General features: G+C 43.9%; 2 protein-coding genes across 8 annotated transcripts in view; one reads left to right on the top strand and one right to left on the bottom strand.

The window, feature by feature from the left end:
* The first annotated feature begins 3010 nt into the window (after positions 1-3010).
* On the top strand, positions 3011-61941 carry LOC106612547 (arf-GAP with SH3 domain, ANK repeat and PH domain-containing protein 3). Of its 2 annotated transcripts, none has more exons than XM_045714254.1 (26): positions 3011-3358; positions 9411-9483; positions 15468-15613; positions 23879-23953; positions 24724-24773; positions 25468-25591; positions 27738-27823; positions 28382-28457; positions 30208-30294; positions 30531-30640; positions 33471-33540; positions 35333-35420; positions 35986-36034; positions 40328-40494; positions 41113-41246; positions 41493-41584; positions 43971-44163; positions 46806-46891; positions 50054-50169; positions 51368-51435; positions 52969-53076; positions 54545-54740; positions 55429-55711; positions 56547-56763; positions 57485-57612; positions 57903-61941. In XM_045714254.1, exons 1-26 carry the CDS (start codon positions 3233-3235, stop codon positions 57949-57951), a joined length of 2997 nt encoding a protein of 998 aa, XP_045570210.1. In that variant the 5' UTR covers positions 3011-3232; the 3' UTR covers positions 57952-61941. The 2 variants fall into 2 exon arrangements, with proteins under 2 accessions (XP_045570210.1, XP_045570209.1); XM_045714253.1 differs by having other exon boundaries at positions 3013-3358; positions 57485-57616.
* A 24973-nt stretch (positions 61942-86914) lies between these two features.
* Positions 86915-113471, bottom strand: part of LOC106612640 (ribosomal protein S6 kinase 2 alpha) — an 88055-nt gene continuing 61498 nt past the window's right edge. For all 6 annotated transcript variants that reach the window (XM_014214040.2, XM_014214199.2, XM_014214259.2 and 3 more), the window contains 19 exons: positions 112540-112621; positions 111503-111583; positions 111183-111262; positions 110916-111022; positions 110046-110083; positions 106809-106951; positions 104237-104307; positions 102189-102277; positions 101112-101176; positions 100833-100935; positions 100252-100382; positions 99556-99681; positions 99236-99325; positions 98984-99142; positions 96843-97004; positions 93248-93324; positions 92988-93105; positions 92645-92782; positions 86915-91555 (listed from right to left, as the gene is read on the bottom strand). In XM_014214040.2, the coding sequence (XP_014069515.1) occupies positions 91433-91555; positions 92645-92782; positions 92988-93105; positions 93248-93324; positions 96843-97004; positions 98984-99142; positions 99236-99325; positions 99556-99681; positions 100252-100382; positions 100833-100935; positions 101112-101176; positions 102189-102277; positions 104237-104307; positions 106809-106951; positions 110046-110083; positions 110916-111022; positions 111183-111262; positions 111503-111583; positions 112540-112621 (1983 nt within the window). In that variant the 3' untranslated portion in view covers positions 86915-91432. The remainder of the gene's footprint in view (positions 91556-92644; positions 92783-92987; positions 93106-93247; positions 93325-96842; positions 97005-98983; positions 99143-99235; positions 99326-99555; positions 99682-100251; positions 100383-100832; positions 100936-101111; positions 101177-102188; positions 102278-104236; positions 104308-106808; positions 106952-110045; positions 110084-110915; positions 111023-111182; positions 111263-111502; positions 111584-112539; positions 112622-113471) is intronic.

Genomic DNA, 113471 nt, shown 5'->3' with positions numbered 1-113471 from the left:
AATGATCATGTGTTGGGCTAATATGTTGGATCGATGCTGAAAGAGGTTACAGAAGACGGAAATGTAAAAAGTGTCCCACTTTTTCTGAATTCCCCCTACTATAATTCTGCTTTGTGCAAGATAGAAGTACTACAAGAACCAGAACTAATCTAATTACAGGGTCCCTAATGTAAACGGGATCTCTTTCCTACATTGGAAAAGACTATAAGACTGTCCAACTTTAGCTACTCCATGCTGTCTTACTTTAACTAGCTATGGTTGCGGGACAACAACAAAAAATGACTGAATTACAAAATGTACTAGTACATATTATGCCCATTTACATCCCAATTTTGCACAGTTCATCATTATTTATGACCGTTTTATAACCTTTATATCAAAACAGAAAAAAAATCTATGTCACTGATCTTACAGCAAGCTTCCTGTTAGAAGCCCCTTCTATGACGTCACACCAATGAAGTGACATGATTTTGATCATGTGGTTTCTCTGCAAGGGATGAGCAACAATAGTTTTGATTTTCAATTGTCAGACCAAGAAATAAACAAGGTCAGGATTAAGCTGTCCCAGTTTATATGATGTCACACTTTTTCTGAATTCACCCTACATGAAAGAGTTATCACGTGTTAGGCTCCCGAGTGGCGTAGAAGTCGAAGGCACTGCAACTCAGTGCTAGAGGCGTCACTACAGACCCTGGTTCGATTCTGGGCTGTATCCTAACCGGCCGTGATTGGGAGTCCCATTGGGTGGCGCACAATTGGCCCAGTGTCGTCCCGGTGAGGGTTTGGCCGGGGTAGGCCATCATTGTAAATAAAAATTAGTTCTTAACTGACTTGCCTAGTTAAATAAATGTTAAATATTTGTTTTTACAAAAATAAAGTAAGGGTTGGAGTTAGAAATCGAGGCTGCTATTACAATAACACAGCACTACTACTGCAAAACGTCTGGCAGTGAATGTGCTATTCCTTCAGGACTGTTCAGGAAATAACCTTGAGTTTGTTTGAGTTTACTGTCACAATGACGCATGTAAAAGTTTCCCAAGTTGACCCTTCGCTAAGTCCCGCCCCCTTGGTTACTGTTGCAACTTCTGAAGAATTTTTTTCATGCAAAGCCCATTTCCTTATATATACACCACTGGCAAAATCCCCTCAAAATGACCTCAAACTGTGTTTTTTAATACACAATGAAATTGAACACAGACTACCCCTTGCTAATCAGGAGACCCTTCGGTATGTTGCGGTGGACTGTCATTACAATTGCTTCACAGGTACCTGGTAAAATGAAGGCTGTAGTGTGACTAGCCACGATGGCTCTGAATGTTCTGTCAGCATGCAGCCATAGTTACTAACCATTTTTTGGAGCTAACTAGTGCTCTCAAATCGTATCCTTATGTCGACAGTAGATGATAGTTGTATTCATAACATGGCTAACTTAGCTTGCTAACATTTTGGAGAAAAAAAACACAATTTATATTAACTGGCTAACTAGCGTTAGCAACGCTGGGTGGTCAATAAGACTGAGCTCTAGCTAACCAGCTGAGCTAGAAAACTATGATATCAAAAGTATAATTTCAGATTTGAAAAAAATACGCCATCAACAGGCTTTGCATCTGAGGAATCATAGTAACAAGTGCCCCTGGTGCACTGTACAATGGCATTGAAAAATGTGTTTTTGGATGAAAACTCAAGTTTTTTTCAATGCCCTCAATGGCTTCCATGCGTTTAATACGTGAACATGTCCAAGGTGTCGGACGAATGGGGCCAGGTTTCAACTGCTCCTCCAATTTTGCTTCGGTACCGCAGTTTAACTGACGCCCGGCCCAGAAAGACAATTCCCATATACGGCCACCCAAAGAAGTCAGATTTGAATATTCCTATTAATATTTAGTCATCACCTTCATGCACAAAACATTTATTATTCAAATAATTCTCTCTGAGGCCGATTTGTTTTCCATTACTCGCAACCAAAGCAATGAATATTTTATATTAATCCAATGTCTCCCATATTTTTGGATGATGTGATGGAGTTGTCGCTGCTCCCTTTGCGCTCTGAGTGCTAGTGAGCATTTAATGTTGATTAACATCAACTGGATGCAACTCAGATATATCGGAGTATGTGAACCTGAGTCGGTTACCTTGAGAACAACCGGCGGACATCTTGGATGCAGTCTGCAGTTCTTATTACACCTCAGTATGTCAGACTTGACAACAGTTGTTATGCATTGGAACACTGCGATAGGTTGCACCAAATTCTGTGCTGAAGGGAAGGGTCAATTGGTTATATCCTTTCAGCAGGTAAATATGTGGTTTGGTGGTCATATCAAGTAGTCCCCCCCATACTCAATATGGTTGCAGTGGGCTTGGAAAACACAGTCAAACCTGGACTACATTGCACCCAAAGCTTTTAAAGTCTAAAACTTAACTTCCCTCAGGCAAAGTACTTTGATATCCTTCCTTTCATGTGTTGGCAGATTGTATAGTAGCAGGAATGAGGAGTCGGGTATCTCAAGTACACCTGTAAGGTGAAAGCGTAATGTCAAGGGCAGGTATATAGAGGTTTGTTACAAGTTTGTTACCTGCACTGGGGCCCAACAGTCATACTATATTTACCCTGCAGGGTATTAGAGGCTGGAATAAAGGTTTTTCAAGTGTAGAGGTGAGGTTTGCCATAAAATGACAGCTATATAATTTGGCTAAACTGGTGAAATGCACCAATGGAAGGCATTGAAAGTAGAATGTTTTGGTTTAGTTAAGCCTTGATTAAAATGTAGAATATTGCAGTGCTTTCACATGGTGGCTCCTGCTCCATTTCCTCATAGTACCCTGAACCTTTTCATTTCTTTCTAAAGGGACTTTATGGTGTGTGACACACTATTCATCTGTGTAGTAGTCCACTGTTTTCACTACACGCTAGGGTTTGCATGGAGGGGAAATGAGACGGCAAAAGACTGCGGGTCCATTCTTCACGCGCCCAATTCAGTATGCCAGAAAGCAGAAACATTCCACGTGATGATGGAATTACTCCCTCCCTAACAGCACGCACAGAGCCAGCATTGGATCTGTAGCGCTCGCAGTGGTGCTCACTCATGAACCGCACCGCAGTGAGACATTTTACCTTTTGCTGTAGCCTTTTCCACAACGGAGAACAAGTGCATTTTCATTGGAAACATGCGTTTTTGACACTTTTACAAACTTTTGTATATCTTCAGTTGGACCCCTTTACCTTGAGAGAAATATGCCGGAGCGTATCAACATTTCGGAGTTTGTTGCTCTGACAAACGAGGACTTGGCTTCACCGGCTACCTCGAGTTTTCAGTCCAAAATGAGTGAATGTCGGAACACGGTTTCGGCAGTCGAAGAGGTAAGTCAGGCTCGTGCAGCGCAGCGAGAGAGAGGTGAACGCGCAGTGCGTACTAATATTGTATACCTGTCTGCATTAGGTAGCCTAACTTGTTATTGACAGTTGTGGGAGGTGAACCGATAGGTAAACTCCTAAAAGAAGTTGGCCAAGTTCATGTTGATGTAATTTATAAACGTAGGCTATTTAGAAATATTTCCATGATATTTCACAAGTGTTTTATGTCGTCGTGGGACAGTGGATAGTGCAATGCAGAGGGTTGGGGCTGTTGATAGATAGGTGAGGTGTTTATTTAAATAAGATTTACAAATAAGCATGTCCAAATATGTAATTTTCCTGTATGAGGGTTAAGCTAAATGACTGTGACACTGAATACTTTCCAGGATAACCTTAGCTACAGTACAGTTATGACCTTTGTCTTGCAGTAACTTGCTATAGCCAAGTTTCACCTGAATACCGTTTCTCCCATAACAGAGAAAGTGCCCATGGGTTCACTCAACATGAACTGCACTGACACACATGACTGATGATTGGTTCAAAGAAATTGACAGTAAGAAGACTGTGGGAGCTGTACTGTTATATTTCAGTTCAGCCTTTGATATTATTGACCATAACCTGTTGTTGAGAACTTATGTGTTATGGCTTTTCAACCTCTGCCATATCGTGGTTTCAGAGCTGTCTATCTAATTTAACTCAGGGGGTATTTTTTGATGGAAGCTTCTCTTATGTCAATGTGTGGTGTACCGCAGGGCAGTTCTCTAGGTCCTCTACTTTTTTCTATTTTTACCAATAACATGCCACTGGCATTAAACAAAGCCTGTGTGTCCATGTATGCTGATGATTCAACCATATACGTATGTATCAGCAACCACAGCTAATGAAGTCACTGAAACCCTTAACAAAGAGTTGCAGTCAGTTTTGGAATGGGTGGCCAGTAATTGGGGCGGCAGGGTAGCCTAGTGGTTAGAGCGTTGGGCTAGTAACAGAAAGGTTGCAAGTTCGAATCCCTGAGCTGACGAGGTTCAAATCTGTCGTTCTGCCCCTGAACAAGGCAGTTAACCCACTGTTCCTAGGCCGTCATTGAAAATAAGAATTTCTTCTTAACTGACTTGCCTAGTTAAATAAAGGTAAATAAAAAATGATGAACTGGTCCTGAACATTTCTAAAACTAAGAGCATATTTAGTACAAATCATTCCCTAAGCAAAAGACCTCGGCTAAATCTGGTCATGAATGGTGTTGAAGAAGTTGAGGAGACAAAATGTTATCTTAGATTGTAAACTGTAATATTCAAAATGTAAAAGAGTTGAGGACTGACTGCATCACTTCTTTTTCTAAGAAACAATGTGTTGATAATTCCAAATTGTTTGCATAGGCAACTTACGCACAGCTCTGACATGCCACCACAGTCACCAATATTGCATGGAACTCCCTTCCATCTCATATAGCAGAAGTGAACTGCAAACCTAGTTTCAAAAAACAGATAAAGCAACACCTCACCCCTATTTGACCTAGATATTTTGTGTGTATGTATTGATTTAAATTGATGTAGTTCTGTTCTTGTCTATTAATATTCTGTATTATGTCATGTTTCATGATCTGCGTGGACCCCAGGAAGAGTAGCTGCTGCTTTCGCAACAGCCAATGGGGATCCTAATAGAATACCAATACCATACCCACTGAGACATTGACTGCTGAGGAATAGTCTCTCAAGGTCTCTGTTGTGAACTGTTTGAGAGACCATTGTGCAACAGATGTTCAGATGGGCAATAATCATCTGAGCCTTCGTCAAAATCTTGAGCTATGAATGGCCACAGCTTTGATCTCTATTGGTGGGTCTTGATGGTACGCATTTTACTGAACTTCAATGTCAACGGGAGATTTGGAGTAAGTAGAATCTCCTCAAGGCAGTTGTTAGAGCGATCTTATCTCTTATAAGAGAAGGGAGTGATTATGATGGTGAAGATCAGCTAGTAATGCATGGAACTCTAAAAAATGACACAGGTAAACAGTGTTGACTCGCTATTGGAGAAAGCTGTCGCGCAGAGCATCACGCAGCTCCTTGATTTGTTGTTATCGTCGTTGTTGTTGTTATCGGGAACTTGATGGCCTCTAATTGTTGAGGCTGAACTGAAGGCTGGGAGGATGAAATAAAATGTCTGTTCCTAATCAGAGGCCTTCATTTGTTCTACCAACACACTTAAGTATTTCCTACCTCTTTTTACACAACAAAAAATGCTGAGGCTGGATAAAATGCCTGGCAATAGAAGCACGGTGCAATCCTGGCTGGAACACATTTGACTAATGCTCTTCAGACTTGGCATGGCAGACCTGCCAGACTGAGTGAATCCAAAAGCCCAACATTACCACAACTTTCTCGTAACCTTCTCCAAACGTTGACTCCCATGCCTTGATTTTGTCACAGCAAGGCTAGGAGAATTATGTTTTCCATAAACTGAATCCCAACCCCAAATCAACCTTTCCACAGCCTTCCTCAAATGTTGACTCAGCATAATCCCATGTCTGGTTTCCTCACAGCAGGGCTAGGCTAAAAGAGCCAATCAGCCCCACTAGAAGCCCATGGCTGCACAGCACATCTCTGGCAGAGCTTCCTGAAGGGATTATGGCAGAGCCTCTTTAATTAGCTCAGTTCCTGAGGGCTGTGACTGGGGCTCTATGGGGTTCTGGGTTGGGATGACCTGGCTGAGCTTGTAGCAGGACCACCGGAAACAAACACAGCAGGCCAGCCAAACGGCACTCGTTTGGAGTGTGGACGGCTAGGAAGGATTAGTGTGTGTTGGGGTTGGGTTGGGGGGGGTGAAGGACAGTGGGTTTGGTGGGCGGAACTCCAGCCTCAAGGCCTGTTGGGGATTATGTATGTGTTAATGTTTGTTTGAATCCATTTATCCTCGGACTGTGTTTTCAAGGCTTCTCAACATTGTAGGTGAATCAGAGAGAGAAGCTGGCTTCTGACTGTGACATCACACACACACTAAGCTTTATTCATGAATATATAGCTGTATGATCCAAGTCAACCTCAGTGGTACAAAGAAAGAAGACATAGTAAAAAAAAATACACATTACCCAACTAAATACATAGCCTTACACAAAGTTCAGTTGTGTAATAATGATATGACACATTTTAAATGACCAATCTGCAGTTTAAACTGTAACAATGCAGTCTCCCTGTCTCTTTTTCATTAAAAAAAAGCTTAGGGAAGGGCCTGGGGAAATGTAACCACTCTCAAATTCATAGTCAGAGCTATGGTTGCCAGGACTGACCATCCATGATATCAACATTATAGTTTTAACCATGTTTTGAGGTTTACATTGTTTTACAAACAATGTTGTAAAACAATCTTATATTTTGGGTTCTGATGGTGTACATGAGGCATTAAGTTAAATTCTTCAAGAATCTATGGGTATATTATTCATTTATAAATCCAACAATGGATGTAACAACTACAGATTGCTCCTTTAAGAGGATTTGATACATCACTGGGTTCCTGGCCAGCTCTCCTAACTGAACAGTACCGCTGGATGCTAGAGTCTGTTTGTGTATCTCTGTCAGTATGTTTAGGTGAAGGTTTTGGATGGGCATACACGCACACTGTGTATGGCATTTCTCCTGATAACCATCACAAAAGAGAGGTAAGCAACAGAGATACTCTGGGGTTGGACGTGCCAGTCCAACAGAGATACCCTGATGTGCCAGTCCAACCATTTCTCTATATGACTAATAAAACTATTTATAGTTACGACAGTCTGGAAACATAGCTGGGATAGTTCCGCTGGGGAGAGGCCATTTTGGAATCTGATTCCCAGACCTGGGTTTAAATACTATTTGAAATCATTTCAAATACTTTAGCTGGGCTTGATTGAGCTTGCCTGGTGCAATGGAACCAATAGGAAAGTCCCAAAAGTGCCTACCACTCTATGCAGGCTAAAGCCAATTAATATTAGGATTTGAACCCAGATATGCAGGGCAGCTATGGAGAGAATCCATTTTAATGCAATGTGATCAGGGCCATTTCCAAATGCTGGCTGGGTATCAGAGTGATCAGAGGGCAGAGTGATCCCATTACTAGGTCGTGATGTTGTGGGGGGAGGCTGTGTGTTATGGCTATAGTGGTTGTGTTGGGCTGGCTGTGGCCTCCGACTGCTGTTTGTTACTCTTGATAGTAGTTGAGTGCTGATAAGGTTATTTGAATGGAGAGAGAGAGATAAAAGGAGAGAGAGCAAGGGAAAGCCAGATTCCAAGGGCTAGTCGTTCTTGTGGTTATTCAACAAATCTGTCCTCTTGCCAGCAGCAGGTTCATAGGATCAGATATCCCTGAAGCCAGGAATTCCTGTTGCGCTGCCTGACCATGGGTTGACAGTGACACACACTGGGGCTTTGACACACACACACACACACACACACACACACACACACACACACACACACACACACACACACACACACACACACACACACACACACACACACACACACACACACACACACAACCAGGGACACACACATACCAAAATTCCCTATACCCTTGAGAGAAGAGCAAAACAGTTACACCCATAAATACATGTGTTACCATTGAGACAGACTGGGTGTTTTCTCCACAGACAATGCAATCTTCCCTCTATTCTACTGTCTGTTTCAAACCTTGGACACCGCTCTATTATTACAGCAGCTCTGTGTATGTGTAAGACAGAGTATCAGCAGATGCTGCAGACAGGACACAGCAGGGATGAACCACAAGGTCTGGTCCTCAGGACCTTAGGTTCTATGCTAAATGCATGCTGGGGGGTTTTAAAGTCTCTGTTAGGAAGCGTAACATACCTTTTGATTTACCGTAACAGGGTGTGTTGTAACTGTTCTACCATCTACTGCACCATGGTGGTGTGGCCTGTGCTTGGATTCTGTGTACAAGAGAGGTTTTAAAAAGGTTATCTCTTTGTTAAATGGCGACATTACCTAATTTGTTTATAGGGAACATCATATTGGACACATCACCGTCACCCGGACTGTCTCATAGACTTAAGTAAACACATTTATAACATTGAAGCGTAACAGTTTCAGACATTACATTTTCACTTTGACCTCTATGTCTTGCCCTGACTCCTACTGTACGTGACCTTGCTCAGCAGTTGACTGTGAAAGTGGAAAATAAGGCAGAAGTGAGTCTTTCCATATATTTCTATACAGTTTAAAGTCCCATGCTCTTTTGAATTTGACAAATAAGACATGTGGAAGTCCCCCACAATGGCAAGGGCTGTTATGTCACATGAACACTAACCACTACTGGTCGAGTTACTGTAACTTTAATTATCCTTGTAAAAACTGTAACTAGCAAATCAGGACCTCGAATCCAGTTCCACTGCTTGTTTTTTTTTCTCTTCTCATTCTTCCCTGTAATCAGGGACTGATTTAGACCTGGCACACCAGGTGGTTGCAATTAATGATCAGGTAGAAGAGAAAACCAGCAGACCTCGTGGCTAAGATTTGAATACCACTGTTCGTATGCAAACAGAGCAGAGGGAAGTTTCAACATGTCAAATGCACGGTGAACCTGAAAGAGTCGGTGAACCTGAAAAAAACATCAGGCGAGGTCAGTGGTTAGTGCATGAGTGACATCAGCCCAATGTTGGCAAATGTGACGTTTCTAGACGGACTAAGTGCTGATTCACCTGTTCACTTAACATTAGTCATGGCGTGGGAACTTTACAGTCGTCATGAACGCTGCTAGAAAGTCAAAGAAAGTGTGTTTTCCCTAGAGACAGTTTGGACAGGTTAAATGTTTTTCACCATGGCTGGTTCTCATTACTACTGGGTGAAATCCTAACTTGGAGTCTGCGGTGTAATATAATTTTTTTTTGTTCATGTCTTCAATTGACATCATCAATACATGATTTACGTCAAAGTCAGAGTTGCATGGACTGACCGATCTGAAGTTAGGATTTACCTCAGGGAAAGATTTGCCTTCCTGAAACCCTATACTGCTCAATACATGTCAAGTATATGTTTCCTTAAGTTTCTTCTCCTCTCTTTATGTGTTGCAGTCCTTAGAGATGGACCAGAGCACCTTACAGAGGATGAAGAAGATGATCAAGGCCATCCACAGCTCTGGACTAAGTAAATGCCCATACACACGCACACACACGCACACACACGCACACACACACACACACACACACACACACACACACACACACACACACGTACACACACACACACACACACACGTACACACACACACACACACACACACACACACACACACACACACACACACACACACACACACACACACACACACACACACACTTATACACGGCATTATAAGCCTTATTATAATACATTATAAAGGCTCATACATGTGTTCAACAAGTTATAAAGCATTATACCGACAGGCTTTAGGTGGGGCTTCCGAGTGGCACAACGGTCAAAGGCACTGCATCTCAGTGCTAGATGCATCACTACAGACCCTGGTTCGATTCCAGGCTGTATCACAACCTGCCTTGTTTGGGAGTCCCATGCGGCGGCGCACAATTGGCCCAGCGTTGTCCAGGTTAGGGTTTGGCTGGGGTAGGCCATCATTGTAAATACAAATTTGTTCTAAACTGACTTGCTTACCGTAATTTCCGGACTATTAAGCGCACCTGAATATAAGCCGCACCCACTGAATTAAAAAAAGATATTATTTTGAACATAAATAAGCCACACATGTCTATAAGCCGCAGGTGCCTACCAGTACATTGAAACAAATTAACTTTACACAGGCTGTAACGAAACACGGCTTGTAACAAAAATAAATAGGCTTTAACAAAACACGGCTTGTAACAAAAATAAATAGGCTTTAACGAAACACGGCTTGTAACAAAAATAAATAGGCTTTAACGAAACACGGCTTGTAACAAAAAATAAAAAATTAGCATTAAGCTTTAGTTGTCTTTTTGCACGGAGTCAATTCCTCACGCTGCTGTTTCCAACGTCTTATCATCGACTCATTAAGACCAAGCTCCCGTGCAGCAGCTCTATTTCCTTTTCCAACAGCCAGATCAATCGCCTTCAACTTGAAAGCTGCATCATATGCATTTCTCCGTGTCTTTGCCATGATGAGGGTGACAAAATGACTACCGTAATCAGAATGATGGGAAGTTTGAGAGCGCTCGATTTAATCTAAACAGTAAACAAATAAGTTGTTTGACCTTAACCCGTTGGGCAATTTCATTGGTCTAATGAAAGCTTCATGCTGCCAAAAAACTGAGCACGTCACAGAAAGCGGGAAAAATCCACATATAAGCCACGTCATTGTTTAAGCCGCAGGGTTCAAAGCCTGGGAAGTTCCGGTTATAGTCCGGAATTTACGGTAGTTAAATGATAAAAAAAATTCAAAAAGTGTTGATCAGCAGCATTTTCAAAATGGCTGCCAATTCCCTTATAAATGACATCAAGTGGCTTGTTGTGTGGGCATTGTTTGTTAGGCTTCTTTGTTAGTCACGTGATTAGGGTGTGGGATGAGGGATAATGTGTGTTTTGTGGATGGTGTCGTTGTATGGGTTCTATATGACGCGTTGGCTAAGCCACTCCACCCTGTCTGTCTGTTAGGGGTGTAACAGTTCATCAAACCCACGGTTCGGTATGTATTGCGGTTTTGGGTTCATGTTTCGGTAGAGTAGGAAAATACATTGCCAACAGTTACTGTAGTTAATTTTAGTGTATTTAAGAAAATCCAGTGTTGGTTTTCCTAATTTTCTTAAATGAAAACCCACGATTACTCAACAACAACGCAACAGCACCTCTTCAACCTCAGGAGGCTGAAGAAATTTGGCTTGGCCACTAAGATCCTCAGAACATTTTACAGATGCACAATTGAGAGCATCCTGTCGGGCTGTATCACTGCCTGGTACGGCAACTGATCCACCCACAACCACAGGGCTCTCCAAAGGCTGGTACGGTCTGCCAAACGCATCACTGGGGGCACACTGCCTGCCCTCCAGGACACCTACAGCACCCAATATCACAGGAAGGCCAAAAAGATCATCAAAGACAGCCTGTTCACCCCGCTATCATCCAGAAAGCGAGGTCAGTACAGGTGCATCAAAGCTGGGACCGAGAGACTGGAAAAACAGCTTCTATCTCAGGGCCATCAGACTGTTAAATAGCATCACTAGCCTGCTACCACCCAGTTACTCAACCCTGCACCTTAGAGGCTGCTGCCCTATATACATAGACATGGAATCACTGGTCACTTAAATAATGGAACACTAGTCATTTTAATAATGTTTACATACTGCTTTACTAATTTCATATGTATATACTGTATTCTATTCTACTGTATTTTAGTCAATGCCACTCTGACATTGATCGTCCTAATATTTATATATTTATAAAAAATGTATTTGAACCTTTATTTAACTAGGCAAGCCAGTTAAGAACAAATGTTTATTTACAACGACGGTCTACCCCGGCCAAACTCTAACCTGGACGACACTGGGCCAATTGTGTGCCGCCCTATGGGACTCCCAATCACGGCCGGTTGTAATACAGCCTATAATCGAACCAGGGTCTGTAGTGACGCCTCTAGCACTGAGATGCAGTGCCTTAGACCCCTGCGCCACTTGGGAGCCATTCTTTTACTTTTAGATTTGTGTGTATTGTTGTGTATTGTTAGATATTACTGCACTGTTGGAGCTAGGAACACAAGCATTTCACAACACCCGCAATAACATCTGCTAAAAATGTGTATGTGGCCAATAAATTGGATTCGATTTTTGAACAACACAAAAATAAAGTGCAATATACATGTGAAATCAATATGTAAACATGGTTCAGACATTGTATAGGTCTATGCTATAATGTTTTCGTACAGAGTGACTCTCACAAAGGGGGCGTGTCTGTAGCACGGTACTTTTAATTTCCCGCTCCGGGGTAATGTGATGGCTGTCACTCTTAAAGCTGTCTGTAGCCCTAGAGGTCCATCCACCTGTAGTAAGCCCAACACATTGGCCAATTCATTGACAACTTCGACTTTAGCTTGCTTATATAGTACTACCTGTTTGCTGAAATGGGCGCCGGTGAACAAAGTTCGTAACGTGGCTCGAACACTTTCACGAGGTGCTGAATACTGGGGTGATGTCGACGTAAACGTGTAAACATGTTTGAGGTGTTGGCAGCTGCATAGGCTATTCTGGTTGTGCAGTGGAGACATATACTCTCTCTGTCCATCACCGTTGTAGTCTACTGGGAAGCCAAAATGTTCCCAAACTGGAGATTTAAACGATGGAGAATCTCACTGGTTTATCGACCTCACCACTCACCATAGTACAGAACTAGTTCCCAGCTGCGCCTCACAAAATGACAGTTTGAAATGCGCCAATTAAAGAGTTGAATTTTGATTACAAAGTTGTTTGTTTTTACAACTATTTGTTTTAACGGGAATAGCCTGAACTGTGTTTTGTTTTCAGTTCAGTTTTACTCGAGGCATAGCGTCGACATAACCTATAGGTCTAGTGTTTTTATTCGATAGAATACATTAAAATATATATATATTTCGGGTTCACAGTGCTGACGGAACCGAGGTCCCCATATTCATCTGAGAGTGGTTCCATTTGTCCAGGCCCATCGCCCAATTTTGTTTTTAACCCAAAACGGGGGGCAGGGTGCCGTTTTGTTATTGTTTCATCTGTGGATTTGCCCTTTAAACAGCTGCATATTATCAAGATATCAGTGTCACCAACTAAAAGGTAAACAATAGGCCTATAGCAAATGCAGCTTATGGCATACATTTTTCACATGTACATAGCACTTTTCAATAGTGCTCAAAGCATGCCATTTCATGAGCGCTGCATTTATTTTTCAACTCGAATCAATGAGCCCAATCAGTCCTCCATGACAAAAAAATCATAAACAGAGTAGGGCTGGCTAATAAGTCCTTAGATTTGGGGTTATGCTCAGGTAGAACAACTTGCTAATCTATACTTCCATATTTCCAAGTCCTATTCTTGAAAATCAAAGGGTATAACATTTATTGGAATGACTGGAATTCTGATAGCCTTTGGTTTTTAATGTAAAGATATTACATTTACATTTTAGTCATTTAGCAGACACTCTTATCCAGAGCGACTTACAGTAGTCAATACATACATTTCATTTCATGCATTTTGTTTTTGTACTGGCCCCCCGTGGGAATCGAACCCACAACCCTGGCGTTGCACACACCATGCTGGCGTTGCAAACACCATGCTCTACCAACTGAGCCACAGGGAAGACCATGTGGAAGACACATTTCAGTTGAAGGTATTCAGTTGTACAACTGACTAGGTATCCCCTTTCCAGCATTGGGGAACATCCGGCGCCTCGTTGTGCACGTTGCATCTATTTCTATGGGCACAAGCACTGTTCATGACACAAACTGTTCACACCCCTCTTGTTGGTGGAGAGAATTTTTATATATATAAATATATATATAAAATATAATATAATAAATATATATATATTTAGATATAACGTAATCGTATTATTATATGTAGTAGAAAGAGATGGGTTAGAAGAAGCCTACATAACCAACCCATAAAGTAACATTTTACATCCACATATGGCCAGCTATGTAAACTTTAACGTTGATTTATCCTGCAATAGACATTTTTGTCTTCTTCTAATGCCTTCTAAAGGGGAAAGTCATCAAAAAAGTAACTGAATGTAATCAGATTACGTTACTGAGTTTGGGTAATCCGAAAGTTACGTTGCAGATTTACAATTTTGGACGGCTAACTTGTAATTGTAATGGATTAAATGTATAAAGTAACCTACCCAACCCTGACAACTACTATTCACTATTTCATACTGATGTGACGAAGCGACTACTCACCAGGTTCATAATGCTAACAACATACAGAAAAAATGGATGAACACATTAAAAAAACAAGTTGTTTTTCTTCTTACTGAACTGTGAAATAGTCTGTTTCCTATTTGGGGGGGTTTAACTGTCAGATGTAAGTCAGAGAGAGACAGAGTTAGGAAATGATGTTTGGTCAGTCAGTACAGAGAGACTCCACTTCTATCCACACATCCACCATCCCCCCTCTAAACCCCTACTTTCTTTCTCCCTCTTAACTGGAATCATATGGGGCCGTTCCATTCCAGTAAGGCTAAGGGGGGCCCCTCTTTTCCTGTTTGTTGCTAGTGGCTGGCTGATTCAGAACCCCTCAATCAGCCATGAGTGATACAGTATGTGGTTAGTTGGTTGACTCACCATCCCCCCTTCTCTCTCTCTCTCTCTCTCTCTCTCTCTCTTTCTACCCCTCTCTCTACCCCTCTCTCTACCTCTCTCTCTCTCTACCCCTCTCTCTACCCCTCTCTCTCTCTCTATCTCTCTACCTCTCTCTCTCTCTACCTCTCTCTCTACCTCTCTCTCTCTCTCTCTCTCTACCTCTCTCTCTCTCTGTCTCTCTCTCTCTACCTCTACAGGGGGCCATTAATGATCTTCCTCAATATGTTAGTCAATGCTGTGCTGCTCGTCAGATTTTTGTTGTCAACAAACCCGCAGTTAGCATGCAGCCGCAGACCTTGGCTCTGACACACAAACAAGCATGCACACACAACATTAAAGACTGAAAGAGACCATTTTGAACAAAAGCAGACTGTTATCTGAGGTAAGCCATCAGGATGGTATAGATGTACATTTTGTAATAGTTACTGGAAAAACTGTAGCCTGGGTGCCAGGCTGTTACTTCTCCCACTGTCGTTGCCATGCCAGACCTTTGACAAAGGACCTGGCTAAAGCACAAACAGATTGGAATCCACATACTGGCACCCATGCTAGAAAACTGGAGATAGGTACTCAAAAAAGACTTGTTTACATGACCAATTTCACACTATTGTGCAAACGACAGTATGCTGGCTCTGATCCAGCTGGGTTCCAGCAACTATTACATCTAGTACAGCGGCACCGCTGGGTTAGACACTACACTGGGAGAGGGAGAGAGGGAGCGAGGGGAAGAGAGAGGGGAGAGAGAGTGGGGAGGGAGCGAGGGGGATAGGGGGAGAAAGAGGGGAGAGAGTGTGGGGGGGGAGAGAGAGGGAGAAACAACAATGAAGTGTGTTTGTGGTTCTAGGTCATGCGGAGAACAAGGAGCAGTACATCGAGGTGCTGGAGAACCTGGGGAACAGTCACCTGACCCAGGACAACAACGAGGTGTCCACAGGATTCCTCAACATGGCCGTCTTCACCAGGGAGGTCACCTCTCTCTTCAAGAACCTGGTGAGAGGAGGGGGAGAATTTGGAGGGGGAGGAGGTTGGGAGTCGGGTGAAGAAGAGAGAGGAGAGGGAAGGTCCGCACAATATTTATTCCATTTTACAGGACAAGCGTTTCACTCATCTGGGCTTCATCAATGTCATAGGGGTAGGAGAGGTAAGACACATTTGGAGGGGGAGGGATGACTTTCAGGGGTTGAGGGGAGGGGGTAAGACTTCGTAGGGATGGGTGGAGGAAGAGCTTTGGGAAGTGAGGGAGAGGACAAGCGGCAATGGGTGCAAGACTTGGGGGAAGATTTGTGAGTGAGAGGTGTTGAGATGGTGTTTATGTACTGTAGTGACTGTGATGATGGTGTTGATGTACTGTAGTGACTGTGATGATGGTGTTGATGTACTGCAGTGACGGTGATGAGAGGTGTTGATGTACTGCAGTGACGGTGATGAGAGGTGTTGATGTACTGCAGTGACGGTGATGATGGTGTTGATGTACTGCAGTGACTGTGATGAGAGGTGTTGATGTACTGCAGTGACTGTAATGAGAGGTGTTGATGTACTGCAGTGACTGTGATGAGAGGTGTTGATGTACTGCAGTGACTGTGATGAGAGGTGTTGATGTACTGCAGTGACTGTGATGAGAGGTGTTGATGTACTGCAGTGACTGTGATGAGAGGTGTTGATGTACTGCAGTGACGGTGGTGTTGATGTACTGCAGTGACGGTGATGATGATGTTGATGTACTGCAGTGCCGGTGATGAGAGGTGTTGATGTACTGCAGTGACGGTGATGATGGTGTTGATATACTGCAGTGACGGTGATGATGGTGTTGATGTACTGCAGTGACGGTGATGATGGTGTTGATGTACTGCAGTGACGGTGATGAGAGGTGTTGATGTACTGCAGTGACGGTGATGAGAGGTGTTGATGTACTGCAGTGACGGTGATGATGGTGTTGATATACTGCAGTGACGGTGATGAGTGTTGATGTACTGCAGTGACGGTGATGATGGTGTTGATGTACTGCAGTGACGGTGATGATGGTGTTGATGTACTGCAGTGACGGTGATGATGGTGTTGATGTACTGCAGTGACGGTGATGATGGTGTTGATGTACTGCAGTGACGGTGATGAGAGGTGTTGATGTACTGCAGTGACGGTGATGAGAGGTGTTGATGTACTGCAGTGACGGTGATGATGGTGTTGATGTACTGCAGTGACTGTGATGAGAGGTGTTGATGTACTGCAGTGACTGTGATGAGAGGTGTTGATGTACTGCAGTGACTGTGATGAGAGGTGTTGATGTACTGCAGTGACGGTGATGATGGTGATGATGGTGTTGATGTACTGCAGTGACTGTGATGAGAGGTGTTGATGTACTGCAGTGACGGTGATGATGGTGTTGATGTACTGCAGTGACGGTGATGATGGTGTTGATGTACTGCAGTGACGGTGATGAGAGGTGTTGATGTACTGCAGTGACGGTGATGAGAGGTGTTGATGTACTGCAGTGACGGTGATGAGTGTTGATGTACTGCAGTGACGGGGATGAGAGGTGTTGATGTACTGCAGTGACGGTGATGAGAAGAGGAAGAGGAAAGGGTACAGTTCAGAGGGAAACGTGATCTGATTGTTATTGTGTTGGTGGTGACAGAACAGAATGCTGGCTGGTGTGACTAATAGGGGAGCTGGTAGATAATCAAATCAAATCAAATGGTATTGGTCACATGCTTCATAAACAACAGGTGTAGACTATCAGTGAAATGCTTACTTACGAGCCCTTCCCAACAATGCAGAGAGAAACATTTTAAAAATAATAACACATTAAATAAATACACAATGAGTAATGATAACTTGGCTATATAAACGGAGTACCAGAACCTAGTCGATGTGCAGGTGTACGATGTCATTGAGATAGATATGCACATATAGATTGGCTAATGGACAGTTTGAAATTTACTGGGGGGTGGGGGAAGTTTTTAGTTTTCTTTTGCTTTGGGGAGGGTAGTGTGTTTTCTCCCTGGTTTAAATTGGCTCTTTTGCAGGTTTGACTATATAATGTCTTCCATCAGAGCCACATGTCCTCATCTCCTTGCATGCGCCTCCTCGATTTCAAGGTGTTTTAGTACTTCCCTTACGCATTACAGTTTTACTATACCACAGGTCAATATAGTATACCACTCTGTCTGTCCTGCCCTCTATCCACCATTCATAGTGACAATAGTGGTAGGTGGATCGTTTGTCCAGATCTGCAATAGGCTAACTAGCGATCATACCACACATAAAAGCATTCAAAATAGTAAAAAAAATAGTAAAAATAAAGAAAAACCCTTGAATGAGTAGGTGTGTCCAAACTTTTGACCGGTAGTGTATATACAGTACCAGTCAAAAGTTTGGACACACCTACTCATTCAAGGGTTTTTTATTTGTACTTTTGTCTACATTTTGTCCTGTGGTCACTGTTTCAGTCAATTTCTTCTATTTGTAGCCTAATGAAAACACCACAGGGCAATATTTTAATCCATAAACCTGTGGAGTTGAGCTCCATCAATGAAATGATTATCTGGTTATGTTACATGATTAAAGTATCGTCCTAGAAGCATTACTCAACTCTCTCCACAACGTCAACGTTAAGATGGAAGTTAACCAAAGCCATGATCTCAATAACCCCGTGTGTGTGTGTGTGTGCTGTCAGAGGGGTTATTTATGAATGAGTTGCAGTTTGGTCACAACTCGAGGGTCAAAGGGCCCCAGTTTTTAGGGAGGGGAAGGGTGAGGGGAGACCCCAAATTTGTCTCAGGTATGTGTGTGTGCATATATGCATGCAGGAGTGCGTGCATGTGTGTGTGTGTTGGGGGATACAACAGCTGCAGGAGAGCAATTAGAGCCATTCAGAAAACTGGAGCAAGCCGAAACCCTCCCACTTATAGTCTCCATGGCAATGATAATTCCTCTCAGACCTCTGTGTGTTGTGAGTGGACACGGTCCCTCCCCCCTTCTCCCCCCCATCTGTCAATCAAAGTTTCCCACGCAGGCTCTAGAGGAAGTGTTTGAGGGAACTGGGGAAACCAATCCAACTCACTACCGCTGTTTGATTTAGGGGCTTTTAAAGTCAACTGTGTGTGTGGTTTCACTGTTAGGCCTACACAAGGCCTTTTTCCATTCGCTAAGTTATTGGAAGCCAATCAAAACAAACAAAGCTTTGGATCAATTTCTCAAGGTTAACTTGTGTATGAACTCAGAAGAGGGAAGTGGTTGACTTGTATTTACCTACAAAGCTGCTTCAGTACAGGACATGTTTTTGCACTGAACAGTCAGTTAGTGTATTGTTAATCAATTGGATCTACATAAGACCTTCAGATGTTTTCCCAGTGAGCACAAGCTCTTGAAAATAGTTCTTTTCAATGTTGTTTGCTCATAGGTTTGATTATCTAAGAATTATATTTGAGAATGGTGTTTTCCATTGAAACTGTGGGTAGAACAAGGAGATTTGTATTTGTTTCACATCCAACATATATTTTATTGATGTATGTACAGTTGAAGTTGGAAGTTTACATACACTTAGGTTGGAGTCATTAAAACTCGCTTTTCAACCACTCCACAAATGTCTTGTTAACAAACTATAGTTTTGGCAAGTCGGTAAGGACATCTACTTTGACCATGACACAACTAATTTTTCCAACAATTGTTTACAGACAGATTATTTCACTTATAATTCACTGTATCACAATTCCAGTGGGTCAGAAGTTTACATACACTAAGTTGACTGTGCCTTTAAACAGTTTGGAAAATTCCAGAAAATGATGTCGTGGCTTTAGAAGCCTCTGATAGGCTAATTGACATCATTTGAGTCAATTGGAGGTGTACCTGTGGATGTATTACAAGGCCTACCTTCAAACTCAGTGCCTCTTTGCTTGACATCATGGGAAAATCAAAAGAAATCAGCCAAGACCTCAGAAAAACAATTGTAGACCTCCACAAGTCTGGTTCATCCTTGGGAGCAATTTCTAAATGCCTGAAGGTACCACGTTCATCTGTACAAGCAATAGTACGCAAGTATAAACACCATGGAACCATGCAGCCGTCATACCGCTCAGAAAGGAGATGCGTTCTGTCTCCTAGAGATGAATGTACTTTGGTGCGAAAAGTGCAAATCAATCCCAGAACAACAGCAAAGGACCTTGTGAAGATTCTGGAGGAAACAGGTACAAAAGTATCTATATCCACAGTAAAACGAGTCCTATAACGACATAACCTGAAAGGCCGCTCAGCAAGGAAGAAGCCACTGCTCCAAAACCGCCATAAAAACTACTACGGTTTGCAACTGCACATGGGGACAGAGATCGTACTTTTTGGAGAAATGTCATCTGGCCTGATGAAACAAAAATATAACTGTTTGGCCATAATGACCATCGTTATGTTTGGAGGAAAAAGGGGGAGGCTTGCAAGCCGAAGAACACCATCCCAACTGTGAAGCACGGGGGTGGCAGCAGCATCATCATCAGCGTCATCTATAAGTCGTTGCTAGCACCATAGCAGCACCCACCCGCAGCACGCGATCCAGCAGGTATATCTAACTGGTCATCCCCAAAGCCTATTCCTCCTTCGGCCGCCTTCCAGTTCTCTGCTGCCAATGACTGGAACGAACTGCAAAAATCACTGAAGCTGGAGACTCTCATCTCCGTCACTAACTTTAAGCACCAGCTGTCAGAGCAGCTCACAGATCAAAGCACCTGTACATAGCCCATCTGTAAATAGCCCATCTAACTACCTCATCACCATATTGTTATTTATTTAATTTATTTTGCGCTTTTGCACCCCAGTACCGCTACTTGCACACTCATCTTCTGCACATCTATCACCCCAACATTTAATTTGCCATACTGTAATAATTTTGTCACTATGGCCTATTTATTGCCTCACCCCCCTTATCCTACCTCATTTGCACACACTGTATATAGACTTTCTCTATTGTATTATTGACTGTATGTTTATTTATTCCATGTGTAACTCTGTGTTGTTGTTTATGTCGCACTGCTTTGCTTTATCTTGGCCAGGTCGCAGTTGTAAATGAGAACTTGTTCTCAACTAGCCTACCTGGTTAAATAAAGGTGAAATAAAAATAAATTAAAATCATGTTGTGGGGGTGCTTTGCTGCAGGAGGGACTGGTGCACTTCGCAAAATAGATGGCATTATGAGGAGGGGAAATTATGTGGATATATTGAAGCAACATCTCAAGACATCAGTCAGGAAGTTAAAGCTTGGTCGCAAATGGGTCTTCCAAATGGACAATGACCCCAAGCATATTTCCAATGTTGTGGCAAAATGGCTTAAGGACAACAAGGTCAAGGTATTGGAGTGGCCATCACAAAGCCCTGACCTCAATCCTATAGAAACTTTGTGGCCAGAACTGAAAATGCGTGTGCGAGCAAGGAGGCCTACAAACCTGACTCAGTTACATCAGCTCCGTCAGGAGGAATGGGCCAAAATTCACCCAACTTATTGTGGGAAGCTTGTGGAAGCTTCCCACAAAACGTTTGACCCAAGTTAAACAATTTAAAGGCAATGCTACCAAATACTAATTGAGGGTATGTAAACTTCTGACCCACTGGGAATGTGATGAAAGAAATAAAAGCTGAAATATATCACTCTGTACTATTATTCTGACATTTCACATTCTTAAAATAAAGTGGTGATCCTAACTGACCTAAGACAGGGAATTTTTACTAGGATTAAATGTCAGGAATTGTGAAAAACTGAGTTTAAATGTTGTTGGCTAAGGTTTATGTAAACTTCCTACTTCAACTGTATATGTGAACGACCGCCTCGATTCGGTCTCATGTAGCAAAATTTGTTTTTTACATGTTTTGGTACACCTACTGGAGAGCTCTTCTTTGTCTACACCCATTCAGCATCATTCACACCCTCTGAAGCATTAGCCCCACTCATCTCTTTAAGGTTTCACATGTGAGGCCATGTGCTAAACACACCATATATCAAATAAAATCAAAGTTTATTTGTCACGTGCACAGGATACAGAAGGTGTAAATGGTACAGTGAAGTGGTTACTTGCATAGCAGCAATATAAAAACAGGAAGTGTCCAGATAAATATTTAATAATTGTTAGATGACTTTTACCCAGACACACTTGTTTAAATTGATTGGTCATGTGAAAGAAATGCTGTAACCACCCCCAGCCACATCTAGCTAAGTGGATGGGTCACTATTGTCTGGACATGTACACATGTTCATGAAATACAATAGATGGCCATAATCACCCCCAGACACACCTGGCTAATTTGATGGGTCATGTATTCATCTGGGCGAAGTGTAGTCTTCTGTTTAGACATGTGACAAGCTACCTAAACAATGAACTGCAATAATCCCAACTCATACTACTACCAATACAAACATTGTCTTAGCTGTAGTATGAATCTGCATGTAGCTAAAGCTAACAAACTAGGTTTAATGTTAGCTAGCTAACATTAGGCTATAACTAGCAATGCAAATGGGTTTCTGATTTGAATAACATTACTACACAGATCACACACGTAACGTTAGCTAGCGAGCCAGCAAGCTAATGTTTGCTAGCTAACTAACAGTACGCTTTAACTTGCAATAAAAACGACTTTCTGACTAAATTAGAAACTTATTTCTAAAAATGTAGCTTGACTGTTACCCGTGAATATTTCACGGCTGACTGGAACCGTTTAACTCTGTTTTGTTTGTAGCTACATCTTGTTTGGCCAGTGTTGTGTCAAGTCACTCCGGTTCACACTGACCGTGGCATGTGCAGAAAGTAGCCCATCACTTTTTCCAACTGATCTGTCAATAGCGCCTGCTAAATTCAGGGCATCAACGTTGTTGAGAAAAGCATCAAAACTTTTGTAGTTCTCGGTGGCTAAAGTTATATCTTTCACAAACGATGCGGTAGAAAGGACTGTCAACACATACTGAACAACTAACGTTATAGACAGACGCATGCTACATGGCAGACCAATCTAAACTCATGACCCGGCATGTCCAGCCCATCTTTATCTTAGCCAATCATGGCTAGCGGGAAGGTTCCTGTCTTTTTCCATGGTTAAACCAACTATGCTCGTAATTTAACAATTTTATTTGTATTTATGGATGGAATACAAGTTTGTTTTTAAGGCACATAAAAGTTCACATGTTCCAGAAGGCATTTCTGCCAAAAAACACATTTTGGTAAATTAACGTTTCAGTTCAAATGGCTCTCCTGTGAGGTAGTGACGTGCGACATACGCCTAGTTTCCTGAAACGAGTCACATATTCACGCCTGTCTACATAATTTCCCCTTGTGGGATAAATGAAGTATTCTGAATTGAATTGAAGGAACAGGCTTAAACCAATGTAGATTTTCCCCATGTGACATGCTGTTATCCAAAACAGAGGAAAATGGCAGACATCAATCAGTCAAATGTATTTATAAAGCACTTTTTACATCAGCCGATGTTACAAAGTGCTATACAGAAGCCCAGCCTAAAACCCCAACATGTTGACGTACTGTATATGAATGAGAATAAACCTACATAGACACTACCCAACACGTGGAGCTAATCATTCAGTAGTTCCCCTCCCTGCCTTGAGATAAGAGAGAGGGAGGGGATGGCAGGGTGCCATGATCTTGGGTGGTAGGGTTTATATGATGCACTAGCCTTGTAAGAGCAGAACTGGAGGAGGACTTAACTGCACCAAGCTTTCATGTGTATGGTGTATATTTAAGGACATGTCCTTTTTCACTGGGTGGTAGGGTTTATATGATCTATTAGCCCTGTAAGATCTGAGGTGGAGGAGGACAAGACTGACTTTACTGCACCAAGCTTTCATTTTAATGAACATGTCTTGTGGATGTCCTAAAATGGGCACCGTACATCTGTAGTCCAACTGACTGCATAACAGGATGTATCTCAGCATGAGTAACTAGAATACAGTCATTCCATCTGAATCGCATTTTGATTTGGTAATGCACACATTCTGAGCCCACAAATAAAGTCATACAAATTGTGGTGCACTGGGACGTATGGATTGAATCCCAAGTCAATCATAGCCATCCCATGGAATGTGACTCACTGGGAAACTGGAACAACATTATAGGATCCCTAGGAACCAATACAGGTTTTTGTTGTTTCATCATTTTAAATCGGAACGTGTGTGTCTGTGTGTAGCTATGTGACTCATTGCCTCCCTCCCTCCCTCCCTCTCTCCCTCTTCCTCTTTCTCCCTCTCTCCCTCTCTCCCTTCCTGTCTTCCAGGTCCAGAATCTGAACAATATAATCTCCTTTCCCTTGGAGAATGTCTTGAAGAGTGAGCTTAGAGACAGCAGACTGGTGAGTAACCCTACTGTAGTGTACACTACATAGTGGAACACTTCTGTCTCCTCTACTGTGTCTGTAAAGTCATCTAGACAGTAAGAGATACATCTAGGGCCTCCCGAGGGGCACAGCAGTCTAAGGCACTGCATCGCAGTGTTGCGGCGCCACTACAGCCTGGGGTTTGATTCCAGGCTGTGTCACAACTGGCTGTGACAGGGAGTTCCATAGGGCGGCGCACAATTGGCCCAGTGTCGTCCGGGTTAGGGAAGGGTTTGGCCAGGGGAGCTTTACTTGGCTCATCGCGCTCTAGCGACTCCTTGTGGCGGGCCAGGCACCTGCAGGCTGACTACGGTCGTCAGTTGAACGGTGTTTCCTCCGACACATTGGTGCAGCTGGCTTCCGGGTTAAGCGAGCGGGTGTTAAGAAGCGCAGCTTGGCGGGTCATGCCTCTCCCGAGCCAAAGGCTACAGGTACTAGGGCCTGGAGTTTTACCAGGCCAGGCTTCCTTATCCTACTTAATGAGAGGTCATTCACCAGCAATAGGTTTTGTTATTGTACAGTAAACCCCATTGTTGAAGTGTCATATAAGGTGTATGAAGGGGCCAGAGCTTACTATTCACAGTCAAATGTAATCTAAGTTTGGGGCCCCTGTGCAGTGTGCTGTGACTGTGCAGTGTCCTGTGACTGTCCACACTTCAGATAATAAAGACCCAGTGTTTATTTGACTTGTTCGGAGCGCAGCCCAACTGAACTGATCTATTGTTCTTCCGTCTTCTCTTCTTTAGGAGTTGAAGAAACAGTTGGAGAAGAGCTGGAAGGACTATGACATCAAAGTGTGAGTTGATATTATTCTACCAAAGTGATTATGAGGGAAGTAGTCTTCCATATGGTTTGTGGTGCCTCTCAGAAAGATGAAAAGAGAGTGTTACTGTACACCCATCCAGTCATGTTCTGGTTTTAAGTCAATGTAATATAAGAATGGGGTTTCACTTCCACTCTACCTTATCCTTTCTCCTGCTTCCTCAGGTGAAATAGTTGGAAGGAGGGAGTGTGTTACAGGAATAGGATGTTTAAAAGGGCCAAGATTAGGACAGTAAATACCTGTAAATCCACCCGTATCTCTGTCTATCATTTACACACAGACATGCACACACTCACACCTCATCCCAAGACAATTCTACAGATATCTAATGCACTGTCCTTTCACTCTTCAGCATCTGTGTCCACAAATGTTGACGTTTAGTTTGTCTCCATTGAACAATGCTCTTTTCTTTCATTGAACGGTATCAATAAAGATGCTTTACAGTCTAAAGTCCTCTACCTCTCTCTCCTCTCTCTCTCCCTGTCTCTCTCTGTCTCTCTCTCTGTCTCTCTACCTCTCTCTGTCTCTCTCTCTCTCTGTACCTGTCTCTCTACCCCTCTCTCTCTCTTTCTCTCTCTACCTCTCTCTCTCTACCTCTCTCTCTCTACCTCTCTCTCTCTCTCTCTCTCTCTCTCTCTCTCTCTCTACCTTTCTCTCTCTATCTCAGTGGGAAGCTGGAGAAGGAGAGGAGGGAGAAGAGCCGTCAGCCGGGCCTGATCAGGATGGAGGGATACGACATGACGGAGGACATGGAGCGAGAGAGGAGGACCTTCCAGCTGCAGATGTGTGAGGTGAGGACACAGAGCTAGGATGGACACACACGTAGTAGGATAAAGTTGCCCATAGACACTGATCTAAAGTCTTGGTAACCCTAACCCTAACCACTACTACTAACACAGCTAATACCACTACTAACACTACTAACACAACACCACTACTACCACTAACACTGCTAATGCCGCTAACACCACTGCTACCGCTAACACCATTGCTTCCGCTAACACCACTGCTACCGCTAATGCAGCTAACATCACTACTACCGCTAATGCCGCTAACACCACTACTACCGCCGCTAACACCACTACTACCGCCGCTAACACCACTACTACCGGTAATGCCGCTAACATCACTACTACTGCTAACGCCGCTACTGCCGCTAACACTGTTAAGAAGCACAGCTTGGCGGGTCATGCCTCTCCCGAGCCAAAGGCTAACACTGCTAACACCACTACTGCAACTAACACTGCTAACGCTGCTAACACCACTTCTACCGCTAACACCACTTCTACCACTAACACTGCTAATACCGCTAGCGCCGCTAATGTAACAGTATAGCTTCTGTCCCTCTCCTCGCCCCAACCTGGGCTTGAACCAGGGACCCTCTGCACACATCAACAACTGACATCCACGAAGCATCGTTACCCATCACGCCACAAAAGCCTCGGCCCTTGCAGAGAAAAGGGAACAACTACTTCAGGTCTCAGAGCGAGTGACGTCACCCATTTGAAACGCTATTAGCGCGCACCACCGCTAACTAACTAGCCATTTCACATCGGTTACACTAACACAACTACCACTAACACTGCTAACACCACTAATGCCGCTAACACCACTACTACTACCACTAACACCACTACTACTACCGCAGACGGCGCTAATGCCACTTATTCCACTAATACCAGTAATACTTACGGGTATGTTTGGGGAATGGGAATCTGATCCTAGATCTGTGCATATGGACAATTTCTCCCCTGAACGGCACAGATCGTGTCAAGGTGGGGGAGGAAGCCAGACCCAGACTAGACTGTGAAATGTAAAATGTGCAGCACAGATTGGAAATGGCACTGAAACCAATGCTAAGCTCAGTTAAAGTTCAAGTCCACAGTTACACTTTACGAGCGTAGGGGAATTTACTCTTTAGTTGGACTCTCTCTGTGAGGCCAGCTGCTGAAATGGGTGGAGGAGTAGAGGAAGAGAATTCCCCCCATTCTCCAAGGCCCTTGTCTGGGTCATGTTCATTATGGCACACAACTGAAAACATTTGAAAACATGCAACTGAAAACGAAAATAGGTTTTTGGATAAGTCGAGGTTGTACATCCCTTACACTGGGCACGAACGTTTGTTCAATGTCTAGTTTTGATTTACATTTTGGTTGAGTTGTCAACTCATGTGAATTCAATGTGAAATCAACAACAAAAATTCACCATGTCATTGGATTTAGCTTAAAAGTTGAGTAAAAAACATACAAAATGTCTTTACGTTGATTACTTTTTGCAAGTCCAATCTGTTTTCAATGTTGATTCAACATCATCACACTGATTTTGTTTTGGTTGAAATGATGTGGAAACAACGTTGATTCTACCAGTTTTTGCCCAGTGGGCTGTTTCAGTCCATTTTTCCCCATTTGGTGCATAATAAACATGACCCAGCACTGCCGCAGACAGCTTTAAACAAGGCTTTATGGAGCAGAGACACAGCAGACTGCAGTCATTCCTTCCAAAAGCAGCAGAGAGCTCCTACAGCTGGCTCGCACAAAGGCATTTTCCTTTTAAAGCAACGTTTAAAACAGTTCAAACAGTTCAAAAATGGATCAGGGGAAAAAACACACCCTGAAACTGTTCTATGCTATGTCATGTTTAGGCTATGTCCTGAGAAGCATATTGTCTGTGGCAGAAGAGACTTGTTCATATGAAAGTCCAGCATTTTTCCTGCCCATGTGTCCTGCCCAGGAAAAACTCTGGGACCAAGTTACAGGCTACAACTAAGACCAGGAGTTTTTCCTGAACAGACAGTACATTTCTCCTACCAATGAGTGGACTGGTTGAATCAGTAAAATGATACCCAACGGTTTATAACCAGTGTAACTGTTTCTGAACCTGAAACCAGCTCTGTAACCATGGTTACTAATCCAGTACTACGTCCTCTGGTTTGTCCAGTATCTACTGAAGATCCAGGAGCTGAGGGTACGTCAGGGTCCAGACCTGCTCCAGAGTCTCATCAAGTACTTCCAGGCCCAGCTCAAGTAAGTTCTCCTTCTATGCTTTAATGCCCCTTTTTCACGCTACTGAGCCAAGCCGAGCTGTACATCAGTGGCCTGGTTATAGTCTAAAAGAAAACATTTTAAGAAAATGTAATATCCAAGACAGTACGGTTCTGGTTGGTCCTATAGTGTGAATCGTAAGAGTACTCGCTGTACTCATTTTGCCTTATGGAAAGCGTATGGCTTTCATATCTCCCTGCTACTACTCATAGTAACAGCACCAAGATCTTACCTCAGGAATGTTACTGTGGTTTCTGGTGTCAAATGTTGTGGCTGTTTGGTTTTGGCTTCCTTTTACTAGGTATTGCAACGCTACTTAACAATTTTGTTGTGTTCTACGTGTGTTTGCGGTGTGTGTGTGTGTGTGTGTGTGTGTGTGTGTGTGTGTGTGTGTGTGTGTGTGTGTGTGTGTGTGTGTGTGTGTGTGTGTGTGTGTGTGTGTGTGTGTGTGTGTGTGTGTGTGTGTGTGTGTTTGGGCTTGTGTACCTGAGTGTTATGGCCGACATCCACCAATGACTCAGTGTTGTTGTATCATCTCAGTTTTTTCCAGGATGGCTTGAAAGCTGCCGAGAACCTTAGTCCCTTTGTGGAGAAGCTGGCTACATCGGTGCACATGGTAGTAACAACCGATTTGTTTTGTTTTGTCTGTCTACCTACCTGTCTGTCTGACACACACACACACACACACACACACACACACACACACACACACACACACACACACACACACACACACACACTACCAACTACAACTGGCCCTTAGTCATCAGATCCTACTGAAGTCCTGTACGGACACTAACAGATTATGCATCGCAGCAGACAAACCTCCTAAACCTCAACCTCATCTCTCCTCCCAGACTTTCCCAACCCACGGTCTGTCCACTATTTGATGCAATTCCTATAACTGCTCCTTCATTCCCGAAAGTGAAATTATTCCCCAATTTCACTGGAAGTACGGGCCCTTACGCTATAATCACCTAGACAGGTTTTCCAAACCAGTCAAAGCTTACATTTTCCTTCCCATATCCCCCAACTGCCAAACCAGGAGGCTATCCCTCGGTACTGGTTATGGTTGTCAAGGTTACATGACAGTGGTGTGGAAGTATTTAATGGCATGGTATGGTGGTTAAATTGAGCCTGGTCCACCTTAAATGGCATGGTGTGGTGGTTATACTGAGCCTGGTCCACCTTAAATGACATGGTGTGGTGGTTATGCTGAGCCTGGTCCACCTTAAATGACATGGTGTGGTGGTTATGCTGAGCCTGGTCCACCTTAAATGACATGGTGTGGTGGTTATGCTGAGCCTGGTCCACCTTAAATGGCATGGTGTGGTGGTTATGCTGAGCCTGGTCCACCTTAAATGACATGGTGTGGTGGTTATGCTGAGCCTGGTCCACCTTAAATGACATGGTGTGGTGGTTATGCTGAGCCTGGTCCACCTTAAATGACATGGTGTGGTGGTTATGCTGAGCCTGGTCCACCTTAAATGGCATGGTGTGGTGGTTATGCTGAGCCTGGTCCACCTTAAATGGCATGGTGTGGTGGTTATGCTGAGCCTGGTCCACCTTAAATGACATGGTGTGGTGGTTATGCTGAGCCTGGTCCACCTTAAATGGCATGGTGTGGTGGTTATGCTGAGCCTTTTCCACCTAGTGGTTTACTGACCTAGTGTCGGGTTACTCACTCACTCACTCACTCACTCACTCACTCACTCACTCACTCACTCACTCACTCACTCACTCACTCACTCACTCACTCACTCACTCACTCACTCACTCACTCACTCACTCACTCACTCACACTATCAATTTCTCTCTCTCTGGCATCTAGCACAGTGTTTGTAACGGACACTTGAGTTTAATGAGAGTGTTGGTGGTTCTTCTTGTTCTACATGGTCGGAAAAAGGGCAAGCTCGGGCACGCTGTTTCTCAGGATCAAGGAAGAATTATGGAAAAGAAACCTGTTGGGACTTTTTCACGGTTCACCTAAACGTTTCTGTGTTGTTATCCTGTTTGATTTGGCAAGACAGCACAAATTGACATGGGACCAGGCTAAGATGGGGACCCAGAAACCAAAGACTGTTCTAGTATGCTCTGTTACACTTTATTTTGCAACATTATGCAATGCTTGGTTTAATAGCTGTCCACACCCATTCATTGAGGACATATCAGCAAAGCTATCCATCCCAAATCCATTATTTTTGAGAGACAGTTGGTGTTGTCAAGAGCTAGTGCACGCCACGTACACCAGCAACTCCCTCCAAATACTCCCATTTTATTAGCCAAATCAGTGTCTGTTTATATATTAGCTATAGTAGATTGCATTCAGCTAGCAAGCTGATCTGTTGTGTGTGTGTATACGGTAGGTGCGTCAGGACCAGGATGAAGAGGTGAGACAGCTCTCTCAGCTACGAGACTCCCTGAGACTGCTGCTACAGATGGAGGGGAAAGAGGTACTGTTCATTAGGCACCAAACGGAAGGAAACTGACGGAAACAGAGGGGGACTACCTGGGCTTGTCCAATAAGAAGTGTTCATTTTCCTTTAGAAAATGCTTTAAATGTTTTCCATTACTTGCCCTAATGAACACAACCCTGGTGGGTGGTAAAAGAAAAGAAAACAGGTATCTTTTCAACTAATCATAGTCAATCTATATTGTAAACGAGTATTTTTCTCCTGTTTTGTCCCAGGAATACCTGACCAGAAAGAACTCTGGTAACGGCTACAGCATCCACCAGCCTCAAGGCAACAAGAAGTACGGTACGGAGAAGTCAGGGTTCCTACAGAAGAGGAGTGACGGGTGAGTCTGTCTGGAGATTGTGGAAAATACTGATAAATATATTGACCGTGTACTGAAAACACACAAGGCTCCACTTCCAGCATTAATTCCTCTTTAAGGAATACCTGGGATAGGATAAAGTAATCCTTCTAACACCCCCCAAAAAAAAAAAAAGATATAGATGTACTATTGTAAGTGGTTGTTCCACTGGATATCATAAGGTGAATCCACCAATTTGTAAGTCGCTCTGGATAAGAGCGTCTGCTAAATGACGTAAATGTAACCCCAATAGGAGGATTCTGTTAGCCTGTGTAACGGCGATTAGAACGTGCTGTGAGCTCACTTCACAGCCAGCTTGAAATGTTGCCAATGGTGCTATCGAATTGGATCCTTTTCTATAGCTGAACTGGTTTTTCTGTTGTCAAGCGGGCGGTCACGTGTTGGTGAGGCAGAGGACTGTGGTTCAAGCCCAGTCAGAGGCATGTTTAAGGGAGGCAGCGCTATATGATAAGCTAGCACACATTGGATTTGGCAAGATGGCACAAACCGACCCGGAACTAGGCTAGGATTCCACAGGCTGTTTTATGGTTGTGACTAGTACAGGTACGGACGAGATTAACCATTGAACTACCACGGAAGTTTGGACTTGATGATGAGTCGGAGTCAGATATCTCAGAGTTCTCTAAGTAAAAATCAATAGTTTCACTGGCGATTTTGTTTATTTCTGATTTAAATATCTGTGTACTGTTGCTTGTATCCATAGACACTTCTTCACAATTCTAGCTAGCTAAATCGATATCTAGATAAACAAACGGTAGTGCACAATGTATTTAATCATATTTATCCTATCATGTAATCGCTTGCGCATGCCAAATTCTGGTGGAGGTGGGAAATAAACATCAAAATGAATCGCCAGTGAACAGATACAATAGAACCAAGCCAATTTGTCCTGCTAAATGCCAATGCTGCCTAAATATGGTATGTTCAAATTAAAACTCTCTCCCTACTGACAACCAGTTCCAGTCCTACCGCTAGAGACTAGCTAGCTATCGCCTTAGCAATGAAAGTGCCCTCGCCGTCTCATCGTCTGGCTTTAAAACTTCCAAAATCAAGTTCAGTGGTAAATCTTGTCTGTAGCTGTACTCCATCTAGTCACAACCCTGTTTTATGGCTATCATATTATCCACTTTATATGGCTCAAGTTCAGGGTTCCTGACCTATAGATTCTTCAGGCAATGATCCAGTGATGTATACATATGGTATATGATATTAAGATATCTATGGGGCTAACATGGGAGCAGGCCTGAGTAGTGTTAGGGTTAAGGTTAGGCCCGAGCAGGGTTAGGGTTAAGGTTAGGCCCGAGCAGGGTTAGGGTTAAGGTTAGGCCTGAGCAGGGTTAGGGTTAAGGTTAGGCCTGAGCAGGGTTAGGGTTAAGGTTAGGCCTGAGCAGGGTTAGGGTTAAGGTTAGGCCCGAGCAGGGTTAGGGTTAAGGTTAGGCCTGAGCAGGGTTAGGGTTAAGGTTAGGCCTGAGCAGGGTTAGGGTTAAGGTTAGGCCTGAGCAGGGTTAGGGTTAAGGTTAGGCCCGAGCAGGGTTAGGGTTAAGGTTAGGCCCGAGCAGGGTTAGGGTTAAGGTTAGGCCCGAGCAGGGTTAGGGTTAAGGTTAGGCCCGAGCAGGGTTAGGGTTAAGGTTAGGCCTGAGCAGGGTTAGGGTTAAGGTTAGGCCCGAGCAGGGTTAGGGTTAAGGTTAGGCCCGAGCAGGGTTGGGGTTAAGGTTAGGCCTGAGCAGGGTTAGGGTTAGGCCTCAGCAGGGTTAAGGTTAGGCCTCAGCAGGGTTAAGGTTAGGCCTCAGCAGGGTTAAGGTTAGGCCTCAGCAGGGTTAGGGTTAGGCCTCAGCAGGGTTAAGGTTAGGCCTCAGCAGGGTTAGGGTTAGGCCTCAGCAGGGTTAGGGTTAGGCCTCAGCAGGGTTAGGGTTAGGCCTCAGCAGGGTTAGGGTTAGGCCTCAGCAGGGTTAAGGTTAGGCCTCAGCAGGGTTAGGGTTAGGCCTCAGCAGGGTTAAGGTTAGGCCTCAGCAGGGTTAAGGTTAGGCCTCAGCAGGGTTAGGGTTAGGCCTCAGCAGGGTTAAGGTTAGGCCTCAGCAGGGTTAGGGTTAGGCCTCAGCAGGGTTAGGGTTAGGCCTCAGCAGGGTTAGGGTTAGGCCTCAGCAGGGTTAGGGTTAGGCCTCAGCAGGGTTAAGGTTAGGCCTCAGCAGGGTTAAGGTTAGGCCTCAGCAGGGTTAAGGTTAGGCCTCAGCAGGGTTAGGGTCTGTAGCAGAGTGGAGCGTGACATTATGGAGAGGCTGGGAGGGAGGGGTGGGGGCACAGTGCTATGTCAGCCCCAGCTGGTCTTCATTATTCTGAGGTTTGGATCCTGGCGAAGAGGCCTGGCTGGATGAGTGGATCCAGCTACTCCAGCTAACCCATGATATGCAGAGAGAAAGAGAGGAGAGAGAGAAAGAAAAGGGAGAGGGATAGGAGAGAGAGAAAGGGAAAGAGAGTAAAGAGAGAGGAGAAAGAAGAGAGAAAGAGAGGGGTAGCCTGGAAGTCTAAAACAGGCCTATGTCTCCATTCCAGCCCCTCTCTCCCCTGTTCTCTCCTCGTTCTCAGAGCGTTAGATTACAGTGTGATAACATAGGGGGGATGTGAGTAAGTTGGGGAAACGAACTTGTATTCCTAGATATGATGAGTAAGCTTGATAGTACTGTAGATATACAGTAAGTTATACCTGACTTAGAATGTGGTCTGAGTCTCTTCCGCTCTCTCGCGCGCTCTGTCTCCTCCCTCCCTCCATCCATCCATCCATCCCTCCCTCCAGGATTAGGAAGGTGTGGCAGAAGAGGAAGTGTGGTGTCAAGTACGGCTGTCTGACCATCTCCCACAGCACGGTGAGACTCTTAGTTGACATCTCATTCACCTCTCATATCCTGTACCCAATACAGTATATAAACCATACAGTAAAGCTCAGTGCCAAAAGTAATCCTCAAACTAGTGTATACCTGACTACCTGTAACTTTAAATCAGTCGCCAACAGGGCTGACCCCATTTAGTTGACGGGTCGATTGTTTGGTCGATAGGCTGTTAGTCAACTGAGATTTCTTTAGTCGAGCAGTAGCAAAAAATATGAAAAAAATAAATGAATGGTGTACAAGACTGATTGGTGCCTGTCTGAGTGGACTGATCCACTGAGTGGACTGATCCGTGGGGATGGAACAGTCCATCACTCTAAGACATGTGCTACTAAAATTGTATATGGTTATAATATGTGCATATGTGGGAACTCCTTCAAGACTGTTGGAAAAGCATTCCAGGTGAAGCTGGTTGAGAGAATGTCAAGAGTGTGCAAAGCTGTCATCAAGGCAAAGGGTGGCTACTTAGAAGAATCTCAAATATAAAATATATTTTGATTTGTTTAACACTTTTTTGGTTACTACATGATTCCATACGTGTTATTTCATAGTTTTGATGTCTTCACTATTTTTCTACAATGTAGAAAATAGTAAAAATAAAGAAAAACACTTGAATGATTAGGTGTGTCCAAACTTTTGACTGGTACTGTATATCTACAGAAATAAGACAGATCCTGCTTCTGTTGCCTGTTTGACTGTTTGTGTAATAGCTCCAGAGTACCTCTGTGGAGATGGGAGAAACTTCCAGAAGGACAACCATCTCTGCAGCACTCAACCAATCCAGCCTTTATGGGAGAGTGGCCAGACGGAAGCCACTCCTCAGTAAAAGGCACATGTCAGCCCACTTGGAGTTTGCCAAAAGGCACCTAAAGGTCGCTCAGACCATGAGAAACAAAATTCTCTGGTCTGATGAAACCAAGATTGAACTCTTTGGACTGAATTTGGCCTGAATTTCTGGAGGAAACCAGGCACTGCTAATCACCTGGCCAATACCATCCCTACATTGAAGCATGGTGGTGGCAGCATCATGCTGTGGGTATGTTTTTCAGCGGCAGGAACTGGGAGACTAGTCAGGATTGAGGGAAAGATGAACGGAGCAAAGTACAGAGAGATCCTTGATGAAATCCTGCTCCAGGTTCACCTTCCAACAGGACAATGACCCTAATCACACAGAGAAGACAACGCAGGAGTGGCTTTGGGACAAGTCTCTGAATGTCCTTGAGTGGTCCAGCCAGAGCCCGGATATGACCCCGATCTAACATCTCTGGAGAGACCTGAAAAGAGACCTGAGAATAGCTCCAACCTGACGGAGCTTGAGAGGATCAGCAGAGAAGAATGGGAGAAACTCCCCAAATATAGGTGTGCCAAGCTTGTTGTGTCATACCCAAGAAGACTTGAGGCTGTGCTTTAACAAAGTAATCAGTAAAGTGTCTGAATACTTATGTAAATGTGATATTTAAGTTTTTATATTATTTTATACATTTGCATATACATCAACATTTCTGAACCTGTTTTTGCTTTGTAATTATGGAATATTGTGTGTAGATTGATGAGGGAAAAAATATATTTAATCAATTTTAGAATAAGGCTGTAACGTAACAAAATGTGGAAAAAGTGAAGGGGTCTGAACACTTTCTGAACGCACTGTATTCCATTGTTGTTGGGACCATTCTGGAAAAAAACGATGTGAAAAGCTTGCATCTGAGCAAGCATAGTAAAGTTTGGGTCAGCCCTAGGGTGGAAATTGACCCCAGTGTCGTTGGTTCCACAGATCAACCGACCACCGGCGAAGCTCAACCTCCTGACCTGTCAGGTGCGCCCCAACCCCGATGAGAGGAGGACCTTTGACCTGGTCACACGTAGGTTCACCCCTCCCTGACCTCTCTCCACATAACTATGGTGTGTGTGTGTGTGTGTGTGTGTGTGTGTGTGTGTGTGTGTGTGTGTGTGTGTGTGTGTGTGTGTGTGTGTGTGTGTGTGTGTGTGTGTCTGAGCGTGTGTGTGTGTCTGAGCGTGTGTGTGTGTCTGAGCCTGTGTGTGTGTGTGTGTGTCTGAGCCTGTGTGTGTGTGTGTGTCTGAGCCTGTGTGTGTGTTTGTCTGAGCCTGTGTGTGTGTGTGTGTGTGTGTCTGAGCCTGTGTGTGGTTGTGTGTGTGTCTGAGCCTGTGTGTGTAATGGAAAGAAGGTGCAGAGAGGCGAGTCTCCCCAACCGATCCTCTCTCTGTGTCTGTGGATCAGGTTTTCACCTTGTATGTATCCCTTGGAATGTAGCCTACTGCACTCTCTCTGTCATCCTCCTCTCTCTCTCTTCTCCTGTCCCTCTAAATTCACACCTTGGAATGTAGCCTACTGCACTCTCTCTGTCATCCTCCTCTCTCTCTCTTCTCCTGTCCCTCTAAATTCACACCTATCTTTCCTCTCTCCAGATAATCGGACGTACCATTTCCAAACCGAGGATGAGCAGGAATGCATGATGTAAGCACAGCACTGGAATCCCTCCTCGTTTATATACAAGCATTGTCCTAAATACACTGGAATCCCTCCTTGTTTCTATACAAGCATCATTCTAAATACACTGAAATCCCTCCTTGTTTCTATACAAGCATCATTCTAAATACACTGGAATCCCTCCTTGTTTCTATACAAGCATCATTCTAAATACACTGAAATCCCTCCTTGTTTCTATACAAGCATCATTCTAAATACACTGGAATCCCTCCTTGTTTCTATACAAGCATCATTCTAAATACACTGGAATCCCTCCTTGTTTCTATACAAGCATTGTCCTAAATACACTGGAATCCCTCCTTGTTTCTATACAAGCATCATTCTAAATACACTGGAATCCCTCCTTGTTTCTATACAAGCATTGTTCACATAGAAATTTAATGAATAGAACGGGCATCCCCATTCAAGTCAATGGTGGCATAATGGGTGGACTGGCTGCCATTGAGTGTACCCATAGGAGCAAAGCAGGAAGTAAAAGCAAGTGTACCCATCAATCTGTACGGTGATTTGTTGAATCACCTCAACTGACTACACGGAAATACTTTCCATTGCATGAGCCACATCAATTAACATAATTTGGATGAACATTCTACATTACCATGGAAATTGTTGCATCATAATACCAGGCAGCTACTGCGAGTGTACCCATGAGTTTACCAGTGAAATTGCCAGGGTTAAAGGTTCCAAGCCCATTCTATTCCTTCAATTTCTATGATTATCCCAAATGCACTGACATCCCTCCTAGATTCTATACAAGCATTGTTCCAGATCCACTGAGGTGTAGATAAGGACAGTGACTGTGTCATTCAGAAAGAGAGAAATTCCATTCAAAAATAGGAAAAGATTACAATATAGTATTTATTTCAAAGAGAGGAACAGATACAAAGTAGATCTTCTTTCAGAAAGAGATACAATATGTTTCTTTCAGAAAGAGAAATAGAAAAAGATACCGAGATAGAGATACGTGTGCTGTTAAAATTGGCGCCGTGGGGTGAGACAGGGATGCAGTTTGAGCCCCACGCTCTTCAACATTTTTTTTATTTATTATTTTTATTTCACCTTTATTTAACCAGGTAGGCTAGTTGAGAACAAGTTCTCATTTACAACTGCGACCTGGCCAAGATAAAGCACAGCAGGTCAACACATACAACAACACACAGCTACACATGGAATAAACAAACATACAGTCAATAATACAGTAGAAAAAGAAAAGTCTATATACAGTGAGTGCAATTGAGGTAAGATAAGGGAGGTAAGGCAATAAATAGGCCATGGTGGCGAAGTAATTACAATATAGCAATTAAACACTGGAATGGTAGATGTGCAGAAGATGAATGTGCAAGTAGAGATACTGGGGTGCAAAGGAGCAAGATAATAAATACAGTATGGGGATGAGGTAGTTGGATGGGCTGTTTACAGATGGGCTATGTACAGGTGCAGTGATATGTGAGCTGCTCTGACAGCTGGTGCTTGAAGTTAGTGAGGGAGATATGAGTCTCCAGCTTCAGTAATTTTTGCAGTTCGTTCCAGTCATTGGCAGCAGAGAACATACAGTACCTATAGAAAGTATACTCCCCTGTGAATTTTTTTCTCCTTTTTTTTGTCATGGGGGGGGGGGGGTGAAATACTGTATTAAAAATACAAAACTGAAACATCACAATGGGATAAGTCTCCACCCACCTGAGTTAATACTTGGTGGAAGCACCTTTGGCAGCAATTACAGCTGTGATTGCTGTTGGGATAGCTCTCTACCAACTTTGCGCACCTAGATTAGGCAATATTTGACCATTCTTCTTTACAAAACTGTACTTTCAAGTTCCTTGGACAGCAATCTTCAAATTGTGCCACACATTTTCGATTGGATTTAGGTCAGAGCTCTGACTGGGCCACTCAAGGACATTTACCTTTTTATTCCTTAGCCACTCCACTGTAGCTTTGGCTGTGTGCTTCAGGTCGTTGTCATGCTGAAAGGTGAACTTCTTTTCCAGTTTCAGCTTTCTTGCAGAGGGCAGTAGGTTTGCTTCAAGGACTTTTATATACATTTCTCCATTGATCTTCTCTTCTATCCTGATAAGTGCCCCATTCCCTGACGATGAGAAACATCCCCATAACATGATGCTGCCACCACTATGCTTCACAGTAGGGATGTGTTCTTTGGGTGATGAGCCGTGTTGGGTTTGCACCAAACGTAATGCTTAGCACTTAGGCCAAAAAGTTACATTTTAGTTTAGTCAGACCATAAAACGTTTTGCCACATGGCTACAGAATTTCCAGAGTTTTTTTTGCGCACTTCGAACAGGATTCAAGGTGGGCTTTGTTGAGTAATGGCTTGCTTCTGGCCACTCTACAATACATGGCATATTTGTGGAGTGTTTGGGATATCGTTGTCTCATGCACACTTTGACCAGTCTTGTCCATAAAAGCCTGTATATTTTTTTTCACTTCGAAGTTGTGGGGTAGGACATTTAGATCAATGGGGGAAAAACTATTTTAATGCATTTTAATATCAGGCTATTTTAACATTTTGAACGGGGGGTAAGACTTTTCTATAGGCACTGTATATATCAATGAATTGGTGAGGGCACTAGAACAGTCTGAGGCACCCTACTGGACTCTGAAGTCACATTTTTACAGATGATCTGGTGCTTCTGTCCTCAACAAGGAGGGCCTACAGCAGCACCTATATCTTCTGAACAGATTGTCAGACAAAAATAATGGTTGTCCAGTTGCCAGGACAACAAATACAAATTATATCTAGACACTGTTGCCCTAGAGCACAGAAGAACTATACCTATCTCGGCCTAAACATCAACACCACAGGTTATTTCCAGAAGTTACAACAATCAAGGAGACAATGCACGAAGGGCTTTCTATGCCATCAAAAGGAACATAAAACTTGACATCCCAACCAGGATCTGGCTAAAAATACTTAAATCAGTTATAGAACCCAATGTTCTCTATGGTTGTGAAGTCTGGGGTCCACAGATTCCAACACAAAGACCTCACCTACAGAGAGATGAACCTAGAGAAGAGTCCCCTCAGCCAGCTGGTTCTGGGGCTCTGTTCACAAACACCAACAGAGCCCCACGACAGCAACACAATTAGATCCAACCAAATTATGAGAAAACAATTCGACACACTGGAAAGAATCATCAACCAATTAACAGAGCAAACTGGAATGTTATCTGGCCCTAAACAGAGAGTACACAGTAGCAGAATACCTGACCACTGTGAATGACCCAAAATTAAGGAAAGCTTTGACTTGCATAGCCTTGCTATTGAGAGAGGCCACCATAGGCAGACCTGGCTCTCGAGGGTATGTGCTTACTGGCCACAAAATTAGGTGGAAACTCAGCTGCACAAGAGCGGGTAGCTAGTTTGGGTTGGGACCTCTCTCTGGAGCGTACAGAGCTGAGTAGGGGGTTTCTCTCCTCTTTTTATTTATTTGTATTTTATTTAACCAGGCAAGTCAGGTAAGAAAAAAATTCTTATTTACAATGACGGCGTACACCGGCCAAACCCTAACGACACTAGGCCAATTGTGCGCCACCCTATGGGACTCCCAATCACGGCCGGTTGTGATACAGCCTGGAATCGAACCAGGGTCTGTACATTTACATTTTAGTCATTTAGCAGACGCTCTTATCCAGAGCGACTTACAGTAGTGAATGCATACATTTCATACATTTCATTTCTTGTACTGGCCCCCCGTGGGAATCGAACCCACAACCCTGGCGTTGCACACACCATGCTGGTGTAGTGACATCTCTAGCACTGAGATGCAGTGCCTTAGAACGCTGCGCCACTCGGGAGCCCCTCTTCTTCTTCTCTTCTCCTCTCTGTGTTGGCCTCCGGATCAAGCCTTCGGATGTCATCTGTGTCTGTGGGGAGGAGAAGAAGAAGGAGGGAGGGTCAGCTGAAACAAAAACAACAAAAAGAAAGAAAAATTGAGATGGAGGGGGATGAGAAAGAGAAAGGAGGTTTACTGCAGTGTGAATGTGCCAAGCTCTCAGTGGTACAATTATATACTTGGGTTAAAGACACACAGCTGCACACAGGACTATCATGTGGGCAGTCCGTGCTTTTGAAGCGCAGAATGTAGACCACCATAGTAGTTTCATTAAAAAAAAACAAGTGTACCGGTTGTCGTAGATCCATAAAAAAATCAGGAAGACATTTCCAGAAAGAATGACTTGTACTACAATACATAACTGTATAAAGACTATATTGCATTGTTTAATCTCTCTCTCCTCCCTCCAGTTGGGTGTCGGTGCTGCAGAACAGTAAGGAGGAAGCCCTGAACACCGTGTTGGGAGGGGACCAGCCGCAGTTCCAGGACTCCGGGCTGCAGGAGCTGGCCAGGGCAGTCATCACCGAGCTCAGACACATGCCCGGCAACGAGGCCTGCGCCGACTGTGGAGCCCACGGTGAGACTGGTGGACAGGAGATAGTCAGTGGGAGGAATCATCGAGAGACTTTAGGATGTGCTCTTGTCCTGTCTCCACACTTAAAGAGAAGGGTGGAGAATCAGGACACAGCCAGTAGGGCTTGGTGGTTCGAGCCCTGAATGCTGATTTGGCTGACAGCCGTGGTATATGTAAGCAATAAGGCATGAGGGGGTGTGGTATATGGCCAATATACCACGGCTAAGGGCTGTTTTTAAGCACGACACATCGCGAGTACATGGACACAGCCCTTAGCCGTGGTATATTGGCCATATATCACAAACCGCAGAGGTACCTTATTGCTATTATAAACTGGTTACCAAGATATTCAGAGCAATAAAAATACATGTTTTATCATACATGTGGTATACGGTCTAGTATACAATGGCTGTCAGCCAATCAGCATCCAGTTTATAATAGACCATATACCATGTGTATGACAAAACATTTATTTTTACTGCTCTAATTCCGTTGCGTCGTGCCTAAGAACAGCCGTTAGCCCAGGTGTATTGGCCATATACCAAACCCCCTCGGGCCTTATTGCTTCAGTGTAAATCCAGTGTTAACTGTACTCATGTTCTGTCCCTGTGTTGTCAACAGACCCCACGTGGCTCTCCACTAACCTGGGCATCCTGACGTGTATAGAGTGTTCTGGGATCCACAGGGAGTTGGGAGTCCACTACTCCAGGATCCAGTCTCTCACGCTGGATGTCCTCAGCACCTCTGAACTACTAGTAATGTTGACCCCGTCTTAGTCCCAATACACACACACACACACACACACACGCACCTCCATTTCTAAACAAGCGTTTGTTTTCTGAGCTCTGCTTTGGCTTTAGCTCAGCGTGCTAACTTGGTTTTTAGTTGTGATAATGCCATGGGTTAGATATGTGTTATCTGATGCATTGAAAGTTTAGTCCCTATACAGCTGTACTCACATATCTTGTATCCTAACGCCTCCACTCTCCGTCTGTCCACAGCTGGCAGTCAGTATAGGCAACACCCGCTTCAATGACATCATGGAGGCCAATCTTCCCAATGATTCCATCAAACCCCTCCCCCAGAGTGACATGTAAGTCCATTATACGCTTCATACTTCAATCATGTTCTCATTGGTGGGGCAATCTTGGTTTGAAACAAGACATTTTGACAGAAGCCATATTGGCACCAAAAATTCCAAAACAATGACATTCAAGTGTTGAAATGAGAATGTTGTAACAGAATGTTTGGTATCAACCAGGGGGCAAATCTTGAATCAACTGAATTTAAATGAAATTGAACACAACCCTGGTGCCAACATGGAGGATATAGTTAACCAGTTGATGGTGCCAACATGGAGGATATAGTTAACCAGTTGATGGTTCCAACATGGAGGATATAGTTAACCAGTTGATGGTTCCAACATGGAGGATATAGTTAACCAGTTGATGGTTCCAACATGGAGGATATAGTTAACCAGTTGATGGTTCCAACATGGAGGATATAGTTAACCAGTTGATGGTGCCAACATGGAGGATATAGTTAACCAGTTGATGGTGCCAACATGGAGGATATAGTTAACCAGTTGATGGTGCCAACATGGAGGATATAGTTAACCAGTTGATGGTGCCAACATGGAGGATATAGTTAACCAGTTGATGGTGCCAACATGGAGGATATAGTTAACCAGTTGATGGTGCCAACATGGAGGGTATAGTTAACCAGTTGATGGTGTCAACATGGAGGATATAGTTAACCAGTTGATGGTGCCAACATGGAGGGTATAGTTAACCAGTTGATGGTGCCAACATGGAGGGTATAGTTAACCAGTTGATGGTGCCAACATGGAGGGTATAGTTAACCAGTTGATGGTGTCAACATGGAGGATATAGTTAACCAGTTGATGGTGCCAACATGGAGGGTATAGTTAACCAGTTGATGGTGCCAACATGGAGGGTATAGTTAACCAGTTGATGGTGCCAACATGGAGGATATAGTTAACCAGTTGATGGTGCCAACATGGAGGATATAGTTAACCAGTTGATGGTGCCAACATGGAGGATATAGTTAACCAGTTGATGGTGCCAACATGGAGGATATAGTTAACCAGTTGATGGTGCCAACATGGAGGATATAGTTAACCAGTTGATGGTGCCAACATGGAGGATATAGTTAACCAGTTGATGGTGCCAACATGGAGGATATAGTTAACCAGTTGATGGTGCCAACATGGAGGGTATAGTTAACCAGTTGATGGTTCCAACATGGAGGATATAGTTAACCAGTTGATGGTTCCAACATGGAGGATATAGTTAACCAGTTGATGGTTCCAACATGGAGGATATAGTTAACCAGTTGATGGTTCCAACATGGAGGGTATAGTTAACCAGTCGATGGTGCCAACATGGAGGATATAGTTAACCAGTTGATGGTGCCAACATGGAGGGTATAGTTAACCAGTCGATGGTGCCAACATGGAGGATATAGTTAACCAGTTGATGGTGCCAACATGGAGGATATAGTTAACCAGTTGATGGTTCCAACATGGAGGATATAGTTAACCAGTCGATGGTGCCAACATGGAGGATATAGTTAACCAGTTGATGGTGCCAACATGGAGGATATAGTTAACCAGTTGATGGTGCCAACATGGAGGGTATAGTTAACCAGTTGATGGTGCCAACATGGAGGATATAGTTAACCAGTTGATGGTGCCAACATGGAGGGTATAGTTAACCAGTTGATGGTGCCAACATGGAGGATATAGTTAACCAGTTGATGGTGCCAACATGGAGGATATAGTTAACCAGTTGATGGTTCCAACATGGAGGATATAGTTAACCAGTTGATGGTTCCAACATGGAGGATATAGTTAACCAGTTGATGGTGCCAACATGGAGGATATAGTTAACCAGTTGATGGTGCCAACATGGAGGATATAGTTAACCAGTTGATGGTGCCAACATGGAGGATATAGTTAACCAGTTGATGGTTCCAACATGGAGGATATAGTTAACCAGTCGATGGTTCCAACATGGAGGATATAGTTAACCAGTTGATGGTGCCAACATGGAGGATATAGTTAACCAGTCGATGGTGCCAACATGGAGGATATAGTTAACCAGTTGATGGTGCCTACATGGAGGATATAGTTAACCAGTTGATGGTGCCAACATGGAGGATATAGTTAACCAGTTGATGGTTCCAACATGGAGGATATAGTTAACCAGTTGATGGTGCCAACATGGAGGATATAGTTAACCAGTTGATGGTGCCAACATGGAGGATATAGTTAACCAGTTGATGGTGCCAACATGGAGGATATAGTTAACCAGTTGATGGTGCCTACATGGAGGATATAGTTAACCAGTTGATGGTGCCAACATGGAGGATATAGTTAACCAGTTGATGGTGCCAACATGGAGGATATAGTTAACCAGTTGATGCATACCTATGGCTCTGTCCCGTTGTGCAACCAGGAATGCCAGGAAGGAGTATATCGTGGCCAAGTACGTGGAGCGGCGCTACGTGCTGCACAGGGACCGGGACAGGGAGGACGGTGAGCCATGGCGTGTGTACGATGCCGTGAGGAGCCGGGACCTGACCGCTCTGCTGCAGCTGTACGCCCAGGGAGAGGACCTGGCCAAGCCGCTAGCACTGCCTGAGGGACAGGTACTAGACATAAGGTTGTGATGGTCATGGAAATTTGGATGACGGTTGTGGTCAGCCAAATGACCATGGTCACCGTTATAATCGTTCGATTTTGTAAAGAGTCCATGTTACCGCAGAAACGGACTGAACCACACAAATACCCGGCTGTCCCGTCTTCAGTCAGTTGTTCGTTCCACAAAAAAATTAATTAAAATAAGACATTTGACAGTTATTTTATTTTCACGACGGTCTTCATCCATAATCGTCGGTTACACGATTATACGGTAACTGTGCCAGCCCTAGTACTAGATAGCAGAGAGATATACACACACACTACTGGCCAACCCATTAGAATTGCCTGAGGGACAGGTACTGGATAGGACATGCACAAGTATACATACATACACACCCCAACACAAGCACACAGGCATAAACATGAACATGGTCATATTACATGTAGGATTGCGTATGAAATACCCAGGATAACTTCCCAGTGGAAGGTTTGAAGTGTGTGCTCTGCAGGATATCGTTAGGATGCCTTTTTTAATGTAAAGAGCTGTGAAATTATTAAAACAAAAGGCAGCGGGTCGTCCCCATATGATTTAATTAGCTAGCTAATGGCGGAAGGCTCCATTAAAATTACATTCTGGGATTTGAAGAACAACAAAAAATGAAAATGATCATTGAACAGATTGCCAGATCTCAGACTGCGACTTTAACATGCCTCAATGGGCTTGATTCATCTGGCTGTGGCTGGCCTCTTCTTTCAGAAGACAACTGTGGGTTATTATCTCAAAATAGACCGCTACAATTCTTCTACATTGTAATGTTGTAAATGTCGCTGTTGTGTATGTGTTTGTGTGCGTCTGCAATGAAATGTGTGTGAGTGTGATTGTGTTGTAAGTTAGAAGTCCCAGAACTGTAGTTAGTAACCACACCCTTCTCTCTCTAATCACACTCAATATATCCCTCTCATTTTACTCCCTTCTCTCTCTGTAATCACACCCAATATATCCCTCTCATTTTACTCCCTTCTCTCTCTGTAATCACACTCAATATATCCCTCTCATTTTACACCCTTCTCTCTCTGTAATCACACTCAATATATCCCTCTCATTTTACACCCTTCTCTCTCTGTAATCACACTCAATATATCCCTCTCATTTTACACCCTTCTCTCTCTGTAATCACACTCAATATATCCCTCTCATTTTTACCCTTCTCTCTCTGTAATCACACTCAATATATCCCTCTCATTTTACACCCTTCTCTCTCTGTAATCACACTCAATATATCCCTCTCATTTTACACCCTTCTCTCTCTGTAATCACACTCAATATATCCCTCTCATTTTACTCCCTTCTCTCTCTGTAATCACACTCAATATATCCCTCTCATTTTACTCCCTTCTCTCTCTGTAATCACACTCAATATATCCCTCTCATTTTACTCCCTTCTCTCTCTGTAATCACACTCAATATATCCCTCTCATTTTACTCCCTTCTCTCTCTGTAATCACACTCAATATATCCCTCTCATTTTACTCCCTTCTCTCTCTGTAATCACACTCAATATATCCCTCTCATTTTACTCCCTTCTCTCTCTGTAATCACACTCAATATATCCCTCTCATTTTACTCCCTTCTCTCTCTGTAATCACACTCAATATATCCCTCTCATTTTACACCCTTCTCTCTCTGTAATCACACTCAATATATCCCTCTCATTTTACTCCCTTCTCTCTCTGTAATCACACTCAATATATCCCTCTCATTTTACTCCCTTCTCTCTCTGTAATCACACTCAATATATCCCTCTCATTTTACACCCTTCTCTCTCTGTAATCACACTCAATATATCCCTCTCATTTTACACCCTTCTCTCTCTGTAATCACACTCAATATATCCCTCTCATTTTACTCCCTTCTCTCTCTGTAATCACACTCAATATATCCCTCTCATTTTACTCCCTTCTCTCTCTGTAATCACACTCAATATATCCCTCTCATTTTACACCCTTCTCTCTCTGTAATCACACTCAATATATCCCTCTCATTTTACTCCCTTCTCTCTCTGTAATCACACTCAATATATCCCTCTCATTTTACACCCTTCTCTCTCCTCTCCTCTCTTGTTAAAAAGGTTATGTTTCCTCTCTCTCTCTCCTTCTCTTTTCATTTCTTTAATCAAATTCACCGTCTGTTGATTCCTAAGGGTATGTAATGGTACTGTCTTGCACACATTTTGATATGTGTGTGTTGTGTGGTGGGGTGTGTGGTGGTGTGTGTGTGTGTGTGTGTGTGTGTGTGTGTGTGTGTGTGTGTGTGTGTGTGTGTGTGTGTGTGTGTGTGTGTGTGTGTGTGTGTGTGTGTGTGTGTGTGTGTGTTGGCAGGGTATGGTTTATTATTTCAGCTTGTTGGGTCAGAGCTCATGTCTCCAAAGAGCTAAGGGGAACACTTCATAGTCGTACTCATTCATCACACACACACACACACACACACACACACATATACACACAAATGCACATACATACATACATACATACATACATACACACGCACAAATACACACATACAATCATACATACATACAAACACACAAATACACATGCACACACACACACACTCAGTGGGTGTACCTAATGAGTTTCTTCTGTCTTCTAGCATCTGAGAGAGACAGCTCTTCACTTGGCTGTGAGACTGGAGGAGAGGAGCTCTCTATCCCTGGTGGACTTCCTCATACAGAACAGGTGTGAGCGCCCCCTAATGCCAGACCCCTCAATACCACCAGACCCCTCAATACCACCAGACCCCTCAATACCACCTGACCTCTCAATACCACCTGACCTCTCAATACCACCTGACCCCTCAATACCACCTGACCCCTCAATAACACCAGACCCCTCAATACCACCAGACCCCTCAATACCACCAGACTCCTCAATACCACCTGACCTCTCAATACCACCTGACCCCTCAATACCACCTGACCCCTCAATACCACCAGACCCCTCAATACCACCAGACCCCTCAATACCACCTGACCTCTCAATAACACCAGACCCCTCAATACCACCTGACCCCTCAATACCACCAGACCCCTCAATACCACCAGACCCCTCAATACCACCTGACCCCTCAATACCACCAGACCCCTCAATACCACCTGACCCCTCAATACCACCTGACCCCTCAATACCACCTGACCCCTCAATACCACCAGACCCCTCAATACCACCAGACCCCTCGATAACTCCAGACCCCTCGATAACTCCAGACCCCTCAATAGCAGCAGACCCCTCAATAGCAGCAGACCCCTCAATAGCAGCAGACCCCTCAATAGCAGCAGACCTCTCAATAACTCCAGACCCCTCAATAACTCCAGACCCCTCAACAGCGGCAGACCTCTCAATAACTCCAGACCCCTCAATAGCAGCAGACCCCTCAATAGCAGCAGACCCCTCAATAGCAGCAGACCCCTCAATAGCAGCAGACCCCTCAATAGCAGCAGACCCCTCAATACCACCAGACCCCTCAATACCACCAGACCCCTCAATACCACCTGACCTCTCAATAACACCAGACCCCTCAACAGCACCAGACCCCTCAATAGCACCAAGGTGATAACACAAAGGCTGTATCAGAAAACGTTACTCACCGTATAATCCGTGCTTCCTCCGTTTTCTCGTCTTAGTGGGCCCTATGCAGACATGAGATAAGTAGACTTAACATGTTGTTAAATCAACTTATCCCCAGTCTGAATCGGGCCCAAAGTGCATTGGAGGAGAGGATCCAAGGTCCCTCACTCCGACCTCCTCCAACCAATGGCTTTGAAAGGAGTTTAGGGAACAAGGAAAGGAGGAGGCAAGTATTTGACGGCTAGTAACATCTTCAGACACGGCCCAGGGGGTGTGTTCTCGGTGAGGCAAAAACGTTTAGAACGGTACAGATAGAAATACGTGATCACGTTTCACACTCCTGAACACACCCCAGCCTTCCTTACTCCTGAACACATCCCAGAACTCCTTCCTCTAGCCTTACACTGTCTGGGTCCCAAATGGCTCCCTATTCCCTATATAGTGTGCTACTCTTGACCAGGGCCTATAGTAGTGTACTATGTACAGTCGTGGCCAAAAGTTTTGAATGTCACAAATATTAATTTTCACAAAGTCTGCTGCCTCAGTTTGTATGATGGCAATTTGCATATACAGTCGTGGCCAAAAGTTTGAAAATGACACAAATATTAATTTCCACAAAGTTTTCTGCTTCAGTGTCTTTAGATATTTTTGTCAGATGTTACTATGGAATACTGAAGTATAATTAAAAGCATTTCATAAGTGTCAAAGGCTTTTATTGACAATTACATGAAGTTGATGCAAAGAGTCAATATTTGCACTGTTGCCCCTTCTTTTTCAAGACCTCTGCAATCCGCCCTGGCATGCTGTCACTTAACTTCTGGGCCACATCCTGACTGATGGCAGCCCATTCTTGCATAATCAATGCTTGGAGTTTGTCAGAATTTGTGGGGTTTTGTTTCTCCACCCGCCTCTTGAGGATTGACCACAAGTTCTCAATGGGATTAAGGTCTGGGGAGTTTCCTGGCCATGGACCCAAAATATCGATGTTTTGTTCCCCGAGCCACTTAGTTATCACTTTTGCCTTATAGCAAGGGCCTCCATCCTGCTGGAAAAGGCATTGTTCGTCACCAAACTGTTCCTGGATGGTTGGGAGAAGTTGCTCTCGGAGGATGTGTTGGTACCATTCTTTATTCATGGCTGTGTTCTTAGGCAAAATTGTGAGTGAGCCCACTCCCTTGGCTGAGAAGCAACCTCACACATGAATGGTCTCAGGATGCTTTACTGTTGGCATGACACAGGACTGATGGTAGCGCTCACCTTGTCTTCTCCGGACAAGCTTTTTTTCGGATGCCCCAAACAATCGGATAGGGGATTCATCAGAGAAAATGACTTTACCCCAGTCCTCAGCAGTCCAATCCCTGTACCTTTTGCAGAATATCAGTCTGTCCCTGATGTTTTTCCTGGAGAGAAGTGGCTTCTTTGCTGCCCTTCTTGACACCAGGCCATCCTCCAAAAGTCTTCGCCTCACTGTGTGTGCAGATGCACTCACACCTGCCTGCTGCCATTCCTGAGCAAGCTCTGTACTGGAGGTGCCCCGAACCCGCAGCTGAATCAACTTTAGGAGACGGTCCTGGCACTTGCTGGACTTTCTTGGGTGCCCTGAAGCCTTCTTCACAACAATTGAACCTCTCTCCTTGAAGTTCTTGATGATTCGATAAATGGTTGATTTAGGTGCAATCTTACTGGCAACAATATCCTTGCCTGTGAAGCCCTTTTTGTGCAAAGCAATGATGACGGCACGTTTCCTTGCAGGTAACCATGGTTGACAGAGGAAGAACAATGATTCCAAGCACCACCCTCCTTTTCAAGCTTCCAGTCTGTTATTCGAACTCAATCAGCATGACAGAGTGATCTCCAGCCTTGTCCTCGTCAACACTCACACCTGTGTTAACGAGAGAATCACTGACATGATGTCAGATGGTCCTTTTGTGTCAGGGCTGAAATGCAATGGAAATTATTTTTGGGGGATTCAGTTCATTTGCATGGCAAAGAGGGACTTTGCAATTAATTTCAATTCATCTGATCACTCTTCATAACATTCTGGTATATGCAAATTGCCATCATATAAACTGAGGCAGCAGACTTTGTGAAAATTAATATTTGTGTCATTCTCAAAACTTTTGGCCACGACTGTACAACGTAGGGAATAGGGTGCCATTTTGGGACACATTCTCTGTCACCAGCATTGACCTTTAGTACTGTCTTAGCTACACCAGCCCCCGGAGACATACATGTACATCACATTGACTCCAACTGTCTGTCGCCACTTAACAGTGTCTGTCTGGAGAAGAGGACTCTAGAGGGGAACACTGCTCTACATTACAGCGCCCAGCACCACAAAACAGAGTGCCTCAAACTGCTGCTCAAAGGAAAGGCTGTCCTCCACACAGGTACATGGTACACACCTACAATATATATATATACACACACACACACACACACACTATATATATACACCTACAGTATATACACACCTACAGTATATACACACCTACAGTATATATACACCTACAGTATATATACACCTACAATATATACACACCTACAGTATATATACACCTACAGTATATACACACCTACAGTATATACACACCTACAGTATATACACACCTATACACACACACACCTACAGTATATATATACCTACAGTATATATATACACCTACAGTATATATATACACCTACAGTATATATATACACCTACAGTATATATACACCTACACACACCTACAGTATATATACACACCTACAGTATATATAAACCTACAGTATGTTCACACCTACAGTATATATGCGGTATGTACACACCTACAGTATATATGCAGTATGTACACACCTACAGTATATGTATATATGCAGTATGTACACACCTACAGTATATATACACCTACAGTATATATACACCTACAGTGTATATACACCTACAGTGTATATTCACCTACAGTGTATGTACACACCTACAGTATATACACACCTACAGTATATACACACCTACAGTATATACACACCTACAGTATATATACACCTACAGTATATGTACACACCTACAGTATTTATACAGTATGTACACACCTACAGTATATATACACCTACAGTATATATACACACCTACAGTATGTACACACCTACAGTATGTACACACCTACAGTATATATACACCTACAGTATATGTACACACCTACAGTATATGTACACACCTACAGTATTTATACAGTATGTACACACCTACAGTATATATACACCTACAGTATATATACACCTACAGTATATATATACACCTACAGTATGTACACACCTACAGTATATGTACACACCTACAGTATATGTACACACCGACAGTATATGTACACACCGACAGTATATGTACACACCTACAGTATATGTACACACCTACAGTATATATACACACCTACAGTATGTACACACCTACGGTATGTACACACCTACAGTATATATACACACCTACAGTATATATACATACCTACAGTATATATACACCTACAGTATGTGCCTTTAGTGCTTGTAAGCTGGGTTCAATAGGGATACCACAGTTAGAGACTTAACTGGTCTCTCTCTCTCGTCATCCAGTGAACTCATCCGGAGAGACAGCTCTGGACATCGCCAGGAGACTGCAGCACTCCCAGTGTGTGGAACTGGTAAGATATGACTGACTGGGTTTCGGTTTATTTGAACATCTTGGTACTTAAGCAGAAACGAGCACTAAATGCGATATCATACAATATAAAACACAACGAAGAAGATATGATTAGCCTAATTTATATGGACAGTTCATCATCGTCATAAACAACAAATTGGCGAAACACTAAATCAATAAATATGCGTATCAATGTCTTTACTGATAGTAATTTGCGTAGTTTGAGAGCTCTTGCCAAGAAAGGGACTGGTTGACCCTGACTTTACTCTCAGTACAAATACAGCCTTTATTTTCCTTCTGGCTCCCTGTTTTCCCCTGCTAAACCTGCTTTGACCCCGTTCAATTTCCTGTCTTCCTATCCTTTATGGAAGAATAGATAACATGCTCACTGTCTCTGATTATGGTTAGGTGCTGAATTGTCATAGTAAAGTCCATAATGAAAGTGTTAATTTCCTGTCCTTCTTGTTGTTTTACTGGAAAACCATATCCATTATTTCCCGTTAAAACAGTGATAAGTCAAGTAACCTAAGTTGTTGTTTCAATACTGTTTCGTGACAGACTGTTAAAGGGCAACTCCGCCACTTTTCAACCTCATATTCACCATCTCCAGCACCATACCAGTGTCAACATATGTGAAAACAGCGTGTTTCTATGATCTGTGGTAAAAAAAAAAGTTAAATAAAGTAAAATAAATAAATAAATGCTTCTGTGACATCACAGGGTAAGATTTAAAGTAAGAAAAACAGTGCTTTTCAAAACCTGCAGTGAGTTTCAGACAGAGGGGTATTTTCTTGTTTGAAAACATCGTTTTAAAAAACGTTTTAACTTTAGATGATGTCATCGGGTAGACCTTTTTAACTTTATATTTTTTTTCTACAAAACGTAGAAAAGCGCCGTTTTCACATAGGTAGACACTGGCATTGTGCTGGAGATAATGACAATGAGGTTGAAAAGTGGTGGAATTGCACTTTAACATAAATGTTAGCATAATTAAGTCACTGGCCAGCACATGTAAGATTTAGTTCTGGTTTCTAGCACTAATGTTTCAGTGGTTTTAACAGTTGTCCCAAGGCTTGAATATACTATTTTATTTTCTGGGTGATATTTGAGTATTTAAAGGTACTGATAGGAGCTGTGACTTGACTAGCTATGCTATGTTTGTAATCTGAGCAAAATATGGATTTGTAGCTGACCTGTGTGTGTAACTGACCTGTGTGTGTGTTTTTGTTTCTGTGTGTGTGTGTGTTTTTGTTTCTGTGTGCGTGTGTGTGTGTGTGTGTGTTTTTGTTTCTGTGTGCGTGTGTGTGTGTGTGTGTGTTTTTGTTTCTGTGTGCGTGTGTGTGTGTGTGTGTGTTTTTGTTTCTGTGTGTGTGTTGTTCCTGTGTGTGTGTTTTTGTTCCTGTGTGTGTGTTTTTGTTCCTGTGTGTGTGTTTTTGTGTTTGTGTTTGTTTGTTTGTTCCTGTGTGCGTGTTTTTGTTCGTGTGCGTGTGTGTGCGTGTGCGTGTGTGTGTGTGTGTGTGTGTGTTTGTTTTAGCTAGAGCTGGCCCAGAGTGGGAAGTTCAACAGTCAGATCCATGTGGAGTACATGTGGGAGACACAGAGCCAGGACCTGTACGACAGCGAAGATGACCTGGATGAGAGGGTACACACACACAGGAACAAACACACACACAGACACACCGAATACGACCTGGATGAAAGGGTACACACACTAACCACTGTACAACCAGCACACCAGTCCTCCAGGACCCCAACAGAACATTTATATTGTATCCCTGTACAAACTCACCTGATTCAATTCACCAACTAATCAAGCCCTCATTGAGTTGAACCAGGTGTCTGGGGTTACAAAAGAAATGTGTACTGTTGGGGTTACAAGTTGAACCAGGTGTACTGTTGGGGTTACAAGTTGAACCAGGTGTACTGTTGGGGTTACAAGTTGAACCAGGTGTACTGTTGGGGTTACAAGTTGAACCAGGTGTACTGTTGGGGTTACAAGTTGAACCAGGTGTACTGTTGGGGTTACAAGTTGAACCAGGTGTACTGTTGGGGTTACAAGTTGAACCAGGTGTACTGTTGGGGTTACAAGTTGAACCAGGTATACTGTTGGGGTTACAAGTTGAACCAGGTGTACTGTTGGGGTTACATAAGAAATGTGTGCTGTACTGGTTACTGGAGGACTGGATTTGGGAAACACTGCACTGGAGTTTTATTCAGTGTTTACCTCGGTGCAACCACACTTTACCTCTGAGTCACTGTTCATATCCCTCACTATCACACGATTTAGACTTAGTCATGGGGAGGATGTTAGAAATGGGGGGGTGTAAGAATGGGGGTGTTTGAATGGGGATGAAAAATGAGGGGGGGGTGGTAGAATGGGGGTGGGGGTGTTAGAATGGGAGAATGTTAGAATGGGGTGGGGTGTTAGAATGGGGGTGGGGGTGTTAGAATGGGGGTGGGGGTGTTAGAATGGGGGTGGGGGTGTTAGAATGGGGGTGGGGTGTTAGAATGGGGGGTGGGGGTGTTAGAATGGGGGTGGGGTGTTAGAATGGGGGGTGGGGGTGTTAGAATGGGGGATGGGGGTGTTAAAATGGGGGATGGGGGTGTAAGAATGGGGGATGGGGGTGTTAGGATGGGGATGTTAGAATGGGGGATGGGGGTGTTAGGATGGGGATGTAAGAATGGGGGATGGGGATGTTAGAATGGGGATGTTAGAATGGGGGATGGGGGTGTTAGGATGGGGATGTTAGAATGGGGGATGGGGATGTTAGAATGGGGGATGGGGATGTTAGAATGGGGATGTTAGAATGGGGGATGGGGGTGTTAGGATGGGGATGTTAGAATGGGGGATGGGGGTGTTAGGATGGGGATGTTAGAATGGGGGATGGGGATGTTAGAATGGGGGATGGGGTGTTAGAATGGGGGATGTTGGAATGAGGGCGATGTTATAATGGGGGATGGATGTAAGCTAGATTTACACTTATCCAATTATTTCAGAACACAAGGGCCTAGAGTGTAGGGGTTAGGGGTAGGGGTTGTTTTTGATGAAACACCGGTGCCATGTTTTGCATCATATACTGACCATCTCCCCCTTCCTCTCTACTCTTCAGGTGAACCCCTTACACAGGACCCTACGCTCCCCTCTGCCCTCCAAAGCCTCGCCATCTCGCTGGAGCTTCGCCAACGCCCCCGTGGCGTGTAAGACCTATGAAAACGTGGACTTCCTTTACCGTAACCCCCCCAATAGTGCTCCATCGGGCGTCCTCATGCTCCCGCCCCCTCTGCCCGCTAAAGCCATCATGAGAGGTGAACACACGCATTGACATGAACATTATAGCCCAGGTAGTCCCCCTCTGTTTCAGTCAGTTTTCTCCCGTTTGGTGCTTAAATGAACAAGACCCTGGAAGCGGTCTAGTATAGTTTATAGTGGGTGTTTGAGTCTCGTAGCTGAGAGAGCTGTCTCACCTCTTCATCCTGGTCCTGACACACCTTCAGTAAATACACACATCTGATCTGTTTCCATTAGATCTGCAAACACTGAAATAGGGGCTCGATCTCAAATTATTTTTCTGTGATTCCTCTCATTTCATTTCATCTCCTCTCCTCCCATCTCCTCCCGTCTCATCTCCTCTCCTTCCATCTCCTCCCGTCTCATCTCCTCTCCTTCCATCTCCTCTCCTCCCATCCCCTCCAATCTCCTCTCATCTCCTCTCATCTCCTCTCCTCTCTTCCCATCCCCTCATCTCCTCTCCTCCCATCTCCTCTCCTCTCTTCCCATCTCCTCTCCGCTCATCCCATCTCCTCTCCACTCATCCCATTTTCTTCTTAACTGTATTTGAGGACCTTCCCTCGCATTTTCCTCACCTTTTGAGGAGGCAAGGATGTGAGGAATCAAGGAAGGACAAATTGAGAAAGAGACTGTTTTGTATGGCTGTCTGTGTCTTTGTCTCTCACTCACTCACCTGATCCTGTCTCCCTCTCTCTGCACCCCCAGGTCGCTCGGACCCCCAGATCTCCTTGTCCACCCAGGAGGGGGTAAGCAACAGGTGCAGCTGCTCCAACCCAGCCCCCCAGTCCAGCCCCCCCTCCCCCATGCTGGAGGGTCAGGGGGGGCGACCAGCCAAATCACCCCACGGCCAGGGCATCCTGGTGAGGGGACAGAGACAGACCGCAGCCTGGGAGGGTCAGGCCAATACTGGGTCAGGGTCTTCAGACAGAGACAGCACCAAGTCTAACAGTAGTTCCAGCTCCCCTCAGAACCACATAGGACCTGTCAGGTAATCCTAAAATACTTTCAGAACTGACAGAGAAAGTAGGAGATCAGTGTGGTTTTGCAATGTTATGACGGATAGACTCTCTCTAGTCCTGCTAGTTCAAATGTTAGACTCCTTCCTGGTCTTCACAGTAAAATGTTTGTATTCATGATTTGATTTCCCGTACTGTTAGAAATGAATAGTCAAACATATACATATATATATTTAAATGGAACAACCCTAGAGTTAAGAGAGAGAATTCATCAGTTGTGAAGATGACTGCCTTTGGGCAGCAGTTTCCTGCCAGGTAAAATGACCTCACAGCGTCCGCTGTTGAAGCCTAACAATTCTCTACGAGCTGAGCACATAGCGCATTCCAACAGTAATGAACACCTACTTTGTCACTGTCCCCCCAAAAAACTCCTATTCAGCAAAATAATGTGCTTGATAATGAATTATATAAAAAAATCATTAATGTTACAAAACTTTGTAATTACATTACATGCATACTGGATTACATTACATGAAAAGGCATGGTAACACTTTATTTGGACAGTCTACAGACTATCAGTAACATTTCAACTAACTATCCACTAACCTTAACTCTTATCTTAACCGTAACATTTTACATTTACATTTTAGTCATTTAGCAGATGCTCTTATCCGGAGCGACTTGCAGTTGTGAGTGCATAAATTTTGTCCATCCTGGAAACATTAGCAAACAGTCTGGATTTTCCATCTGTAGATGCTATTAACAGACTATCTAAATCCAGTAGGACCCATGTAGGTACTGTATGTGTCCTATGTATCTGTGAGTAGGTACTTGTGTTTTACCAACCTGTCCTCTCCTCCTCCCCAGCTCAGAGAAAACAACATCGTACAGGCGGACCAGCAGCGGAGGACAAGGGAAGTGTTCTGCAGCCGTGACCTCAGCTGTGACCTCACCCAGCTGTGTGGCACTGGGCAGCCAGGAGGAGCTGTACTGCAGCGTGGTAACTACTGGACCCGCTCCCAGCGCCACACCTGCAGCCTCCTCCTCCTCTCCTATCACTGTGCGCCCTCGCAGAAACGCTATGGTAGGACACACAACATGACCTTACCACTAATACTGGAGCAGCATTTCAAACACTGCCAACTTCTGTGACAACAAAACCACTGGTATCTGAGTGAGAATGGCATCTATATATGGTAGGCTAGTTAGAGCATGGAATGAAATAAATAATGCTCCCATACGAGAAAACATTTACGTATTTAAAATATGTTTTTGGGATGCATTTTAAGACATATATAAAGAATGTATATATTTTTGTTGGGTACTCTGATACATTTTCTTCAGCTGCTACATGTAACCCATTTGGTTGGCATTATTATCCTGCAACATCACTATTCAATTTCAGTTTAAGGCACAATAACGCTGTTATATTTAAAAAATGTTTAATCTTTAACCTTTATTTAACCTTTATTTAAGAACAAATTCTTATTTACAATGACGGCTTACCCACCGGCCAAACCCGGACAACGCTGGGCCAATTGTGCGCCGCCCTATGGGACTCCCAATCACGGCCGGATGTGATACAGCCTGGATTCGAACCAGGGACTGTAGTGACGCCTCTTGCACTGAGATGCAGTGCCTTAGACCGCTGCGCAGCGAGTGGCGCACATTGAATAGTGATGTTGCAGGATAGTAATGCCCAACCAACTGACAATGGGTTACACGTACAGATCAGTTGTCTGTAATACAGTAGCGGGACACTAGTATGTACAAGAGCCTGACTGAGCAGCGTGTATATCCGCCAGGTGTCTCAGAGGAGACCTACCCAGAAGAGGGTCAAGGCGCTGGTGGACTGCAGAGCCGTCAGCTCGGACCAGCTGGCCTTCTTCAAGGATGAGGTCATCGTAGTCACAGCCACCGAGGACCCCCACTGGTGGGTGAGTAGAACTACACCTCTATTTTTTTTACCTCTGTAAATCCGTTGTTACTTTTAATAAGCACAGCTTTAAAACAGAAAGTTGAGCTATTTGCCTTTCTGTATTAAACCAACCATGTTTTAACCTATATATTATTACAAAAAAAGGCAACTGGAGGGTTTTCCTTCTGCGCAAACACAAAATCCATAGGCTTAGCCCTTTCATTAATGTCCCTCTATCTCAAATCTATTACCTCTGTATTTTCTATCTAGTCGGTCAGTGATCTTGATTGTTTCTGTACCTCCAGGTTGGCCACATCGAGGGCTATCCATCCAGAAGTGGGACATTCCCTGTGAACTATGTCCATAAACTGGGGACTGACTAGTCATACTCATGTGATAATCCTACACCAGACGCCCTATCCCCTAACCTAGCCCCTACCCTAGCCCCTACCCTAGCCCCTACCCTTACTACGTCACTTACCTGGGACACAAAAAGGCTGGAATGGACTCTCTTGAACGCAACTCATTCAAAGACAACAACAAAAATGCTTGCTCGCTTTCCTGGTCATTTCTTGTCATAGGATATTCTGAACCACTTTGATGTGTTGTGATCTGACGACTAGAGACTCCCATAAACTGTAATTGTATATACAGACAGTGCACTTAAGGAAGTCTCCATAAAGAAAGAAGGGATAAAAGAGATCATATTACAGGAAGGAATGCCACCCTCACAACCCGACAGAAGAGAGCAAAAACACCTCCCTCCGCTTTTGACCTCTAATACCTGTATGCTTTACAACTGTTTTTACCACACCTTACCGCCCAGGGTATTAAAGGGATGTTTTTACCACACCTTACCGCCCAGGGTATTAAAGGGATGGTTTTACCACACCTTACTGCCCAGGGTATTAAAGGGATGTTTTTACCACACCTTACCGCCCATGGTATTAAAGGGATGTTTTTACCACACCTTACCGCCCAGGGTATTAAAGGGATGTTTTTACCACACCTTACTGCCCAGGGTATTAAAGGGATGTTTTTACCACACTTTGCTGCCCAGGGAAAATTATAAGAGCAACAGCTCTAGCCACATAACTGCTGGAATACCTGTGATACAGACAGCAGTACTGGAGGAGCTAGAATGTATGTGCGTGCCTGCCTGCGCGTGTGTCTGAGATTATAACCATACCATTGGATTACCTGGCAATGACATACATACAACACTGGAGTCTGCAGGAGTGAGACCGTGTGCTGTGGGAGCCCTAGAAAAGAGGATGAATAGCCGGCATTGTCCACTGCCTTCCTGGAAACTAAGGAGACTTAAGAGATTCATGCCATGTCAGTCACGGTCGTCGGGACTCCGAGCCAGATGCAATGAATACCTGCTCAGTGACCGGTGGCGATTATGTCTGGGGCTGGAATGACCTGGAACTGAAAGCGCATTTGTGGCTGCCAGCCTGTCTCCTGGGGCTCCAGGGTTCTCTGGCTGCCGCTCTGAAATGGAACCCCAGTGTCTAAGCTGGTTTTGGGCCAGACTCCAGCTCTGACTGGGGGGGCCTGGCTGGAGCCTGGGTGATTTGGTTTTCTCCGTCTCCAGAGGAGTCTGTCTTCCTACAGTCGGCAGAGGAAAGGAAGAGACTGTCACCGCAGTGAAATACACAAAGCTGGGTTGTATTCAGTTGGCACCAAATGGACTGAAACAGGAAAAGACTACCTGAACTTGTCCAATAAGAAATGCCAATTTTTCGTTTTAGTTTGCCCTAATGAACATGACCCAAGCCTTAGTGCCTTTTTCCATACAGTTGCTCTCGGTTCTGGGTCTATACTCGGCCTCATACAAAAGATATGGACAGTTGGACACTTCCATATTGTAAAGAAAAGAGAAGGCTGTAGAGAATTGTAAATAGATATTATTACACCCATGAATTGTGATGGAAGGATTCCATATCGCTAACCATAAGCTAGTATTGAGACATTAGCTGTTTTCCTAGTCTCTTGAGCACCATAACTCTACAGTGTTATTACATTTTACTAGTGCATACTCACGTCTGACCACTCCCATTCATATTAATTCATATTTTTCATGTTCTGAATCTGCAGTAAAGTTACATTAATACATTGCATTTCGTGTTACTGCATTCTATTAATATTCTAGTAAGCCTAGAACTAAATTCTAGTGTTACTTAATACACCAGGATTCTGGCAGAATAGTGTCTCCTAATATGGTTTCAAAGTGCTTTAAATGCCACTAATAGCGAATGAGAGGAAGTGTAACTCAGTATTGGATCTCAGGCTGTTAAGCGTCTTATACAACTGGTTTGTCCACAAGTGAAGCTACGCCTCCAGTGGGTGTGGAGGGCTCTCTACAGCACGGCAGACAACAATAAAAAAACCTTTTAGAGGATAACTGTCAGTTGCTTTTCAGCCATGTAAGTGTTTTCATGCCTGTTTGCATTCCTGTACTTACTGTAGACAGGGGTTATTGAGGGTTTGTTTAGCTTTCTCTAGATCCAGTCACTGTTGCTAATACCTAGACAAGTAGGTAGAGAAGTGCATGATTGTCAGTGGAACCAGAACCAGACTGAAAAGTGAGGGCTGACCATTGAGTATATGTTGTGCTCTGTTCTACAAAGGTAAAACATGTTGGAAACGTTAATATCACCCAGTGTTGAAGAATGACTGAGTATCAGAACATTGTTATGTTCACATACTGTCATGTTAATGCTACTGGTGAACATCACTTCGGTTCTGTAGACTCTTATGTGTCAGTAGGGCAATATGGCATGGGTGCTGGACTAGCGGGGCCCCAAAGGGCCCAGTCAGTATGGACTAGCGGGGCCCCAAAGGGCCCAGTCAGTATGGACTAGAGGAGCCCCAAAGGGCCCAGTCAGTATGGACTAGAGGAGCCCCAAAGGGCCCAGTCAGTATGGACTAGAGGAGCCCAGTCAGTATGGACTAGAGGAGCCCAGTCAGTATGGACTAGAGGAGCCCAGTCAGTATGGACTAGAGGAGTCCAGTCAGTATGGACTAGAGGAGCCCAGTCAGTATGGACTAGAGGAGCCCAGTCAGTATGGACTAGAGGAGCCCAGTCAGTATGGACTAGAGGAGCCCAGTCAGTATGGACTAGAGGAGCCCAGTCAGTATGGACTAGAGGAGTCCAGTCAGTATGGACTAGAGGAGTCCAGTCAGTATGGACTAGAGGAGCCCAGTCAGTATGGACTAGAGGAGCCCAGTCAGTATGGACTAGAGGAGCCCAGTCAGTATGGACTAGAGGAGCCCAGTCAGTATGGACTAGAGGAGTCCAGTCAGTATGGACTAGAGGAGCCCAGTCAGTATGGACTAGAGGAGCCCAGTCACTATGGACTAGAGGAGCCCAGTCACTATGGACTAGAGGAGCCCAGTCAGTATGGACTAGAGGAGCCCAGTCAGTATGGACTAGAGGAGCCCAGTCAGTATGGACTAGAGGAGTCCAGTCAGTATGGACTAGAGGAGCCCAGTCAGTATGGACTAGAGGAGCCCAGTCAGTATGGACTAGAGGAGCCCAGTCAGTATGGACTAGAGGAGTCCAGTCAGTATGGACTAGAGGAGCCCAGTCAGTATGGACTAGAGGAGCCCAGTCAGTATGGACTAGAGGAGCCCAGTCAGTATGGACTAGCGGAGCCCCGAAGGGCCCAGTCAGAGGATCCCTTTCAATAATTGAGTGTGGAAGGAGCTATAACCCCCAGTTTCCTACTAATGACTACAATAAAAACGAACTGAGACATAGGAATGAGAGGTGTGCTGGAGCCCCCGCGCTCCTATACACTTTACGTTGGAGTGTGAGCTTGAATAGGGCTGTGTCCTACACTTAACTTGGACTGAAATAGGTTCTGGTACTCATTTTGGGTTCTGGTACTGTTTATATTAAGGAGCAGGAGCTCAAGCAGTAGAACATTTGAGATGCCTGTACTCAACTTCGATGACCTCCTGCCCAAGTCAAGCACAGGCTGCGTCCCAATACTCTTTTAATCGTTTTCTTCCTAGGGTGCTATCCGATCAGTGGATGTGAAGGAAGGATACTATATGATACTATTGGAACACAGCATAGGAGTTTATGGAGAGTAAAGTGAAGGCACTTACTGTTGTTCTTCCATGTCTTTATCATTTTTTAACCTTATATAGATAACTGCCTCTATGGTTGAGACTTTGTGTCACATGGTTTCTGTGCTGACAATGTAAGATAGAACATCAATATAATGGAGTATTTCTGTCATTTCGTTATTACCAAGTATTTGTAATATAGTACATGTGTTTTGCACTCTGTCCTTTCCATGTTACGAGATTATTAAATACTGTTTTAACATCTGTGTGGGTTTTTTACACTATATTCAATATTTGTGTTATGAAAAGTAACTTTCAGAATGGATTTAATTATTTACATGTTTTGATGCATTAAACTTTTGTTCTCATACATCATGCATGAGAGAGAACAATGTAAAATATTAATGGGATTTGGAGTCTAAAGAGATAAGCGATAAGAGAGTGTAGAACACATGCAATCCACCTCAGTCATTCTGATTAGATACTGGAACTAAAAAGATCAGAAATGTCATCATCTGATGCAGGCTCATATTGATGCACTACACCTGTTCGTCCAACTTCTCATCCCAAAATCATGGCCATTAATATGGAGTTGGTCACCCATTTGCTGTTATAACAGCCTCCACTCTTCTGGGAAAGCTTTCCACTCAATGTTGGAACATTGCTGTGGGGGACTTGCTTCTATTCAGCCACAAGAGCATTAGTGAGGTCGGGCACTGACGTTGGGCGATTAGGCCTGGCTCGCAGTCGGCGTTCCAATTCATGCCAAAGGTGTTCGATGGGGTTGAAGTCAGGGCTCTGTGCATGCCAGTCAAGTTCTTCCACAACAATCTTGACAAACTATTTCTGTATGGACCTCGCTTTGTGCACGGGGACATTGTCATTCTGAAACAGGAAAGGGCCTTCCAAAACTTGTAACAAAGTTGGAAGAACAGAATTGTCTATGATGTCTTTGTATGCTGTAGCATTAAGATTTCCCTTCCAGAACTAAGGGGCCTAGCCCAAACCATGAAAAACAACCCTAGACCATTATTCCTCCTCCACCAAACTTTACAGTTGGCAGGATGCATTCGGGAAAGTTCTCCTGGCATCCGCCAAACCCAGATTTGTCCGTCGGACTGCCAGATGGCAACCAGGAAGTAGAACATTCAATTGAATATAATTTTTGGAACATCCCTCAACCTACCTGAAACCAAATGCCACATGTCCTCCCAACCCTGCTTTACCTTCCAACCCCTCATCCAAATCCCCTAGGATTAACACAGTACAACCCACGTCACCTAGCACAGGGATTACCATTATACAGTAAGATCACTCTCAGGATCACAGCCTTTTACTGAATGCTCTTACTGTGTGTTTATGTACACACACGAAAGAGAGCAGGCGTATATGGGACAGTCTGGTCCTCAGAGTAGGCAGCAGTAGAGGGGTTTGGATCATCAGGTAGCTGGTTGGATCGTTATCCCGGGATAGAGTCAGCTGGCTGGTTGGATCGTCATCCCGGGCTAGCGTCAGCCAGGTGGCTGGTTGGATCGTTATCCCGGGCTAGCGTCAGCCAGGTGGCTGGTTGGATCGTTATCCTGGGCTAGCGTCAGCCAGGTGGCTGGTTGGATCGTTATCCCGGGATAGAGTCAGCTGGCTGGTTGGATCGTCATCCCGGGCTAGCGTCAGCCAGATGGCTGGTAGGATCGTCATCCCGGGCTAGCGTCAGCCAGGTGGCTGGTTGGATCGTCATCCCGGGCTAGCGTCAGCCAGATGGCTGGTTGGATCGTCATCCCGGGCTAGCGTCAGCCAGGTGGCTGGTTGGATCGTCATCCCGGGCTAGCGTCAGCCAGGTGGCTGGTTGGATCGTTATCCCGGGATAGAGTCAGCTGGCTGGTTGGATCGTCATCCCGGGCTAGCGTCAGCCAGGTGGCTGGTTGGATCGTCATCCCGGGCTAGCGTCAGCCAGGTGGCTGGTTGGATCGATATCCCGGGCTAGCGTCAGCCAGGTGGCTGGTTGGATCGTCATCCCGGGCTAGCGTCAGCCAGGTGGCTGGTTGGATCGTTATCCCGGGCTAGCGTCAGCCAGGTGGCTGGTTGGATCGTCATCCCGGGCTAGCGTCAGCCAGGTGGCTGGTTGGATCGTTATCCCGGGCTAGCGTCAGCCAGATGGCTGGTTGGATCGTCATCCCGGGCTAGCGTCAGCCAGGTGGCTGGTTGGATCGTTATCCCGGGCTAGCGTCAGGTGGCTGGTTGGAACATTATCCCGGGCTAGCCGGCTAGCGTCATCCACCGGGCTAGCGTCATCCACCGGGCTAGCGTCAGCCAGGTGGATGTGTAAGTGACAGATATTACATCACTCTTTTCTCAGAGGTCAGAGGGTCAGGGTGGTGCTGAGGCTGCCAGGAAGTAGACCCGTATTTCTCAGAGGTCAGAGGGTCAGGGTGGTGCTGAGGCTGCCAGGAAGTAGACCCGTATTTCTCAGAGGACGGAGGGTCAGGGTGGTGCTGAGGCAGCCAGGAAGTAGACCAGTATTTATCAGAGGACAGAGGGTCAGGGTGGTGCTGAGGCAGCCAGGAAGTAGACCAGTATTTCTCAGAGGACGGAGGGTCAGGGTGGTGCTGAGGCAGCCAGGAAGTAGGCCCTTATTGTGCTGATCTAGGATCAGGTCCCTCCCTGTCCACGTAATCTTATTATGATCAAAAAGGCAAACCTAGATCAGCAATGTGTGGCTCTCGCTTTAACTGGTGAACCACACAGGACCCACAACAGCAACAGTCGTCAGCCACATGGCTTAGCCATGGAGAGGATGTACAGTGTTAAGAGATACAGTATATCATGTTAGCAGCTTAGCTGTCATGCTGTATGTAATACTCTACATTCATAAATGGTGTCCTATCACCAATTATCCTTACTATCATATAGCACATTAAACATTATGTAATATATATAGTACCAGTCAAAAGTTTGGACACACCTCATTCCAGGATTTTTCTTAATTTTTACTATTTTCTACATTGTAGAATAATAGTGAAGACATCAAAACTATGAAATAACACATGGAATCATGTAGTAACCAAAAAAGTTTAAACATCAAAATATATTTTATATTTTATATTCTAAGTAGCCACCCTTTGCCTTGACGACAGCTTTGCACACTCTTGACATTCTCTCAACCAGTCCATATTATGGCAAGAACAGCTCAAATAAGTAAAGAGAAACAACACTCCATAATTAGTTTAAGACATGAAGGTCAGTCAATGCAGAAAATTAAGAACTTTGAAAGTTTCTTCAAGTGCAGTTGCAAAAACCATCAAGCGCTATGATGAAACTGGCTCTCATGAGGACCGCCACAGAAAAGAAAGACCCAGAGTTACCTCTGCTGCAGAGGATAAGTTCATTAGAGTTACCATCCTCAGAAATTGCAGCCCAAATAAATGCTTCATAGAGTTCAAGTAACAGACATCTCAACATCAACTGTTCATAGGAGACTGCGTGAATCAGGCCTTCATGGTCAAATTGTTGCAAAGAAACCACTACTAAAAGACACCTGTAAGAAGAAGAGACTTGCTTGGGCCAAGAAACACAAACAATGGTCATTAGACCGGTGGAAATATGTCCTTTGTCTGATGAGTCAAAATTAGACATAGTAGTAGGTGAACGGATGATCTCCGCATGTGTGGTTCCTACCGTGAAGCATGGGGGAGGTGGTGTGATGGTGCTTTGGTGGTAACACTGTCTGTGATTTATTTACAATTCAAGGCACACTTAAATCAAATCAAAGTTTATTTGTCATGTTCGCTGAATACAACAGGTATCACCTTACAGTGAAATGCTTACTTACAGGCTCTATCCAATAGTGCAAAAAAGGTATTAGGTGAACAATAGGTAGGTAAAGAAATAAAACAGTAAAAAGACAGGCTATATACAGTAGCGAGGCTATAAAAGTAGCGAGGCTACATACAGACACCGGTTAGTCAGGCTGATTGAGGTAGTCTGTACATGTAGATATGGTTAAAGTGACTATGCATATATGATGAACAGAGAGTAACAGTAGCGTAAAAGAGGGATTGGCGGGTGGTGGGTGGGACACAATGCAGATAGCCCGGTTAGCCAATGTGCGGGAGCACTGGTTGGTCGGATGGCAGGCAGCTTAGCCCCAGTGATGTACTGGGCCGTACTCACTACCCTCTGTAGTGCCTTGCAGTCAGAGGCCGAGCAATTGCCGTACCAGGCAGTGATGCAACCAGTCAGGATGCTCTAGATGTTGCAGCTGTAAAACCTTTTGAGGATCAGAGAACCCATGCCAAATCTTTTTAGTTTCCTGAGGGGCAATAGGCGTTGTCGTGCCCTCTTCACGACTGTCTTGGTGTGTTTGGACCATTCTAGTTTGTTGTTGATGTGGACACCAAGGAACTTGAAGCTCTCAACCTGCTCCACTACAGCCCCGTCGATGAGAATGGGGGCGTGCTCGGTCCTCCTTTTCCTGTAGTCCACAATAATCTCCTTAGGCTTGGTTACATTGAGGGATAGGTTGTTATTCTGGCACCACCCGGCCAGGTCTCTGACTTCCTCCCTAAAGGCTGTCTCGTCGTTGTCGGTGATCAGGCCTACCACTGTTGTGTCGTCTGCAAACTTAATGATGGTGTTGGAGTCATGCCTGGCCATGCAGTCGTGGGTGAACAGGGAGTACAGGAGGGGACTGAGCACGCACCCCTGGGAAGCTCCAGTGTTGAGGATCAGCGTGGCAGATGTGTTGCTACCTACCCTCACCACGTGGGGCGGCCCGCCAGGAAGTCCAGGTTCCAGTTGTAGAGAGAGGTGTTTAGTCCCAGGATCCTTAGCTTAGTGATGAGCTTTAAGGGTACTATGGTGTTGAACGCTGACCTGTAGTCAATGAATAGCATTCTCACATGTGTTCCTTTTGTCCAGGTGGGAAAGGGCAGTGTGGAGTGCAATAGAGATTGCATCATTTGTGGATCTGTTTGGGCAGTATGCAATTTGGAGTGGGTCTAGGGTTTCTGGGATAATGGTGTTGATGTGAGCCATTACCAACCTTTTAAAGCACTTCATGGCTACGGACGTGAGTGCTACGGGGCGGTAGTCATTTAGGGAGGTTGCCTTTGTGTTCTTGGGCACAGGGACTATGGTGGTCTGCTTGCAACATGTTGGTATTACAGACTTAATCAGGGACATGTTGAAAATGTCAGTGAAGACACCTGCCAGTTGGTCAGCACATGCCTGGAGCAAACGTCCTTGTAATCCGTCTGGCCCCGCAGCCTTGTGTATGTTGACCTGTTTAAAGGTCTTACTCGTGTTGGCTACGGAGAGCGTGATCACACAGTCGTCCGGAACAGCTGATGCTCTCATGCATGCCTGTGTTGCTTGCCTCGAAGCGAGCATAGAAGTGATTTAGCTCGTCTAGTAGGCTCGTGTCACTGGGCAGCTCGCGACTGTGCTTCCCTTTGTAGTCTGTAATAGTTTGCAAGCCCTGCCACGTAAGACGAGCGTCGGAGCCGGTGTAGTATGATTCAATCTTAGCCCTGTATTGACGCTTTGCCTGTTTGATGGTTCGTCGCAGGGCATAGCAGGATTTCTTGTAAGCTTCCGGGTTAGAGTCCCGCACCTTGAAAGCGGCAGCTCTACCCATTAGCTCAGTGCGAATGTTGCCTGTAATCCATGGCTTCTGGTTGTGGTATGTACATACAGTCACTGTGGGGACAACGTCCTTGATGCACTTATTGATAAAGCCAGTGACTGATGTGGTGTACTCATCAATGCCATCGGAAGAATCCTTGAACATGTTCTAGTCTGTGATAGCAAAACAGTCCTGTAGTTTAGCATCTGCTTCATCTGACTACTTTTTTATAGACCGAGACAATGGTGCTTCCTGCTTTAATTTTTTCTTGTAAGCAGGAATCAGGAGGATAGAGTTGTGGTCGGATTTACCAAATGGATTTGTACGCGTCTCTGTGTGTGGAGTACAAGTGATCTAGAATTAACCAGCATGGCTACCACAGCATTCTGCAGTGATACGCCATCCCATCTGGTTTGCGCTTAGTGGGACTATAATTTGTTTTTCAACAGGATAATGACCCCATAACACCTCCAGGCTGTGTAAGGGCTATTTGACCAAGGAGGAGACTGATGGAGTGCTGCATCAGATGACCTGGACTCCACAATCACCTGACCTCAGCAACCCATTATTCTTACTTTATATACAGTATTTTGTATTTCTTCCTCAGTAGAGCTTTGAGAACTCTGTAATGAAAAGCTCTATACAAATTAAATGTATTATTTTATTACTATTATTCTTAAGCATCTTAATGGAGATGAATAATGATTTTATACTGAAATTTCATCAAATCATATTGCCAACGTGGACACTGCAGTCAGATAGCTCCCTTGTAGTCTCATAGCTTTGATATACCATGTGAATGACACAACGATATTACAGATAATGCTTTTTGATTCTCTTGACTGGAGATACACAACATCATGGAGAAACCAGGCATGGTACACTGGGACAAACATGACTAGAATTCTAAACTAACAGGTATTAGGCCTGAAGTGTTTCTCTATGAGCAAAATATGTTGAAAATGTGTTTCTGGTTGAATATGCATATTTTCAACCTCTTGTGCTCACTGGGCTGTCATTGGTGGGCAATGAGGGGCCAACACAGTGATGATGTCATTTCCTGTCAATGTTTATTATACAGTACATCCAGACCAATTGGAGAAGGTACGGCTCCCTCATCCAGATCATGACCAATACATACATTCTTCAGAGTGGACAGAACAGGCAAAGTGAGGTGCACCAAATAACCAAAGCCTTCACTTCAGGACAGATTACCAATCAGGACAAAATCCTGAACATCAGACATTCCAAGGAGAAGCCAATCTTTTGGATGCATGAGGGAAGATCTTGCATCCTATTGGTCAATGGGGTCTCTCGACACACATGGTACCGGTCACGTTCAGCACCGTCACATCTTATAACTCAAGTTTAATATGGGTATTAATATGATTATTATTATTTGACCATGCTGGTCATTTATGAACATTTGAACATCTTGGCCATGTGCTGTTATAATCTCCACCCGGCACAGCCAGAAGAGGACTAGCCACCCCTCATAGCCTGGTTCCTCTCTAGGTTTCTTCCTAGGTTTTGGCCTTTCTAGGGAGTTTTTCCTAGCCACCGTGTTTCTACACCTGCATTGCTTGCTGTTTGGGGTTTTAGGCTGGGTTTCTGTACAGCACTTTGAGATATCAGCTGATGTAAGAAGGGCTATATAAATACATTTGATTTGATTTGTTTTGATTGTAACAAGCTCAACTTAAAACCCAGGATGTTCTTCATTCAGAATGGAATACACGCGTCACATCTGGCATTTGTCTGCTGATGCTCCCAGCAGTGTTAGGGTGTTTTGTTACCAGGTCCCTTGGCTTCCTCTCTGCAGGATGCATGCATCTTCTCATTATGTCATTACGTCATGAGCCATTTCAGTTATGCTGAGCAGGCTCTGTTTTTCTGCTCTGGTGCTCCAAGGTGACAGACTACTACCTCTGTACGAGTCGTGACAGGCCAAATGCGTCACTTCAACGGAGAGAGAGAGAGAGAGAGAGAGAGAGGGAGGAGAGAAGGAGAGAAGGAGAGAGAGCGAGGAGAGAAAGAGAGAGGAGAGAGCGAGAGGAGAGAGGAGAGACATTTGCCCAACAGATGTAAGAGCTGACTTAAATGTCAAAATGTGCATGGGTAAGCAATAAGCATTCTCACACACTCTCCGGGAAAATAGACCACATTCCACCACATTTCAGAATGCCTTAATTCATTTTCTCTCCCCCAACTAGCAGTATACTACCAGTCCCTCTCTGACAGAACCGAGAACAAATTGTCCTGAACAATGTAAAAAAGCCTATTTTTCTTGTCTTTATAGAAAATTGTACATTTGTTTAAACTCTGCACTAAAGCCTAGGATTAAATGATGTATTACAAGCAATTTGTCACTTGAGCAAAACATTCTATAATGCAAAAGCCTTATTCAAAGCAATGAGCATCTTTTCAAATTGATCTAAGTTAAGGAGAACACATTTTAACAGTAGAGCTTCAAATACATCTAAACATATTTAAGGTCAACATGGCAATTTAATAATGAAGGACGTTATATAATTTAAAATAAACTGATTAAACCCGGTTTAAAAATGAAATATATTTTAGGACTATTAGGCTGCGTTTACACAGGCAGCCAATTTCTGATATTTTGCTGAATTATGGGCAAAAGATCTGATCTGATTGTTCAAAAGACCAATTGTCGGAAAAGATCAGAATTGGGCTGCCTGTGTAAACGCAGCCTTATGTTAAAATTAACAGAACGAAACACTTTCACATCACAAATGAACTATTTAACACAATAGAAGATAAGTACATTCATATACAGAATAGTAAAGTAATATTGTCATAAAACTTGTTTTGGACCTGTGGTTGATGCAGAACGCTTGATTTTGTTTTAGGCTATCTTTAAACCAGTTCTGATTGCAGTTTTGGCTTAGCTGTATGCCTTTAATAGCCTGGTCCCATATCGGTTTAAGCTGTCTGACATTGACTATAAGAAAAGGTAAGACACCACAAACAGATATGGGACTGGACCAGGCTCTGCCTATCTAGCCTCGTTCTACCATTTATTTTGTTTGATGTTAAACAAAATGAGAGCACAGCAGCAGACAGGACTGCGGATCAGGCTAATGTCTATCATGGAAGCCTATGAAAATGTGGCTAACCAAGATACTATATTTGACTCTGCCGAACTGTCCTTCAATCAGTCATATATTCAAGGGGAAATGTGTCCCTGCAACTCAATTGTGCAGAGAGGAGGGAAATGATTCGGATAACCTTGAAGTAAGGAGGATACATTTGATTAATTAAACACATTTTAAGACAAGGTTTGTTGAGAAGATATCCAGACAGAGAAGAGTATTTTCAACCACAGGCCCTTAACAAGTTAAGGGAACAATATTTATTGAGGAACAGATTTAAACATTACATTCATTCTGCATGTGGGCCCAGATCTCTTTAGGAAACGTAGTATTTCATAGCAAACGCAACAAAAACAAGTACAGCGCTGAAAATAGTGCAAGAGTTTCAAAGTATTCCAACATGGACATTGGTGTTCTGGTTGTCATCATTAGATCAATGGTCATGAATTCATTATTTTACATTTAAGTCATTTAGCAGACGCTCTTATCCAGAGTGACTTACAATAGTGAATACATACATTTAAATACTTTTTTCATACTGGTCCCATGTGGGAATCAAACCCACAACCCTGGTGCTGCAAGCGTAATGCTCTACCAACTGAGCTACACAGGACTCCATCCTCACACTAGTATATACACATACATTGTATAAGGCATTTAATGAAGAACCATAGTAACCTGTAGGCTTCCAATATAATTTAATAATATATATACATAAAAAATACAAGGTGTTTGAGTCTGAAGCATACAATAGGAATTATTCTTGTCTCTGTCTAGCTTACAAATAGCAGGCAGTAACTGACCCTAATCAATATGTAAGCCTATGCAGTGGACTATGATTTAGGAACTAAGCAGAAATGTCCAATGCTTACCCTTTGAAAAAGTAGAGCATCTATTTAGACTGCCCATTGTCTGTTACCGGGGGGCAAACTACCTGCCCTACACCACCCGATGTCACACGAAGGCCAAAACAATCATCAAGGACAACAACCACCCCAGAGGCACTGCCTGTTCACCCCGCTATCATCCAGAAGGCGAGGGCAGTACAGGTGCATCAGAGCTGGGACCGAGAGACTGAAAAACAGCTTCTATTTCAAGGCCATCAGACTGTTAAACAGCCATCACTAACTCAGAGAGGCTGCTGCCGACATACAGACTTGAAATCATTGGCCACTTTAATAAATGGAACACCAGTCACTTTAATAATGTTTACATATCTTGAATTACTCATCTCATATGTATATACTGTATTCTATACTATTCTACTGTATCTTAGTCTATGCTGTTCTGACATTGTTCATCCATATATTTATATATTCTTAATTACATGTGTGTATTAGGTATTTGTTGTGAAATTGTTAGATATTACTTGTTAGATATTGCTGCACTGTCAGAACTAGAAGCACAAGCATTTTGCTACACTCACAATAACATCTGCTAACCATGTGTATGTGACCAATCAAATTGTATTTTATGCAATAACATCAATAACATTAAATGTCTGTTTGCGGTTTTATCGCCTTTTTAACCCCTCCCTCTCACGTGACTGACTGTTATCCTTTTGCACAAACATCCACCCTCCGTCTCTCTGCTAGCCTATCATCTTGTTATACAGTATATACCCTACCTGTGCTTGTCTCGCTGGCCATGGCATGGCTAACGCAATCCTCAAACATTTCAGAAAGAGGAAGTTGTTCTTGAACCTCTTGTTTTCCAAGGACACAATGTTTGTCGGATACATTCTGGAAGGTGAGTTAGGCCTGGGTTGCCAGGCGACAAAGAATAGGCCACAGGTGGAAGCGTCCCAGAAGGACCTGGTTAGTTTCTCACGCCCTGAGAGAGCAGACTACTATTCCACTGGGGGTTTGACCTTTGAAGCTCAGAAGATGAGTTGGCTGGGAGATATAGTGAGTGTGCTGGGGAATGCCAAGGCACTTTGCCCTTCGACCCACTGCGGTCCCCCAAGGCCCTCTACCAACCATTCTTTCTGACTCCCCCTTCCTCAGTTTTTCCCCCCGGTTTTCCGAAAACAATGCAGCAGCAACAAAAAGAAAAGTGTGAAACCTCAACTGCACTCTGCTCCTCTTTTCTCACTCCAGTGGTTGAAAAGGCAGATTGTTCAACGCTGTCCCCCATCCCATAAGCCCGGCTTTGTTATGTAACCCTCACTTCTCTCTTTGCATAACTTAAGAGGTACAGAGAAAAGGAAGTGTTTCCATGTTACCTCACGCTCCAATACCTGCACCGTGACTCTCTTCTGTCATTCCCACTTATTTCAACACAAAGCAAATAACAATCGACAAACCACATCAAAGCGATTACATTTTTTGTTGTTGCGTTTGTACAAGTACGGTTTGTATGGTTTCATACAACAACTTGTAGTTTTACAGATGCATCATGTGAGTCCCAAACCATCCCAGACATACAATATACACTCTTTAGTCCACAGAGGGCCGGCTTCCTGGAATCAATAAGAGCTCGGGGGGGGTTGAGCCTCAAGGAGGGGTAACAGTCTGGGAATGGTGTCAGTCTGTAGTCTAAGGGTCATTTGAGCTTGACGGGCCAGGGCAGACACGTACGGAGTCCCAGCATGGAGGAGAAGACAATGGTGGGCCGGTGCTTCCTGAAGCGCAGCCCCTTCTTGAGCCGCTCGCTGTTCTCGGCCGCATATATCTCCCCCTGCTGGGCGCCACAGGCGATGCGGGTCAACACCTCGCCATGCTCCACCGCCTCCTGCTCCGAGCGCACGAACACCTCCCGGAGCTCCTCCAGGCGTCGCTCCATCTCCCGGATGACCCGCTGGCGCTCCTCCATCTCTAGCAGGCGTCGACGGGCCGCTTCGAACTCCATGCTAGAGCTGGGGGTCACCATCTTGGAGGAGGGGGCTGTGGTAGCTGTCGAGGAGGGCTCCGAGCCGTACAGGGCCGTGGTCACCCGCCTAAAGTCGCCCATAGAGATGGAGCGTCGGGTGGCGGGCGATGGGAGTGGGAGGGCCAGGGTGCCGGAGGCTGAGAAAGGGAGGGTGTGAGGGGGTGCCAAGGCCTCAGGGGGATGGTGGGGATCCATGTCGTCTGTGGAGTCTGCAGCATGTGCTTGTCTGTGGCGTTTCTTCATGGCTGGGTGCGGGCATCCGTCTATGCTGCTGTTGTTGATTCTAGTGCTCTGTGGGAGAGCAGTGTGCTGCCTCAGAGCCTCTCCATTCATTTATAAGGGATCGGAGCTCAGAACAGCGCTGTATGGGGAGGAGTCCACTCGCCCCTCATTGGTTGCTTGCTTCCCGTTGAATGCCGATTGGCTGCTTGCCCCTCTCCCCTCTCGATCTCCAGTGCTCTTAGTCTGCTTCAACAGGAAAAGACGGATAACAGATATTCTATCCCTTTTCCTCTCCTCTCTGTGGTTGGCTCAGTGTGTGTGTGTGTTGTGTGAGCCACTCTCCTCTCCGCCCTCCCTCCCTCCCTCCCTCCCTCCCACCAGCTGGGATCAATCCATCCTCCTCTCTCCCACTCTGCTCGTTGCCCATAGCAACGCAGTCTCGACATCAGATGGCAAGTGGGGGAGGGAGGGAGGGGTGGTGTTCAGATTGTCTCCCTCTCTTGTTTATCCCTCTTTCCAACTATTCCCCCTCCCCCTCCTATCATTCACCGTCTGGCCCTGAAATGTAATTTCTTTATTGTTTGAACCAGCTCCATGACAAACTTCCCCTAGTAGATTCAGGGTCTCAGACCCCTTATGAAGTAGTCATTCCCCCCCCACACAACCACCTGAGGAATGATCAGACACCCTTGCACCATCTGTTTGGTCCACGCCCCTGCTAGGTGATCAAGCCGGCTGCTCTAACTATTTATTCATTTTGATATAACGAATAAGGGAAAGCCTTACTGTTGCTAACAAACACATGAAGCTAGTGGCATATAGAGCATGTACAGCACCCAACCATGTGAATACGAGACAAGAAGTGAACGGCGAGGCTGAATGGTTTCCTCACTAATAGAAGACACGTCACACCTCTAGATTCCTGTGATCTTGTGGTGAGGAGGGATATGGAGATGTGTTTTGGAGATGTAATTACTTTCGTCCACATCCAGGCTGTCAGTGGAGGAAGGGTCGTACCGTAGAATATGTAACAACCAGTGCGCCTTTATCAGTACATCTGTCAACTCAGAGCACCTAAGGGGCGTATCCACAAAGCGTCTGAGTAGGAAAGCTGATCTATATAATCGTATTCATTATGATCTAAAAAAGCGAAACTGATCCTAGATCAGCACTCTGAGACGCTTTGTTATTAATAATGGGCCCAGATGTAGAACATCGTTCAGAGACCGACATCCTGTCAGCTGCTGCTGTACCTTAAAACACACTACTACATAAGCTACTCAGACCTGGGATCAAATACTAATCAGCTATTTCAATTACTTTTCAAAACATTTCAAACAAGTATTTTGAGGCTACTGTTGTGTACATGAGAAAGATTAAGCGGTAGCCATGGTTATTTTGACCTTAGGTATCTAATGGAGGCTTTCTGTTGTTGGTTCCATTTGCTGCCATCATAGCTGTCTAGCCAATTATTGACCAGATGCTTTCAGTCATGCCAGGCTAGGTGGAAAAGAACACACAGTATTGGTTCATAGTGGTAGTGAGGGTGGGAGCGAGAGTGTTACTTTAAATAGCCACTTTTAAAAGCTACTACCTTGGATGAGTAACATTAGTGGCAATTAAGTGAGCATGATTGGGTGGGTGGAAATGGGAGATGGTGCTCACTCAGCCACGGTTTTTATCTCCGGATCTGCATGACATCAGAAACAATCTATCAACTGCTGCTACCGCTACTGCTCTTACTTTAACGAGAGCAAGAGAGCGAGGTAGAGAAACAGAGGGAAAGAGAGGGAAAGAAAGAGAAAGGGAGAGAGAAAGAGAGAGGGAAAGAGGGCTAGAGGCTAAAGGAGGGCTTATGTGGCTTTGGGAGTGAGTGAGTGATATTAGGATTAATGAGTTGGTTGGTGGGTTTTGGGAGTGAGTGATATGAGGATTAACTCGGGTTGGTTGGAGGGTTTTGGGAGTGAGTGATATTAGGATTAACTGGGGTTGGTTGGTGGGTTTTGGGAGTGAGTGATATTAGGATTAGAGGGTTGATTGGAGGGTTTTGCGGTGCACATGCTGCACGGTGTAGGTCAATTCCATGTCAATTAGTTAAATAAAAAGTCAAATAAAAATTATAATTCAAATTTCTCTTACTTAAACCCTGTCATCCTGTAGTTAGCTTAATGTTTGGGAAGCCACCAATGGTTGGTTGCACAACATAGTTAAAAGTAGCTTCTCATCTAACCCATGGACAGGTTGCTAAGAGTTCAAAAGCATGCACACACACACAATGGGTGAATTAACATTGGTTCAATGAAATGACGTTAAACCAACATGGACTAGATGTTGAATTGACGTCTGTGCTCAGTGGGTGGACACTGCCACCATCAACAACGTGTCCACCCGTGACTTGTGATACGTAATGCGGATCCTGTCCTGTTATGAAAGACTGGTGCACACACACGCACACTAAACAAGGCTCTTGATAGGATAATTCAGGATGCATTACAGTATTACAAGGTCTCTCTCCCATCTCAGATATAATCTCACCCGCTCCCTCACCTCTCTTCACTTAAACACAGTCCTGAAAGCCTGCTCTCAATCCCTTATCCATTCCTGCATCCATCCCTGTGCATACACAGACCCTCTGTCCCAGATTAGTTGAATCTCCTCTGGCTATGTTTATTGGTGCTAGTTGGATGGAGTGACTTAATAGTTGCTGGATAGAGGGAATTGCATCATCATCATCAAATCAAAATCAAATAAAATCTTTATTGGTCACATACACACGGTTAGCAGATGTTATTAATGCGAGTGTAGCGAAATGCTTGTGCTTCTAGTTCCAACAGTGCAGTAATATCTAACAAGTAATCTAACAATTCCCCCAAAACTACCTAATACACACAAATATAAACTGGTGAATGAGAATATGTACTTATAAGAATATGGATGAGCGATGGCCAAGCAGCATAGGCAAGGTGCAATAGATGGTATAAAATACAGTATATACATGTCATAGGAGTAATGCAAGATATGTAGACATTATTTAAAGTGGCATTGTTTAAAGTGACTAGTGATCCATTTATTAAAGTGGCCAGTGATTGGGTCTCAATGTAGGCAGCAGCCTCTCTGAGTTAGTGATGGCTGTTTAACAGTCTGATGGCCTTGAGATAGAAGCTGTTTTTCAGTCTCTCGGTCCCAGCTTTGATGCACCTGTACTGACCTCGCCTTCTAGATGATAGCGGGGTGAACAGGCTGCGGTGAACAGGCTGCGGCTCTTTTTGGCCTTCCTGTGACATCGGGTGCTGTAGGTGTCCTGGAGGGCAGGTAGTTTACCCCCAGTGATGCGTTGTGCAGACCGCACCACCCTCTGGAGAGCCTTGCGGTTGAGGGCATTGCAGTTGCCATACCAGGCTGTGACAGGATGCTCTCGATTGTGAATCATGAGGTCTGATTGGGGATTGGGGAGAGAGGGCAGGAACAGGGGGACTCCATTGGCAGCTAGGGTGTATGGAATGCATGGTAGTATCTTGGTAGTAAGATGTCACGTTGGTGGAAGGACTGGGTTGCAAGTTATTCAGTAATGGCTTGTTGCACCCATTACAACGTCAGAAGCATGATAATTGGGGATACAATTTGTAGTAACATGCATCTGTGTATTAAAATAAGTGTTTGACCCCGAATGCTCCAAATAGGTCTAACAGGCCTGCCCATTTCCTTGTTGTGCATGCTGGCTGCATCACAGTGAGCACAAGATATTTAAAAATATGGATTTTCAACCAAAAAAAAACATATTTTGCTCACAGGGATAGCATAGTGCCTGTGTGTACAGTTTCAGAGTATGCTCTACTTTGAGGGAGCTTTACTGGGCTGCAGAGGAACTGGAGAGACAAATCACCTGCTGAGAGAGAGAGAGACAGAGAAGTCCATATTTTTTCGTGCTTGTGTATGCAGTAACACAGCACTAACAAAAGCTTTTAAGAGGCACAATCAGAATTCAGCTCACATCAGCCAGAAAGAGCAATAAAAAACAACTGCATAAAACACCCATTAAATCAGGTTGTTCAGTAGATACTAGATAGTACATACTGTAGTGGTATCAAAAATGTTTATGAAGCTTTACTGTTTTGGAGTGAGAGGGGTTAGTGCTCTCTGCATCGCCAAGAACTGCTGCCCACACAGAGACGGAGAACTGCTGCCCACACAGAGACGGAGAACTGCTGCCCACACAGAGACGGAGAACTGCTGCCCACACAGAGACGGAGAACTGCTGCCCACACAGAGACGGAGAACTGCTGCCCACACAGAGACGGAGAACTGCTGCCCACACAGAGACGGAGAACTGCTGCCCACACAGAGACGGAGAACTGCTGCCTAAACAGAGACAGGAGTCGTCATAGGCAGCCTTCACTCTGCGTCTTAGGACTTTCAGACATGGTTACTCATCCGCAGGACAATTGACACTCCTGTCTCTATCTAGAGCTGTCTCGAAACCACTGCCTCGAAACCACACAGACTTGTGTTTAGTAGGAACATAACGGAAGAACATTTTCCAAAAATTGTGTGAAACGGGGAAGTACTATCTGTACTTGCACAATAAGAAATGCTCGCTTTGTGTTCGGGGAGGAAAGGTCCTTCCCCAAACTGTTGCCACAAAGTTGGAAGCACAGAAGGATCTAGAACGTCATTGTATTCTGTAGTGTTAAGATTTCCCTTCACTGGAACTAAGGGGCTTAGCCCGAAACCATGAAAAATAGCCCCAGATCATTATTCTTCCTCCACCAAACTTTACAGTTTGCACTATGCATTGGGGCAGGTAGCGTTCTCCTGGCATCCGCCAAACCCAGATTCGTCCGTCGGACTGCCAGATGGTGAAGCGTGATTCATCACTCCAGAGAACGTGTTTCCACTGCTCCAGAGCCCAATGGCGGTTAACTTTACGCCACTCCAGCTGATGTTTGGCATTGCGAGTGGTGATCGTAGTCTTGTGGGCGGCTGTTCGACCATGGAAACCCATTTCATGAAGCTCCCGACAAACAGTTATTTTGCTGATGTGTTACGCGCTTCAGCACTCGGCAATCCCGTTCTGAGCTTGTGTGGCTTACCACTTCGCGGCTGAGCCGTTGTTGCTCCTAGATGTTTCCGCGTCACAATAATAGCACTTACAGTACAGTTGGCAAGGGCAGCTCTAGCAGGACATAAATTTGACAAACTGACTTGTTGGAAAGGTGGCATCCTGTGATGGTGCCACGTCGAATGTCACTGAGCTCTTCGGTAAGGCCATTCTACTGCCACTGTTTGTCTATGGAGATTGCATGACTGTGTGCTCGATGTAAAATTGTAAAATATTAAGTATCAAAAGTAAGATTATAAATAATTTCAAATTCCTTACATTATTAACCTCCATGGGATCGGTGTCCCTAAACCGGGACGGTTGTTGCTCAATATGCGATAATGTGACAAGAAAAAGTTGTAAACAACAGCCAAGTTTCCAGGACATAGACATGTCTTATATGGGCAGAAAGCTTAAATTCTTGTTAATCTAACTGCAGTGTCCAATTTACAGTAGCTATTACAGAAAAAAATACCATGCTATTGTTTGAGGATTATGCACAACAAAACACTTGTATCACTGCAACTGGTTTGATATATTCACCTCTGAAGGTAAATAATGTACTTACATTCAGTGATCTTGCTCTGATTTGTCACCCTGAGGGTCCCAGAGATAAAATGAAGCATCATTTTATATTCAAATGTAGGAACTGGGTTCTATGTTTTGAGCCCATTGCTGTCTCTGACTCCACCCCCAGCCATCTAGATGTGTGAAGGTTTGTGTATTTTCTGTAGGGAAGCTAATGATCCATCATGTATGACATTCCTGGGATTGTTTAACCTTAAAATCTGTATTACCATAGCAGTACTTGAAAATGTATAAATTGACCAATTTGGCACATTTGGGCAAACTTGATGCAAAGTATTGGGTGGTGATCAGTCTGAAACTTTGCACACACACTGCAGCCATCTTGTGGACAAAATCTAGATTACACCTATGATCCTATCTTAATGTATGGCATTTCTCTTGCCTTTCAAAGATGGAACAAAAAAATAATACAAAACCAAAAAACATGCATTTCTATTTATCTTTTACCAGATCTAATGTGTTATATTCTCCTACATTTCTATTGACTGTACGCTTGTTTACTTCATGTGTAACTAACTCTGTGTTGTTTGTGTCGCACTGCTTTGCTTTATCTTGGCCGGGTAGCAGTTGTAAATGAGAACCTGTTCTCAACTAGCCTACCTGGTTAAATAAAGGTGAAAAAATAAATAATTAAAAAAAAACATTAATTTCACATTTCCATCAACTTCAAAGTGTTTCCTTTCAAAAGGTATCAAGAATATGCATATCCTTGCTTCAGGTCCTAAGCTACAGGCAGTTAGATTTAGGTACGTCATTTTAGGTGAAAAAAAAAAGGGTCCGATCCCGATTAAGCAAACCAGACGCCAAGGGCAACACTCAGACATCATTTACAAATGAAGCATTCATGTTTAGTGAGTCTGCCAGATCAGAGGCAGTAGAGATGACCAGGGATGTTCTCTTGATAAGTGTGTGAGTTGGACCATTTTCCTGTCCTGCTAAGCATTCAAAATGTAACGAGTACTTTCTGGGGTCAAGGAAAAATGTATGGAGTTAGAAGTACATTATTTTCTTTAGGAATGTAGCAGAGTAAAAGTCAAAAATATAAATAGTAACATTTACATTTTTGTCATTTTAGCAGACGCTCTTATCCAGAGCGACTTACAGTAGTGAGCGCATACATTTTTTCCCCCCGTACTGGTCCCCCGTGGGAATCGAACCCACAACCCTGGCGTTGCAAACACCATGCTCTACCAACTGAGCCACACACAAAAAAGTAAAATAAATAGTAAAGTACAGTACAGATATCTGCAAAAATAAAACTTAATACTGTATTTTTACTGTATTTAATACTGTATTTTTACTTAAATACTTTAAGTGTGGTTAAAGTGGAACTCCAGTCTCCATTTAACACCTGGATTCACTTAAAAGGCACATCTCAATAGGTGGTCCAGGTACAGTGCCTTCAGAAAGTACTCATACTGTACCCCTTGACTTATTCCACATTTTGTTAGACTGATTTCAAAATGAATTTAATATGCGTTTTCCTCACTCATCTACACACAATACTCCATAATGACAAAGTGAAAAACATGTTTTTAGAAATTTAGCATATTTATTGAAAAAAAAATACAGAAATCAAATTTACGTAAGTATTCACACACCTGATTCAATACGCTAGAATCACCATTGGCAGTGATTACAGCTGTGAGTCTTTCTGGGTAAGTCTTGGCCCCGATTTCAACCCGAGTTAAGAACGTTTAAATGGAACGTTATTCCCTTTTTATGCACTTCTCTCTCTATGCGTATTCTGACGAACTTCACCTGCTATTCGTTCTGGGTGGAGATCTAAGAAAAGAAGGTGTGGCGGAGGTGTGTCTGCAGATACGCTGTATTCTGACCTCGACTTAATCCTCTAATATTTCCACCACGTTTACATAAGAGTAAACCATGAATAATGTCTAGCAAACCTACTGGTTCCAAGTGGAAAAAGCATCTACTTTATTCTGCACTGTTATTTACAGCTGGATAAGAGCTATTATGAAGAGCTGGGGGAATGAGTAATCTGTTTGGATAAAGGAATTATAAATGACACTTGTTTTTAGATATATTTTACCTCAAATCACTGGAGACGAATGTGAAACCATTCATACGGCAGCAAACTGAAGCATATCGACAAACTAGCCCACAGTAAAAAACAATTATAAAAAAAAAAGTGAAAGATTATGCAGAATTTAAATTGTACTGCCTTTTAATTTGCACTCTCTAATGTCTTAATTATAGGCTACCCCGACTGTCTCCGTTTCCTATTTCTATCAAGCTAAATATTAGTCACTTTCAGTATCGTCCACCAGTAGGCCTAATAACCACATATTCAACTGCCAATTTACTGTTACTTCCCTTCAGTTGGTATAGCCTACATTATCATTCCATTTAAGTACATTGTTTAATTTACCTTCATTTGCTTCCTTTGTAAACAGTCACGGTTGTTGATGAGGATCATTAGTAAGTTAACAGTTGATAATATAAAAAAATATAAAAAAAATAGGCTAAATAAGTCATTATGGTGCTGAGCACAGACCAAGCCATAACAGTTTGAACCCGACGAGGGTATAGCCTACAATTGTACACTAATCTCCCTATTATAATTCTATGTACACTAATCTTCCACAATTACCATGGGTTAAAGAACTGAATGTGGACATTTTCAGAATGAATCAAACCTCTGTTTTTGATAAATCTATATATGTGTGTAAAGACTCCAAATGTTTTTGTATTCTTTTTTAAAATGTATTTATTTTACAGTTATTTTACCAGGTAAGTTGACTGAGAACACCTCATTTACAGCAACGACCTGGGGAATAGTTACAGGGGAGAGGGGGATGAATGAGCCAATTGTAAGTTGGGGGTGATTAGGTGACCATGATGGTATGAAGGACAGCTTGGGAATTTAGCCAGGACATCGGGGTTAACACCCCTACTCTTACGATAAGTGCCATGGGATTTTTAAATGACCTCAGAGTCAGGACACCCGTTTAACGTCCCATCCGAAAGACGGCACCCTACGTGGGGCATTGGGATATTTTTTAGACCAGAGGAAAGAGTGCCTCCTACTGGCCCTCCAACACCAAGGATTCATACTTTCCAAATCATAAAATGGGCCTAAATCCACAAGAATCTACCAGTTGGTGCCGAAGCAGAGACAAATATGCATATATTTAGATGGCTTTCTTGCATTGATCCCTATTTTCGGAAGCTGTTCTCTCGATATATTCTAGTCTGTCAACAAAATTCGAATCAAAAAAAGGTACACCACATTTAAAGGAATGGCTTTAGATAAATGTACTGAATACCCTATTGAATGAAAACTCCACAAGAAAATCTGTTGGCCAGCAAGTGGGAGGGTTTTCAGCAGTTGAAATACATTTATTCAGCATGCGCAAGAGAACCATGCCTGCAAAGCCCTTTACACACCATCATAAGGTAAATCTGAATACCAACAACTGAGAAGTGCGTAGGAAAGGCGTGCGTAAGAAAGATGTAATATCCTAAGTCGGAATTGGGCCCCAAGAGCGTTGCACACCTCAATTGGACAACATTTGCCCATTATTCTTTTCAAAATTCTTCAACCTTTGTCAAGTTGGTTGTTGATCATTGTTAAACAGCCATTTTCAAGTCTTGCCATAGATTTTCAAGCTGATTTAAGTCAAAACTAACTAGGCTACTCAGGAGCTTTCAATGTCATCTTGGTAAGCAGCTTCAGTGTACATTTGGCCTTGGGTTTCAGGTTATTGTCCTGCTGAAAGGTCAATTTGTCCCCCAGTGTCTATTGGAAAGCAGACCAGGTTTTCCTCTAGGATTTTGCCTGTGGTTAGCTCTATTCTGTTTATTTTTATAAAAACAATTCCCTAGTCCTTGCCGGTGAAAAGCATACCCATATCATGATGCAGGCCACCACCATGCTCGAAAACATGAAGTGGTACCTTAGTGATGTGTTTTACTTGCCCAAAACATAACACTTGTATTCAGGACAAAGTTCATTTCTTTGCCACATTTTTTGCAGGTTGACTTTAGTGCCTTACTGCAAACAGGATGCATGTTTCAGAATATTTGTATTTTGTACAGACTTCCTTCTTTTCACTGTCATTTAGGTTAGTATTGTGGAGAAACTACTGTTGTTGATCCATCCTCAGTCGTTTTGTCCTATCACAGCCATTAATCTCTAACTGTTTAAAAGTCACCATTGGCCTCATGGTGAAAGCCCTGAGAAGTTTCCCTCTCAGGCAATCGAGTTAGAAAGGACACCTGTATCTTTGTAGTGACTTGGTGTATTGATACACCATTCAAAGTGTAATTAATAACTTTACCATGCTGAAAGGGATATTCAATATCTGCTTTTTGTTTCATTTTTACCCATCTACCAATAGGTGCCCTTCTTTGCGATGCATTGGAAAACCTCCCTGGTCTTTGTGGTTGAATCTGTGTTTGAAATTCACTCCTTGACTGGGGAACCTCACAGATAATTGTATGTGTGGGGTATAGAGATGAGGTAGTCATTCAAAAAAAAATCATGTAAAACACTTATTGCACACAGAGTGAGACCATGCAACTTGTGACTTGTTAAGCACATTTTTACTTCTGAACTTATTTAGGTTTTCCATAAAAGGGTTGAATACTTATAGACTCAAGAGATTTCAGCTTTTCATTTTTTATTAATTTGTAAACATTTCTAAAAACACAATTCCACTTTGACACAAAATCTCAATTTAATCCATTTTAAATTCAGGCAGTAAGACAACAAAGTTTGAAAAAAGTCAAGGGGTGTGAACACTTTCTGAAGGCACTGTATATCATGACATGGCGGAAGTGGGGACGTGGTTTGAAGTCAGATACAAATCTGATTCCTAGCCATCTGAACAGTCAAATTGGATTTATTTGCCCAGAAGTGGTTTTTAGACTGTTTGGCATATCTTGCCACTTGCTAGCTGTTCAGTTGACAGTTTGACAATAACATGTGGTAGCTAACTAGCTTGTTAATAGTTTACAAACAAATTACTGAATGTGCTAGAAAGCTAAACAGCTAGCTAGCGGACAGCCGTGGCTGGCCAAAAAGGACTCGAGGCTTTAACCTTTTTTTTATTTTTTCTTACCCTATAATTTTGAACATTCAAAGCAACTAGGAAACTTCCATGGGAGTCGTTGTCACCTTAGCTTGCTACATAACTTCTGAGTTACAGGAAGCACGAGCACCACGACCAATCAGCTTACACCATTTCACACATACCCGTTGTTACTATGACAACTAGCGTAGCCTAGTCAGCAAATGACTGCTGTCTGAGCACACACATCTGATTTGGTCAAATGACTGCTGTCTGAGCACACACATCTGATTTGGTCAAATGACTGCTGTCTGAGCACACACATCTGATTTGGTCAAATGACTGCTGTCTGAGCACACACATCTGATTTGGTCAAGTGACTGCTGTCTGAACACACACATCTGATTTGGTCAAATGACTGCTGTCTGAGCACACACATCTGATTTGGTCAAATGACTGCTGTCTGAGCACACACATCTGATTTGGTCAAATGACTGCTGTCTGAGCACACACATCTGATTTGGTCAAATGACTGCTGTCTGAGCACACACATCTGATTTGGTCAAATGACTGCTGTCTGAGCACACACATCTGATTTGGTCAAATGACTGCTGTCTGAACACACATCTGATTTGGTCAAATGACTGCTGTCTGAACACACATCTGATTTGGTCACTTGTAACTTGCTGTTTAGACAGTCAGTAGTTCAAAACGGATTTGTAAAAACAAAAACAGATTTTGAGCATTGAGGCCTGCAGTGAGAACGAGGCTTTAGAGACTTACCCAGAAAGACTCACAGCGGTAATCGCTGCCAAAGGTGATTCTAACATGTATTGACTCGGGGTGAATACTTTTCATTTTCAATACATTTGCAAAACAGTCGAAAACATGTTTCCACTTTGTCATTATGGGGTATTGTGTGTAGATGGTTGAGAGAAAAACAATTTAATCAATTTTGAATTAACACAAAATGTGGATTAGGTCAAGAGGTATGAACACTCAGTAATACGGCCTAATTCACACACCTATCAATATAACATTATCATCCCTACTGCCTCTGAGTGTGCCCGTCTGTCCGTAAATTTAAAAAACAAGAAAATTGTGCCATCTGGTTTGCCTAATATAGGAAATGTGATGCATAGCATGTACTTTATACTTTCACCAAAGTTGGACAGTTTAGTACTTTCTCCCACCACTGCTCTTGTCTAGAGCCCTGATCCAAGGTAGTGCACTACATAGGGAATAGGGTTCCTTTTAGGAGGAAGACCAGAAAGTCTTTCAGAGAGGAGACCATTGTAATGTAACGGGAGCCTCCGCCCTGTCTCGAACAGACAGCAGGACAGATGATGATGTCTTCTCTCCATCCTCTGAACGGTTCAGATGCACGTACTGTAATCAATACCGGGAACCGGTAGTTACTGGCAGCTGTTACCGGTTGGGCTGAGTCAGTCAGTATGTGTGTGGGAGGCTAGAGAGAGCGTAAGAAGTGCACTGACGGGACGTGGCAGAGGGAGACAGTTCTATTTGATGTTGAACAGAATAAAGTATTGTGTAGCTGTTTATATACACGTTACGAGTTTATGTAATTGTACAGAAGCATGTGCAAGGGGAAGCAGTCAATTATGTGCAGATATTAAACTCTTGTTTAGGTGAGAGTGTGTTTCACTCTGTTTCAGGTGTGTGTGTTCAGGACATGTGTGTTATATAGCAGAATGGCATGGTGCAGTAGAGGAGAGGATGCCTGGGAGAGTGTGTGTGTGTGTGTGCGCAGCAGAGTTCCATCACAGGAGCTGCTCTGAGTGCATTTGAGGACCTTTGGGAAGGTGGGGAGGACATGAACAGACAGGCAGTGAGATGCACACAGTGTTCTTCTGCTTGTGTAGCACACCTACACTGTTGTTTTTAAAAAGGACCACTCTTGTCAATCAATACAGCACAGGGTCTAGAACACTACACTTAGCTAATCCCCGCCCCCCCAACATCGGACACCCCCTAACTAAATCACCTCAAGCCCAACATTTAAATGGACTGGAAAATAATGGAGTTTTCAAAAAAGTTACACACCCATTTTGTGGGACACGCTGTATATTATAAAATTCGACTGCGTGACAGACCCATGTCATTTAATATCAATTTTTTTACCTCTGAAATATAGATAACGGATTTCAGGCAAGCAATTGTTTTTTACCGGAAGGCTAGCCAACTATCCAGTAAACACTTCAGATACAAGGCTGTCTTTTTTAAACAAAATAGTAAGGTGGCCAATAACTGGGGACCATACGCCGATAATACGGGACTTTTTTTGTTATTGGATAAACCGATTATCAAAAAGCTGAAAGCATGTCATTTCAGTGAAAATGCTACTATTTGCTAACATTTTTACGACACCAATAATTACAAAACATTGATGGCTTGATTACGAGAACACTGTTGAAGGTAATATATTTCTTAAACACTGTTGAATATGCCAATAATACGGGGTGCTATGCTAAAGGGTTGGTCCATGAAAATGGTATAAAAATCATACAGACAAGAATATAGGACCATGTACAAGTCCCATTTGAAAGGATTTTGCAAAGACCCAGTATTTGCAATTTGTGTTGTATCCAAGACCTGCTGTTTGTATCATATTATTAAAGTCCACATACGACAGAAAATGTTAAAGCTGACACAGAGCAGTCTTCGATCAGCGCAGAGAAAAGTTTTTTTAATAGAAAGGCATCTCATCAGAACTCCCTATAGGCCTGAATCCCCACTGCTGCAATGGCAGAAGAGGGTGAACTACCCCATCCCATCCCACATGGAAAACCAGGAAGTTCACCCCATCCCATCCCACATGGAAAACCAGGAAAGAAGGGAATACAAAGCAAGAGGAACAAACACATAGAATAGTTCCATACCAAAGAAAGCACCCACTTCAGGGTCCAAACACAATGGTCGTGGCAACAAAACAAATCTAGGCAGCAAAGATGTCATTTCATTGGTTCTAGATGGCATAATCGTGGGACGTGTCTGAGTTAGGTTGCAATTCACTGGTGAATCGTGTTTTTGCCACGAGAAATGTTTATGGACCCTTATAAGAAAAGGTACAACAAAATAGAACAGACAAAAGGAGGTAAATATCATCATAGTAAATTAAACGTTTAATCTCAACCTTTGTAGCTCGCTCTGCCCTTGAACAAGGCAGTTAACCCACTGTTCCCCGGTAGGCTGTCATTTTAAATAAGAATTTGTTCTTAACTGACTTGCCTAGTTAAATAAAGGTTAAATAAAAAAAAGGAAATGAAAAAGCTATAAAGAACTTGATTTAAAAAAATAAATAAACATAACTATGTATTCCACTTGATCTGAGATGAAAGGGGTTTTCATACTTTGCAACTGTAGTAATGTCACTATGCTACTGTAGCAGATGGGCTACTGTTACTACGAGGAGTCCCAGTGGGTGGTTGCTGTTATTTCTTGTTTTAGTCAAACGTTCCCTTCATCTTGAGCTGTTTCTTCTTAATAATGCGTTTCCCATAGAAAGAGTTATCCCTTCCTTTCTACAGATATGCATCACATATCTAAGACTAAAGATCCAAGCCTACATAAACATACAGGATATTTATGCTGTAGGCGCAGGGGCCAGTTTCCCGGACAAGTCCTAGACTAAAAAGCATGTTCAACGCAGATACTGTGTCTAGGAATTCGGCCCTTAAGGAATTTAAAAGCTACCAAAAAAACTTAGCCACGCAGACATGTACTATCCCATAGGAACCTCTAGTCAAGAAAGACGTTGTTGTGACCTATACTGTACTAGAGTCCACAGCCCGTATCCACAATGCGTCTCGGAGTAGGAGTGCTGACCCAGGATCAGTTGTATCTGTAAGATCGTATAGAATAAGATTATATGGACAGATCCTAGATCAGCACTCCTACTCAGACAACGTCAAACTGAATAGGAGACAGAAAGGACCTGTGAACATTTACTTTATAAGTCCTGATTAAGACCAGCAGACAGGCCAATCAAATCAGAAAAGCACAAAAAATATTCCTGTCAAGGATTGTCTAAATAAAAGAAAATCCTATGTACTTTACAGAGACCTTAAAGACACGCTCCGGTACTTTGGCGACTAGTAAGTCTTTTTTAAATCTCCTGCTTTGGGCTGGATGTGTCAATGTGTAGTTCATACATGCATAATCTATGAGCAGAATTACAGTCTTATCTCAATTAGCTAAGAAATCCCGAGTTTGAAAGCAACAGTTTTCTGGAAGCTGTGCGGCACCATTTTCCCTACATTTACCGGCACGTGGGCCAGCCCCCTATTAATTAGAGTTTCAGCCAATGAGCTTCAGCCCCTCATTATTTGACTGACAACTAGCAAGAAGCACACCCAGCAGAGCAAGAGAGAGCAATGACGTGGTAGGCAATTTTCGGGGACCATTTTTGGCTCGCCGGCGCTACTTTTCAGAACTACTGGTTAAGTATACAAAAGTACCGGAGAATATCTTTAAAGGAGAGAGTGCATTTGAGTGCTCAGTACAATCGTTTTGACAATCACTCTCACCATACTTGACATTGAAACACAGAGAGAGGAGGGCTGTGGGAAAGAGTCCATCATGGACGCTCCAACAGTGAGTGAGTGTGTGTGTGTGTGTGTGTGTGTGTGTGTGTGTGTGTGTGTGCGCGCGTTCAACATGCCTTTCAACAACAAAAGCAAATACAAGCGAGACGACATTCAAATACACATATCCAAGAAGAAAACACAATGAAAAAAAAGGGGGAAAAAAAGATGAACATTCCACCTTGTTAGTGGCTTTATAGATATTATTTTCTCTTTTTTTTTTACAATAAAAATATTTGGCCATATCTCAAATCTTTTCTTTTTCTCAGAATCGGCAATGTCACCAAGAAAAGTGCAGATAAGAGAAGGACAAAGCAACATGACGCCACACTGCACCAGACCATGCAAACAACTTTCTGTGCCCTTCCCTGGACTATACGCACTGCAAGTCATGCAAGAGTGAGAGTGAGAAATTCGGCCTGGGAAAAAACATTACAATTGACTACATTACCCAGAATTCCTAGTTCCAGTATAGTCTCAAAAACGAGAGGCATTTATGGCAAAACGTTTTTTTTTTTTCTTTTAATGTTCATTGAAAATGTAGGAAAATGATAGTGATGGACTGTGATCTCGTTTTGTGCCATTGTCCTTTCCAGCTTTCAATGGTAAAACAGCAAAAACAAACTAATCGATTTGGCAAGCTGATCAATTTGAGAGAGAATGACACACGAAAGACAGACATGCAGAGAGTTTAGCGACAGCCAATCACAGCGATGCTGAGGGGAGATGAAGAGCCAATCAAAGCGACAGCAGAACAAAAACACAACTGAAACATCCTCAATGGTCATCAACGTCCTCTGTGGTAGCAGGTTGTCTCACAACTTACGCACACACCTCTTATCCAAAATATACTGCTAACAAATTTGCCATAACCTGCCCCTACCCCACTGCCCCCTCATCCCCAACCATGTCTTGTTGCTTGTCCAGGTTGATTGACATCAAGTGACCATGCCCAGAAGCCCATCCAAGAGGAAAGAGAAACTACTGATATCACTGGCAGGGCAGGGGACTACAGCAGAGTAGCGATATCACTGGCAGGGGACTACAGCAGAGTAGCGATATCACTGGCAGGGGACTACAGCAGAGTAGCGATATCACTGGCAGGGGACTACAGCAGAGTAGCGATATCACTGGCAGGGGACTACAGCAGAGTAGCGATATCACTGGCAAGGGACTACAGCAGAGTAGTGATATCACTGGCAGGGGACTACAGCAGAGTAGTGATATCACTGGCAGGGCAGGGGACTACAGCAGAGTAGCGATATCACTGGCAGGGCAGGGGACTACAGCAGAGTAGCGATATCACTGGCAGGGCAGGGGACTACAGCAGAGTAGCGATATCACTGGCAGGGCAGGGGACTACAGCAGAGTAGCGATATCACTGGCAGGGCAGGGGACTACAGCAGAGTAGCGATATCGTTGGCAGGGGACTACAGCAGAGTAGCGATATCACTGGCAGGGGACTACAGCAGAGTAGCGATATCACTGGCAGGGGACTACAGCAGAGTAGCGATATCACTGGCAGGGCAGGGGACTACAGCAGAGTAGCGATATCGTTGGCAGGATAGGGGACTACAGCAGAGTAGTGATATCACTGGAAGGGGACTACAGCAGAGTAGTGATATCACTGGCAGGGGACTACAGCAGAGTAGTGATATCACTGGCAGGGGACTACAGCAGAGTAGTGATATCACTGGCAGGGGACTACAGCAGAGTAGTGATATCACTGGCAGGGGACTACAGCAGAGTAGTGATATCACTGGCAGGGGACTACAGCAGAGTAGCGATATCGTTGGCAGGACAGGGGACTACAGCAGAGTAGCGATATCGTTGGCAGGACAGGGGACTACAGCAGAGTAGCGATATCGTTGGCAGGGGACTACAGCAGAGTAGCGATATCGTTGGCAGGGGACTACAGCAGAGTAGCGATATCGTTGGCAGGGGACTACAGCAGAGTAGCGATATCGTTGGCAGGGGACTACAGCAGAGTAGCGATATCGCTGGCAGGGGACTACAGCAGAGTAGCGATATCACTGGCAGGGGACTACAGCAGAGTAGTGATATCGTTTGCAGGACAGGGGACTACAGCAGAGTAGTGATATCGATGGCGGGTGAAGGGACTACAGCAGAGTAGTGATATCGTTGGCAGGGGAAGGGACTACAGCAGAGTAGTGATATCGTTGGCAGGGGAAGGGACTACAGCAGAGTAGTGATATCGTTGGCAGGGGAAGGGACTACAGCAGAGTAGTGATATCGTTGGCAGGGGAAGGGACTACAGCAGAGTAGTGATATCGATGGCAGGGGAGGAGACTGCAGCAGAGTAGCGATATCGATGGCAGGGGAGGAGACTGCAGCAGAGTATTGATATCACTGCCAGGGGAGGAGACTGCAGCAGAGTATTGATATCACTGACAGGGGAGGAGACTGCAGCAGAGTATTGATATCACTGCCAGGGGAGGAGACGGCAGTAGAGTAGTCAGTGGTCCTTGGCTGGTTAGATAGAGGGGATCTACTGGTCTCTTCAGTCCCGTGACTTGTTCCTGTACTGGCTGACGTTCTAGCTAGAGTCTGGGGGTGTTCATGGTTTCTCTCTGATGGATCTACAGAGAGGTGGAGGGGAGCTTCTTGACACGTCGCTGGGCCAGGAAGGACGACTCGATGGGCTTGAGCTCCGGGGTGGGCTGGGAGCTCTTCAAGGCAGAGTAGGTGGCAGCCATCGCCCCCTGTGGGAAGAGAAGAGGTAGTGCAATGTTAAGACAACAGTTTGGAGGACAAATATAGTTGCAGCAATTATGAAGTTAGGTCACATGGTGCTATTGGCAGAACAATTGACAATGCGTGTGCAACATGGCGCTCTAATGCCAACTTTTTGGACCTGTAATGAAATTGTCGGCTAAGTCAACCAGAAATACACTACATGGCTAACAGTATGATGACATGTGCTAGTCGAACATCTCATTACAAAATCATGGGTATTAAATTGGAGTTGGTCCTCAGCTATAACAGCCTCCACTCTTCTGGGAAGGCTTTCCACTAGATGTTGGAACATTGCTGCAGGGACTCGAATCCATTCAGCAACATGAGCATTAGTAAGGTCGGGCACTGATGTTGGGAGATTAGGCCTGGCTCGCAGTCGGATTTCAAATTCATTCCAAAGGTGTTCGATTGGGTTGAGATCAGTGCTCTGTGCATGCCAGTCAAGTTCTTCCACACCGATCTTGACAAACCATTTCTGTATGGATCTCGCTTTGTGCACAGGTGCATTGTCATGCTGAAACAGGAAAAGACCTTCCCAAACTGTTGCCACAAAGTTGGAAGCACAGAATCGTCTAGAATGCCATTGTATGCTGTAGCATTAAGATTTCGCTTCACTGGAACTAAGGGGCCTAGCCCAAACCATGAAAAACATCCCCAGACAATTATTCCTCATCCACCAAACTTTACAGGTGGCACTATGCATTAGGGCAGGTAGCTTACTCCCGGCATCCGCCAAACCTATATTAGTCTGTCGGACTGCCAGATGGTGAAGCGTTATTCCTCACTCCAGAGAACGTGTTTCCACTGCCCCAGGGTCCAATGGCAGTGAGCTTTACCCCACTCCAGCCGACGCTTGGCATTGCGCATGGTGATCTTAGGCTTGTGTGCGGCTGCTCAGCCATGGAAAGCACAGCTAAGCATAAATTGAAATCATTTTATTTTTTACTGGACTGATGGTACCTGCATCTGATGGTTATGGTGTTTCAAAACTACTGACGATCGACCAGTCAATCGCGATTGACCCATTTGGTAACCACTGGTGTACAGTATAGTACCTTGACTAGCTTGGCATCCTGGTGCTGCAGCTGGCTGTTGGATAGCTTGTCCCTCTGGACGATCCAGGGGTGCTTGAGGACCTGCATTGCGGTCAGCCGCTGGTGGGGGTCCACGTGAAGCATCTTAGACACCAGGTCCTATAAAGACACATAGCTGGGAGGTTAGATGAGTTTTAGATTATATACTGTACCTCTATCCTTGAAATCCAAACGGAAATACATTTAGTCATTGTTCCACTTCACTACATTGTGAAAAGAAAATATACAAGCCAGCACAGTTCAGGTCGGCACGATCACGTGAAAAGTTATGTCACCCAGCAAGTCCTAGTCAGTCCTACAGTACCTTCGCAGCTTCCGACACGGCATCCCAGTTGCCTCCAGTCAGGGTGAAGTGACCACTGCCTATCCTGCTCAGGATCTCATCTGGAGTGTCCTCGGGCCCGTTGGCAAACGGCGTGAAGCTGAGGGGGGAGGGAGGGAGAGAGCACAGAGGACCAGTCAAATGAGAATGAATGTATGTGTGTAAGTGAGTGAGAACATGACATTTTGTTGGAGTGGGATAGAGTGCACAGCTGTATGAGTGGCATGTCGTGTGTTCCTTACCCAGCCAGCATGGTGTACAACAACACTCCCAGACTCCATACGTCACAGCCCTCGTCATAGCCCTGACGCTTTAACACCTAGAACCCACACAGCATTATGTCACAACACTGTCCACCATGCATCACCTGGGTGTAGTTATACACCCAAAGGCAAAGTGCGTTGACAAGGACGCTAGCTCATCGATGCCCCCTATCGGACAGAGCTTATGGATGGACACGCCCCCTCAGTGACGCTGCTTCCTCCTATTGCGAAATTAGAACACGGCAACATCAAAAACGGTAAGTCCCGTGACTTCAAACATGTTTAACTATCTATATGGCAATGTTCATGTCGATGCATACATATTTAGTTATCTTAAGACGGATGTGTCTCAACATACCCCAAATCCTTTTGACGCAGGCGAAATAGATCTCGGGTGAAAGTTTCAATTGAAACAATGAACCGTCTTTCAGGTCTCTGATGGCCTGGAAAGGGCATTCAATACATTTCTGAAATCGCCATCTTGAAGAAAGAATGAGGGGAAGGATTTACTGTGTCATCTCAGTGCTATGGACCTGGTTGAGGGTAAAACATTGCCATGTTACTCAATGACATTGTTTGCTATGGGGATGCTAAACAGAGAAATTGCTCACCCTCTCCGTGGAATTAGACCTCCAATCGATTGCTAGACCATACAGTGCATTCAGAAACTATACACACACGCATACTGAAATATCACATTTACATAAGTATTCAGACCCTTTATTCTGTACTTTGTTGAAGCACCTTTGGCAGCGTTTACAGCCTCAAGTCTTCTTGGGTGTGACGCTACAAGCTTGGCACACCTGTATTTGGGGAATTTCTCCCATTATTCTCTGCAGATCCTCTCAAGCTCTGTCAAGTTGGATGGGGAGCGTTGCTGCACAGCAATTTTCAGGTCTCTACAGAGATGTTAGACTGGGTTCAAGTCCGGGCCTAGAAGGCCAGCATCCCAGAGTCGCCACTGTTGACGTTGAGACTGGTGTTTTGCAGGTACTAGATAATAAAGCTTCCAATTGAGGACTTGTGAGACGTCTGTTTCTCAAACTAGACACTAATGTACTTGTCCTCTTGCTCAGTTGTGCACCAGGGCCTCCCACTCCTCTTTCTATTCTGGTTCGAGTTTCTTGGCAATTTCTTGTATGGAATAGCCTTCATTTCTCAGAACAAGAATAGACTGATGAGTTTCAGAAGAAAGGTCTTGGTTTCTGGCCATTTGGAGCCTGTAATCGAACCCACAAATTCTGATGCTCCAGATACGCAACTAGTATGAAGGCCAGTTTTATTTCTTCTTTAAATCAGAACAGCAGTTTTCAGCTGTGCTAACATAATTGCAAAAGGGTTTTCTAATGATCAATTAGCCTTTCACAATGATCAACGTGGATTAGCTAACAAAGTGCCATTGGAACACAGGAGTGATGGTTGCTGATAATGGGCCTCTGTACGCCTATGTAGATATTCCATTAAAAATCTGCCGTTTCCAGCTACAATAGTCATTTACAACATTAACAATGTCTACACTGTATTTCTGATCAATTTGATGTTATTTTAAAATGGACAAAAAAATAAGTGCTTTTCTTTCAAAAACAAGGACATTTATAAGTGACCCCAAACTTTTGAACGGTAGTGTACACACACACATAATATATAAAGGATGCACGATATATCAGTGAACATGTCGATATCAGCGAAAAATGCCAACATCGGTATCAGCCCGATGTCTAGTTTAACGCGATGTGCAAAAACCGATGCCAAAGCTGACGTGAATACCTATATAACACAAGTAATGACGCCACGTAAAATGTTACGCTGTACGTGCAACACAGCATTCCTAAACTAGCGCACAATGTCTGCTGTGTGGATCGATCGAGCAGTCATTTGAAAGAGCAAATAAATTTTAGCAAGACAACTCCAAGGCGAAATCCATTAAAGCCAAGATAATGGAACTCATTGCCCTTGACAATCAACCGTTCTCCGTCATGGGTGATGTTGGCTTTTGCCAACTGGTCAAGCACCGGTACACTTTTATTTGTACTATTTTTCAGATGTTGCCCTACCGGAGGTACACAGTAATAGTGTCACTGCTATTAGCTTCACGACTGACATTTGGACGAGCGATATCAGCCCCATGAGCATGCTGTGTCTGACAGGGTCGTCGGAGATTTGCTGAGGACAGTCGTATTGCATGCTCATGAATATGCTGGTTGTCATACCACTGATGCCATTTCAATGGCATTTGAGAACATGTTGGAAACATGAACACACCAGCTAGCTCCATTCAAACAACTGACTGGAGAAATAAGCTCATCAACTGTGTCTGCAGCAGACGTGATACCCTCTGTCATGGCATTGAAACACCTGCTCGTCAAAACTGACAGGGATGTAAACAAAAGGTGCACAGAATTTGAGATAAGCTTCATGTGTGTATGGAACATTTCTGGGGTCTTTTTTTTCCAGCTCATGAAACATGGGACAAACACTTTACATGTTGATTTATATTATTGTTCAGTGTAGTATTCCTATTCTAATTCCGAATTCTAACGCCACCGATTCTGTCACATAACAGTGGAGTGCGCATGCCCGTTCTGACTTTGTCAATGCTAAGCTAACCAGTTAGCAAGCAGCTAGTGTGCGACATTAGTGCTGACTAGTTTCTATGGAGTGAAGATTGCACCTTTTCCCGACGAGGTGGATGTTTTTACTGGCCCACATTGGCGAATGAAACAGTTGCCCTTGACAACAGTGGGCCCCGGCAACAAAACTGCCCACACAGGCTGTGAACAAGTGATTCGGTGGCATTCTCTCTTTACTGTGTCGCCACCATGCTCGATGCTATGTACAAGGGCCGATACTTCAACGCAAACAAGAAACAGGATTTACCTGAAATGTTACATACACAGCTGGACAAGATGGAAACGGACACAGTGACAGTGCACACCGAGGAAGAGAGGCCACGGACAGACAGAGCTGAAACTTCACTGCTTTACATGTATGATGCAATCCTGGTTGAGACTGAACAACGAAACAGCACAGCAAGTGAAAGAAATAGGTTTTGATTATGTTTCACTGGTAATGGGGACATATGTAAATGCCAACAAAATATATATTTTGGTCAGTGTGTGTGTAACCTTTATTTAACTAGGCAAGTTAGTTAAGAACAAATTCTTCTTTACAATGACGGCCTAGCGCAGCCAAACACGAACAACGCTGGGCCAATTGTGCGCTGCCCTATGGGACTCCCAATTATGACTGGATGTGATACAGCCTGGAATCGAACCATGGACTGTAGTGACGCCTCTTGCACTGAGATGCAGTGCCTTAGACCGCTGTGTCCATGTGTGTGTGTTAACTATACTAGAATGCTTAAAAGGCTGCTAAAATGTTATATATCGAGGGGGTTTTGGCAAGGAAAATATTGGATATCGGTATCGGCCAAAAATGTAATATCGGTGCATCACTAATCTCTCTCTATGGTTTATTTTCCATTAAAACCCCCAAAATACCATCTGATAGGGGGCATTGATGGGCTATGCATGTATTAATCATCATCACAAACACACTCTCTCCCGGGCCTTACCTCCGGGGCTACAAAGTTAGCGGTGTAGCATGGAGTCATTAGCAGGCCGTTGTCAGCTCTCAGCTGCTTGGCAAAACCAAAGTCACAGATCCGGATAGACTCAGGGTTCCCCGACTCATCTACATAAAGGATGTTACTGGGCTTTAGGTCCCTGTGGACAACCTGGCGAAGAGGAGAGGGTAGGGGAGGAAGAGGAGAGGAAGAGAGTAGAGGGGGGAGAAAGGGAGGGGTGAGGGAGAGAGAGGAGAGGTTTAGGGGAGGAAGAGAGGATAGGAGGTACGGGAGGAAGAAAGCAGAGGTACAGGAGGAAGAGAAGGAGAGAGGAGGGGGTGGGAAGGAAGAGAGGTGGGGTAGGGCAGGAAGAGAGGAGAGAGGACGGGATAGCAGAGAGAAAGAGGATAGGATGAGAGAATTTATTAATTAGTAAAGATTAAATGTGAACGCAAAAATAATCTACTTCAACTGTTCACTTGGAGATAATCTGTTGGTCGTATATTATTAAAAAAATATTTATACAGTAGCAGTCAAAAGTTTGGACACACCCACTCATTCAAGGGTTTTTCTTAATTTTTTTCTACATTGTAGAATAATAGCAAAGACATCAAAACTATGAAATAACACATATGGAATCATAGTAACCAAAAAAAGTGTAAAATCAAAATATATGTTATATTTGAGAGTCTTCAAAGTAGTCACCCTTTGCCTTGATGACAGCTTTGCATTCTCTCAACCAGCTTAATGAGGTAGTCACCTGGAATGCATTTCAATTAACAGGTGTGCCCGGTTAATTTGTGGAATTTCTTTCCTTCTAAATGCTTTTGAGCCAATCAGTTGTGTTGTGACAAGGTAGGGGTGGTACACAGAAGATAGCCCTATTTGGTAAAAGACAAAGTCCATATTATGGAAAGAACAGCTCAAATAAGCAAAGAGAAATGACAATCTATCATTACTTTAACACATGAAGGTCAGTCAATCCGGAAAATGTCAAGAACTTTTAAAGTCGCAAAAACCATCAAGCGCTATGATGAAACTGGCTCTCATGAGGACTGCCACAGGAAAGAAAGACCCAGAGTTACCTCTGCTGCAGAGGATAAGTTCATTAGAGTTACCAGCCTCAGAAATCACAGCACAAATAAATAATTCATACAGTTCAAGTAACAGACATCTCAACATCAACTGTTCAGAGACTGCGTGAATCAGGCCTTCATGCTCGAATTGCTGCTATGAAACCACTACTAAAAGACACCTGTAAGAAGAAGAGACTTGTTTGGGCCAAGAACCACGAACAATGGACATTAGACTGGTGGAAATCTGTTCTTTGGTCTGATGAGTACAAATTTGAGATTTTTGGTTCGAACCTCCGTGTCTTTGTGAGACGCAGAGTAGGTGATCGGATGATCTCCGCATGTGTGGTTCCCACCGTGAAGCATGGAGGAGGTATCATGGTGCTTTGCTGTTGATACTGTCTGTGATTTATTTAAAATTCAAGGCACACTTAACCAGCATGGCTACCACAACATTCTGCAGCGATACACCATCCCATCTGGTTTGCGCTTAGTGGGACTATCATCTGTTTTTCAACAGGACAATTACCCAACACACCTCCAGGCTGTGTAAGGGCTATTTGACCAAGAAGAAGAGTGATTGAGTGCTGCATCAGATGACCTGGCCTCCACAATCACCTGACCTCAACCCAATTGAGATGGTTTGGGATGAGTTGGACCGCAGAGTGAAGGAAAAGCAGCTCAGCATATGTGGGATCTCCTTCAAGCATTCCAGGTGAAACTGGTTGAGAGAATGCCAAGAGTGTGCAAAGCTGTCATCAAGGCAAAGTGTGGCTACTTTGAAGAATCTCAAATATAAAATACTTTTTTGGTTACTACATGAGGTGTTATTTCATAGTTGTGATGTCTTCACTATTATTGTACAGTGTAGAAAATAGTAAAAAATTAAGAAAAACCCTTGAATGAGTAGGTGTCCAAACTTTTGACTGGTACTGTATATTTTAAAGGATGAATGTTAGAACACAGAGAAAAAGAAAAAAACATACTAAGAATAAGGAGGAATATCAAACTACTGTTTAAGTCCATAGCGACCAGTCTGTTACAGTGTGTGTGTGTGTGTGTAGATGAGCGTCTCACCCCCTGTGCGTGGAGGTATTCTACAGTCTTGGTGATGGTGTGGAGCACGGAGCTGGCTTCTCGCTCTGAGAAGACCTTCTGTTTGAGGATCCGGTCCAGCAGCTCCCCACCTCTCATCAGCTCTGTCACCAGATACACCTGCTTCCCATTGTCATACACCTGACAGATGGAGAGAACACATGATGGATGGTTCAGGGTGAGTGTGTGTGTGTGTGTGTGTGTGTGTGTGTGTGTGTGTGTGTGTGTACTCACGTCCTTCAGGGTGATGATGTTGGGGTGCTGGCCGTATCTCAACAGGATCTCAATCTCCTCTGAGGGGTCTGTCATGGTCTTGTCAATCACCTGACAATACACAATAATATTATAAATCCTCCATTAGGAGACAGTGTGAGAGACGAGATGAGAAATGACTGGAACGGCACTCTCCAAAAAGACCTTCATCAAAATAATGAATAGTCATGTCCAGCTACTGGTTTGGAAGGATTCAGCAGCCCACAAGGTGGATGGATAAGAACTTGGGGTTCTTGGGAGAGTGACAACCCAGAGAGGGAGGTTAAAGTGTGTGTTCTGACCTTGGCAGCGTACTCTGTGTTGGTGGCTTTGTGGATGCAGCGCTTGCAAACGGAGAAAGAGCCCATGCCGATGTCCTCCTTCAACATGTAGCCGTCGCTGAACAACACGTTCTTTCCATGGAGTTGCTGTATGAACCACACACACATCTATGGTATAGTGCTTGAACTACAGTCTACAACAGTGCTTTACAAACAACAATCAATGTATTTTAATATTATACTTTCTTCTATTATGATGTATTCATCCACCCACACACCCCATCACAGTTGTGGTAAAGAACAGAAAACATTGGAGGTAAAGGTATTAGAACAAGCAATTCAACTGGATTAGAGGTTTACTCCTCAACAACATGTGCAGTGTGAAATCATCAAGCAATTAAACCCAAGCCTTATCTGCCCTAAGTAAGTATGGCTTTACATTACATTACACTGATTGACAGTGTTGTAGGATGGAGAAATATGGCCATCTAGTGGTCAGAGAGTGAAAGAGCATGTTCTCCTTCAAAACGCCAACGAAAGACAAAATCTTGGGGAAGGAGCCATCTGGCTGTCAGATAGATCTCTGTCTTCTTACTGTCTATATGATATAGTTTTTCATAGAAATTAATATAAGAAATGAGAACGCGCCTGCTAAATGGCATACATTATAATTATATATTAATAGTAGGCATTTCCCATCTGTGATGGACTGCTGACCTGGACCACTGGATGTGGTGTGGGCTTGGCCGGTTCCTTGGCCCCCTCCTCATCCAGCATGGCTGGGGCAACGAAGCTGAAGCCACGGAAGAGCTGGTGGGCTCCGGCACTGGGTGGAACACCTGGGGAGTCTGTGGGAATCAGAGCAAGAACACAACTTCATACACACTTGAAACAGACAGGAGAGCCAAAGATGATTTATTTGTCACAAATGTACTAGTTTGACTAATTGTTACCAGCTGACAAACTTAAAAATGGCATTATAATACGTTTCATTCACCTAAATACTCTCTCTTAAAGAGTAAAAACAATAACACTATAATTAGGTTTGATTCAGTCCACCCTTAGCGGTGTTGGTAAAAAGCGGATGTTTCTGCTGTTCATGGATACAGTATTTTCCACGTAACTCAGGCATCTTTTTACGCCTGCTACGCCGGGTTAGATTCAGTCAGCTTTTTACGCCTGCTACGCCAGGTTAGATTCAGTCAGCTTTTTACTCCTGCTACGTCAGGTTAGATTGTCAGCCCTGGTCTGTCTTGTCACGCTAGGACAAGTTACTCTTGTCAACTTTGACCGCTTACCTTTGGGTGTGCGGGAGGTGAACTCTGAGTCGAAGTAGAAGGTGTCGTCTGGTCGGGCCACCGCCGGCTTGAACGGGGGTGGGATCTCTCGCCGGAACAGTTTCTGAAAGGGTTAAAATAGTTTCTGAAAAGGTTTCAAATAATGGAGACTTGAGAATTGCCTGAAGCATATGACAAGATTCATTTAAGAATGCTAATTGGATAATGAGATTGATAATGAGTCCTGATTGGACTACACTATGAGTGTACGATGAGTGCTAGAGGGGAGGCCCCACTCACGTTCCAGTCGATGGTGGAGAAAAAAGTGTGGCGTTTGATCTCCTCTGCACCATCCGCCCCAGAACCTGTCCACACAATCACACTATTAGTATGGATGACTGTATACAATATCACCAGCTCTATGCTTAAAGCGGCAATCAGCAGTTGAAGCAATGCATTCTTCCCGCCACCCTGGCAAATTCATAAACAGATCTATGGATGCATGGTGTGACCATTCACAATATCAACATTATAGTTTTATATTCAGTTCTGATTGGGTACGACAGTTGAACTAAGCTCATGAGGCATTTATAAGTTATATTCTTCAAGAATCAATAGTTACATGGACCAACTTAAAGTTAATCATTTGTTTGACATCTTAAAATGATTGTGCCCCAGGTTATATGAAAAACCACATTGATATGGTCTATAACCAACACAGTTACAACACCAGAGCTAGTGTTATGTCTTGTAAAATCCCAAGAGTAAACAGTACAGCGAGGAGCACGTTTTTCTATACAGGCACTTGTCTATGGAATAGCCTCCCCTTGGAGATCAAGCAAAGAAAAAGTTAAAATAGCTTTAAAAAGCAGGAAAAATGTTTTCATTTGGACAAGTGTGTCTAAGAGAAACCAGTCCACTGCCCCTTGTGCCCCCTACTGCTGGTCAGGTGTATTATCTGAAGGATCAGTAGGATGTGCAATTAGATTGTTTTAATGTGAAATGAATACGGTTGATTTTTAAGGTTATGCATTGAATAGTTCCACTTTTTATGTTGTCAATATAAATGAATGTATTTATGGTTGTTTGTATTTTGTCTTGCCTTTTAATCATATGCGTTTGGAAACAAGCATTTTAAATGAATACTTTGAAGTGATATCCTCTGGGTCCACATTGTACATTTTGTTGTTTATGTCTGTTACCCAAAATAAATGTAACTCAATACATATCCTTAATTTATAAGTAAAAAAAAATGAATGTAGCAACTGCAGATTGCTCCTTTAATATCAAATCGGTCTTATTATACCACAGTAATTACTCTCCTAGTGGAGTAACCACTGTAATTACCTTGTCACTGGCTGGTGGGTTAGTACTCACCCATTCTGTTGATGGGGTTCCTCTTGAACAGAGCTCGGAGGAGACTCTGGGCCTCTGTACTCAGGAATTGGGGCATTCCCAATCTGGCCCTGCAGGGGAAGACATTGTTAAATCCAGAAGTTTTATAAAATAGCAGCCTGGTTAACGCTGCTGAACGTTCACCACGGTTTCCTTGAACGCAGCATTCAGGCTGGTTTAGTCGGGCTAAATAAATAGTACTGCTCTGGTAATAATTACAGACACCCTAGCCAGTGATTGTTGGCCCAGTGTGGTTCAGCAATGGGACCCTATTCCCTATATAGTGTTGAATTATATAAACTCACTCAGCAAAAAAAGAAACATCCTCTCACTGTCAACTGCATTTATTTTCAGCAAACTTAACGTGTAAATATTTGTATGAACATAAGATTCAACAACAGACAAACTGAACAAGTTCCACATTTATGTGACTAACATAAATGGAAAAATGTGTCCCTGAACAATGAGGGGGGGGGTCAAAATCAAAAGTAACAGTCAGTATCTGGTGTGGCCACCATTAAGTACTGCAGTGCATCTCCTCCTCATGGACTGCATCAGATTTGCCAGTTCTTACTGTGAGATGTTACCCCACTCTTCCACCAAGGCACCTGTAAGTTTCTGGACATTTCTGAGGGGAATGGCCCTAGCCCTCACCCTCTGATCCAACAGGTCCCAGACGTGCTCAATGGGATTGAGATCCAGGCTCTTCGCTGGCAATGCCAGAACACTGACATTCCTGTCTCGCAGGAAATCACGCACAGAATGAGCAGTATGGCTGGTGGCATTGTCATTCTGGAGGGTCATGTCAGGATGAGCCTGCAGGAGGGTACCACATGAGGGAGGAGGATGTCTTCCCTGTAACGCACAGTGTTGAGATTGCCTGTAATGACAACAAGCTCAGTCCGATAACACGGACACACCGCCCCAGACCATGACGGACCCTCCACCTCCAAATCAATCACACTCCAGAGTACAGGCCTCGGCGTAACGCTCATTCCTTTGACGATAAATGTGAATCCGACCATCACCCCTGGTGAGACAAAACCGTGACTGGTCAGTGAAAAGCACTTTTTGCCAGTCTTGTCTGGTCCAGCGATGGTGGGTTTGTGCCCATAGGCGACATTGCTGCCGGTGATGTCTAGTGAGGACCTGCCTTACAACAGGCCTACAAGCCCTCAGTCCAGCCTCTCTCAGCCTATTGTGGACAGTCTGAGCACTGATGGAGGGATTGTGTGTTATGTGTCGGGGGGCTAGGGTCAGTCTGTTACATCTGGAGTATTTCTCGTCTTATCCAGTGTCCTGTGTGAATTTAAATATGCTCTCTCCAATTCTCTCTTTCTTTCTCTCGGAGGACCTGAGCCCTAGGACCATGCCTCAGGACTACCTGGCATGATGACTCCTTGCTGTCCCCAGTCCACCTGGCCGTGCTGCTGCTCCAGTTTCAACTGTTCTGCCTGCGGCTATCGAACGCTGACCTGTTCACCGGACGTGCTTGTTGCACCCTCGACAACTACTATGATTATTATTATTTGACCATGCTGGTCATTTATGAACATTTTAACATTTTGACCATGTTCTGTTATAATATCCACCCGGCACAGCCAGAAGAGGACTGGCCACCCCTCATAGCCTGGTTCCTCTCTAGGTTTCTTCCTAGGTTTTGGCCTTTCTAGGGAGTTTTTCCTAGGGAGTTTTTCCTAGCCACCGTGCTTCTACACCTGTTTTTCAGAGTCAGTAGAAAGGCCTCTATAGTGTCCTAAGTTTTCATAACTGTGACCTTAATTGCCTACTGTCTGTAAGCTGTTAGTGTCTTAACGACTATTCCACAGGTGCATGTTCATTAATTGTTTATGGTTCATTGAACAAGCATGAGAAACAGTGTTTAAACCCTTTACAATGAAGATCTGTGAAGTTAGTTGGATTTTTACAAATCATCTTTGAAAGACAGGGTCCTGAAAAAGGGACGTTTCTTTTTTTGCTGAGTTTATATGGCTTATCAAAAGACCTATTCTGTGACGGCATCTACTTACTTGAGGATGAGGTTCATGGTCTCTTTGCGGTCCTTCCCTTGGAACGGTAGCGAGCCGGTCAGCATCTCAAACTGTCAAACAAATACAACCACCACCCTTTAAAAAAAAACACCTTTCACATTCAATTCTAGAGCTCTGACGCAAACACACATCTCACGTCTGTTTTTTACATTTTTTATTTCACCTTTATTTAACCAGGTAGGCTAGTTGAGAACAAGTTCTCATTTGCAACTGCGACCTGGCCAAGATAAAGCATAGCAATTCGACACATACAACAGAGTTACACATGGAATAAACAAAACATATACAGTAGAACAAAAGAAAACAAAAAGTCTATATACAGTGAGTGCAAATGAGGTAAGTTAAGGCAATAAATAGGCCATGGTGGCGAAGTAATTACAATATAGCAATTAAACACTGGAATGGTAGATGTGCAGAAGATGAATGTGCAAGTAGAGATACTGGGGTGCAAAGGAGCAAGATAAATAAATACAGTATGGGGATGAGGAAGGTAGATAGATGGGCTGTTTACTGATGGGCTATGTACAGGTGCAGTGATCTGTGAGCTGCTCTGACAGCTAGTGCTTAAAGCTAGTGAGTGAGATATGAGTCTCCAGCTTCAGAGATTTTTGCAGTTCGTTCAAGTCATTGGCAGCAGAGAACTGGAAGGAAAGACGACCAAAGGAGGAATTAGCTTTGGCGGTGACCAGTGAGATATACCTGCTGGAGCGCGTGCTACGAGTGGGTGCTGCTGTGGTGACCAGTGAGCTGAGATAAGGCAGGGCTTTACCTAGCAGAGACTTGTAGATAACCTGTAGCCAGTGGGTTTGGCGACGAGTATGAAGCGAGGGCCAACCAACCAACGAGAGCGTACAGGTCGCAATGGTGGGTAGTGTATGGGGCTTTGGTGACAAAACGGATGGCACTGTGATAGACTGCATCCAGTTTGTTGAGTAGAGTGTTGGAGGCTATTTTATAGATGACATCACCGAAGTCGAGGATCGGTAGGATGGTCAGTTTTACGAGGGTATGTTTGGCAGCATGAGTGAAGGATGCTTTGTTGCGATTTAGGAAGCTGATTCTAGATTTAACTTTGGATTGGAGATGCTTATTTTGAGTCTGGAAGGAGAGTTTACAGTCTAACCAGACACCCAGGTATTTGTAGTTGTCCACGTATTCTAAGTCAGAACCGTCCAGAGTAGTGATGCTGGACGGGCGAGCAGGTGCCGGCAGTGATCGATTGAATAGCACGCATTTAGTTTTACTTGTATTTAAGAGCGGTTGGAGGCCATGGAAGGAGAGTTGTATGGCATTGAAGCTCGTCTGGAGGTTAGTTAACACAGTGTCCAAAGAGGGGCCAGAAGTATACAGAATGGTGTCATCTGCGTAGAGGTGGATCAGAGACTCACCAGCAGGAAGAGCAACATCATTGATGTATACAGAGAAGAGAGTTGGCCCAAGAATTGAACCCTGTGGCACACCCATAGAGACTGCCAGAGGTCCGGACAACAGGCCCTCCGATTTGACACACTGAACTCTATCAGAGAAGTAGTTGGTAAACCAGGCAAGGCAATCAATTGAGAAACCAAGGCTGTCGAGTCTGCCAATAAGAATGTGGTGATTGACAGAGTCGAAAGCCTTGGCCAGGTCGATGAATACGGCTGCACAGTAATGTCTCTTATCGATGGCGGTTATGATGTCGTTTAGGACCTTAAGCGTGGCTGAGGTGCACCCATGACCAGCTTTGAAACCAGATTGCATAGCGGAGAAGGTACGGTGGGATTCGAAATGGTCGGTAATCTGTTTGTTAACTTGGCTTTCGAAGACTTTAGAAAGGCAGAGTAGGATAGATATAAGTCTGTAGCAGTTTGGGTCTAGAGTGTCACCCCCTTTGAAGAGGGGGATGACCGTGGCAGCTTTCCAATCTTTGGGAATCTCAGACGATAGGAAAGAGAGGTTGAACAGGCTAGCAATAGGGGTTGCAACAATTTCGGCAGATAATTTTAGAAAGAGGGTCCAGATTGTCTAGCCCGGCTGATTTGTATGGGTCCAGATTTTGCAGCTCTTTCAGAACATCAGCTATCTGGATTTGGGTGAAGGAGAAATGGTGGGGGCTTTGGCGGGTTGCTGTGGAGGGTGCCGGGCAGTTGACCGGGGTAGGGGTAGCCAGGTGGAAAGCATGGCCAGCTGTAGAGAAATGCTTATTGAAATTCTCAATTATAGTGGATTTATCGGCAGTAACAGTGTTTCCTAGCCTCAGAGCAGTGGGCAGCTGGGAGGAGGTGCTCTTATTCTCCATGGACTTTACAGTGTCCCCGAACGTTTTGGAGTTAGTACTACAGGATGCAAATTTCTGTTTGAAAAAGCTAGCCTTAGCTTTTCTAACTGTTTGATTGTTTGTATTGTGAAGGTTATGTTCATTAGGCACTAAACGGAAGAAAACAGACTGCAACAGGGAGAAACTACCTAAATGTGTCCAATAATTAACGTTTATTTTCATTTTCAATTGCAAAGCGTTTTACCAAGTTGTGCACTAATGAATATGACCCAAACGACAGATGAAATGACTCACCATCAGTACCCCAAACGACCACCAGTCGGCGCTCTGTATGTGGCCCTGCCTGTTCACCACCTCTGGCGCCATGTATTCCACCGTACCACAGAAGGAGTACGCCTTCTTCTCTTGGTCAACAGCCTCTTTACATAAGCCAAAATCTGGGGAGAAGACAGCACAAGTCAGTTACTATCCAATTACCTGTACTACCATGAACACACATCATGAATACACATCATGAATACACACGACAGACAGAGGAAGAAAGGACATTAACACTATGCTTTATGGAAATGGACAGGAGTTTGACTGTAATAACTAGTCTATAGACTACAATTAGGGCCCAGGCCAGGTCTGCAATGGTACCCTATTCCCTGTGGTGGGTAATTCTAGAGGGCCCTGGTCAAAAGGAGTGCACTATATTTTAGGGAAGAGGATGCCATTTCAGACAAAGCCCTAGAAGCTCTCTCCTAGCCAGGTCACATGATCAGGGAAAACTATCCGTACCACTTCCTGATGCCATGACGACTCTTCAGGTATTCTAAGGCCTTATCATTCAAATGCTCCATGTGAAGGTAATACACCACACTGGGATAATTAAGGTCACCTGTGGCGTTTGTGTGTGTGTGCCAACAAGGTAAACAGACGATAGAGGAGAGAGTGATTACAGGGTAGATAAGATGCAGGAGAAACATTCATTTCAGGGTCATGCTCTACATCAGCTGTTGTTTTTCGGTTACTGTACCACCAACTGAATTTTGTTTTGGCCGGAGTACCCCTGAAGTACCCCCTCATGTGCATTTTACCTGTAGGCCTATGGTCTCATGAGTCTTCCCAAGAACACGTACCCCCAGGGTCCTAGCACCCTCTGTGGATAGGCCTAGTACCCTCTGTGGACAGGCCACGTACCCCCAGGGTCCTACTACCCTCTATGGACAGGCCACGTACCCCCAGGGTCCTACTACCCTCTGTGGACAGGCCAAGTACCCCCAGGAACAGACAAGAGTGGTGCCGACTCACTGACTAATGGGGAGGCCAAGTGGAACGAGAGAATAGGCAGAGGGACGTGTGTGTGTGGGGGGTGGGTTAGTGTGTGTGTGTGGGGGGGGGTAATGTCATATATACAGTTGCAAGAAAAAGTATGTGAACCACTTGGAATTACCTGGATTTCTGCATAGTTTGGTCACCAAATTTGATTCATCTAAGTCATCTAAGTCACAACAATAGGCAAACTTAGTGTGCTTAAACTAATAACAGAAATGATTGTATTTTTCTTGTCTATATTGAAGCCATCATTTAAACATTCACAGTGTAGGTTGGAAAAAGTATGTCAACCCCTAGGCTAATGACTCCAAAAGCTAATTAGAGTCAGTAGTCAGCTAACCTGGAGTCCAATCAATGAGACGAGATTGGAGATGTTGGTTAGAGCTGCCCTGCACTATAAAAAAAAATAATAAAAAATAAAAATAAAAATAAAAATCACAAAATTTGAGTTTGCTATTCACAAGAAGCATTGCCTGATGTGAACCATGTTTTGAACAAAAGACATATCAGAAGATCTAACATTAAGAATTGTGGACTTGCATAAAGCTGGAAAGGGTTACCAAAGTATCTCTAAAAGCCTTGATGTCCATCAGTCCACGGTAAGACAAATTGTCTATAAATGGAGAAAGTTCAGCACTGTTGCTACTCTCCCTAGGAGTGACCGTCCTGCAAAGATGACTGCAAGAGCACAGCGCAGAATGCTCACAGAGGTTAAGAATCCTAGAGTGTCAGCTAAAGACTTACAGAAATTTCTGGAACGTGCTAACATCTCGACGAGTCTACAATACGCAAAATCCGAAACAAGAATGGTGCTCATGGGAGAACATCGTGGAAGAAGCCACTGCTATCCAAAAAAAACAACATTGCTGCATGTCTGAAGTTTGCAAAAGTGCACCTGGATGTTCCACAGCGGTACTGGCAAAATATTCTGTGGACAGATGAAACTACAGTTGAGTTGTTTGGAAGGAACACAACACTATGTGTGGAGAAGAAAAGGCACAGCACAACCTCATCCCAACTGTAAAGTATAGTGGAGGGAGCATCATGGTTTGGGGCTGCTTTGCTGCCTTAGGGCCTGGACAGCTTGCCATTGTCGACGGAAGAATGAATTCCCAAGTTTATCAAGACATTTTGCAGGAGAATGTTAGGCTGTCTGCCAATTGAAGCTCAACGGAAGTTGGGTGAGGCAACAGGACAACAACCCAAAACACAGAAGTAAATTAACAGAATCGCTTCAACAGAAGAAAATACACCTTCTGGAATGGCCCAGTCAGTCCTCACCTCAACCGATTGAGATGCTGTGGCATGACCTCAAGAGAGCAGTTCACACCAGACATGCCAAGAATATTGCTGAACTGAAACAGTTTTGTAAAGAGGAATGGTCCAAAATTCCTCCTGACCGTTGTGTAGGTCTGATCTGCAACTACAGAAAACATTTGGTTGAGGTTATTGCTGCCAAAGGAGGGTCAACCAGTTATTAAATCCAAGGGTTCACATACTTTTTTCATCCTGCACTGTGACTGTTTACACGGTGAGTTCAATAAAGACATGAAAACGTATAATTGTTTGTGTGTTATTAGTTTAAGCAGACTGTGTTTGTCTATTGTTGTGACCTAGATGAAGATCAGATCAAATTTTATGACCAATTTATGCAGAAATCCAGGTATTTCCAAAGGGTTCACATGCTTTTTCTTGCCACTGTATAGACTTCTGTGTAAGCACTTTGACATCAGCGAATGTAAAAAAGGCTTTATAAAATACATGTAATTGATTGATTCCTTATTGAGGTCACTTGTTAAATCAACTTCAAATCAGTGTAGATGAAGTGGAGTACAGGTTAAACAATAATTTAGACCTTGAGCCAACAGACATGGAATGTGTATGTGTGCCATTCAGAGGGTTAATTGGCAAGACAAAATATTTAAGTATTTTAGTTTGTGTGAAGAACTGCGTTCACGCTTAACAGTTTCCCGTGTATATCAAGAATGGTCCACCACCCAAATACAATCTAGACAACCGTGGGAAGCATTGGAGTCAACATGGGCCAGCATCCCTGTGGAACGCTTTCGACGCCTTGTAGTCCATGCCCCAACGAATTGAGGCTGTTCTGAGGGAAAAGGGGGATGGGACTCAATATTAGGAAGGTGTTCTTCATGTTTGGTATACTCAGTGTATATTGGAGGGAGGGGGGGGGTAGTGTGTGTGTCCTACCTGTGAGTTTGATATGGCCCTCTTCATCCAGTAGAATGCTACAACAGAATAGAGAGTTAGTGTCAGTTGTGTCACAACCACAGACTGGTCTCCGCGGTGTTGTGTCACAACCACAGACTGGTCTCCGCGGTGTTGTGTCACAACCACAGACTGGTCTCCGCATTGTGTCACAACCGGATTGCAAATGACTTAGCATTATCAAAAACAAGTCTGTAGACTCCATTTTTATTTTATATAGTAGCCCTCGTCCTCCCTCTTTCCTTCACAGAAATGTAAATGTAATAGCAAAAGCGCAGCCCAAATCAAGTTGCCCCCCTCAGTTAATTCACAGTATCAGAAATGTATATGCCACACACATAATATATATATATTTTTTAATAATAACATTTATGTAATCGGTCTGTGCACTCAGGCAAGGCTTTCTCATTCTCTAGTATCCATATGTCATGTTAAGATTCCAGTACTCAAGACCAGACATGATGATTGTTGATAACATCAATGACCCCCATCAAAAATGAGAGGACAATCAATTATACTGCAGTGAAATTTGGCAGTTTCTAAAAATGTAGATTAAGGGGCCTTGAATAATGTATATACACATAGAAGAGATAGCTAACATAGAAGCACATTGCATCTCAAGGTTCCTGTCATTTTAGAAGAAAAGGCATCAGTTGGTAGAGCATGGCGATTTCAACACCAGGATTGTGGGTTCAATTCTCACTGGGGCTACTGATGTGTAAAATATATGCACACATGACTAAGTTGCTTTGGATAAAAGTGTCTGCTAAATAGCATATATTATTATTGTAGGAAGGTGATGCTACACTAGGCTAGCGAGGACTAGCTGCCCTCCGCTGAGGCTCCACCTACTTCTCAGGTTTGAGGTCTCTGTAGATGATGCCCAGGCTATGCAGGTGGTCCAGGCCCAGAGCCAGCTCTGCTAGGTAGAACTTCACATCCTCCTCTGTGAACATCACCTGGATACCACACACAAAATAGAAAGCAGAGAGGTTATTAAAACCATGACACATAAGATGTCACAAAGATACATTTTTTGGAACATAGGTCCTTGAGGTCCACCTCTTTAGACAGTCTGGTGAAGAGATCTCCTCCTCTCAGAAAACATTAAGAACACACCTCTTTAGACAGTCTGGTGAAGAGATCTCCACCTCTCAGAAAGTCCAGGATCAGGTAGAGCTTTCCCTCTGTCTGAAATGCTAGAGACACACACACACTTAATGGGCTAGCACAAGTGTATATCCAGTGCAAAATAATTTGCATAAAAATGTCTGGCAAAGCTAGAGCACCCAAAACTGTTCCCATTCATCGTATAAACATGGAGGGCACTGCCCACGATGACCACAGGGAAGGTTATCGCTAAGTGACACGGTGTTGTCACCACCAGCCCTGTGGTTCTTTACCATGTTGTCTGAACAAAGGTCTGGTTGTGAACTCACCGTAGTGGAGTTTGACCACGAAGGGGTGGTTGACGTCTGCCAGGATGTCTCTCTCCATCTTGGTCCTCACCCGGTCTCTCACTGTGGGGTGGGGAAAGGATCGCACCATTTCAGAGCTGTCAGAAAGTTAGCGCAAAACAATGCTACCACATTAGCTTGGTAACAGATGGGTTTGGAAAAGGGAGTCCGTGACTAAGACATAACTTAAACAAAATGCTAAACTATCAGTGTCACCAAAATTATTTCAATCTCACTCAATGGATACAGTATTTGAGAATTCAGTCAAAAGCAAAAACGCCAAATAACCAATCCTTTAAATATTTTGATAATACAAATAATATTTTTTTTGTTGTTGAAAAATGAAAATGTGAACGGACTTTCTTGTTGAACGATTAGACAGATTTTCAGCACACAATGGCAGTGAGTTGTAATCTGTGAGACAATCTGTTCCCATTGAGAATTACACTGTCAAGGTGTTTTACATCTAGTGTAGACCACAGCAGTAGACCACAGCACCTGTTGACAGGGTGGGGAGCGACTGAGACCGACTGCTAGCTAGCGGTGTGGTCTTCTACACATACAGGAAGACGAGATACACACTAACTGAAAAAGAAAAAAAAAAAAAACGCCAATTTCTTCTTACTATCAGAACCTTGAGACAAGTTCAAAACACTGGGGTCAAAATTGTAAAGCAAACTGGCACGTAGAGTACGGAGCGAACGCAAAGACATGTCAACAAATGAAATGAAGGGAAACCAAGCCTTTACTATGATGATGTGGTTATGAAAGCGTGAGCTCCGTTGGATGGATTCAGAGACACTTATGTTTGCTCCACAAGTGGGCTGTTTTTGTTTACCACCCCAAAAACATCACAACATGTTTACCACCCAAAAACATCACATGTTTACCACCCAAAAACATCACAACATGTTTACCACCCAAAAACTTCACAACATGTTTACCACCCCATGAAAGTGTAGCTACAGTATCGTTTCCCATGATAGTATATGTCTCTATTCCACTGTGTGTGTGTGTACCTTTGAGGGTGGCTTTTCTCAGGACCTTCATAGCATACAGCTCGTTGTCGTCGGGAGGTGTCACCTTCCGCACCAAGAACACCTGCAGGCAACGCAAGACAACATACAACTCTCAATCCTAGAAAAATTAACTACTAGATAGAACAACGGACATTCCCATCCAATTCAATGCTGTGATGGACGGACTGGCAGTGATATTAAATATATATATATATATATATATATTTCTATGCTCAATACAAACCTATGGAAGCGACAAGGGGGATGGTCATTGGAACTACTACATGTGATGTTCTCTGGCATTCTTCCTGGCCTGTATAATAATAATAATAATAATAATAAAGCTATAAATACTGTATTTGTAACCAATACCTCACCACCTTAATTATGTAGTCAGACCTAGTCAGTGTAAATAATGAAAGTCCTATCTTACTGCGAAACAGCCTGGCCTGAGACCCAGAGCAATGAACTCAACCAGAGGACAAAAACCCCTGCTATTTTAGATCTTGTCATCTGAAGTGTGAGAGAAATTAAATGGAATGAATACGAATGAACATTAAAATGGGTTTGTTTAGATGTGTACTTGTTGTAAATTGGACTAATTACACATGAACATTGAACGGATTTGTCTAGAATGTGTTCTAAGTGCTCTAAATAAAGGTAGACCACCTCCTGTGCTACATCAGTAGAGCAAGCAGAGGTGGGTGAAGCAGTGAGCTGGAAGATAGGCAGTGTGTGTAAGCCAGGTATGAGATATCATCAGCATCAGGTCCAAGGGCTTGTCAGAACAATGCATTCTCAAGCCATACATATGGAAATGGACATTTCCATTTGCAGGGTTTTGCCTTTGTATTACCGAGGCTCTCTTGTTATCCCCACATGCTTCAAGATGGCCACCATTGCATTCTTGGGTACAGGAACAAAGGTAACTG

The sequence above is a fragment of the Salmo salar genome, chromosome ssa01 (genome assembly GCF_905237065.1).
Source record: "Salmo salar chromosome ssa01, Ssal_v3.1, whole genome shotgun sequence".
NCBI classification, from domain to species: domain Eukaryota; kingdom Metazoa; phylum Chordata; class Actinopteri; order Salmoniformes; family Salmonidae; genus Salmo; species Salmo salar.
The sequence above is the reverse complement of the archived record's forward strand: the minus strand, read 5'-3'. Positions and strand labels throughout refer to the sequence as shown.

What these genes read in the sequence shown, in the direction of transcription:
- LOC106612547 (XM_045714253.1), top strand. Translation starts at nt 3,233, where the DNA reads ATGCCGGAGCGTATCAACATTTCGGAGTTTGTTGCTCTGACAAACGAG. An exon ending in TCAGCACCTCTGAACTACTA is followed by an intron (nt 41,247 to 41,492) that starts GTAATGTTGACC and finishes GTCTGTCCACAG; the next exon opens with CTGGCAGTCAGTATAGGCAA. An exon ending in CCCCTCCCCCAGAGTGACAT is followed by an intron (nt 41,585 to 43,970) that starts GTAAGTCCATTA and finishes TTGTGCAACCAG; the next exon opens with GAATGCCAGGAAGGAGTATA.